Consider the following 144,179-nt stretch of genomic DNA (forward strand, 5'->3'; position numbering starts at 1 on the left):
GCAGACGCCCAGTAAGAAGCTAAGTAAGTGGCACATACTGTCTTAGATATTGTAAACCATACTTGAAAGCAGACCAATAATGGCATCTATTAAATTAGGATCCTTCATTAGCCAGACCAAAATAAACAAATGGACCTTCAGTCAAACCAAGGGAAGTCCAGAGCCTGGGCTCAATGGGCCCATGTGGGTACCCGGCTCTCATTCAGGAGATAATCTCTGGTGAAATGTGGGGGGAGCAATCCAATCTCAGGTGTTTAAAAGCCTCACTCCGACTTAGTGTAGAAACAGTTCAGAGTGGGAGAGGGTTGGAAACAGATTTCTTAGGAACCTTTTTTACTCAGATGAGAAAAATACTGATCTATATATTGATCTCCAAAGCCCCAAACAGAATTGGAGAGCTAAAATGATGTATGCTTAGTGGCTTAGACCTGTGGTTGAGGTTGCTGACAAACGAGCAAAGAAACAGTAAGGAGAAGCCACAGTGTGGCACCGGACTGGCAGATGTGCTCTGAGTTCTCATGCGTGCACTGCAATGTACAAGGTAGAGGGATGGAAGGCTCTAGGGAGAGAGGAGCCAGATGAATGGTCCAACATGCTTGATACCTGATGTGAAGGCGTAGCTCAAAGAATGAATAATGGGAAGGAGGGAGGAGAAATAGCAGGATCTGATAAGGGACCGCTCCTGGCTGTAAACTAGAAGTCAGGCTGCGGAGTACCCAGTGTGGTCAAGAACTCCACTGATTCCCTGTAATCCCAGAGACATGGGGATGGGGTGGGAGTGCTCACAGCAGTTACCGCTGACTGTGCCGGCCCTGTTGCCTTTTGAAACCTTCAAAGATTCCTCTGATGGGGGGAGAGCATCCTCCTGCTAGAACTGAAGAGCGAAGCTCTCAAAGGCCAAGGAACATGCCCCTGGCCATCGGGACCAGTGAGGTCAGTGCGAGACTGAGGCCAACCTCCTGTGGAGTCTCTCTCTTCTCTCCCAGGTGACATTCGGGGTGTTCTAATGCCCCACCTCATCCTGATGAACGGCCTTGGGTTGCAGAGGAAGGTAACTACTACCTTCTACAAGGATCTAGGCTGGTTCATCTTATCTCCCCACTCTTTAAATGTTTAGAAGAGAGCTCTGATAATTAGCAGGTCTGGGTAAAGTGCACCCAACAGAACATGTGAAGTCAAGCCTGACTCTAAACCTTCTGCTAAGCAGCTAATTTGTCTCATCCTTTTAGGAATGACTTACTTTGATATTGTGAAATAGTTAAGCTTGTTTGAGCTCTAAGGTTAACTACCATTATCACAGGTCATGATGTGTAAGATGGTGGGGACTTCAGAAAAGCCACAGTTATCTTCAGAGACCTCTCTTAATGTTCAGTTGTGGGCTTTTCCTCGGATTGAGTTGAACAAAAGTATTCCATGTAATTTGCATAGTTTCTAATAAGAGGGGGCTACAATAGAAAGTCCCTGGTTTTCATTGGCCATCGTGACTAAGAAAATCAGGGATCAATACAAAATCATCTCTTTCAGAAAAAAACAAATCCAATACATGTAAAACCGGGAAAATGAATAGGCAACAGGCATACAGAAACGTGACACCACGGTGTCCGTGACAGTGAGCACTACCCAATTGCTTCATGTGTTAACTTTTGGCAAATTCCAGTTTGACACTGAAGCTGATACCTGTTCCCCTGCTCCCTTCACATCCCGTCTAACCTAACCTCACCATACCTTCCTCTTCCACAATCCAAGGATAATCAGGTGACGGTTTCTTTCTCTTCTTTATCTAGTTCCCCAACCCCACAACAATCTACTCCATCACTAATCCTGTTTTCTTTCATTTTTCAGAAGTTTGGTGATCAACATAAGGACCTCTGGCCAATGCCCCTGTCACCCGTGTGTGTGGTATGTCAGGAACTGCAAGATGGTAACTTGCCAGTGTCAGAGTGGTTCCAGGCAAAGATGCATCATTTGCCCACAAACTTCCACCTGGGAGGAAGTGCTGACCAGGCCACAATTACCCTGTCCTGTATTAGTGATTGGATTCAGCCTGGACGAGATGGCCCAGTTTGAACTACACTCCCTTCAATGACCTTCTCTTAGTGAGAAAGTTATCTCCACTGTGACAGCTTGGGTACCCGGCTCTACTGTGTGGTGGGTAAACCTTCCCCTTCCATGGTAACAGCATACTTTTGGCTATTCTGGTGATCCTGCTAGTTTTCTGTAAGCACAGGTGAAGATTGGCTTTTGTGAAGTATAAAGGGCGAGGGGTGGTTTTGCCAAGAGCTCTCCAGCTCGCAAACATAATCAGGTGGTATCAAACAAAGCGTCCTTGGTATTTAAAACCCCAGTGGTCAGCTGTAAAGGGTAGAAGCTCAAAACACAGGCGGAATCAGGAGTTGCCAGAGGCTAAGAACTTCTTGCCATCTCTCCCTGTGTCCTATTCAGCAAGCCCCTCCGACCAAAGCAGTGCAGTCCGGTTGTTACAGGTGTGAGCTGGACTGAAACACGGATGTTCTGCCAGAAGGCAATAGCGGTGTCGCTAAAGGGCACAAGGCTGAGAAGAAAATGGCAGCAGGAACTCTACAGAGATCCCACTGTCCTGAAGAAAGGGATGAGAAGAGCCAAGCCTGCAAACCCTCCAGGGGTGTGGAATTCTCACAGTGGAACGCTGGCGTTTGTGTGTCATTTGAAGAATAGGCTCCCAAAGTAAGCATGCAGGCAAAAACACCGCTCTTATCTCCAGAGGAGTAACAGATGGCTTATTCTAGAGCCAAATATGAATGGCCAGGGCTGGGCTCAGTTCTCAACACACACGACAGCCCACATTGCAGCTCCAGGGGATCCAACACCTTTCTCCGGCTTCTATGGACAGCCACACTGACAAGTACATTCCACCACTGCCCACCCCACATATTTTTAAAAAGCTTTTATTTTTATTTTTAAAAATGTGTGTGTGTGTGTGTGTGTGTGTGTGTGTGTGTGTGTGTGTGTGTGTGAGCATGTGAGCATGTATGGGTCTGTGCCTCCAGAGAAGACATCAGATAATTTGAAAATATTTTAAATGATGTGCGTGGGATCAGAAAATATTAAAAGTCCCCCTTTCCCATTATACGACCACTGCACTTCTGCTGAATAGAAAACTCGGTATGTACACTAAACCACTACGTTTTTACCCCAGTGGTCTTGACTCTCAGCACAGCGCTTCCGGCAGCACTTGCTGACATCGTGGTGGCAGGATGGCACACACAGTGCACAGTGTGAGCTGTGTGTTCAGGACCAAGACCATGTGGGAACAGAGAGACACCTTGGAGTCATTGTGTGTGTGTGAGGAGCCAATCTTCGGGTGTTGCACGTTCTGAAGTCGTTTGCTTTTGCCAAACTGCCCATGGCATTCACTTACCAGTAATGCAGCTCTGAGCTTCAGGGTTTAGGCACTGCAGAACAGGTCCCTAAGCTAAAAATATTAGTATTAAAGCTACTTTTGTAGTTTAATTTTACTTTATCTGCAAGCTTCCCACATGTTCACTTCTAACATTACATGTTTGATTGGTGTTGTTTGTGTGGTTGTTTGGTTTGGTTTTGGTTTTCTGCGACAGGGTCTCTCTGTACAGCTTCAGTTGCCCTGGAACTCAATTTGTAGAACAGGCCGCCCTTGGCCTCACATAGAGTCACCTGCCTTTACCTCCCGAGTGCTGGAATTAAAGGTGTGTGCCACCATTGAGTGTTCTTAAAGAGACTCCATGGGTTTTGTTGACATGGGCTAATTCTGTTTCCCAACCCCCACGGCGGTACATGCTAAGTCAACTTCCACTTACTGCTGGTGAGGGCTTGAGGGAGGTGCTGTGGTCTACCGGGGAGCTCCCTGCTGCCTGCTTCCTCCTCCTCACCTTCAAGGGCTGTGAGGCACTCTCTCTGGCATGTGGCAGTTTGCACATATAATTGTACTAGAAATTAGTCAAAATGCCAGGACCAAATCTATAGATAAATGAGTTATTTTTTTAAACCACCTTTCCATCCTTTTCCATACTTATTTTATTTACTAAGCTGTGTTAGTTATGTAGGGAAAGTTAAATATACTTTGTGGGAGTTTGGATAAAGCCTGCTCCTAGTTGAAGTTGTAATTAATTTTTTTTTAAATCAAATCTAGAGAAATCACCCTTGGAGAAAAAAAGATGCTATGTTTTTTTTTTTTTTGACGCTTCTAAGTCGTGATTTTTATTTAAGGAAAATATATCATAAAATAAAACAAAAGCAGGCTGTCTTTAGTTTGCAAAGGAGACTTGGAGTCATTCAAGTAGACATGCACACAAAACTAGTAAGAAATCGTTTTCAATGTTTTCCTAAACAGTTACAAGGGACAGCTGTTATTGAGGAGTATAGGGCATAGCTTTCCCATAAGCTATTTAGTAACTAATATGCCCTTTTTATTTAAATTTTAAGTTTCTGTTTCCAGAACACTCCCTCTCCTTCCCTTAGCAGATTCATTTCAGTCAGTCTAGCGATCAAGGTTGTCCTGGGACTAATAGCCCATGTCTGGAGCAGGAGATCACTTTAGCTTGCTAGATTCCAAAGTCTCTACCTCTTAGGGAAAAGTAGGAAGTTGTAACTGGGAAGCTTACGCAGTTGGCGCCAGATTTGGTGAGGACCAACATAATCCCTAGGCTTGGGAGAATAGCTCTGAACTTTGGCAATTTGGGGTGGTATTGTTGACAGAAACATCTGGACCAACATCAGACCTTTTCCTTAATCCTGGGGATGGAGTACATCCTTGACCAGAGCCTCTCCCGGTTGTCTTTGCACATCTGTGTCCTGTGCTTGGGAGGCAGGTGGACGAGAGCTTTGGATAGGCTAGTTATGCTCTTGTGTTCTGTGTGCTAATGGGAAGAATGTGTGGCTCTTTGGACCTGAGTAGCCTGAGAAGTGTGTGTGTGTGTATCTGGGGGCGGGGGTGGTATTGGCTTCGTAACAGCACCAAGCATCATCCACAGATTCATCCCTAAAAATAAATGTGATTGTTGGGGGCCCATGAGGTTAAGTGATTTGTCATATTTATGTAGGTCATTTAAAAACTGTGAGTCCTGATTTTCTTATCTATGTAACTGAGAAAAACTTATGAAACAAGACTGTTTTCAGGATTAAGTAAGATTATGTCTATTGTCACAGGCTGCATGCGACATGCATGCTGGCATGAATAAGCACCTAACAAAAGGTGCTATGTTTAAGTACTATGTTAGCGTTGAGAAATCTTTTCAATAACTTCCCAAGGAAAAATAAAAAGTTTTAGCCTGATAAGTCTGGAAAGATATGAAGCTTTTGAGTTTCCAAAGATGGTTTAATTAAGAGTTAGCTGAAACCTGTTGCTGGTTGAAGCTGTAATTTAATTTCATATTTATGGAATTATCCTCAATAATGGATACATAGTGTTTTCTGATTTTAGGGTTTTGGCAAGAATGAAAGTCTATGTATTACAGTAATACATGAGTTTATTAGTGATGCATTTAGAGATGTGAGGAAATGTGGGGAGTGTAGAGATGGTTTGTGAAACCAGTGCATCTGTGTATGAAGATGTATATATGCATGCAAGCATGCTACATGCATGCGGTATTGTGCAGATGTGCACTGTAAAACTACATTGCTTATATGGATGGTAGAATTAGCCCCTTAGGATTTATATGTAATTTCTTGAGTATTCAACCGAGTTTAGTTACGGTGTAACTGACAGCATCAAAACCTTGATAACTATGCTGGATTCTAGCATTCCCCAAACTAAAAACACTCAAATGAGTCATAGCACATATGTGTCCATCTGTCACCATTCCAGTGAGTAGGTGACTTTGATATAATGACCCTGAAATAAAAGAGGTGAGAAGCACATTGTAATTCTAGAACCCCCATGGGTTACGTCAGTGTGAGAAGGGTGTATGTACTTCCACAACAGGCTGCTGGCTCTCTGGAGTATGGCTGACTGAGACTCCTATTGGAGGTGGTAAGGAGTTGACAAGAATCTATTAGACTTAATGTGTACAAGTAATAATACCATGTCTATGAAAGAGTAATAATTAAGCTGGACACAGTGGTTTCTGCCTTAATCTCAGCTTTTGGAGGCTGAGATAGAAGAATCATCCACAAGCTTAAGGCCAGCCTAGGCTACATAGTGAGTTCCAGACTCGCCTGGGATTCAGAATGAGACCTTATCTCAAAAAAAAAAAAAATAAAACAAAACAAAAAACAAAAGACTATAATAGTCACCCAAGAAGTGAGACATGGTTAAATAATTCATAGATTATATGTACTTTATATAGGATGGTGTACATGCGTATTTGAATAGGGAGTAGATTCTAAATTCAATTAAACATTAATGTATGCCTATCTGTACACATGTACCACTCGTGAGGTAAGGTGCATGATGGGAGACATTTATAGTGTTGAAATTTATGTTGTAATGCGGTGATACTCACAGAGTACTTGAAAACAGTTCATGTGCTTCAAGTAGAAGACTCGAGGGATGACCGAGGAAGCATTTCAGGTCTGGAGAGGCGTGGGCTTCCTCCTTGACTGCCCTGCAGAACTCATTTACCCACTCTGGTTAATAACGCCACAGTATTAGCGTGGCCAAACTTGGGATCTATTAGTTACATTTCCATTATCATGATAAAACACCATGACCAAGGCCACTTATAGAAGAGTTTATTTGGGATCCTGGCTCCAGAGGGGTCATCATCACGGCAGGAGGCAGCAGGTATGGCAGCAAACTGCCAGCTCACATCTTGAATCTCAAGCGGGAGGTAGAGTGTGGACTACAAACAGTGCCTCCAGCCAGCCAATGGGTGTCGTCATTGTACTGAGCTTGTTTAAGCCACCGTAGTTTTGAGATTTCACGGGTATAGCTTCTGTGTCACGCACTATCTCACAGCAAACACCCTGGCTTTCTGGTTGTTATAATCTCCCTGCCCCCCCTTTCCATGGTGCTAGATGGTAGGTGTTAAGAGGAGGGGCGTAGGTTTATGGGTTGGGGTTGGGGACCCCATGCTCAGCTGTTCTCTGCGTTTTGATCCATCTGGATTCCTGCCGTGGTCTCCATCTGCTGTGAAAAGAAGCTTCTGTGGTGACAGCTGAGGGCTCCATGCATTGTGGGGAAAGAGTGGGTGTCTAGGCTGCACGTAGAGACTGTACTGGCTTAGGAATGTAGCTGTAGTAGGTTTTCCTCTGGGTCCATGGTCTCCATCAGTATCTGCCATGAGCTTATCTAAACTGCTATGAAAGTGTCTGGTCGCCATCATATGGCTACATTGCCAACAAATTATTTACACCTTTTATCTATAAACAAAGTTGAAATAGTTTGTTAATTAGGATCAGCATAGAGATAAGAAATGTAAATATTTAATGACTTGGTCAGTTTTTGAAGTTATGATGAAGATATGTGTCATAGAACTAGGATTGATCAAATGACTAGAGAGCAACGGATGCAAACATTGCTGAGAACTTGTCTAGCTTGACATAGACTGAAACTGAGTTGGATGGGAGTCACAGCCAGTTAGAAATAATGATTTCACGGCCTGACTAAGGATTAGATTGGAATCACACTAAAGACAGAAATGTTTCAGGTGGAAGATCTTACGCAGTGAAAATAAGGTTTTTTTTTTTAAATGTAAGTTACTATTTGTTACTATGATGGGCAATGTTAGAATAAACAGTAGAAAAGAAGGTTTATTGCTTTTTTAATATAATTCATTTTTATTTCATCTGCATTCATATTCTGCCTGCATGTCTGTCTTTCTGAAGGTGTTGGACACCCTGAAACTGGAGTTACAGACCGTTGTGAGCTGCCATGTGGGTGCTGGGGATTGAACCTGGGTCCTCTGGAAGAGCAGCCAGTGCGCTTAACTACTGTGCTTTCCGGGCCGTTTATTGCTTTTACTTGGAGTAATGTCAAGTTTTGGGTTCCTAAGCCCAATGGATTGTTTCTAGCCTTAAAAAATTAGAAAGAAAAAAACATATATATATATATATATATGTGTGTGTATGTATATGTATATATATATATATCAACATCAACATTAATTAGCAACTATCATATACTTGGTCAGTATATAAGAAACTTGAAACTTGTTAGATTTACAATCTAAAGCCTTATTAAATTATAACTACGGTATAGAGACCCTAAAATAATTTTTGATCAATAGGCGAGGTAGATAAATAAGGGCATTTTCGGAATGTCAGATTGACTAATGTTCTTAATATGACATGTACAATCTCCTCACATCTCTGTAATTCGCATGTGAAGTGAGTACAGGGCTGTTAAAGGCTGGTTTACAGGCATGTTACATCCTACTGGCCACGTGGATCGGACACTGTGACCAAGGGGCTCAAGGTGTCAACGTGAGCCAGTGGTTCTGGGTTTGTCGTCTCATAAAAGTGATGACTAAACATGTGGACTTGAGGGAGGAGGCAAAGTGAAAGCAAAGCTTTGAAAGGAAAAGCAAGAATCCAAGGAAAGGAAAACACCGAGGAGGAAGGGTGTAAGCTGCGTGTCCCTGGGGCTTTTTATAAAACTTAAGTCAGACACTGGCCAAAGACGGAGGTAATTTCTATTGGGCCTGGGTTCATTACAGGGTGCGCCAATCAGAGAGCCTGTGCAGGTCCTTCTGGCTCAGCCATGGAGACGGTGGTATGCTGTTAGTGCCCTGCTAACCCTGCCCATCTCCAGAGTCTACTGTTAGCTGCCGACTGTGACTATCTGCTAGCCACTGGCGCTAGTCAGGGTTGCTACCGTTGATCTTCCAAGTGTCGTGACAGTTGTTAAACTATGTCCTCTGTTCTCACATTTTTGTGGCCAGCTCATCCATACATTGAGCCCCTGCCAATGTTAAATCAAGAGTCTGACTTCAGGGGTTGGAGAGATGGTGGCTCAGTAGTTAAGAGCATGCACTGCTCTTCCAGAGGACCAGAGTTCAATGCCCGGCACCCACATCAACTCCAGGGAATCCACGTCCTCGGGCCTGCAGGGGCACCTGTGCATGTGAGCATACATGTAGGTACACATGTATGTGAGCATGTGTGTACGTGCACATGCATGTGCACACACACAAATAGTAAAATTAGAAAGGATCTGCCTTTAGTTGTTGGCATTGCCTTGCAATTCCCAAAGGCAAGCATCTAGAAAACTTGAGAGCATTGGTTACCAGAAAACGACTAGTCTGGGACTAACTTGCTGGGGTTTCCTTAGCGTAGTCCTGTACCCTTGGCTCAAGGGAAGCCACAGGGAAGCCACATTCACACAGATACGGAGGACAAGGATGACAGGGTGGAAGAAACAAGCGCAGTGGAACATGGGCTCACTTGAAAGGCAGTTTTTTTTTCTTAGTGACTTCATGTAAGCTGGGAGCAGGGTGGCTCAGTGGTTAAGAACTGGTTCAGCTGCACTGCCTTTATCTGGATCCTAGGATACTTTGTACTGTGACTAAGACTCAGAACCGGATCATGACTAAATGAGACAAAACAAGTCAAACATCTGATAGAGACATTTACAGCAGTCACCATTGGTCTATTGGGGGAAAAGATCATTTAGCCATTCATATTTGCTCTACTATAACAAACCATATTCAGCTGGGTCCCAGTAACTAAACTCCAAAACAGTTGGTGACTCGGGTCCTCTCACAGTCTGAACCTATACATTATTTAAATCAATCCCAAGAGGTCACAGGCAACAGAAATCTATTGCTTTAGTCTTTCCCCTTCCTCACTTGTATAGAGAACCCCCTGCAGGGTTGCCCCAGCAAGTCAGAGGGGCCACTCCTGCTACACTCTTCCCTCATTCCTTCTCTAGGGGTGACAGAGACATCCTCCCTCTTGCTGCAGGTGTGGCTAAGCAGCAGGGGCTGAGGAACCTGGCTGCCTTCCTGGGCTTCCTTTACTGTCATCAACTTTCAGGTTCTGATCTGACCACAGACAAAAAAGATAAATAAAAGTTCCAATAATTGAGTGCATAGCTGCTGTTAAAAGGGGGATTCTCAGAATGACTGAATCCCACAGAAAAACTGACAAGGAACACCACACGAGGGCAAGTTGTGTGAAGTTGTATGAAGGAAGAATGTGGAGACTTTCACTTTAGACAGTCACGATGGACCAGGAATGAAGGATGATCACATGTGCTGCTGGGCATAAACTACTCTGCCCATGCTAGGCAGTGGATTACGTGACCATTACTGAGCCCTCTGGTAGATTCTGGTGTGAGGGAAGTGACAGCTTGGGAACGGGTCCTGTCATCAGTGTCTCGACAACACACCTGTGCTTTACCACCGACCATTTTCTGGGGTGGGGGGATCAACTGTGAAGTTTATGTCAACAATTCTAAAATCCCAGCTGTATGAACACAAGCAAAGGTAATTACCTTCATGGATGCGCCCAAGAAGCAGGTCAATGGCATAATGTGGGCCTACCGGGAAGGTCCTATCTCCAGCAGCGGCTCTATGGCTTATCCCTTACTCCGCCTCCTTTCTTCCAGCATTCAGTTTAGTTTTCCCCACCACTCTATCCTATCACAGGCGTAAGACAGTTTCTTTATTAACCAATGGTATTCAAAGCGTACAAAGGGAGAATCACACATCACTTTTTACTTCATTTTATTTATTTATTCAACTATTTGTCTTTATTGGTCTGTTGCTTGTCTGTCTTTATGGGGCTATTTTTGTTTTGAAAGAGGAAAAGAATATACTGTTGGGTGGGTAGAAATGTGTGGAGAATCTGGAAGGAGTTGGGAGAGAGCAAAAAACATCACAATAAACTGTGAGAAAACAATTTTAATTAAAAAAAGAACCTGGGGCTTATTGATTATTCAACAAAGTCCCTAAACTAGTGGTTCTCATCTTTTCTAATGCTACAACTCTTTAATATAGTTCCTCAGGTGGTGATCCCCAACCATAAAATTATTTTCATTGCTACTTCATAATTTTGCTACTGTTATAAATCAATGTAAGTATCTACTATGCAACCCCTGTGAAAGGGTAGCTCCTTTCACAGGTTGAGAACCACCACCCTAAACATTGCTTGTTTTCAAAATAGAATTACTGCCTTTACTATTTGTTTAGTTGAATTCAAAATGTAAACAGGCCAATATAACCTGTTCATTTTATCTTTTTCCATCTAGCTCTGTATATGAAATACTGCCCTCCTAGCTTTAATGCTATCTTTGTGTATGTCTGTTATTAGAGGTAAGAAAGTTGAATCCAAAGCTAGCCTATGAAATGTTTTCTTTTATACTAAATTATGTCTTCTTCCAGGGAAAAATTTTTAGCAATTCTCTAACAAATGTTTCAACAATATTTTGATATAACTTTACCAAGAAATGAGCCAGGCTTTTAATTCATGATCCAAGGATCACTTTCCCTATTTCACGGATGAAAAGAAGTACGTTTCACTTAAATTATGGGCAGAACAGATTGGACAATTGTATTCATATGCAAACAGCAAGACAGATAATGTGTGCTGATCAGACTGGGAAATAAATGGGTTCCCCGTCCATAAGGGTAGCAGCAAAGGCTAAACCTACACACCAGGAAGTGAAAAGTCCACATCTTTTCTTGAATTATGACTCTTAATTCTTATTTTGCCACCAGATTTATAAAAACAAATAAACTGATTTAAATACCACTCCCAAAGTCACACTGCTTAGTAAGTTGTGTATTTACTAGCTGAACTACCTGAACAAGACAGACTTTTCCACTGAGTGCATCCAAGGACTGCACTATCTTCACCATGGGTTTCTTCAGGCTCTATAGTTACCTTGTACGTATTAACAAGTGCATATCAGCTGCAACCTACCCGTCAGCTGAAATGACTAACAAAACCCTACTGGTTTCTGTTTAAAATTAAAATGTCATAGTCATTTTTGAATTCCTTAGTAAGCTTTCAAAGAGTAAAAGTGGCCCGAACAGCAGCTTAGTTGAGAACAAAAACAAAAATTCCAAGTGGATTTCTTTCCGATCTGACGGCAATGTGGGATGAGCACTCATTTGCAGCTGTAATAGGAATATTGGGCAGACTTGCAGGGCAGAGTGGAGTGGGGGGAGTGTGCAGATGCCCGCTCTGTCTCAGCTCTTGCAGAGCAGCACTGAGTGCACAGGACAAATCACCAGCTTTGGCCAATGTTCTCAGCAATTTCCACGACCTTTAGCAAACTTCCTAACTGTCTAGGCTGCTTTCTCAAGAGTAAATGCTATGTAAGTAACAGTCCAGCACGGGCAGCACACCACCAGAGGCCCAAATGAGAAAGGTAAAATGCTTTGTAACACTTCAGCCAGCTCACCAAAACCAAAACAAATCCCAGGAGCAGAGAATCAACAAGTTCAGGGAATATGAATCCCATTTAATCTCGTAGTTTCCCCTGAGAAGTCTGGCCCTAAATTAAAAATTAGAAAGTCTCAATCAGTTCAAAAACAATGGCACGGTGCTGTACTTTGTACAGTTCACTAAAGTCAGTACCAACAGTCATTCTTAGGAGAGGTGGTGCACAATTACGTGAGATGAGATCACAAAGCTGACATAACATTATGAGTAGGTAAAATTAAGAGTAGATATTGAAGTTTTAATGACTCCACTTCCTTTATTGCAGTAACTTCTGTACAAAGCAGCAACTGCAATACTCAGGGTTAAAACATTACAAAAGCATTGTGACAGGAACAGTACAGTATTATCAAAATATTACATTTTCAAACTTAGCAGATAATCATCCACCAGAGCTCAACTCTTTAAATTATTTCCATAGTCTTAAAAAAACACGTATGTCAGAAAGCAATATGAAAAGAGTATAAAGGGAGACCTAATGCACAAAGCAAACAATGCAACAAATAAATATCCGATTCAGTAACTGTTAATAATCAACACCAACATTCTCTTTTACCCATCGTAACAATGAGTTCAAATGCCACTGCATAATTATTTTCAAGTTATTATCAATGATTAGGACTAAAAAATAATTTGGCATCAAAATAATCAAAATTCAGCATAAAATAAAAATAGCTTTAATACTAGCTAGCATCTCCAAGAATTGTTGAAAATTTTCATTTTAGAGTACTACCGCAACCTTGAAAATGTCTGACCTGGGTCTAGTGTTAAATGAATGTAACGTAGTTTTTAAAAGAGGAAAGCTTCTTACATTGTCTCACAAACAATATTACCCTCTCTATTACGTGTACTGAGATCCATTTTATGCACTTTATACACAAATGTATGATGTATGACATTTAGTTTCCGTAGTACAGATCACAATCAAGTTTTCCTGGCTGGGGAAAAACCTTTAAAAATAAAAGGCAAGTGCACCTGTGTACATTTCAACACAGCAGCAGTCAGCCTGGGCCTTATTATCCATTCAGAAAATCATGCATGATATGGTTTATTGAATATGACACTTCAATATTGCCTCCAAACTCTGCATACCTTAAAATAAATGGAACAATGTTGTATTATAATGTAGGGAAAAACCTTAGAAAAATCACTTAACTTCATTTTTTAAATTTTCTGAATGGAAGTGACCAGACATCCAGCTGGTATTAATGTTCATGCAGCGGAAATACTGCACCACTGAAAATGCTTTCCTAACACTTTGCTCAAGATGACGGAAACCTGTGCATGTTCTCCACCCCTGAAACTTGTCACCTACTCAGCAGCACTGGATCTAACTGGATAACCACATGAAGCTACACTATGAGCTTCAAACTGTCTTGGTCCTCCATGAGACCTGTAACCTCTTGATCTGACTTCAATGTTTATTAAGACAAAACAAAAACCTGTAATCTACTGAGCTGTGATCACGTTCACGTTGGAGACACCAGTGACAGACATCTCATTACATACATGCATGTGCACCTGTGCACGCACTGCACATACACACACAGACATGGAGACACGAATCCCTTGAAATGTGTTCAGGAAATCCTTCCCTGGAAAATGAGAAACTTCACATTAAAAACTGTAGATAAAGCTTCAGGACAGCACATACGCACTGTCAAGTGCACTAGTGGGCGACAAGGTCAAACGCACAAACTGGCAGTTTTCTTTAACACAGAAGGTTTAAAGTATTAAGAATGGATTAAAATTCAATGCTCAGAATAATCTGTTCAAACCTGAGTGTATTAAGACTAAATGTACTTGACACTTGAATAAATTAAGCCTAAAACCATTTCCACTAAGAAAACAGTGGTCCATTTAACCATTGATAAAATTTTAAATGATTTTTTTAAAAAAAATAAAGGCTGGCATATGATAGTGAAACTCCTGTAGTGTTTATTGAAAATGTTCTACTAAATGGCATTTCTTTGTTTAAATTTCCTCAAAAAACACCTGTCAGCATGTCTTACAAGTCCCTCACATTTGAGAAGAATTCTCAATTAGAACAGATCTTTTACAAAATAATACAAATGATCTCGAATTTTGCTTGAAAAAGGACATGTGACTTTTCAGCATCATATAGGAAATACTGGGCAGATCCTCACCCTTCTCTAAGATTTACAAGAAATAATACGTAATTTCAATGGAGAGTTAGAAATGGTGTTTTGGGCCTCTATTTCCTAGCTCTACATGTACACAGACTCATAGAAACCTAAACTTGGGCTTCATTTTTTGGATACTTTCCCCCACATGTTTTATTAGTTTGTCCTTAGTATCTAACAGATACTTTTACAAAAGTAATACAAAACACACAGTACTCAGGACTAACTGGTCAATGGAAGATGAAAAGGAGTGTCTACTTAAGGTGACAGATTAGAAATAAAAATATCTGAAGGCAACTAACATTCTATAAATTTACAAAAGACAATAGATATATGGATGAAATTTGGTTAGTTTCAGAAGGCACCTCAAGGCTCAAGGCTTCTGTATCCTTCCCCCGCTCAAACAGTAACACACTCTTATTGCTTTCAAGCAGCAAAGGACAACTTTCCTCTCATGAACTCCAGTCCGACAAGAAAGAATAACCAGTCACTGAGACTGAGATATGGAGTAGACTAGAACTCAAGTCTACGGATATCTATCAATGGAGCAACTTTTCCGTGTGCTTTCAAATAAAAAAGACTGAAACAAAGTCCCAGTTCACCAGTGTGACAGTAAGGTGTTACTGACGATTTCAGCGCTTTCGTTAGGCACTGCAGTACCATTCCTGGAGGGCAGTCCATGGTGCAGAATAATTAAGAATAGAAGGTAAGGACGCTCTGATGATTTCCACGAACTAGGAGAATTGGTGGCAGGTCTTTAGATAGAGTTTCTAACCAAGCCATATACAAAGCACTGGACACAGCACCTTTCCGTGCAACTGGGAGACTCCTAGGATCAGAATGAGAAGACACTGAGCAATGCTTTGAAGAAGAAAACGAAACAATTATTAATTAGTCCCAATTCCCATGATAAATCTGAGTGGAGGGAAACACAACAATACAGTATATATACGCTCATCTCACTATCCCCAGACCCTCAGATTTCAATGGATCTTCAAACAGTTGTCCTTATATGTAAGTATTTCTGTGAACTTCAATATATGTAATTCATATTTATTATTAAGAATAATAACATGTTACTATTCAATCAAATTTACTCTTCACTAAGGACAGGTTTCTTTAGAAGAAAAACATATTCGCATTAGAAACCAGACAGTGGAAGTTATAGATGGAAAATGAAACATAATTAAATGTGTATTAAATTTAACTTCTCTTGTGAATTTTAATTTCTATTTATCAAGCTATTTACAGAACTATAAGGGTTTACAGAGATATTCATAGACCTACAAGGATTCATTCTAAACTTCTATGGTTTAGTGTCTTTCACTACAGAACTCTACAAACCATCAGCACAAATTGAAAACAGTTCTTTAGTGCCAAGGCATTTCATTTTGGTTTCTGAGCTTTTCTTATCTGTTTAGGGACTCAGAACTGAAAAAAAAAATCCAGGATCACATCATCTCTAATTAACATAGCTCTGCAGAGGAAAGGCTCGGGTAGGCTCCAACACTTATATCTAATTCAGAGACAGCATGTCTGCATGGAAAACGCTTGCATGACAAACATGGGGGTGGATTCAGGCATGAACTGCTGTACCAAGTTAATATTCTAAATGACCTTTCACACTTATCTTTATATGAGAAAATGTCTGGGGACAAATTCTACCATGATCCCCTCCTGTGCCACCCACACCTGTGGCCGTGCTAGGAAATTTTGAAAATGTGAAAAAGAAATCAAAGAATATAAATGTAAAAGCTCAGAATAACCAACGAAAACCAACTACTCAGACTGACACAAGGGTACATAATATCTCTTGTTCATGCATAAATGCTAGCTCCACATGCTGAAGGCAACCACATTTTAAAGTTTGAGTTTTCCTTTTTATAGATAATGTCTTTTCAATAAACTCTGAGTACTTATTTACTGGGCCTTGTAGTACAGGACTGAAATCCCAGCACTTGGAAGGTAGAGGCAGAGTCAAATTTAAGAACAGCCTAGGCTATAGATTAAAAACAAAACAAAAAAAGCAAACCATTCGAGCTGTGACTGTTACAGTGAAACCAACTGCATTCTGACTGGATTTGAGGTCTGCTCCAGAGGAAGAAAATCATGGCTGGTCTTGTAATCAGTGTTAAAAGCTCCTGCCCAGGATGCTGTTGGCCCTAGGGGGTAACCTACTTCTACTGTTTTATTAAATGGTTAGGTAGACAAACTACCTTCTAAATACCCATACTTAGAAGTGCTGCCCTCAACTTTGTAAAAAAAAGCTTCTCATAGAGGGCAGTGGTTAATGCAGAGATTCATAACTTGTCAAAACACAAGTACCCTCCACTTCCACCCAAGACTCAGAGAGTGCGGAGGAAGAGGAGGCAGAAGACAGTAGCAGCCAGAGGACAGGGAGGATGTCTGTGAGATGTCACTTTCTGACAATGACAAGGCCACTGTGCACATGAACGCACGCTGATGTGGCTACTGCACAGGTTAAAATTCCATAATGAACTGGGGAAGAGCTCAGAAGGCCCAGCCTATCTGAGAAGTTATTGGAAGTTAAAGGCTGCTTTGGGAGGAACAGTCTTCTTTGGGGGTTTGCTTACTAAGAGGTTGTCCCACATTCATATACATACAGGCAGCACCAACTGGACTCAGTTTCTTATTTAAAAAACACAAAACAAGGGACTGGAGGGATGACACGGCAATTAGGAGCACATACTGCTCTTTGCGGGGCTTAGGTTCAACTCACAGTGCCTACATGAGGCAGCTCACAACTGTAAACCAGCTCCAGGGACTCTGGAGACTCTGCCTTCCCAGGTGTACATATGTCACACTCATAGCCCATAGAACCTACTACCACGATTTTTCTAAACCAGTCAACTTCTAATTACATTCTAAGTCCTTATCCTTATGCAGCTCACTCATGAAGAAAGCTTTTTTGTAGCACACAGAAACCATTACAGACTACAACTGGTCACAATGCATAGACCAACTGAATTTGGAGCACTCAACCCTACTTGATACATCCACAACCACAAAAAGAGGGGGCGGCAAGATTGTAAGAGCCAGAGGACCTGGGTGTCTGCTATGTGTTAGTACATTCTATATATCAAAGGGAAGTTGTGACCATGAGATAAGACCTGAACAATGACAACACAAGCTGACATGCCAACGTGTCATGAGGCATCCATCACACTAGATGAAAAGCTCAAGGCAATTAAGCTAATTTAAAAATAATAATTAAGTAGATTAATTTAAAAATCCAGGGATGAGCCCCCAGTTGGTTATCCAATTATAACTGGTCAGCCTTAAAAACATACATATGAGCAATACTAAATGGACTCAGCAGTATGTGCATCAGTTTATTATAACAATAATTATTTATTAATTTATTTTAATAATAATAACTAAAGAAAAGTCACAAATATGAGAGGAAGAAAAATGAACAGAGGAACTGAGAGGAGAATGATGTAAATACATTACTCATGAAATTCTAAAAAGAACTTTTCAAAAACTATTAAGTACTGTTATAACAGAGACACAGACACATGCACACACCTTCATCAAAACAGTCCACACCTTATTCTAACAATACTTACATGACAATAATATTGGCTGTATTTGAGTGCTCCTTTAATAATTCATTTAACCTGATCTGCCGGTATGTCTGAAATGGAAAAGGACAGAATCATTCTTAAACATCTGACAATCAGAACTGTGAACAAAGGCAGCTGTAGCTCAGCAAAGTAGGCAGTGTGTAAGCCCACGTAGTATGTGCTGGGTCTTCAGTACTACCAGAGAAAAAGGAGGAGGAAAAAGAACAAACCACTATAGTTTGTAAGACAAGTAGCAAAAAACAAATTTTGTATAAGAAAATACTATTTAGAAAAATATTTAATGCTGCTTCATAGCTTCCCACCATTCAAATATAAAACACCCTTAAGGGAGGTTTAGCTTACATAAGCATTTGCCTGTTTCAAATCACAGAGCCCTGTACGCATGGCAGCAGCAATTCTATCACATCACATGTAAGGTCAGTGAAAAGGAGACAGAGTGAAGAGTACCTTGGTCTTATAGAGCTCAAGCTCATTGTCTGTTATTCGCCAAGGCTCGTCTTCCTTCATCTTATCTGCAATGTCCTGTTCTTTGTCATCCTCATGAAGTCTGTATGGCTCAATCATGTCATCAAAAGCAGCAATACTTGAAAAAACAGGATACCGACAATTTTATTTTGAATTATATATCACAAATAACTTCAGTAGAAATTATAACTTGTTACAAACTTGTAATCATTTATATCACTGGGTTAGAAAACAGTAATTTCCAGTCTCTCAGACTGCAGGGCTAGAACTGCACAGGCGATGATCAAGTTGGAGCTGAAGCTTGCTCGGCATGCCGTATCTGCCCTCACCCGTGTCGACCCTCAAACTAAAGAACAGCACACCAGCCAAGGTGACTCCTGAGTGATACGTAAAACACAGCTTTGCTTAAATAGCAAATCTTTCCCAACTCAATGTAAAACATCATCTTTGCCCAGCTCTGTAACTCATTTAACACATACCAAAAATTAGTTATTCCCAATAAAATGCACACAGACTGTAACTGTCTCTCTGTGCCATTTTCAGGAAGACTATTCCAAGAGTAGAAACTGAGTAAGAGACTCTTGATGGCCATTATTACTGGGAAACTCAGACTTTCTCTATGAAAGTAAACAATGGAAGTAATACATCTGTAAAGTTAGAATCAAATACTTTTAGTGACTGTGGGCAAGAAACACCTGGAACGTAAAACCTCTCTGCAATTTCTGGGGTACTAACAGTTTTCAGAAAGCATGTAAAAAGAGCGAACCCCTTCTGAAAACTCAATTCTTTACAGCTTACTTCGGTATCCCTGGCCACCAATTACCACATGGTTTCACATAACTCGGGGCAGAGAAAAGGCCCTGATAATCATTTCAAGTAAAATTATCTGTGTCTGCACAGACCCAAAGAGTTGGAAATTTATACAGAATAATTTATCCAGCAACTTACTTTTCTTTATTTGGTTTGGTGTTGATATCTCCTAGGACCATGATATCAGAGAAATCTATTCGGAATTTACTAAGTAAAGTAGCCATCCTATGACAAAAAAACACAAACCAGCATTTAGACATGCAAAGGATGTTAAGTATTTTTACTCTCTACATATGTGATAAGGTGATTTAAAGAGAAAGTCTATCAGTTGCTACACAAATGTCCTGAATTAACTCATATTCTCCATTAAAAAGAAAGCAGTGAAACTGCCTGAGTAGAGAAGATTGTCATCTAACTCTCCACCCTTGCCTACCATCTATAGCAGTTAATTTTCACTCTCAACTGGACTGCATTTGAAATCACTTAGGGGACATACTTCTTGGTGTGTCACTGAGGAAATTTCCAGAAAAACTGAGCAGTGTCTTCTGCATTTGAAATCACTTAGGGGACATACTTCTTGGTGTGTCACTGAGGAAATTTCCAGAAAAACTGAGCAGTGTCTTCTGTTTCCTGACTGCAGACACGAAGTGTCTGACTGCTGCAAGCTGCAGCCAGCATGCCTTCTTCCATGCTGACTGTCTCTGCAACCTAAGCCCACACAAACACTCCCTTTCTCACGCTGTCTCGGGCACTCAATTACAGCAGTGAGAAAGTGACTACTAAGCCTAACGGGGTGAGCCAGGGCTATCCACAATGCCATGTGACACCCGGCGTGATAAAAAGTAATTTTAATCAAAGCATATTGGAAGGATATATCTGATAACAAGCCTCTTTTAAGTTATTTTTGGGTTACTACCTACTAGATTTATGTTAAAATATCCCAAGGCCCAAAAAGAACTTAAGGCTAAACTGAAGCTCCAGCTCACGGAGGAGGAGTTCACAGGGTTTGTCTCTGAAGCGGTAAGGGAAAGCAGTACTATATGCCCGGCCTCTGGCACATAAACACCTTGTACAAGGTCTTGTATGAAGGGGTCTTGTACCAACAGAAAGCTGAAACACCCAAGAAAAGCAATCAACAAAACAAGATCCTATGTTTTAGAAAATGATAGATTTAGAAAGAAAAGTATGAGAAATATGTCTTCCATAATTCCCTGTTAAAAATGAATACCTAATAGAAATCAGTATCTCTTAGTCCAATCTGCTAATAAGCATCACAGAGCCACAGAATTAAAATTTAAGAAAGTCATGTGAGTGGTCTCACATGTTCACTGACTGAGGGAGGAATGTGCAGGAGAGAGAGGGGAATATGAGGCCCAGCGCTGGGAAAACTGAACCGGGCTCAAGAGCACACAACATTCTGCTGTCTAAGTTTCTTCCAAGTTTGATATACTCCATCCTGCATAGACGCTCCTCAAGCAGGAAGGTAAACAACACAAAACAGTCTCAGAAAGTTCCGGAAACTGACCACATTCATTGGGCTCCTCCCTCCCAGAGATGCCAAGCTGCAAAGAAAACTGAGACCAGAAAAGCTGCCAGGAAGAGGGTTGGACCAGAGTCCGGCAAAGAGCACAGCTGGTCGCGCTGCCTGCGGGCAGTGCAGTGGGCTCCAGGTTTCCAGCTCTCAGGAGCTGTCACCATGCTGGGGTGACCTTGGTAATGCAGCTGTCTTTGAGTTTTCTCTGCTCCTAAGTAACCCCTCAACCATACTCCTATAAGTAGCCCCAATAAAACTCATTGTTTCACCAGGTAGGACTTTGGGAGTGTCAGTGTGCTCTTGTCATGGGCTCCTTAGCTGGGGTGGGTAGATGTGTGTGTTGTGTCTCCCTAGGAAAAGTCTCAAAGTACAACATATTTACACAGATGAATGAGGCAAAGGAAGAGTTATGTGTATAAGAAAGAGATAGAACAGGTAGACCAAAAATGCCTGAAATCCCCCAAATGTGGCCAGCGTGCAGGGGCGGGGACAAGACAGAAAGGGAGAAGACAGACCGTCAGAAACCTTCATGCCACACCGCAGCACGCACATGTCTAGTCATGGCTACAGGACTGTGGGAGCATCAGTCACAACTCTCAGACTTTCTACGTGAAAGTGGGAACAATGTGTACAGTACCCTGCAGGGACAAGGCCAGGAGAGGAGCGCCAGAAACCAGACTCATGGCAGTACAGATGGCAATAGTACGCTAATGTCTTCAAAGTCCATTGAACTTGTCTACATATGAAAAGGCAATTTCTATGCACTTTCTCTCAAATGATTAGATATGCTTCCAACACCTGACAATACAGGTATTAATAAAGACTTTCTAAAATGTCAATGTGTTAATCTATCATATTTAAGTAAAATTATGCATTTATAATTTAATATAAATGTCAAAAAATAAAGAGGATGAGGTTCTATTTAATGAAACTTTTGCAGTATCGGTTAATACTTCATGAGCTATATATGGATTTTATTTTATCAAATCTCTATCATGTCAAGGCTATTTGATTATTGCTCTCCAACTCAAAACAAACTTACGCTCTCCGGTCATGGTCTATTCTGTTTATTTTTCCACCAATGAATACGCGGATCTTACAATCTTTCCACTTTTTCTTGGTAGTCAGAAGATAAGGTATCAACAAGGTCAAACCTGAATTACAAAAATATAATAAGCTCTTTTTAAAATGCTGATATCTCAAACAAAAATATTTATTTTCAACTTGGTCTCAAAAAACACATTTATTATATAACTCAATGTAAAGTAAAATCTGTCCTCCCCTGACAGTTCTGTCAAGGAGGGAGTCCAAGAGTTGTGGTTCAGCCCAAGAACTGCAGTTCTTTATGTAAGCAATAGAACTGGATGGTGGCCTAGGGCAGTCAAAATATTAGCTGTGGACAGGAAGGGAAAGGAAATGAATATAACCTAATGGGGGCAAGTTTCACACTGAAATGAGAAAGAGGAAAAGTTATATGGAATTGGCTTTTTTCAAGCTCTAGATAGTGCACACATGCATACATACATTTTATATATATTCCCCAGCTTTTTCCCCTGAGGGGGCCTGGTAACGAAGAATTATCCTTGAAGTCACAGGCATATTGCTTCTAAGTACTGCTCTTGACTAAAAAGAATGAGGAGTTCTTGGATAGAAGGTCCTTTCCACATGGAGGAAGGGATAAGCCTAGGATACCATCTTATTACAGGAAGCAACTGCCAAAATGAGTGCCCTATGACACATGAACATTAACTCACCTTAGGGAAGTGAGAGCTGACCCTGCTGGCTGGATGTGGATAATCAGAGAACTAAAGAAATGATGACAGTAATAAACTATATCCTTTTGGATAAACCAAGAATCAATGACTCGAAGAGACGAGCTCTTCTTTACAATGAAATGCAGGCAAATCGATGAGGACAGAACGATGGGGGTGAAAATGCATCGCCCGGAAGCACAAGAGTCAGTTCAGAACCTGAGCGACTGAATGTGAATCCGGGTGTAACGGCTGAGGAAGAACGGTCTATTTGCAGAGCCTCCCAGGGCCCATAAAGAGGGAAAAAAACTTTTCAAGGGTAGGTCTGAAAAACCACACTTTCCTCAGCAACTTACTTTACACCAATATGCCACTCCTGGTGAGATACAGACAGAAGAGAGCAGTATCACTTCTGTGCTATTTCTGCCAAAGATTCATAATATGAAACTAATTCTGACCAATCTAAATGCATTCCAAATTAAGTGACAGTCCACAAACTGGTCTATAATAGTTAATAAAATGGCACTGTCACAAAGTTCAAGAACGGACTAAATCACCTTGAAGGACCCTGAAGGGACGATGAAGATTCTCACACTGATTCTCATGCTGTTTGAGCAGGCTGCAAACCTGAACGTGGTAAACACATGAAAACTGTATGCTATTTCTTAGCCCTGTTCTTACATCTTCAGTAAATTTCTAATTACTTAAAAGATATATTAATAGCCTTACCTCCATCATCAAAAAGCCACCAGACATCAATAGTATTCTTCCCTTGTTTTTTCTGAAACTGTGTACTGGCTTCAAGAAGCTTTTGGTCAGCTACATTTAAAGGTGCAACAGGGTCTTTGGATTCTAAAGGAGTAAGCAAAAAATTACGACATGTAGGAAGTAAATGCCAAATCTCCTTTAACTATATTCCTAGAATTTCCTAGTATTTCTAAATTCAGATATATTTATATGCAGATAGCTGTATATGACTTCTATTATAAACCAGTAGTAGCTTATAACAGATATAAAAAAGTACTTTTTGTCTTATAATAGGTAGATTCACCCAAACTACTCGAGTGTCTAGTATTCTGAAGTATTCTGGTGAAATCTTCAGGAATGCTAAATACCATACATTTACTGATGGAGTTCAGTTTTCCTGGAGAGCTACTTTAGGTTAACAGATCAAGACTTACATGTGTCCTGTGTGGTTTCTTTTATTATCTGGTACCTCAATGATTTAGAGTACAAAGGCATTAAATAAAAAGCTGTATTTGGAAGATGGTTGGATAAATACTAATATATACTCTTACAATTACCAGGAAAGTGTGCTTATTGATCATTTGTCCCCCTCAATATGTGATGCATAATGTCAAGGACATATAGCCACATCTTTCTGAGCCACAGAAAGATGGTAGGAACTCCTGGAAATGGTACAGATACGCTGCATGTCTGTAAAGAGTTCCCATTTACATTTCTAGGAATTAAAAAAAAATCAGCATTGACTCTGTGAGCAAGCAGATGACTATTATGAAACTCCACTACCACAATTTTAAAAACAGAAATTCACAGAAGGAACTCTGGTCCCTTTTCCAGAAGGTTCATCATTCACTTTTCATGCTGCCATGATGTAAGCAAACATGACAAATGATTTTGCATGATGATGTAGTATGGCTACCAAACCGCACTGCTCCGTAACTCTCACCTCTATCTCCTTCTCTTAACATTCATGTACGCTGACATGACTGTATCTCCCAAACGCAGCACGACTGTGAGAAATAGTGCAATTTTTGAAACAAAAAATATATTAGTATCAAAATGGAGAATTTGGCTGGGTACAGATGGTAAGGAGTGTAAGCAACACTGCGGACACACCTACTCCAGTGTCCCTGCTTATCGGACCATGCAGTTTAAATCAGGAAAAAACCCAAAAAACAAAAACCCTGACTTTTCAGGTTTGTGTATTTCAGAAACACCATGACGATTCAAAAGACTGTGAAATAACAGTTTGTCCCAGTGAGACTTAATGCTTTCATTGGAATAAAATTAATTTTACTAATCTGCTTAATAGGTAACTGTAATATCACCTCACCATGGAAATAAAAACTAAATTAAAATAAAAGGAAAACAACAGAGCTGGAATTAAAGAGTTAACAGTATGAGAAGGGGAATTAAAATAAAATGATGAACAATGCCTGCCTTTTTTCAACAGTGGCTGAGTTGGAGTCTTGCCATCCTCTTCCTCATCTAGATTATGTTTAAAAAACACAAAATATGAAGTTAATCGCCTTCATAATCATAGAGTAATGGAAATGTAAATAGAGCACATCATAAACAAGACAGTGTGAAGAAACAGCCCATGAGAAATGATTACTACTGAAAATTAATATTTTCTATACTGAGTGTTTAACACTTTTTAAAACACATATTTTTATAAAGACCATACAGAGTGAATGATGAACACCCACACTGAAATTTTATATCTGTAAAATTCTTCAGAAGAGCCAGCAGATTTTGTAAACGTTAAACTTTATACTTGAAATTAGCTGAGATGTCAAGGCAAGGCGTGTAGAGCGGAAGCATGACTCTGAGCGACCACCTGGGCAGATCACACACGAGCTTCAAACAGGTCACCACATCACTACACACACGGCCGAATTACCTGGACTGTACACGTAATCAGTACTTCAAATAGTAAGGAATTTCATCAGAGTAAAATGCCAGTTTACAAAGAAATTGTTTTCTTCAAATAAAGTTTATGTACACATACATATGTGTGCATATATTCACCAGCTTATATTCAAATATTTACCATTTTGCTTTCTGGGGTAAGTAGTTTTTCTAACTCCTTTTTTCCCCATAAATGTAAATTACTTGTTTAAAATAAGCAGACTCAAGACTTAGAAATTTTAAGAACATTTTGCAAAGGGATCCAAAGGAAGATTCCCAGCTTTCAACAGTATCTCTCACACTATCCTCTTGGAACCAGACCTGGTTAGTTGATGCCTTGCTTTCTCACTGGTAGAAATGTACCTACCCCTTAAGGCTGTGAAATTGCAAGCCCTGCTCAAACATGCTTAGGCTGGTACAAACAGTACTTACAGGGTATTCTCTTTTTGTCCCTTTGTACATTATAGGCCTCAGTAAGCCAAGACAGATAAAGTCAAATACTTTGACTATATATTGGAATGTTCCTAATCCTGATGAGTTTTTTTTTTTTACAAACTATCCATTTTTCTTATAATATCTATGCTGATTTTGAAAATTTATCAAATAGAAAACAGAAAAATCAACCTATATAACTATTACTTTTTATGCATGTTATGGAAAAATAACTAATTAAATTTTAAATACTAGTGTTATAAAGTAATATCTGCTTTTGAAAATTTAGTAATGGATGGTTTATATTCATTTAAAGGAGTTTATATGCCAAAGTCACAGTGGCATTTAAAATGACTGATAATATTACCTATCTTTGCAGGCATCTGAAAGTCAGAGGACAACTTGTAGGAGTCAGCTCTCTCCTTCCACTCTTTAAGTCCCAGGGATTAAATTAAAGTCTTAAGACTTAGTGCAAATGCCTTTTTCCAACAGAGCCTTATCACCCACCAAAGTAACTCTTTAAGTTAGGCTAAATGCATCTAAAATTTCACAACAGAGTAGAAATGTACTAACCTAGTTTCCTACTTTTTAAAACTATGAAGTTGTAGCAAACACTGCTAAGTTCATGTTTTATTACTATCTTCTTAGATGTGAGCAGCTCCTAGGAAATGATCAATACAACTGCATGCATTGATTCCTAATAGACTACACAGAAAGGTCTATTTCAGGCTAGAAAATGGGGGAAGGGCAAAACAATGTACACATAAATTAAAATAAATGCATAACAAATGAACAGAATCAGTTTATGGAGTGCATAGAGAACAGAAAAAAGAATAACAAAGCCACCAAGGACTGAGAGGAGAAATGTGTGCAGGTCACACTTTCTACTACTGCACTAGGCAATTACACAGGAAAGAAAAGAATAAAAAGCAACATTAATGCTTTCAAATAATCTAAAAGATAAATTGTGCAGAGACGTGGTTTGTCCAAGGCTATCAATTTCATAAAAAAGATGGTCGTCATCTTAGAGAAATAAAAAGTACACTATGGCTCGATGATTTACAGTGCAGATTTCCTTCTTAGTGCGTTATCAGCTGGGATAGGACAGAGGAGATACAAGTCTCAGCAGAGGTCGGAGAGTGAGGGTGGGAGAGTAAGATTTGGAAGTCATCCCTCTTCTTATGGCAGAACACACAAGCTTGTGGATGGAACTATCTAGAAGCCTCATGAAAAAGGACGTGTTCTTCCCAAGTTCAAACAAAAATATTTTAAAGTAAACTACTTAAAACTATATTAGTAATAAATAATTGGCATGGTTTCTGTTTTAAGAAAAGCAAGCAATGCCTATCTTAAGAAAAGGAACTTTGTAATGTATATTATACTCAAAAGTCAATGCCCTACACTTTAAAACCAACTGTTGATAAAAATCTCTTTGAGTAGAAATTACCTTTATGTGTAATGGATTTTTCACCAGATGACTTGCAAGTATCTTGATCTGACTTTTTACTACAGTCCACATTCACCACCACATCCTTGGTACCTGGGGATTTTTCTTGTGAAGATAGTAATTCTTCTGCAGATATGAAAGTATTTAAAACAGTATCAAAGATTGTATTTTAACTATTCAAAGTAACATGGTTTCATAGTAAAAAGGCAAACCAGTAACCCCTGCGAAACAGTAAGGTGTGTTAAGTGGTTTCTTAAGAAACAACCAAAGTGTTTAAAATGACTGTCCATGTAAATATGTCAGTACTAGTGGCTAAGTAGGGTCCTGAGGAGTAAGTAATAAATGCTAACTGGAAAACACATAGAAAGAGAATACAAAACTCATAATCTGTCCATAATGCTCATCACTAATTTGTATGGATGAACAGAAACAACAGGAGATACGGGATCGAAGTGCCAGTACTACACCAAGGGGCTAAAAGGATTTACTTCTTTACTGTTCAGGACAACGCTATGAGGTACATCGCTAGGCATTAACAGACAAGCAAACAGGCCCAGAAGCTACCAAACCTGTCCAGGCTACAACATTATGGGAAAAGGCTGTAAATTTCAGAAGACATCCACCTGGGCTCAAGACCAGATATTAGCAAAGAACAAGGCCTTCAAAAAAGCACTTCATAATGATCATAGATACAGAATACTTTTAAAAATGTTTCAGTCACATTCAAACCCCACTAAATAACAGAATTGAATAATACATTATTCTTGTGAGTGACAGGGGGCATTGCTTCTAATTATGCAGTGTTAATGGGTATGAGTCAGATTCTCTAAACATAGTCGCTGGTACAAGACTTCAAACGAGGTTCTGCTAGATTCATTCCAGAGAAAGAAAATACATTTTCAGCTAGGTAAGCATGTTTATTTCATAGAGACCTCAAAGTGTTTCTTCAAAGTTGCAAAGCTACTCCTAAAGGTGAACAGTGTGAAGTCAGAGTTTAAATCAATGAGCTGATTACAAGTTTTTATATGTTTTTTGTCTTTTTCAACTAATCTGGGAATTTAATTAATTAACTGTATAAGGGGAAATGGTAACTATTCAGTATTTTTGAATTAGCAAAAAATTAGAAGGATATGAAAATTTACATTGTCATAAAATCTGCAAGAAAGTTATACCTTAAATTGGACCTTAAAATTGTCACTTTAAAAATACTTTAAATGTATGCATTGTATTAGTTAACTTACAGCCTACGTAGTGATTTAAATATTTTAGTAGAGATTTAAATATTTTTCTCATCCTATTTTTACAACAAATTTGGTTGGTCAATTTACAATCATAACTGATATCTGCCTTTCTTAAGTGTATGATTTATAAATCATAAATTTTATCCTCTCCATTAATAATAATTAGCCATTCTTTATGATGCAGACATTGGTGGCCTCCAAGCAAGTCTGACTCTAAGATGGTAATGAAGATGACGGCAATTATGCAAGTCAGTGAAGGACGTGTAACAATGAGGCACAATTTTCTAACAAAGTGATGCATACTTTTGAAGGCAATCTCCACTGTGGAGCACTCACCTTGTCCCTGGAGGTGGGATATGTCCAGGCCCTCCTTCAGGCGGATAACCACAACTCCATATTGTATGTCGAAAGCATCACTGTGATGGAGAAAGAAAAGAACCGTTATGTTCTGTAGGAAGGGAAAGGACCGACGCACCTCTAAAATTACTGTCAGCTCTAAACGTCTGTTTTCTTTAATATGCTTTGAAAATCAGTCAGTGGGAGATGAATCATGTTAGTTCCAAATCCCACACCTTTCTTCTATAATACCCTCGATACTATGCAAGTTTCTATTACAGTAATGTGCCACCTGACGCTCTGGTCAGGAGCATACTGTATACACAACTCCCCATGCCATACAGCCTAAGTGCAGCCTGGCTCTCTGCACCTTCTCTCTCAAAGCCACCTCACAACATACTTCCTGGAATTCACACCATCACCAAGCACCACAACTGACTCATGTAGCGGCTTTTTAGAGCAGAAACAGATTTGTTTGTGTGGTAATTGTTGTTGTTTGGTTGTTCATTTATTTTAAATTTTATTTTATTTTTCATTATGTGTCTGTGTGTAAAAATGTGTACCTAAGTAAGTGTCTGTGAGAACAGAGGCCAGAAGGATGGGATTTCCCTATAGCGGGAGCTACAGCCACCTGAAGAGGGTCCTCTGGAGCTGAGTGGTCTGAAACACTGAGCCATCTAGCCCCCTCCATTTGCAAAGCAATATGACAGAAAACAACTATTACAGCAATCCTACTACACTTAAACTTAGGTGTATTCCTTTGAAGATAAGAGAAACATCTGAAGATGAAGAGATGGATTTTATGAAGAACGAGAACAGCTTTTATTTTATGAAGACATTTCTAAAAGGACAGTATCCGTGAGTGTATTAATGGATGTGTGCACAGATACTTGCGCACACTGGCAGAATCCAGAAGCCCCCATCAAGTGTTTTCCTCAGTCACTATAATTGATTGAGTCAGGAGCCTGAACCTGGAGCGGTTAGTTCAGCTACAGTGGCTGGCGCGCACCCAGGCACTCTGTCTGAGATCACAGACACGCTGCAGACACGCTGCAGACACGCTGCAGACACGCTGCTGTGCCCAAGTTTTCACATGAATATTAGAGACCAAACTCAGGTTATTGTGCTTTCCTAGTAAGCACTCCACCAACTGAGCCATCTTCAAACCCTAAAGGTTAGCATTTTAAAGTATTTTTTACTGTTTAGAAGTTAGTGAAGAAAAGCAATTGTCTGGTTGAAAAATGCAGGTTTGAGTGTGCTGTCAGTCTCTGTCCTGTTGTGCCTGAAGACGCTGTTTTCTTGGACTCATCCATCACCATGGCTCTTACATGCTTTCTACCTCTTCCACACAGATCCCTGAGCCTTGAGAGGGTTTGATAAAGACTTCCCCTTTATGGTTGCATGCTCCAAAGTCTCACTGTCATCATGTTGTACAATTGTGAGTCTGTTAACTACCATCTACTGCAAGAAGAACCTTCTCTTCATTAGCAAAGCACTGATTTCTGGTATAGCAATGTCGTTAGCAGTCATTTTATTGCTATATTTCTTTATTAGAACAATAGTAGTGGGTTTTCCCCTATGGCCCATGACATATCTGGTCTATGGCTTTCAATTATGCCCAGAATTGGCTGACCAACACAAAAAGGGATTCCATAGTTATGTACTTTTTTTTTTTTGTGCACTTCGTGTCTTGTTAGATGTTCTGGTCCCCACTCCCTTTCCTTTTTCTCTTAGAGTTACTATTGCTGTGATGAAAACAGCATGACCAAGAAGGGTTTATTTTAGGTTACACTTTGCCCCTTCTAGGTGACAGTATATCACTGAAGAAGTCAGGGCAGGAACCTGGAGGAAGGAGCGGATATAGAGGCCATGGAGGAGTGCTGCTCACTGGATTGCTCCACATGCCTTTGTGGGTTTTTTAAGTTTTTTTTTTCTTTTGAGGGTTTCTCTATGTCATAGTCTTGACTGTCCTCAAACTCAGAGATCTGCCTGCTTCTGCCTGCCAATGCTAGGATTAAAGGTATGCGCCACCTCGCCTTGCCCAGCCTGCTTTCTTATAGAACTCAGGAACATCAGCCCAGGAATGGCACCATCCACGGACGGTTGGGCCCTCCCCACGACTAATTAAGACATTGCCCTATAGTCTTGTGTAGAATCGGGTCTTAATGGAGTTTCCTTCTTCTCCGATGACTTTAACTTGTGTCACGTTGGCTTATGCCAACTCTCAGCACGTGGAGAACGAACATGAAGTTGAGTGGAAAGGGAGACAAGAATATCTGGGAGGAGCTGGGGGAGTGAAAGAGAATATGATCAAAATATATTTTAAGAAAAAATTTTTAATCAAAAATAAAAAAGGCATTGCAAAAATTTATTTATATCCACCAAAACCCTAAAGGTCTCTAAGTCCATACTTAGATGTGGAAAATTGAAAGCTGGGTTTGAAGAGATGGCTCAGCTGTTAAGAGCACTTGCTGCTCTTGCAAACAAAATGAAGAATATTTAATGTATAACAGAATCAGTCTGTCTTTCTGTCTGTCTGTCTATCTATCTAGAGATTATCTGGCTTTGTTTCTGTAATTAGTTAGCTAAGGCCAAAGAGTCATTTTAGAAAGAAATTTAATAGAGATTACTTTCTCAATTATATCTTGAAGGACCTAATTCTAAAGTAACCATTTTTTTAAAAAATAGATAATAAATCAACAGAATCAAATGCCAATTTTCTTTAAAGAATGTCAGGAAATAAACTATGAACTTAACCATAGCTAAAACACCATCATGGTTTTGCTATAAATTACAGAAAATTATTTGTTGTTTCACATCTTACGTATTGCTAATATATAAAACATACCTCAATTATACAAATATTTAAAACTTCAATGAAATCATTAGGGGTTAATTATTTATGACAAATACCGAGCAGTAACATTGTTTTAAAGCTGCTATTATATACACATAATACAGGCCTGCAATCCTTGCTACTGGAGAACTGACTCAGGAGGATCTCAAATTCAAGGTGAGACTGGACTACTGAATGAGTTTTGATAGATAGATAGGTAGAAAGACAGACAGACAGACAGACAGACAGACAGAAGGGCCGAGTGTAGTAGTAAACATGATTTGTAATTCTAGCATTTGGGTGAGGGCAGAAAGATCACAAAATTAATGATCAGCCTAGATGGATTTCTAGGGATGAGGAGACAAGCCTCATCAGCTCAGCGGTAATCTCATACATACCTTGCATGTGTAAAACCCTAGGTTCAATTTCCAGTACTACACAATAAAACATAAAAATAAAGTAAGAGCCTGTGGAGTGTCTTGCTCAGTAGGTATGGGCAGTTGCTGCCAAACCCACCAACCCTATTCAATCCCTGGGACTCCCATAGTAAGAAGACCATTTATTCCTGTGAGCTGTCCTCAGACCTCCACACTTGTACCAAGGCATGCCCATGTATGTACATATATAAGTAAATGTAATAACATTAACAAGACCCTTACTTTCTAAAGGCGTTGAGAACTAGAGAACACTCTTACCTATCCGTCTCTAAGAACCGAATGATGCACAACATACAGAGCAATGCTAACACCCAAAGCACTCAGACCCCTTTCAGGGCCAATCTGATCGACTACAACTATTGCTAATGTTGGAGTATAGATCCATTCCCCAAATGCCGCTTCCCGTCTCCCAGGCTAATTACTCCACCTAACTGCTCTGGAACCTGAGCAGAAAACAGCATAGCCCGGCAGCTCACAGGCTTTGAGAGCTCATCCTTTAATCTTTGTTTCTACTGTCTGTCTTTTCTGAGGCAACACATATACAAAGCTCAAACTAGACAGCTGCAGTGTCGGTTCAGCAGATGGTCAGGAGGCCCTAGCTCCAGACTGTTGCCTTACTAAAATCACCCCTCAATGTAAGGGTTTGTTTGTCACCTGCACGCATTATTAATCAAAGCAGACCTTCCCAAAGAGCAACTATGACCTCTGATCATTTCCGGAAAGACTTTTGAAATAAACTATGAAAAAAAAATCTATAGGCAAACCAGGAACTTCAGGAAAGGAGGCCACTCCAGTAAGTTCCAAGTAATCCCACCAAAATTAACAGGAAAACTGGTGTGTGAATTCCATCTTAGAACCTCTTTGCTAAAGGTAAGAGTTTCTCACTGATGTTTGTTTTTAAAGACAATTATTTACATGCAAGGTAATACTGTACAATAATAATGGCACTGTGGGAACTGTTAGTGCAAATTAAGATTTGTTGAGCAAATCCCATAATACTAGGAAAAGGAAGTACTTTTCAAGTTTTAACAAGTAAATCTGGTAAAAACAAAAGTTCTCTCAATGAATAATTCAATTCTACAAAGCACTGGTAGGATTAAATACATACACAAAAATCTATGAACCAGAAAGGCGAAGTAGCAAAAGAATAAAAAGAACCCACTAGACAAGCTGTGAAGGAAGTTACAGTGATGTGAGACAAAGCTAAGCTGCACGGTAAACACGCAACCCAGAGGAAACGAGAACCGTGAGCTCAGAACAAGACTTCAAGTGGAAAAGGCAAACAAACACACGTAGCTGCAAACAAGAGCAACTCAAAGGATGAAGCAGAGACCGGTGTGGGAACAAAAGCAAATCTCTGCAGCTGCTCAGTGTAGGACATAATGAAGACCTAACAAAACTGACTCTGCTCAGCTACCGCAAAAGCACAGGAAGAAGCCTACCAGCTTACACAGGAAGCAGGTACCTACACACACCCACTCTTGTTCATATGTAACACTTCTACGAAAAATTATTCAGCTGTTAAGAAAATTGAAAATATGAAATTACAGGTAAACTGATGGAAGTTGGAAACATGCACATTGAATAAGGTAACCTAAATACAGAAAGATAAATATTGTATATTTTCTCTCATTTCTGGATATTACTTTTGAATATTCACATACATGTAATTTGTAATGGGAATTTATTAAGGGAAGAAGTGGCCTTCAAGAATGTGGAGATACAGCACAGTAGTATAAAGTATTAAGGGGGAGCAATAGAATAAAATGGGTTAAACGGGGGTGGAAGATGGGAGGCAAAGTAGAGGATGGAATATGGGGAGGGAGGGTAATTAATATTAAAATCCTTTGTAAAGAACTTGGAAATCTACTACTGTAGAAGTTTCATAAGATATAGACATAGATAAAGAGGTATAACGGTGTTACCCAACAATGAGGGGAGGCAATATCCTAACTAGATACCCCAATCTAACAAATTACCCCAATATCAACAATTAGGTTACCATTTTTTTGAGTTGTTAGCCAATGGTGTCACATAGACCACCAAATATTACAAGCTAACCTTCATAACTTGATGCTAAAAACCTATTGCTGAAGACACTACATTCTTGAATCACCGACCATGGAGACATTGAGCAGGTATTCATCTTTACTGACCAGAGCTCATGGGACTGGAAGAGTCTATGACCAGTGCTAGAGAAGAAAGGTAAGCCTCAACCTCACCATTCATGAAAATCTGCAAGCTACAACAATGACTGGCCTGGCAAGACAATGTCCACTGGTGCCACCTCAGAAGCCTCTCCTGGCAGTAGATGGCAATTAGCAGAGACTCCAATCTGGTGAATGTGCAGAGAACAAAAACTGGATGCTAAGCCCTAAGCCAGACATTCACATCACACCCTTTGCCCCAAGGCTCAGCCATCTTCTCCGAAGAGAGCATGAAAGACTGTAAGAGCTAAAGGGTAACCTCAAGGAAAGTTTTCTAGATGAACAGGAAAGCTGCACATATGAACTCACAGTAAAATGACAACAAGCTCCAGCCAGACAAAATTCCAAGACAGAGGGGACGCAGTGGACCTGTGATCGATCCTACCACTAGCTGAGGAGGGGAGAGCAAGGCAGTATTTTTAATGAGATCCCTGGGAGACTGACCACACACTAGTTGGTCAACAAAAATTGAACTCAATTGGAAAAGAAAAAAAAAAAAGACGCAATCTCAAACTTGAGTGGAAAGGTGGGTAGAAATGAAAGAGCTTAAGGGAATTTAGTTTGTCCCAGATACACTGAAATTATTAAAGAAATAAAAAACCAAAAAGGTCAACAAACCATTTTACATACATGAGTTATTCTGTAGATGTATTTGCATCGGTACTTATACATAAGTATTGTACATAGGTTTTGTATGAAAAGAGAGATTATTATTTTCCCAATAGGTCATCATTTTAAAACCCAGATAGTTCATGAGGCTCTTTCACAGTTTTATGCACCTATTAAGGAAGGACTACATAGAAAAATCAAGGTAAAAAAATGAGGGAATGCTTCAAAATTAGCATTTTCTGCCAAGTACATAACAATTTAGAGCATACTTACTGAAATAAGTTTATATACATGTCCACATCCCTCATATCTGCTTGTAACCAGTCTTTCTTAAATCCAAGGACAAGTGTGTTTGGTTTCATACGACCAAGACCAGCAGCCTAAAACATAAAACACAATTTCAAATAAGACTATTTAAACAAAACAATTTTTAAGAGATGAAGTATTTCCACATTGACAGGATTTTTTGGTAAATTATACATATAAAGTTGACCCCAAATTACTTACACTAAATACAAATAAAAATAGACATTACAATGGAACACTAATGAAAGCTACTAAATTCACTTTTATATCTTGATGACATGAAAAAATTTGTACTTTTACTAACCAAAATAAGGTATTTAATTTAAAAAGAAAAACAACAATTGTATTCGCTTCCTCCTTGATGTATTTTGAGAATAGTCACTAATGCCTAGATGCAAGTCTAATGTCTGGAGTTCTGAATTCTACCAATAGGAAACTGAATTCTTTTAATCATTTATATGTTCTGAGATCTGTTTGATTCCTTCCCACAACAGTTCAAGTATTCAGCTTGCAATCTCACCAAGAGCTACAATGCAAGCCAAGCATGGTGGGTGCATGCCCATAATCCCAGCATTCAGGAGGCAGAGCCAGACTGCCATGAGTTTGAAACCAGCCTAGTCAAGATATAGTGAGTGTCATGGTTTATATAATATCTGAGACAAGATAGGAAGATCCTGTCTTAAAACACACAGGGACACAGAAACAAAGAACTGCAATTCAACATGATTAACAATTATCCCTCAAAGTCCAATAAAATTTCTTTTCTAAGATTTTGTTTTGTTTCTCAAAGTATACTGAGAAATTATATCCTGGGAGGGTATGACTTTTTAAAATTTGTGGTAAGGGCTGAGGAGATAGTTTGCATGAAGACTTGAGTTCAATCCCAGAATCCATGTAAAAGCCCAGGCCTAGTGGCACACACTTGCAATGGCAGTGATAGAGACGGAGACAGGCCAATTAAACTAGACAGACTGGCTCGTTCCAGTAAGGAGTGAAAGACACTGTTTATTAAGTCCACACACAAACCTGCACATACAGATACACACGTAAAAGAATCATGGTAAAAAGTTAACAAGTTTACCATGTTAAGTAGTATTTATTGTGTCCACAATACTGCCAAGTAATACACCACTATTTCTAGAACCTTTTCATCACCCCAACCAGAAATTCTGCAACGGCTGTGTAACAGCTATTCATAGCTAGTCATGTTCTCCCTTGTGGCCCTTGTGACATTTAATACACTTTTACCTGGTTACTTCATGAGCAAAATCCCACAACTTTGGTGGTTAGCTTACTTCACTTAGCAGGCTGTCTTCTAGGCTAATACAAAAATGAGTAACTTATTCCTTTCTACAGATAAACAGTACTTTGTATTTAAATTTGTGTCAAATGTGCTTATCCTTTCGCTTGATGATGAACACACTGGCTGTTTACAGTTTGTACCTTCTGGCTGTTGTGCACAATGGTGCAGTGGCAAATGTCTGCACTAAAAAGTCTAACTCTGTTCCTTCCGTTTTCAGGGATAAATGTCAAAGCATGGAGCATATCAGTTTATACTGACAGTCAACAAAACACAGGTTCTCATTTTTTTTATGACCCTACTAACAGTATATTGACCTAGTATCTCACTGTGGTTTTGATTTACAATTCCTTTATAACTGATGTCGAAGATCTTTTTCATGTTTCTTGGAGACTAGTTTTATTGTTACCCAACTATAATTGTTAATTTTGTTGTTTTATTATTATTTTTAGAAGATTTTGAATACATATTATGGATGTCAAAAACTGTGGTTTGAATGAGAATGGCTTCCATAGGCTCATATATATGAATGTCTTATCCCCAGTTGGTGAATTGTTTGGGAAGGATCGGGAAGGGTGGCTTTGTTGAGGTGTGTCACTGGGGGTGGGCTTCAACGTTTCAGAAGCCCACACCAGGCCCAGTTAGCTCTTTCTCTGCCTTGCATTTGTGGATATAAGCTCCAGCTACTGCCAGATCTCCATGCCTGCCTGCCTGGCTGCCTCCCTGCCCCCATGCTCACTGCACTGATGGCCATGGACTCACCCTCACTATAACCCACAATAAACTTTCCTTTATAAGTTACCTTGGTCATGGTGTTTCATTACAACAACAGCTACTAAGTTACTTAGTTACTAAGTAAGGCAAACCCTTTATCAGAGTGACTGGAACATTCTCCCATTCCCTAAGTTGTTTCCATTTTCTTCACAAAGTCCTCTGTGGAAAATATCTTAATTCTGAAAACGTCCAATTTATTGCTGTTTTAAGGTTCATGCTTTTGGTGTCATAACTGAGTCTACTGCCAGATCCAAGGCCATGGAAAATTTAGCTCTATTTTCTTTAAGTTTTACGGTTTTAGCTCTCATTTATGTTGATGATACATTCTAATTTGTTTTTGTCTAATGATTCTAAGTAACATCTTTAAATCATTTTTTTTTGCAAAACATAAAATGAATTCAAATATTTATCAAAGACCTGGCCATGAGTCAATGTCCTAAGTATTTCAGTATTGCAGAAAGTAAGGGACAATAAAGAATATCCCCTCTTCTAAAAGGAAAACTATCCACTAGGTGATGTAATCATAGAAGTCTCATGTTTATTTGTTTATTCATCTGTTTTGCAGGGTGGAGGCAGAGTAAAAGGTGTTGAACAGAACCAAGCAGTGTCTTCAGTATCTTCAGGTACAATGCTGTTTAAAAGTCAGTTACAAAACCGCAGTGACTTGTTGATGGCAAGTCACTATCAAGGTCATGTTCTTGGGGAAAAAACCTATGTCATAATCCTATTATAATGAAAATGGCATGTTTGTTTGGGTGCTAAGGATTAAACTCAGGGCCTCAAACAAACAAGGAATGCATGCTACCACTGAATAGTTTCTCAAAAGTTTTAATTTTATAAAATAAGGAATAAGCATCCTGTAAGATACTCTGTACTTACACTTTCAGTGGTATTAATGCAGTAACTCTCCCTAGGATTACTCAATTTTTTTTTTCACTTCCACATGTATATCTTTCACCTTTAAATACTTCACTTGGTGTAGCTATTACAAAAGAGATATTATTTCCAATTCCCATGAAGCAGTATGTATTTAAGAAAATACTTTACTACTGAAAAAAGTATCTTCTCCAGAAAACACCTCATTAGTGTTTGATAAAGAAAAAAAATCAGTTTTCAGATTCTATCACTTAGAGAAGTACAACACAATGCAGTCACCTGATGTTTCCCTCAGGCCTCTCCTCCTGCAGTGCCAGCTTCTGATTTTCAGCACTGTTCTCCATGCACCTTGTGTCAGAACTTAGTGACGATAACCACAATCACCCTGTCACTCTGTGTCATCACAGCCGTAACAGAAGAACGGGCTATATAGTTTTTCATTTCTGTCTTCCACTATTAAGCAAAAATGTTTCCAAATATAGCTAGCTACTTAAACTGGGTTGAATAATACCAAGAGAAATGTATTAAACTAAAAATCACAGAAAAGAATATGATTTTAAATACATATTCCAGGTGGTTAGTCTTTAAAAGTTCCAATAACGGTGATGATCTCACTTTATCAACACTTGGTACAGCATAGCACAAACTATTCCTAGAGCCTGGTTACAGAATTGGATATAAACATGTATTATAAATAATTTTATTAGCAATTCCCAAATTCTTTTGATTTATGAATTCTAGAAGAAAAACAAGATTTTTGTTTGGTTGATTTTGGTTTTTCAAGACAGGGTTTCTCTGGGTAACAGCCCTGGCTGTCCTGGAACTAGCTCTTGTAGACCGGACTGGCCCTGAACTTAGAGTTCCACCTGTCTCTGCCACCTGAGTGCTGGCGTTAAAGGCGTGCACCACCACTGTGTGGCATACCAAAATAAGTTTTAAAAACAATCACAAAAAACTGGTATCGCTGTGCTTATTCTGTCTTCTTCCCACACTGGGAAACTTCCCTGGTCCATGGAAAGCATGTTATCTGGACGACGGACACTAGATTAGCTGGAAGTCCTGCCAGACTACAAGGCTGCACAGCACACAGGCTTTCTAGGGCTGTGGCTCTCTGGCTTCTGAGGCCGTGCAGCTCCAGTGCAGCAGAGCACTGAAAACCTTTTTCTCCATGAGAGACAAGAAATCTGCTCTAGTGAGTTCTCTTTAAGAAGAATTCCTTCAGAAAATCTATTACATATGTAAGTGGTTATCAAATATTTCTGAAAGTTTACAAAAGCCAGCAGGATGAACTCATCACACACATTGCTACCAGACACAGTAGACACCTGACGTACTAAAATATTACAAACTACAAAAGTTATAAAGCACAAAGCAACAAGCACAGTTCAGACAGACACATGAAACATACATGAAGAACTGTGTGTATCTCCATGCACTTATCACATTTATTAACAATTCTATTGTTTAGGGACACATCCAGGTAAAGTTTTTACAATTTTTAAAAATTGCACCTCTATTTTTTCATGTACTTTTTAAGAGCTGCTATTTTTAACACGGAGATTTACCCACATGGATATATGCAGTTCTTTTCACTGTACACAGAATTCTACAGAATGATACACTTTATATTTTAGTTATTTGATGTTTGTTGAAATTAATTACAATTGTGTTAAGCTATTACAAATGATGCTGCGAAGTGGCAACAATGAAATCTTCTCTAACAACCTCACTCGCCCATGTAAGCTGGCTAGGTTTCTTGATTGGATCTAATTAGACAGCTGTTGGTTGCCTCCAGCATGTGAGTGCCACTTATGCATATCTTGCCATGCTGGTAAAGTATCATGTTTCAGAAACATTACAATTTTGTTGAACTATTTATTTAAGAGCTCCTCACCCCACCCCCACCCTTAGCATCTTAAATAGCACTTTCTGGAACCACGAAAGCTTGACTGCAGGAAAAGAGGCTTTTAGGTTAGACCCAGATCAAATCATCTAATTTCCATGTCCTAAGTGTATGGTGTCATCAGCAATAAAGGCCCACCCTCAATCCCTGAGAGACAACCAGGGACTCCATCAATATTCTGTTTTGGGAGTTGATTAGACAACTCTAACTAACCATTCACAAGGTGTTTTTTTTGTGCCTGAACTTAAAACTGCACAGAGTCATCTTTACATGGGAAGAGGTGTATGTGTGAAGTCTAGTTTTATTCTCTAGCATTTCCTTTAAAAAGTCCTTCAAATCACTAGACTCTTGTCTAGTAGTGATTGTGGCAGTTCAAACACATTCAACTCCTCTTTACCTGACAGAAATGGTCCTGGTCATTATGGCCACAGAACTGCTTTGAATCTAGCCCTGGCATCTAGCTTCCCTCTGTGATCCACATCTTTCCCTCTCCCCCTTCATTTATTGGCCTACAGCACATCCAGACACACCACACCATTCTTTTACTGGCTATACTTCAGGATTATTATGCTCCCATGATGTTTGTTTCCCTAAAATCTCAATGATTTAAACTTTTAAAAGATTACTGATATTTTTCACAGCTCTATTTCCTGGGTTTCACTTAGAAAATCATTCTCTGAATATTTTATATATTCTCCTAATTTTTAAAATTTGTATTTTGTCTCTAGGCTTTTAATTCATCTTTAAAATAATGGTTTTGTTTCGATTTTTACTTAAGATGAGGTCTCACTATATAATCCTGGCCGGTTTGAACAACCACAGTGTAGACTAAGCCAGCCAAAAGCACAGGATAATCCTCAGCCTCCAAAGTGCTGAGCCTGCAGCTGTGCACCACCACATCTGGCTCTCTTTCTGTTTTGTAGCCATGGAAGGCTACATGGAAGCCTATTCTTACCATGTATCCCAGGCTGGTCTTCAACCAATGGCAATCATCAGGCTCCCAAGCACTGGGATTATATAGGCATCCACCAAACCTTGCTTCAAACAGCTTTTGCACAGTCTTGGTAAGGACTCATTTCATTCCTTTTCATTGACGGCAATTACAGACAACCTTTCCAAAGCCACTTGTATCCAGTAAATTTTCTCATTTTCTGCCATCATTACATTACAGCAACTTCCATGCAGCAGTGTCATAATTACTTACGACCTACTCACTGCTTGTCTTTCCTAAAGTTTATTTATTCCTAACCAAGCTCCAAGGATTATTCCTAAGTTCTAAGAAGCATGCAGCAGAGCTAAAACTCTCCCCTCACCTTTAACAGATAGTTCCAATCACAGCACTTTTTACTTTTAATGTGTACTTGTTTGGTGTTAAGATTAAGTTGGTAAACATTGTTTCAATTTACATCTCCCTATTATCTTCAGGAAAGTGAAAAGAGTTCAGAAGTTAAGTAAATAGTTCGGTCCAAAATCCATAATAAGACAGCAACAACACTAACATTTAAACCTGGGAATGATTCCAAATTTCCTATTGTGATAACTATAAAATATATAAAGTCTAAACTTAGAGCTAGCAAATGAACAAATACAAAAGACAAGAATTTTCTAAAAGTCAAAATAAAGATGGCTATGACTCAATGTTTTAAAAACAAACGTGGTGGGTAGAGGAAGTTAGAAATATCTAACAGAGAGAGATGAGCAGGGTAAGAGAATTTACAAATAGGCCCTTTGTGTCATCCAACAGCACAACATTTCTGCAGATTCTAAATTACAAAACAATTAGTGGTTTGCTTAAAGATATTTTTTAAAATGATATAGACTACATAAATAATTAAATAGAAAACTTTAATGTCCAGTCATGTGAAAGACTCATCACCTGCATCAAATACTGGGCACCTTCTCTCAAGTCATCTGCATGAACCGGAGCATAGAAAGCCTTCATTTTGTTTTTAATAAGCCATCGCTGATATTTGGCTTGATCAATGGACATCTCTTTCATAGCTTGTCTTCGAGGGCCCTTTAAAACAAAATATTATCAGAAATTTTTACTTGACACACAATCCCTTTTACACTTAGAAAAGGTATCCTCTTGCACTGGTTTGAAAGGATGTGCTGATGTGGATGTGGGAGAAGTGAAAGAACAGCCTTCCATTTTCCCTAAGGAATCTCTCTGATACCTAAGGTTGCACTAAAAAGCAGAGCACTGCTGGTGCCTGGAGAAGGGAGGAAAAAAGATTTTAAAACAAAATATTTCAATCCTAAATTAATGAGAGAAATTTGCCATTACTGAAAATGGAAAAGAGATTACACAACGCAAAATAAAGCCTTCTATTTCTCTACAGAAAGTCTCCTATTTTGCTTTCTGTTTGATTTAAATGTCTGGGTTACTGAATCACAGGAAATAGAGAATATCAGTGAAAAATCAAAGTAAGGCATATACTTCTCCTATAAGATGAAGGAAATAGGCTTTGCTAACTCAAAATTCCATTTTTTTTTCAAAATTCCATTCTGATACTTTTATACAATCTATAAAATTTGTTAGGCACAGACATATAAAACAAAACTTTGAAAGTATTTAAAAGCATATATCTTAAAAATAAGTATGTCAGGGGCTGGAGACAAGGCTCAGTGGTTAAGAGCACTGGCTGCTCTTCCAGAGAACCAAGGTTCAATTTCCAGCCCCCACGAAACAACTCACTGTTTCATGCAGGCAAAACAAAGCACATAAAATAAAAATAAATTAAGCTATAAAAATAAAAAATAAGTATGTAAAGAAAAATGTCTCCTAATAACGGAAATTGCCTTATTTCTAACATCTTGTGCTCAAGGCACTGACTTCCAGGATCAGCTAGAGACAAACTGGAACACTCCATGTACCGAGTGGGGTCAATGCTGACGACAAACCCTCCATACAAGCCCAAGTGTGCACATGGATATTTGTGGCCTTGGCTTTGCAACCATACAAGAGCAACAGCAACAGGAATTGCAATACAATGAGCAACTTACATTCTGGCACAAATGGAGCAGAGTTTGAGGAAAAAACAAATATGATATTCTAGGATTTTTTTTTTACCCTCCAAGGCCTATCATTTATTTGATACTCTTCAAAGACTTATTTTTAACTGGACTCAGATTTAGAAATAGAAATTCTCAGCGAGGACAGCCTACTCTCTTGGCAATCTGTTCCTGGCATTTTTTGTTGGCTTCCCTTCATTCTCTTGGACAAATGTTTAGCATATTCTGCGGCCTCCTCATTTCCCTATCATATTGTCTCTTCAGAGCAGTGTTACAGGATGCATGGAGGGACATGAGGCTGAGTCTTGGCTGGCCTGGCCCTTGGTTTCCTACCTTCTTTAAGGGCTTTCTGACAACACACTGACACACATCATTTTAGAGAGACTGAAGTTTTCAGGTTGTGCTCACTGTTTTGGACTCCAGCTGCTGAGGCACAGCACTTATTGTACAGAAATATCCTTCTCTCTCTTTACAGTAGTCGAGCCGAGAGCCCTTAGACTGTGTCCACGATGCATTTCAAACAGACCTGTTGGCCCTCTCTCCAATATCCTCCTTGATCTGTAGCAGGAATGCTGCTCGCTCAATAGCAGGCACATGTTACTGTGGAGCAAGACACCTTGAGTCATGGGAAAACTCTGTCATTCCCACTGACTTGGACCACAAAATCCTTCCAGAACGGACATCTGTAGCTACTTCTGTGACCATGTACTCCTCACAAAACAACAACAACAAAAAAAACCCCAAAAAAACAAAAAACAAACAAAACAAAACAAAAAAAACACAAGTTTTTCATACACTTCAACAAGTATCCAACCATCAATAGCTGGGAAGGAGATAGTCAGTTTCTCTTGACACAGCTGGCCAAGAGGTGCCACAAAAAAAAAAAAAAAGAAAACTCATCTCAGCTTTCAATGCACAATGCGTGATGCATCATTTCACAATTATTTTCAAGATTCAAAATGATATTTTTTTAAAAAAGCACTACTTTTTGGGTGAAAATTTATTATAGATATTTTTCTTACTCCTGATTCAAATCACAACAACTCAAAAAGTATCTGTTTAAAAATGCTACTTTGTGACTGTGATTTAAAGGAAAAAGCATTTTGAAGAAAACATCTAAAAAAAATTCTACAAATTTGTCTAATGACTTCTAATCTACAAAGTCTATAACTTACAATCCTGGTTGATGAGTAAAAGAATGTTTTACTATAGAAAACAAAACTGATACATACCATATGCACATGGCCACAGATCATCAAACCAACATTTTTCGTGAAGTCATGAACAAGATGAAGTAAAGCAGGGCGCGAGTTTGGAGACCCTGTCATAACAAGACACTGTGGCCTAATTTAAGATAAAATAAATAAAATAAAATTAGAACAATTTGAAATCTGAAGTTTGTATGTGGTTTCTCTAGGAGCAAAGCTACAGAAGAACTTTAAGAAGATGCAGGCTACATGGGACTGGAGGGATGGCTCAGTGGTTAACAGTGTTTGCTGCTTTACCAAAGGACCCAATGTTCAGTTCTCAGCAGCCATGTCAGACAGTTCAAGGCTACGTGTAACTCCAGTTGGTTGTCAAGGGCCCCTGGAGACACAGTACATTCATACAGACAAAGACATATATAACACATAAATAACACCAAATGTTAAAACAACCCTGTAAGAAGTAGAATACCAGATACTCCTCTCAAACAACACCGAGTTTCTGGGAATGCCACAGATATTACTACTTTGTTTAAGAATGAGATAATTTTTTATCTTCAAAGGTCATAAATGTTCCAGTCATTTCATAGATCGTAAAAAAACTTACTGAGCACAACAAAACCATAATATAAACAGGTGAGTTCCATCTCAGCATAATGACATCACTTCACATATCAACCCTGTCTAATCCAGTTTACTGAAGACTGCTGTGATGTAAGTAGAATCAACTACATGTGCTACTGAACTAAAATATTTTCATTCTAGTTAATAACCACGAATGCCAAAATTGCACTCAAGTATCTCTGTAAACATGAGAAGGTGACAAAATATTCAGATGTTTTAAACTTGCCTTTTGGTTGGCAACAGCAGTGCATACCTTTAATCCCAGCACATGGGAGGCAGAGGCAGGCAAATCTCTGTGAGTTTGAGACCAACCTGATCTACAATAGCAAGTTCCAAGACAGCAGGAATACAGAGAGAGACCCTGTCTTGAAAAATAAAAACTAATTTTCACTAACTCAAAGAGGAAATAAATCCTGTTTATTTATCCACCAAAACAGATTAGCAAAGTTCCTGAAATTAGCAAAGAGCTGACTGATTCCTAAGGTAAGGACTGGAGAGATGCTCAGTAAGGACTCCTAAGGTAAGGACCTAGAGAGGTCACAAGCACTTCCTGTTCTTGCAGAGGACCAGGGTTCCAGTACACACATGGCAACTAGCAAGTCTGACACCTGCTTCAGAGGATCTGATGCCCTCTTCTGATTCTCAGACATACATGTAGGCAAGGACACACATACACATAAAGTAAAATTAAGTGAATCTTTAAATTTTTCTTTAATTCTAACTTAAACACTAACTTTTTGAGTCATCCCTAAAATAATAAAAGTATTAATCAAGATTTAGAAATTTAGTGAAGTAGCTCAAAAATCAATTCTATCTGAGAGTTGCTTTGGAGTAATCAAATGTAACATTATGGCCCGGACAGCTCAGTGCCCTCTTCAGTTCCTCAGCTTCCACAGGTGGCATGATTCTCCAGCAAAGGAACTGTGAGGATTTTACAACCCATAGGTGTTTGTTTTTCAGACTATGCTACTTAAAAGTGAGTTGTCCCCATATTTTCTTTCCTGTAAGCAAGATCACGGGTGTAGTGATGACTTTGATCACAAAGACAAAACACATCTTTTAGGGGCAGCAGAATGGCAATGCATAAGGAACGGTAGTGCCAAACGGCCACATCTGCCTACTTGCCATGAACCATTCATATTTGAACATCTACCAACCCCTTCGATGTTTAATTATTGCTTTTTTAAAAAGCTTCTTGTTAGAGTAGACTCCCCCATAAACAATATAATTCTGTTAAACTGATAAAACCATGAAATCAACAAAAACTCAGGAGTAACAGCACTACAATATTGAAAGGTATAAGGCAAGCGGCAGAAGGGAGGAGCAGGCCATCAGGAAACACTAAATGAAGGAGAAGGCTGTGAGGCTGCTGATTCTATACCACAAGTGCAGCAACGCCGCCTAGAGCTCAAGTGTCTGCAAACAGCAATGATGATGTGTTAAAGAACACGGGTCTTATGTCTACGTAAGAAGCAAGTAGACAGAGCCAAGTCGTTTCCATCACTATGGCTTCTTGCTAAAGAGGCATCTGTGGTCCAGAAGACAATGAAAATAGCTAAGGGAATAAGTCAGCAATGTAAACTATACGTTTAGAGGCTGTTTATGGGCAAAACTCTGAAACCTTCACCTCCTTCCCTACCTGGCTCTCAGAATTCTGGTAACAAGGACATACAAACAGCTTAAAGACTACTTTCTGAGAAATCTAATCAGATCAAAAGAAAGCCTGTAAAAAGACTTAAATTCCCTGAAGAATGGCAAAGCTGCATTAATCTACATAAGAACCTGACTAGCATGGACGGCCTCAGCACCAGCGCGGAACTTCTTTGTCAAGGAGCACAGATACTGCACTTTAGAAGAACCCAGACTCAAGGAAAAGGAAACTATTAGAAAGAAACTTCAAATAACTGAAACTTTTGGCAACTTTGATGAAGGCTGAGATAAACATAAAAATTAAATATAAAAAGAATTATTAGTTCTAATACAACAAAGCAAAAAAACTATACTGTATCTACCATTTAATATCATAAAAATACAAATATTAAATATGAATTAATCAAAGTAACACCATACAATGTATTGCAAGTATGGGAAGAGTACATCTATGCAATATAGCCAGAAAGAGAGAAAATAATGGCCAGCAAAAATCAAAAAGCACAGCAAGACAAATACGGCTTTATGAATACAAAATGAACAGGTAACAAGGCATCCAAATTGCAGAAACCGCTGCCTACAGTATAAGAAAAGAACACAGAGGATAGAGAAGACAAGTATTGGTTTCCAAGGCAAAATTTTACAAACTCTCCCCTTCATGCTACGTCTATTAAAATTTTTATAAAAATTTAAAACATACATGCCTTGGGGAGCAGAGGCAAGAGTATACCGAGTTGCAGAACAGTTGAGCTATATAAATTATTAAACAGCAAAAAACCAAACTTGGATAAAAAGAACTTAAAAAAATTCACCCAATTAAAATAAGTCCAATCAAGTTTTTACTGGCTTAAGACTAACTGTGACTTTTGTTTATATATTCATTTATGTTACACAACTCACAAAACAATAATTTCTATTTTTTGGTCAAATCAACTACCCAAAATGCACTAACATTTAAGTTTCTCTATCAGAGCTCTCATTCTTTTTTTTCCTCCCCTCTCTCACTTGCCAAACTGTGGTCTCTGGGAACTTTTCCTTTCAGAGGAGAGGGACAGTGGTGAGCAGGTGCCCGGAAGAGCAGCATAGGGAACACACACAACTCCTTTCCAGGACAGCAACTCTTTCCTGAGATGTATCTCCTCTTCAGAGATGATTTCTGGAACAACTTTGTGTGTTCCAGAAAGACAATTACAGACAGAAGCCAATGAAAGGTGATGACTCATGACCAGAAAAAGTCACCTCTTCATAGCTAAAGAATTTGATCAATTTAGAAAATATTATTTTATGAAAATATGAAGTATAAATAAGCTAAAAGGTCTTAGACTTTATATACATAACATTTCTGAATATAGAAAAGCATCTCTCTACAGTGCTTAAGCAACTGGATCTAACCCACTATTGGCAATACATTGCAGAAGTTTCACTGATGACTAATAGACCACTGACAGCCAAACGTAGTCAATCACTGCAAGTGCTTTCTACTTAGTTGCTGAGGAATGGGAATAACTCAGTATTATTTAGTCTTAATAAATTACAGAAATAGGTGTATAAAACGAGCCTACAGCAGCAGGCACAGTTGTACTCCCAGCACTCAGGTGGCAGAGGCAGGTGGGTCTCTGAGCTGAAAGGCTGTCTGGTCTACACAAAGGGAGTCCCCAGCCAGCCGGAGTTATACAGTAACCCTGACTCAAACAGATAAACAAAAAAATCCTTACAGGGGTCAATTACCAATTTGTCTGTAATCCCAGTTTCAGGGGATCTAACGCTCTTCTCTGGCCTCTGCAGGCACCAGGCATGCAAGTGCAAAGGCACAGACACAAGTAAAATATCCATACACATAAAAAATTTTAAAGAAACTTATAAATAGTAATCAACACAAATAGTTACAAATAGAAAAAAAAAATTTCTTTAAATGACAGTTCCAAAACTTACATAACATTTTAAAAGAAGACAAATTTTTTTGCATGATTTGATTTTGAATAATTAACTGCTCAGGACCATCCAAACAAAACAGAATATCCTGTACTAATCCATACAGAAATGGTTTAAGAATTGAACGACTAGCAACCAGAGAACACCTCCATCACCTACCTGAAGTTTTTCACGTGGTCTTCCACCCCAGAGAGACGAATTGAATGCTGCAGTGCACTCAGGTAAGTCAGGGCTTGAGTGGACGATCCCCAGTTCACATCTGTGGGAAAACAGGGTCACGCAGTGTGACACCAGCAGCAGCCAATTCAGACATATGGGATTGACACCAAATTGGGCAGAATTTTCACGTTTATAAGTCGACTGCTAAAATAAAGTACTATTCTATAACTTGGCATAGTTCCAGTATATAGAAATATATGAAGATATCATATCTGTCATTGCAATTTAAAAAAGCATAACCTAATAAAGGCATGATGATGGCATGTTCACATAACTCAAAACAATCTCTCAACAATAAAACATTTAAAATTATTCATTCTGTAGCTGAAGGCACATTTTAAGTACAGTAAATACATTCAAGCTATTTAAACAAGAAAGTGTCTTCTACCATTGAATAAAAAGGTTGGTCCTTGATTGATTTTAAACACATTAATATATGCTTAATAGGTATTTTGGAGGAATAATTGCTCTTAAAAGTTAAAAATATAATTCCTTTGCCCTTTCATTTCTAGAGCCACCGTCTGAATCCAAAAGTTCATCATTTCACATCCAGACCAAAAGGTCTCATCACTGCTGTGAACTGCTGGACCTGCTCTGCTCTGATTATGCCAGTGGACCAAACTCCCCTGCCCTTTTTATGCCAGATCTTTTTCTGTACACTGAAAAAATCCTAATAGCCCTCACCCTCATCACCTTAGATGGAGATCTACCTAGACATCATCAGTGTGGAAGATGATAATCACTAATTATTTCTCAGTTAAGAACATTTGTTATTAGCTGGGCAGTGATGGTGCACAGTTTTAATCCCAGCACTCGGGAAGCAGAGGTAAAAGGATCTCTGTGTGTTCAAGGCCAGTTGGTTTACAGAGTGAGCTCCAGGGCAGAGAAACCCTGTCTCAAACAAACAAACAAACACACAAACTATACACACACACACACACACACACACACACACACACACACACACACACATTTACTTTCTTTGGGAAAGATACATCTTTCTAGTGCCTGAATTCCTTGCCAGACAGCAGCTCTAAGATGACAAGAGGCTACATATGTGTGTGTGTATGTGACACATGCAAACATATACATAAATATTTCGCTAGCAGTTACTAGAGTGCTGTAAATCTGGAACCTTCACAGGACAATTTTAAAACATAACTACAACAGAATGTTAGTTTATTATTTTTCTTAAAATAAGATTAGTCACATTTAATTCAGGCCTGAAAATGAAATTCTATAGGAATAAAACATTTTAAAATAGATCATTGAAACTAAATGTACTTCAAAAACAAAAAATTATTTGGAAAGAAGGTATTATAAGTTTTACATGTAACACCTTTTCAAATATACAAAAGATGCTTGAATAAAAAGTAACATAAAAATTTGTCGACATTTTCTAAGTAAAACTACTAAGCAGAAAAGACTACTGACCTGGTTTTTTGTAAGTAACATAAATATACAGTCCGAGAACTATCACGTAGGTAAGCAAGGCAGCCCACCAATTAATGACAAACATGACGATGCAACACAGAATCGCTCCAAGAAGGGAGATCCACATGTTGTAGTACTTGAATGCAGGACGCCATCCTAACAATGACAGACAGAAGACGTAACTCAGAGTTTTCATCTGTTTTATACAGTGACACTAAATTATGTATAAAATAGATTTCATTATGGTTGTCATACTCAATATTAAGTTCAAGGATAACATCAAACAATAAAGTCAATGACTGTTATTGATCATAAGTGGTTTTGAGAATTCTTAATGACTGTGAAGATAATATTTTCCTATTACTACATCTTCTCAGACCTTCAGTCAATACAATCTTTGAAATTTTAAATCAATCCACCATAGTGAACACTACAGAAGCACCATACAAAGGAAAGACTTAATGTAGACTTGCTCCTTGGTGGAGCAGCTTTACCCTCTGGTCATCAGCATGAGACACAGTCATGTTCTAATGAATTTAGTAAACATTTCAAACAACCTACCCATGTAACTAAATCTTGGTGTGACTCCAAGAACTTCATACCTTCCCATTAGTATTAATTATATACTAATAATATATATACATTAATAAAATATAATGAATTAAAAACTACTCATAACCTTGTCACTAACAGTCAAAAATACTTTTTATTTAAAACTGTTTCAATAAAATTTTATTTTGAAAGTAAAGCTGAAGCTAAGACACGTGCTCGTGCTTCCCTTCCCTCTGAAAACCCTGCCTGCTATTGGCCAGTTCTGAGGAACTTCAATCCTCCCGTACTTTCCATTCTTTCCTGATTTCAGCCCTGCCCCACTTAGAACACAAGCAGCATGGTACTTTTTCAGTTGACAGAGGCCTATGCTAGAATTCTACAAAACTCATTGTGCAAAAACATGTTGGCAGCTGGCACTTAGGCTCAGTGGTCAAGAGTGTGCTGTGTTTATCATGCTTGGAGCACCAGCTCAATTCTCAGCACCAAAAAAACCCAAATTCTGAACAGTTATTAAATGACAAAGTTACAAGAACTGAATCAGGTAAGCAAATAGTAAAGAAATTCTCAAAATGGGACTAATTCTTTAATATGACAAACGCTGTTGAACATTTTGAAAAGAAACAGCTTATTATCAGTGTACTTCATAACAAAAAGATCTCTGAGCACTGAACTTGACAAAATTATAAAAGAAAACAACTTTAATGAGCTAAGCTCACAAACACCAAATTTAGAAAACTGAAAATTTTGTTTTCTCAGAAATCACAGCTATTAGCACATACAACTTTATATAATGTGAAATCACCTGGAGATTTTGCAAGCGATGCATGGAACACTGAAAAATTGATTAATGCATACGAGGCAAGGAAGAAATTTGAGATAATTGGAGCAATAACATTCAATTCAGCTGCAAAAGAAACAAGAAATAAATTTAATGTATTTAAACCTACAAATTTTGAAATATTCCTAACTTTTAAATAGCATAATAAATACCCCTAAATCTACCACAGACTGATACTTATATCCTGCTATCACAACTGATGGCATAATCAAGTTTCAGTCAACTAATTTGAGGGTTTAGACAATTGTTTAGAAATCCTAATGTTATCTTTAGAATAATCAATAGGATCCACAGCTTTGCACACGATCAGATAGAGGCATTATCTTCCTGGGCCCACCAGTACCCTTTTCCCTACACCATCATCATATATATTTTATGAGTGCATGCTTACAATCCTAGCCCTTGGGAAATAGACGCAAAACCATCAAGAATTCAACAGTATATTCGTCTACAACTGTGAATAATAGGAGGGCACCCTGGGCTACATGAGTCTTAAAAAAAAGTATAACCTCCTCTATTTCCTCCATTCCTAATTTCATGTAATAGCAACAATTTTAGTAAATAATATATGTCACTATTATTTGCAGTATTTTACTTACTCTTGTTTGATTAGAAATTAATTTAGTGCACTAAAGCACGGCACATTTTGTTAATAATTTAATATTCATGATTATAGGCAATGCAATATATAAACATACCAAAACCTACGTAATATATCATTCATAGAACTAACCTATTAGGATGAATCCAAGTGCAATTAAGAATGTTAAGATGTAACCACGAAGAGGTTCGTTATTTTTCCCATAACCTTTAGCAAACATCTGGAAAGCTGGGTAGATATTGTCCTTACATAGAGCCTAATAAAAGAATACAAACATTAAAATGAAATACATGAAAATTAAGATACACAAATCTGCTAACAATTAAAACAGGTTAATAATGAATTGGAGCCCGAGTCTCTCATTTCTGATGGTTTTTGTTTCCTGTCTCAGTGTTTCACCTACAGACTATAAGGGCTATGTAAAATAGTTCAAATAGCAGAAGGGTAGTTGGTTTATATAACACTGCTTAAGATGTTGTCTTACCCCACTCCATGTTGAAACTCTTCCTTTGAAGAATCAGCAGACATTTGAAATAATAGTACAATAAATAAAAGAACTGGAAGATGGTAAGTACAATACAGTGTACCTATGACTTTAAGAAACTAAGTTTGGGGTGCTGGAGGGATGGCTCAGAGGTTAAGAGCACTGCCTATTCTTCCAGCGGACCTGGGTTTAATTCCAGCACCCATGTGGCAGCTCATGTGTATGGCTGGCTATTCATGACTGTCTGTAACTCTTAAGATTTGACAACCTCACACAGACTTACATGCAGGCAAAACATTAATGTACATAAAATAAAAATAAATAATTTTTAAAAAAGAAACATTAAGTCCAAATCTGAACTATAAAAGCAGATTTAAAACCCTAATTATAAAGTTTAATCACTTTTCTTCAAATCTTAATAGATGCTACCTTAAAAATCATATTCAACACTATTACTATACTTTTTGGCTATAAATACAATATTAAGAATAAGGATAGAAATTCAACACTTATCTGACTTAGTAATTAAAAATGATATCCTAATCAGTATTAGCTGCTTAATGATCACTACAGGGAGCAATGTTCATTCTAGTTATCACTGCACCTACCACAATTACTGTAATGCTAGCCACATAAAATATTTAAGTTGGCAACATGCTAACCGAAACTATTATTTACTACTTCTGATTAGTCTTAGACTGCACTTCTAAGAACCCTAGACTCTTATGCTAAGTACATCAAAAACTCTTTTATCCCTAAAATACTTATTTTTGTCATTTTTAATCATGTATGTGTCTGGAGTCATAGGTGATTATGAGTCACCCAATGTACAAGCTGGAAATGGAATTTGGATCTTTTGCATGAGACCATACAATTGAGCCATCTCTCCAGATCCTCAAATCATCCTTTCTAAGCATGTACCATGACACTAGAAAAATGCACAAATGTTTGTATGGATCCACACAGCATTTATATACATAAAATTTATACCAGTTTTAATACACACATAGGCAAATATAACAAACACGTGAGGTTGATAAAAGTAACCTACTTAAATATAGCAATAATCCAAAAATTGAAACGTCTTAACATTCCCCCAATAAAAATTATACTATGAAAACATTTACCTGAAATATTTTGGGAGCACTCACGAGAGAGGCTAGAGCTGATGAAAGTGTGGCTGAAAAGATACCTGCAGAGATTAAGGGTGCGAACCCTGACACCATGCTCATCACCTAAATGAGTGGCAGAATTGCAAAAGAAGTCTTAAAAACAGTTTGACAAAGAGCAGAGTGTTGAATAGTCACAATTTGAAGATTCTAATAAAAGAAACTAATACTGGAGAAATCTAATAGTAATTTGGTAAATTGCATTAAGAAGAAAGTACAAGTTATTAAAACAGATTTACCACTAAAAAACTCTCTCTTGTAAATTTCCAAATGAACATATGACAGAAAAAAAGAGGATGATGAACTGCCAACTACCTGTCACCAGGTTTTAATCACGGACAACTTGGCCCAAGCCCACATCATTTGCAGCCCTACATTTTTAATGCATAAGGTTCGTGTGTGTCTATTAACAGACAGATAACTGGAAATTGTAGCTAAAGCCGCTGGCCCGGCTTAATTTGGCCAACCGTTCGCAGTAACACACATCTAGTCACCAATGAAATTGCCTCATTTGTCCCCTTGTCTTGGTCATTTCAAAACAGGCTTTTTCTTTTATATATATACATTTATATATTATATATATTTATTTTATATATTTATATAATAAATATATATTTTTAAAAATCAGGTCTCAAAAATGATTATTATATTTGGGTGATACAGTTTTTAAATATATTTAGTATATGGTTTCATATTTCTCAATTCATTTAATTTTTTTCCCTGCCATTCTCTGGAGTTCCTATCCAATACCCTGCAATGTGCTGACTTTATCTCCTATTATGTAACCCACTCCTCTCATCCTACTTTCTAGAAAACTGATAGTTAGATCCAGCCAATGAGTCAGACTGAGGTTCAAGGTCCTGTCAAAGTGTACCACATTAAAATGGTTTCTTTTAATGGGATTGCAATAGCATTGTGGGTATAAAGTTTTCTTAAGCACGTTAATAGTTAAAAGTAAAAATACATCTCGCCAAAAGGTTATGATACAAATTCTATTTTGCTTCTAAATTACATGGAATAGGAAAAGTAATAAACAAAACACACTAACCACACACTGATAAACTGATAAAGACAGTGCATGATGTCCAAACGTTTACTATGAGGGCCTGTGTGTGTGTGTGTGTGTGTGTGTGCGCGCGCGTGTGTGCGTGTGCACTCCTCCCAGACTTACACAGGAAAACCTCAGGCTCATTCTCTGGTTGTGTTGTCCTTTGCACAAATCAACATCAATGCCCTATGCTTAGTATTGGGAAATGAAAAGCCAACTAAACTCTGGCTCTGCAGTTTAATATCTGGCATTCTCTAAAACTAATGGTGAGACAAGGGTATATGGACAGAGTGACAGTCAACAAAACCAGTGGTAATATCAGTGCAGCCCACAACACAGAGCAGCAAAGACGAAAGGCAAGATGGCTCTCCAAATGAAGCACTGAGTGGAGGTAAGAAATGGTAGCAGTGTGTACACACCTGCATCTTGCATTAACACAGTGACCATGCCCATGAAAAACTGAGGGTTGTGAGAGATCGGGTATGAGGGACTTTCACCAGCAACAACAACAGAGCTCACACTTTGTTCATCACGCATTTCACAGGATATAAAAATAAAGAAACGTAATGAGACAAAACATGTATAATTCAAATTTTAAAACAAGCGAGATATCCAAAATGCCTCAATTCCCTTTATGAAGTCATTTATATATGTAAAATTCCATTATAAAATGGGGCCTGTATGGGTTTTATAATAGGCATCTGTTGTGGTTTAAGTAAGAATAGCCCCTATAGGCTCAAATATTTACATCCTTGGTCTCCAGTTAATGAACTGTTTGGAAGGATTAAAAGATGTTGGAAAAGGTTGTTCCTGGAGGTGAGCTTTGATGGTTCAAGAGGCCACACCAAGCCCAATGTACTGTGGAATAGAATGTCTGTTTGACTACGTGAAGATGTGTTGCTCTTCCACCTTGCCTGTCTAAGGCACCTGACTGGTCTAATAAATAGCTGAGTGGCCAATAGCTAGGCAGAGGAAGAATAGGTGGAGTTGACAAGCAAAAGAAAAGGGGAAGTCAGCCAGTCAAGGGGCAGCCTGCCAGGGACCAGACAGACAGAAGGAGAGGAAGCAGGAAAGCAGAGTGGACAGTACATAAATGAGGTAAAAGGAGCATTGGGGCAGCACACAGATTAATAGAAATAGGCCAATTTATGTTAAAAAAAAAAAAACTAGCTAGAAACAACCCTAAGCTAAGGCCGAGCATTCTTAATTAAATCTCTGTGTTTATGATTTGGGGGCTGACAGGCCAAGAGAACCTGCTACACCAGTGACTGTTTCTCTCTCTCTGCCTGCAATCTGAGGATCAGAATTAAAGCTCCCAGCTTCTTCTCTAGCAACATGTCTGCCCGCGTGACACCATGCTCTTTGCCACAATGATAACAGACGAAGCCTCTGAAACTGTAAGCAAGCCCAAGTTAAATACTTTCCTGTATAAGAGTTGTCTTTATCACAGAATGGTGCGGGAGAATTGTCTGTATTCTGTCAATCATATTTTAATAAAACGCTGATTGGTCAGGCAGGCAGTAGAGGCGGGAAAGCCAGACAGGACGTAAGGGTGGAGCAAAGAGACTGGGAGTATTCTGGGACACAGGAAGCCCTCAGCCATTCCTGCACAGACCACCGAAGAGGCAACATGTAAGCCGTCACACTGAGAAAGGTACTGAGCCCATGTGGCTAACATAGATAAGGATAATGGGGTAACATAAGTTATAAGAGCTAATAAGTAGCCAGAGCTAAGGGCCAATCAGTTTATAACCTTATGGAGTCCTGTGCGTAATTTCTCTTTGGGATTTGCCGGCTGTTGGGGTACCGGGCGGGATGGAAACCCCAACAAGCCGGCCCTCATGTTACATATGGCGCCCAGACGTGGATAACTGAATCCACAGAAAGCTTGAGAAAGCTTGGGAAAGAATAGAGTAAAGCATGTTTTGTTGGTAGCAGCAATTTCTCGGGTCTACTTTGCTTGCTAGAGGCAAGCAAGGCTCTCATCTAAGAGAGGCTTCCTGACTCCGCTTTAGCTGCAAAACCCTGCAGCTCATTAAGAGGTCCTGCCACAAAACACTTAAACGGTGTTGATGAAAAGCTAAATGCATGCTTTTCAGTGTTCAGCTGTAGCAGGAAAAAAACTGTGCTGTTTTAAAATGCCGGCTTTCTGGGCTGTCCTGCCAGGGCAATCTCTGACTCTTTCAGGCAGGCAGTCCGACTGAGTGTGGTCTGTGAGCAGAATGCTGCAGCTTGCTTGCTAGCAGGGACCTTGAAATGCCACAGAGCTGTGGCAATAAAAATGGCTTCAGCAGTACCTCTGCCATGAGGCTGGAAAGCTAAGAAATGGCCTAGATCCAGCCGTCAAAGCCACGGTTTTAGGCTCATGTGGTCAGAAAAAAGGAGAGATATACAGTAAAGAGAGATTCAAAGACGAAGAAAACCTCTAAATGGTTTATAGTGTGTTACAAATAAATGCAGGATAAAAGTTAAAGTTCTTAAAGTAAAAAGAGAGTAGTTATGTGTGGTGGTACACACCTTTAATCCCAATGCCCGGGAGGTAGAGGCATATTGACCTCTGTGACTTCAAGGGGTAGAGGTAGATTGACCTCTGTGACTTCAAGGTGTGGTAGCACACACCTTTAATCCCAATGCCTGGGAGGCAGGAACAGACAGATCTCTGTGAGTTCAAGGTGTGGTAGCATACACCTTTAATCCCAGCACTGGGGAGGCAGAGACAGGAGGATCTCTGTGAGTTCAAGGACAGCCTGGTCTACAGAGTTATTCCAGGACAAAGATATATACAGAGAACCTGTCTCAAAAGCAAAAAGTAAAAGTAAAAATAAAAGAAATAGAGGTTAAAATAAAGCCACATAAAGATGGAAAATGCACAGAGAATCTTCATACTGTATGCTATTATGCTCTCTTTAAATTGTTTGATTGTTGAGGAAGGAGCAACAACTGCTAAAAGACTTTTGTTTATAAATGCTGCTGAACTAACCCAAGATAGAAATTTTGAAAATACCTTGGCTTCAAAACTGAAGTCAAAAGGTATGTTACTTTGGAGAAGAGATTTTGCTTTTGTTTCCACAGAAAACGAGAGACTCTGGATTTATTCAGAGTTAAGAATAATCACCTTTGACCAAGGGAGGCCACCTGAAAAATCTCCGATAGGAACAGATGGCCCAGATGACAGAGGTCTACATCCAGAACTGATCCAAGACTGCTGCCTGAGATGATCAAGACTCACAGGATACTCCAGTCATGACTTGATTATAACTCTAAATTTTCTTTAGGTCCCCATAAGATCATCAGCGCCCCCAACCAGCAGGAAGTAGCCTGAAATACTACGCCCACATTCCCAACAAATGGATTATGGGTATTTTCCTTTGTTTTTTTTTTAAAAAAAGAGGGAAATGGTGCGGGAGAATTGTCTGTATTCTGTCAATCATATTTTAATAAAACGCTGATTGGTCAGGCAGGCAGTAGAGGCGGGAAAGCCAGACAGGACGTAAGGGTGGAGCAAAGAGACTGGGAGTATTCTGGGACACAGGAAGCCCTCAGCCATTCCTGCACAGACCACCGAAGAGGCAACATGTAAGCCGTCACACTGAGAAAGGTACTGAGCCCATGTGGCTAACATAGATAAGGATAATGGGGTAACATAAGTTATAAGAGCTAATAAGTAGCCAGAGCTAAGGGCCAATCAGTTTATAACCTTATGGAGTCCTGTGCGTAATTTCTCTTTGGGATTTGCCGGCTGTTGGGGTACCGGGCGGGATGGAAACCCCAACAAGCCGGCCCTCATGTTACAACAGAACACTAAGTCAGCATGCAACTAGTTAGTTATATACTAGTTAGTTATATTCTACCAACCATGCTTTACTCTCTAAACATGATTTACATAGGACTCCCCCATTGCCACCATTTTGTATTTCTTCCCATGGCACTAAAAGTTTTACTTATTTAAATTAAAATATCTATACTCAAATGAAATCATAAGAGATATCATAAAGAACACAACTTTGAATTTTCAGGAAACACAGAAATCAGACTAGCATCTTCAGTACTGGGCAGAGACCAATGCCTGTACTTTTTGTATATAGTATCCATGTCAGAACAGGAGGGAATCATTAGCGTAGCATGAATACTTTCATTTCTACAATACTGTCTAGTCTTGTGACTAGAAAACACAAACTTGTATCACATAATTGAATCTAACATTTATTATTACCAATAAAAACTGCTTGAAACTATACAATGGAAAATAAAATGCCATTAAAACTTTTATTCAGAAAGTTGTATCAAAATATTTACATATTATAAATAGTAAATAGTAGCTCCAAAAATATTCAGATTTTCACTACTCTGCTAATAATGTTTTGGTAATAAAAATTCTATTTTCTTACTTGGGATCAACAGAAATCGATATTCTATAAATTACTATTTTGTATTAACCTCCTAAATCTACTTGTGTATTATTATTGTTTTGATCATCTCTGAAATTCTTTACCTCAGTTCTAAACCCTAAGTCTGACACACTAAAATCTCACTGTCACTGCCTTGTCCATGTGTGCACATACGCATGAACACAGGCACGCACTCCCATGAAGGAAAAGGACAGCCTTGGAAAATGTTCCTAAGGTACTGCCTGGCTTTCTTGAGACAGTCTCAAAACTGGCCTGAAATTCACACCAGGCGGCTTGGGCTTTCTGCCAGTGAGCCAAACATTGAGGTGTCTCCACCTCCTTGGCTCTGGGATTACAAGTGCACACCACTATACCCAGTTTTTTTTTTCACATGGGATCTGGAGACCAAACTCAAACCCATGTGCTCCAACTAAGCTGTTTCCTCAGAGCCTTTCACTGAACATCTTAACAGAAGTAAATAATATGCAACAAAGAATTAACAGTCTCTGAAAACATAAGAACTAATATTGATCTTTATACAGTTCACATTTTAAACAGTCTCTAACTTTTAAACCTATTTATTCATAATTTAATTCTCTTGTAAATGGTGGTTTGGTACATCATGAACCTACACAGACCATAACTAATTAACTAGCATTAGTTCTCATACTGATCAATATAGAGGTTGAAAAAGATGTCATGTAGTTCAAGTTGATCTCAAACTTGCTACAGAGCTAAGGGTGACCTGGGGCTGCTGATCCTCCTGCTCTACTTCCCAAATGCTGGGATTACAGTCATGAGCCACTTCACCCAGTGTCCATGATACAAGGACTGAGCCAGGGCTTTGTGCATGCTAGGCAAGCACCCACCAACTAAGCCACATCCTTAGCTCTATCAACCAATATATATGATAGTTCATTTATCCATAAAGTAACAATGAGGGTACCACTAATTACTAAGAAGTAAAAATTTCTAGAACTATTTTAGAAGTGTTATTCAAGACTTAATATATATTAACTATGTGAGTCAGGACTGACGCTGGTGAACAGACAAACCCAAAGCTCAGAGCAGAGCAAACAGACCGCTGAAAATGGCTTTTATGAAAGATGCTTGTTCCCTGGTTTTCTGAACTAGTACACCCAGATGCTGCATGTAGACACACTAACCACTCTATTAGAAAAGAATAACTCTCAGGGGGTTTGTTTGATTCATGAATCGTCTCAAGAGTTTATTTTCTCTTTCATGTATTTTCCATTTGCCTAGTTAGTGATAAACAGAAAGTAACAACTGTCTTCCCTTCTAATGTATAGCTATATTCTAAATGGCCAGATTTCATAGTGGTCTAATCCCTAGATAAATACAGAATGTCTATATCTTTGATAGAATGTCAATGCTTACCTGAAAGTTGTTCATTAGTCCATAATAACAAGGATTGCTTTCACAATAGGAAAAGTCAAAGTTTAATTTGCAGGCTGCAGAAGTGCAGTTCGTTAGCTCTGTGGCAATGGTGTCGTTAACATCCCCAGTGGCGTCCCGAACAACACAAGAACCTGGAGCAGAAGCAACAGTGAGAGTAACTCACGCACACACCCTCGTAGAGTTGTGATCCATTCCTAAGGAGCCAGCACTGCTAGTTACATGTTCACAACAGCTTACACTTCATGCATACGCATCTTTACTCTGAATGAAGGAAGAAACTTTGTGGTCACTAAAATTTAAGTAATGAAACTAAACATTCTATTTTTAAAAAGTGCTACATTTCAGGCATTATATAACTGGTGGGAAAACTTGTATAAATATTTTAATCATCATTTTTTTATCTGCCTTTCAATCATGTTGCCAAAAGCATCTCCCTCTAAATGCACCTCTGAACTCTTACAGAACTAGAGAGAGAGAGAACACTTAAGACTCCAATCAGCTTGAGAGCAGGCATACTTTCATGCCCTGTGAATCATAGTACAGTCTAGGCTGTGCACATTTACAAGGAAAATCCTGAGCACCAGTACCACATGTGTGTGCTGTATCTGACAGCTTGGGGATAAAGGTTCTGTTGCTTTGAACTAGCTACACAGGCACTGGTACTGCGCTCTTTCCCAGCACACTCCTGATCACCAGGAAGAAGGGGTAGTTCCCCTGCTCACGGAGGACAGAAAGAATGAAGTCAATGTGTAGTCTAGCAATACCAAAGGGTCAGACTAAAGCAGAAATGTATCAATGGCAACAAAAGACTTTAAAAGTTGGAACACAATCAGTTATGCTATTAGTTAAGTTAAAAACAAACCTTATTTAGCTAGGCTATATATTATATAAGCATATTTAAAAGTTTAGGTAAACACTTGGTTTTTAACATGAATTTTAGAAATATGTATTAAAAATAAATTAAATCCAAAATCATTTTTAAAACACAATTTGGTCCATCATGATATTGTCAGCATTTCTAACTTTTGTTCAGCCAAATCTCAAAATTACCTTGAGAAATAGCAATAAAATTCTGAAATAGAATTGTCACTATTTCTGAACAAAACAATGAAAAAAATGTGGTAAAATTTAAGTATTTTTAATAAAATATACATGGAACCCTCTTACCATGAGATTAACAAACTCGGAACTTACATTTGTATGAGCATAAAGAGGTGAATGCACAAGTGTGCTGGGCCTCCCAAATCTTTACAACTTTAAAGTGTAAAACTTAACTTCTATATGTGAATATAGCACATATGTCCAAATAAAATGTGAGTTTACAGGTACCATTTTACATATATTTTTAATTTAGTATAATAAATAAATGACAGAAAGGGCCCCACAAAGCATCTGGTGGTCTTATGTCTTTGTAAGTCACCACTAGATTTCCTTTAGCGGCTTTTGCATTAAAACAGGCAACTGATTCTATGCCTTTTTACCTAAACTACTTTGGAATGTTAAAGTCAGAAAATATGCTACGAGCATCACAAAATTTCTAAGCCGTATAAAGAAATGAAGGTTATTTACCTACGGACACTGCAATTCCTATGTAAACCACGGTAGTAATTAAAATGGCTAGGAGTGTTCCTTTGGGTATGGCTGACTGAGGATCCTAGAAGACAAGAAAGTTTTTTAGTCTATAAAAATAAACGCATGGAGAGCATTTTTAATGTATCAGTAATCAATACAACACTTTATAATACTTACTGCAAGATCACCTGAGATGTTTGCCCCAGCTAGAATACCAGTTGCAGCAGGGAAAAAGATGGCAAACACAGAAAAGAAAGTCTCTTCCTCTCGGAAATCTGGTCCAAAGTTTTCATTAAATATTTCAGCTACAGAGGACAAAACATTGCATCAGTTGCTGGACAGCAAATGAGAACAAAAGAACCTAAGTTAAGAGTAATTAGTATATACGGTCTCCCCACAATCGGTCATTTGTACTTAATGCTAACTCAGTATCTGCTCTCCTATTATCTGATGAAATTGTTTGCTATCAAAATGGTGATATAATCTAGGATATGCCCTATCTTTTGATACCTTTTATGAGTAATTGTTTAAGAACCTCTAAACTTAACTGTTATCACTAACTCAAATGAAAATTACAAGTATAGATCACTGACCCACTTTCCTGACTTCAAAGTAAGAAAACACAAGAAAGGAGGTAGGGAAATAAGAGGAAACACACTGATCTGGAGGCAGCCTCCACCTTACTCTCCAATACCCACTTCCAATATAGACCTATATAGACTAAAAGAAATGGTTTAAAGGAGCAATTAAAAAATAAAAAGGTAATCTCCTGAAGTTACTTCAAACTATGAGACTAGATAACACCAAAATAAAGAATACAGGTGGTGGGCCTATAGATGAACACAACTGAGTGCACTGGAAGGAAAAAGAGGAAGTGCAGCACAGTTTTGTCAACTTGACACAAGCTGAAGTCATCTCAGAGGAGGGGACCTTAATTAAGAAAATGCCTCCGGAAGATCGGGCTGTAGGTAAGTCTGCAGGACTTTAATTAGTCATTGATGGGGAAGGACCTAGCCCACTGTAAGTTATAGACAGAATCTCTCCTGCCTAGTCCCACAGCCAGTCCCAAATAAACACACAGAGGCTTGTATTAATTATAAACTGTTTGGCCTATTGTTCAGGCTTATTACTAACTACCTCTTACAACTTAAATTAACTCATAATTCTGATCGATGCTTAGCCATGTGACTTGGTATCTTTTCTAAGTAAAGTGTTCTCATTTTGCTTCCTCTGCATCTGGATGATAACTCCATCTCTGCCTTTCCTCTTCCCAGAATTCTCTTAGTCTGGTTGCCCCACCTATACTTCCTGCCTGGCTACTGGCAAGTTAGCATTTTATTAAACTAACATGAGTGACAAGTCTTTACAGTGTCCAGTAGGTGGTGTCATCCCTGGGCAAGTGGCTATGGGTTCTTTAATAAAGCAGGCTGAGAAAGCCATGAGGAGCAAGTCAGTACTTGGCCTCTGCATCAGCTGCCTTCGGGTACCTGCCCTGTTTGAGTTCCTGTCCCAACTTCCTTCTCTGATGAACAATGATATGGAAGTGCAAGCTAAATAAACTCTATCCACCCAAAGTTGCTTTGGGTCATGGTGTTTCATCACAGCAATAGAAACCCTAACTGAAACAGAGGGGTAAGAGAAGTAATAGAGCAGTCACCGAGTCACGCAGAACAGCATTGGACAGCCAACAAGGAAAGCCTTTTAAAAAGGAGAAGACTGTGACTAAAGAAGACAGAGCAATCTATGGTGCTCCACGTCATTTTGATGTGACAGACTGAAGGATTACTAATAAAACCACCCGGCTAAAGTCAACTGGGGGCAAGGCTAAGTACGGTCTCAAAGTATCATCTATTAGCTGACAAAAAATGGCAACTTCCCAACCAAGAAGCTTCTTAGTCCTCACCTTAATAAAGATGTAGAAATTAACATCAAAAGTGGGAAAAGCTGAGATCACTCTGACCCCCAATTCTGGGTGGTGAGGACACACTGCTTATCTGGCTAATGTAAACAACCCAGCTGGAAAGATGACCCCCCAACACACACACACAATCCTGAAAACTGTCAAAACGAGAAAGCCTAATGAGACTGAGGATTACATATTGAGTCAGTTTTGTTTTGTTTTAAAAAGGAAAGTGAACAACTGATTCTGGACCAGGAACCTGCAGTTGCTATTAGGATCCTCATGAAACTTGAAAAACATCTATGCATCATGTCAAAGAAAAATTTCCTGAATTGCCCTTTCCCTTAGTGGATATGAGCTATAGTATTCAGAGTCAGAATTTTGGCAACTTTCGTCTGCTTTCACAATTCATAGCATTTTTAAACTGTTCTGTTAAAAAAAAAAATCACACGCCAGGTAACATTTTGGTCAATGATGGGCAATATACATAAAGGGGTCTATAACTCTATGATGTCATCGACATCTTAGTTTGGGTAGGTATACCCTCAGATGCTTGTGCAGCAATAAAATCACCTAAAGATACATTTCCCACATCCCCATCACCAAGAAACACATAACTGGATGTATAGTGAGAGCCCTGCAGGCTCCTCCTTCTTAGTAACACTGGCTTCTCTATACTGACCCCCCTGTTTTTTCTATTATTGAAAAAAAAAAGGGATGAAAATGACAGCAATTTTACTCTAATTGTACAGCCTATTTAAAGAGGACAAAACTGAATTATAAATTAGTGTGAATCACCAGACCAAACTTAATTACTATATAAAATACCTAAAATATACTAAGTCTAGTTAACAGCAGAGTGCTGTAATTTGCATTCTTAACAAAGTATCCATCCTTTATACTTACATTTATAGCCAAAGAACCCCTTGGGCTTCTTGCTCTCCAGGGAGATAAATGTTCCTATGACAAAGTCAGCGATGGCCAGCAGAAGAATCACCAGGAGGACGATCTGAGCCTACGGTCCAAACCCTGAGAGTCAGTCTAGCTCCACACTCTCCTCCATTACAGACTGCCTGTCTCCTGCACTTTCCTCCAGTATAGACAGTCTGTCTCATTTTGCCTTTCTGCCAAATGTCTTAAAGGATACAACGCATCAGTATAAGTATCAGTAGATATTCAATAAATGTTGTTACATAAATAACAGCTCTTAAAGAACTTTCTTAAAGTCAGTGCACGGCCATGAGCCTGAAGTTCCCATTTGTCAGGAAGCTGAGGAAGAAGGACCACAAGTCTGAGACTAGTCCAACTCTGAGTTAGTAAAACTCTGCCTCAAACAAAACTATCCGAGAATGTTTAATTATGGGTAGAATCATGTCACTCATTTCTAAAATAAGTCCTAAAGATGGTTATATTACCAGCCAAATGACAGGCTTTTCATTCTATAAAGCCCTCCCCACCAAGACTAAAGTCCCGATAGGTAGAATATGCTTGTGATCAACACGAATTTCAGAGCAGGTCCAAACACAGCGTGTGTCTGCCTGCAACTGCTGCAGGAAAGGAGGAAAGACAGAAAGACGTGCCAAGTGGGGGAACTCGGGAACAGTGACACTGGGAGGGCAGAAAGCCCAAGGAGCACAAACTCTTCTCCAACTTTAGCTACTCAAAAAAGGTAGGCAAATACTGTTCGCAACCAAAACTTTTTAGAAAGTATTTTCAAATATGATTACTATGGGAAAGGAAGCCACATGTGCTGCAGTGCACATGTGGATCTCCGGGGACAACTTTAGGGAGCTGGGTCTCTCCTTCCACCTGCCTGTGGCTTCCAGGAATCCAACTCAGGCCACAGGACATCTGTAACAAGTACTTTTACCCACTCAGCTGTCTTGCTGGCCCAGCAAGAATTCTTATACATTAACTGTGACCCAAGTAGGTCTTTTCAATAAAGTCAATGTGCTACATAAGTAAATAAATGAAGGACTGGAATATACGCAGTGGTACACAAAAAGTCTATTATGCAATGGCCTTAGGTGCAATTCTTAATTACTCAAAAACAGCCATATGAATGAGCAAAGTAGTGTTCAGCTGAATTTAAAATGGGTTATCTTCAAGAATATCATTTTAAATTCCAATAACCTATACATCATAGATTTCTATAAAAATGGCTTCCTTTCCACTAGATTCTGAAAATCAGTTTTAGTTTCTCAAAACTTGAGTTTTTGGAGCAAATGCTTAGAGATGCTCTGCCACGACTTACCTTGGCCTCCCACTCCATCCCGGCTACTGAGATGCCCAGAAGAATCACTACTGTGATGGCTCCAATAATTCGGATATCATTGATTTCATCTATCATAAGTATGGAATGTTCCTACAAAAGAGAAACACAATGAACAGCTCCTTAGCTATAGACATTCAGTGTTTATTAAGGGAATAGACAGAGTATGGTGGTGTATACCTGTGTTCCCAGCATGTAGGAGTCGGAGGCAGAAGGACTATCAAAATTTCAAGGCTAGCCTGGTTTATACTACACACTCCCAGTCAGTCACACTGCAAGACCTTGTCTCAAAACTAAGCACTAATTACCATTAGTTGTTATTCAGTTACCTTATATATCTAATTGAATTACAAATGCTAGTACATCTGATATGGACCCAATACACCAAGAAGAGGAATTACTAATCAAGGAAATTATAATCTGGCTGGTACAGTTAGGTTTTATAAAGTGACACAACAGAAATATATTCTGTGTTTGGTATGATTAGTGAACCCATGCTTTAATGTTCTTTTATGATATAAAAGGGAAAAAGAATAAACCTTCATGTTATTGTCAAAACCACAGAGTTCCTATTACATAAGAAAATTTACTTATAAGAGTTAATAATGTCAGTAGCATTTTTTAAAAAGTTCACCAATAGGTTAAGTATGTGTACATGTGAATCCTTTCAGTGAAGATCTGGTAAGCCAATGACTAGGTCCAATTACCTTAAGCAGCTCCACAACAGTTTCGGCAAATCCAACAACATACATAGCAACTGCCACTGCATTGGCAAAGGCAAAGATCAAACCAATTGCACCACCAAATTCTGGCCCTAGACTTCTAGAGATTAAATAATATGCTCCTCCTAAGAAAAAGAATGAAAAAGTTAGGGTTTTAAATGCCAGCAATTCTTTTAATTATACCAAGGAACTCACAAAACAGATTCAGCCAAGAATGAGTGTATTTTCAGAAGAAATACTCCAGAAGACAGGCATCTGAGCAGCTCATGCTTACGGGATGTATTGTAGTACTGCAAGTTTCATTAATAAAACAGGAACTTCAGAACTCCCTTTGTAGTTTCTACAGATATTTCATTGATCTGAAAGTTTCAATTTTAAAGAATATACCTCACAGGAAAGAATTATGGAGTTTCCTGCTTGGTAATAAATACTAGCCATCCATAGTTACACAATGGATTTAAAGACAAAAACTTGACCACTAATATAGCCTGATTTTATTAAGACAGTGCTTCTTGTCACATAGTGGAAAATGTTAAGTTTTCTTCAATTTCAGTGTTTTGATCTTACTGATACAAAATGAGACTTTCATTATTTTAAAAAAATACATTTTTGGTCATTTGAGACCAAGCTGCATAATCCCCATCAAGTTTAAATTATAGTAAAGCATGCACATAAATTGTTTTCTATCTGGTCTCATTAGTCATACAAATGATGGCAGTAATAAACAACGTTGCATTCATCGAGATAATGTATATCAGAACCATGATATCATTCCCAGTCCCTAGGTGTCAAACAATGACTACTACTATTTATTATATGATCTTAAGTCTTTAGAAAACTGGACCTTGCCTGACACTGGTACAAACCCAGCATGTGCCAAAGTGCTCAAAATTACCTGACTGACTGAAGTACAAGTAAAATACACTTTATCTAGTCCATAGAATAGGCTAGTTCATATTAATTTCAGCAGTAAACTTAACTAACTTTACATGGTGTTCATCTTGGTACCTGTGGCGGCTGCCTACTTTAGACTGTATTCCACTGTAGATGGGAAGAGACTGATGTGTGCAACAGAAGAACACAAGTCTGAATGATGAGACTGAGATCAACAGAACTCAAGCAAGGTCAGCCAAGTACAAGCTCTCAAGAACATAGATTCGATATACAGAACAGGTAACGGTTCTGGGCAGAGGAAGGCACAGAGACTTAAAAAGCACGAATGTGTCTTTCAGGTTGGGCCTGTGCAAGGGGAGCTCACCTCCTCTTACAAACCCATTGGTAGCTATTGCTGAAGTAGACAATCCTGTGATAGTCGTCACGACAGTGGCCATCACTATTACAAGGACGGAGAGACCTTTAAGGAGGAAAAAGAAACCATTAGCCTTCTATTCCTAAACTTGCCACTTCCGAGAACTAGCAGGGTTAAGCACTGATATGGACTGTGGTGTTTTGAATGAGAATAGCCCCCGTATGTTCACATTTTTGAATGTTTGGTTTCTAGTTGGTGGACTGTGTGTGAAGTATTGGGAAGTGTGGGCTTCTCGGAGGAAGTGCGCTACTGGGAGAGGACTACAGCAGGCTCACTCTGTCTGCCTCCTGCTTGTGGGTCAGAAGTAAGCTCTCAGTTACTGTTCCAGTGTCTTGCATGCTACCTGCCTGCCATCATGTTCCCAACTATGATGGTTATGCGCTCACTCTCTCAAACTGTAAGCAATCCCTCAATTAAATGCTTTCTTATGTCAGTTTCTTTGGTCATGATGTTTCTCAATAGAAATAAGTTATTAAGTAAGACACAGGCCATAAATTATCTAATTCTAATCTCAATTTTGAGAAATAAAGTCAAAATTGTGAAAGGCAATTATGGTAGCAATCTGCATAATAAAGGCAACATAGCCCAGTCAGCAATTGCAGAAAGGCACACAGCTATTACAGTATACATTAAGAGGTGTGAAGCTTCACTCACCTATTCCAGCTTGACCCACAATCCACGACAATCTAATGAAGAGCATCACACCCCAGATGTTCAACATACAACGTACCTGGGAGAGAAAAAAAGGGCACATCACAGATAAAGAACTGCAATTAAAATAAGACACAGCAATAAAAATTAAACAAGTCAAAAGATAAATGTGATTGAAACTACGAAAGTGTTTTGAAATCTAACTCCTTTTCCTTAAGTTTGTCAAAAGGGCTCACTGAGGGCTTAGGTTAGATGATGTCAGTAAGAGCCATATAAGTATGTTTAAAAGTAAATGTGCTCACTAAGACTGTCAGAAACACAACAGAAGACTATTTTTAAGACTATTGACTCTTTTTTGTTTGTTTGTTTGTTTTTGAAGACAGGGTTTTTTCCTATGTAGCCCTGACTGTTCTGAAACTCACTATAGAGAGCAGACTGGCCTTAAACTCAGAGATCCACCTGCCTCTGCCTCCTGAATGCTGGGAGGCACTAAAGGCCTGGGCCACACCTGGTAAGACTTAAAATCTTAAAGTTACAATTTGTCTTTCTCATATAAGTTTTGCCTATGCATTGATAACATCTGCCATGAATGGTTAAGGCAGAGTAAAGGATTCTAAGTACACCAACACAAACGGATCACACCATTCCCAAAAATTTAAACTAAGTATGATACTTCCACAACGTGAGCATATATTAATTTGTATTGTATTCCTCTTTGTGCATTGTTACAACTGATTCAGCACCTGGGAGGCAAAGGCAAAACAATGATGAGTTCAAGGTTAGCCCGGTGTGTTTTGAAAACTCTAGGCCAACCAGGGCTACATAGAAATACCCCCCTCTACCAAAAGTAAAAACTTGTGAGTTTCCAATCTTATCAAGATGATGTGTATAATAACAAACATTTCTCCCCTAATGAACATAATCTCACAAAAGAAAGAGCACACAAGGCATTACTGGGTCTTCCATAGTATTCACAAACAAACAGTGAGGCAGAAAACCAGTAATTCTCTCGAGAACATGAGCTAGGTTTGCTAATCAACAGGACTGGAACCATAAGTAAGGTCTATGCATACATACTAATACACCCTTGATCCAGCCAAACTTCACAACTCCTTTACTTTCGGCAGTGTACGTAACCACAGCATCCCTGGTTGGAGTACTTTCTTCTCCATTTGCGAAGCCATCCTCAAAAGGTTCCTGGTTACAGAAAGAAACATGAATGCAAATTAAGAATTATATAATCTTGAATCACTTGATAAAAAACAAACATAACAAAACATGGTTAACCAAATGTAGGATGACAAAGACTTATGAGAATAAAATGTGATAAATTACATAGTTTACTTCTTACATAGACAGGTTCACGAATGGGGAGTCTGGTCCCCAACAGTGGTACTGGAGATGTGGAACCATAAAAAGAGAGGCCTAGTTCATGGTCCCTGCATCATCAGGGAAGCTACCCTGCCAGCTGGTCTCCTGGGTGTGGGTGATGTGATGCTCTCACCTGTACGTGCTCCTTCTGGACTGCACCTATAAATTGACACAGTAAATGGAAAGTCCTTACCAAAGCCTATAACATGCTGTCTGGGCTTTCAGCATTCACGACTGGGAGCCAAATAAGCCTTTCTTCCTAAATAGCTTGTCTCAAGTATTTCAATATAATAAAGATAGGTTGCTCAATATTTTTCCTTAAAATAATCAAAGCAATAAAGTAAAAGGAAAACCTAAAATAAGTGTCACTATGACATAAATCAATTTTAATGATTCCAATTTTTAAAATGGGCCTGGTGGTACAAACTTATATTCTAAGCACTCAAAAAGCAGAGACTGAGTTCAAAATCTGGACACCAATATAGGCAACACAGCTTGACCCAGTTTGTACTAATAATGAAAATAACAATAACAAATGTTTTTATACTTTGGTGGCATCTGAAGTATGCAGTGACTGCTGCCCGCCAGGATTAATCCAGATGGGACAAAAATTTCAGACAGAGCTACTACACGTGGTGGGATGGGCCTGTAATCCCAACACTCAGGAGACTAAGGCAGGAGGACTGTGAGTTCAAGGCCAACCTGTCCCAGTTCCAGGTAATCTTTGTAAGATTACATCAAAGATGACAGACAGACAAACAGATAGTCAGGCCTTGGCTCCTTAGCACAAATTTATATCATCTAGCTGCCATATTCTTTCCCACATCTGAAATATCAACATTAACAATTTAAAATTCCTTTTTTGTTTGCTTATTTTTCACAACAGGGTTTTTCCATGTAGCCCTGGCTGTCTTGGAACTTGCTCTGTAGACCAGGTTGGCCTTGAAATCAGAGAACCATCTGCTTCTGTCTCCTGAGCACTGGGATTAAAGATGTGCACCACAACCGCCAGGCTTAAAAGTCTTTCCCATCAACCAATACAGAATATTCCCAAGACTCTTAAGATTCGTTCAGCGCCCCATCTCTATACTGATTTTACAAGTTCTTCTTAGTCACTCAGGTCTATTGACTTCTCCAGAAATCACACAGTACATTCTCGCTATTAGTCTTTCTTTTTTAGGTAAAGTTCCATGTCTAATTGTGTAGCTCCTAGTTTCTTATTCTCTACTTTATGTCTCAGTGGTTCTCACTATCTGTTCAGTCTTTATTGGGACACACAGGGCCAGACATCTCCAAACTGGTATTACCAAGACTTAAGGAAAACTGTAGAACTCAGGGTAGAAGGCAATGGCTCGGAAGACGTGTGCTCTAAGTCTAACAACATGACCTTCAGTGCCATCACCATGGTTTTAATCCATACTCAAAACCAGGGAACAAAACACAGCTATATTTTGGGCACTAATTTTTTTTGTATGAACACAGTCCAACTTTTAAAACTAATTTTAGTGCTTTAACATCATTAAGTGAATTATGAATGTAATAATGAAAAGAAATGAGTTATGGAAAGTTATATGTAACCACAGAACCACATCTATATACTCATCCAATTTTCCCTGGCCTCTAGCCTATTACTGTTCTTCTCTTTATGTAGACTCTGGTGTAAACACGGCAACTACCAGTCATTAACCTTAACAGAAATATGGGGAAATTCGTTTTTCTTCAACGTGACCAGATGTCAGTGCATCAAAATCCCATCTGGGTTTTACTCCCATTGTTAAATGTTTCCCATACAGCAGAGAGGCAAAGCTGATTCCAAACAGTAAATAGAAACTCTTAATCCAGATTTCACCATTCCCCCCAGCTGCTCAACTATTCAAATAAAGTCATAAAAGGAAACAAGTCTATCAATTTATTAATCTTGAAGGGAAAAGTCCTGAGTTTTCACACTGCAATAGAAAGCCCATAATATGCATAGAAAAGGCTTCTCTTTCCATCTCTGTTTAGAAACTGAATATGTATGTCCCTAATCAGCCACTTTTCCCAAGGCTAAAGTGCAATGTGGGTGTCTTTTGAGCAATGCAAAAGTATGCAGGCATCCTAAAATTTCTGTTGTGGGTGCTTATCAGAATCTCACATGCAAGCTGAAGGTCTAGCAATTATGCTGGTTTCTACCACAGTGTGAACACTGTGAAATACTGTTCAAAAGCAAGTATTTTCTAGCTTATATGAAATATTACTTTAGAAAACTAGTGATGTGTTCACAGAAAACAAAAAGTTACCTTCCTAATCACCCTCTAGCAAACCTCCTTTTAAAAGTTTTAGTATTAATCTCCAAACTACAGCATACAACTAAAGCTCGGTGCAGTGGTGCACACCTGCACCCTCAGCAGTTATGGGGCCGCTACAATAGGAGGCTGCTGGGAGTCTGAGGCATGCACCCTGACTGAGCACCAGGCTGACCCCAACCAACCATCCAAACATCAAAAGCTAATCAAATAACTGTGCTATTTGTGGCTGAATAAATGGACTGAAGTGTGATGAAACTGGGATTGGAACTAAATTAATTTCCCAAAATAAAAAGAAACCAGAGTTTGTTTATTTTGGTGATGTTGGGTATTCAACTCAAGGCTCTACTACTGAGCTCCAGACTCAGTTTTGAGTTGTTTGTTTAATATATGAGCTTTCAAGGAACAAGAAAATCTCAGGAATGACACTCTATCCACCTTGACAAAAATTTACATAAAAACATCACAAGTAAATAAAAGTTCACATATGAAGTTAAATACTCTAGGCCAAGACAAAGGTACAAAAATAACAATTTTCAGTATTTTCTATCTTTTCCACAATAGTAGGTGGAAAGTAAAAACTATTTAGTGGCATATTAGAAGGCAGATAAATTAATTTAGCATTACTCTAGGAAATACAGCTCTGAAAAAAGTAGCACAGTGACTCTGAGTGTGGGGTCACAATGGAAATAAACTTACAAGAGAGGGAGATAGGAAATAACGGAAGGCAGACGGATGTTACACCTATCGTAACTGGAAGGATTTCTTATAAAACAACTAAAGAGACTATGTCAGCATGTCTGTAATTCTAGTACTCGGACTACAAGAAGATTATTAATCTAAATTCAGCCTGGGCTACAAAGCAAGATTCTGTTTAAAAGGAAATTGATGAAAAACAAACAAACAAAAACATACAAATGAAGTGTAGAATAAGGGGGCCAAGAGACAAGAGAATCTATCAGGCAGCTTAAAAATTCATGAATGGAACTTAGAAGAGGGGCCAGGGATAAACAGCCAGTGGGTGAGTGCATGGGAACAAAGAGAAACATACAGAGAGAAAACATGGGCAGGATGTGTTTCTAAAGATTCAGAAAAGACAAGAATGGAAGAATTCTAGCTCCCATGGTTATTGTTTCTTTGCAGTAAGTAGGAAAAGGAAGAATTTTCTGTGGACTGGGTATTGTTTGTTTGTCTTGTAGATTCAAAGCTCCCCCTCAACCATGGACAAAGTCAGAGGATACACTGGTATCAGGATGCAGGTCCCTGACTTGAGACAGGGTCTCTTTGCTTGCTACTTCACAGAAGTAGTAAAGCTGACTCACAAGCCTCCAGGGACTGTCTCTGCCTCCCATCTCCCCTAAGTAAGGAACACGGTATTACAGACACATCAATGACTGGGGGTATGGGGACTCTGGTCCTCAAGTTCAAACGGTCCAGGCTAATTGCCAACTCAACCATCCCTCTACTGAAGCCTCCCGTGTGCAGGATTATAGACATGTGTAACCACATTTACCTACAAAAACTATTTTTGTCACAGGTCCCCTCCCTGCACCAGGGAAGGGATTAACGCTGAGGAGTGCAGTTCCTTAGCACAGTGGAAACACTATTATAAAAACAGACTTTAGGCGATGTTTATTAACACATATTCACTTTTAGTACAAACTTACTTTATTTTTTTAGAAAAAGTATCTTTACTTGGTGATTTTAGGCAAAGATAATAAACTATACTTTTGTAGCTTGGGAAGGGGTGTTTAGCAAGAACAGTGGGGCAAAGCTGTGTCATAGTCTCTTTAGGGCTCAGGAAGCTACCACAACACTGTCTCTAGAGTAATTTAAAGCCAGCCGAACATCAATACCTTTTAAGTAGGGAAATGAGCCAGTACCTTAGTGGTGCCAATGGGCAACAGGAGTTCCAAGTAACTCGGATGTTCTCCCTGTGTAGATTTTACACTCGCAAAAGCAGCTTTCTGGGCATAAATAATAACCATATCCTTTGACTCATAAGGCACACAGATATTAACACACTATCAGTCACCATGCTAGGGACTTGCAAGCCATCTTTAAAAGCGTATTTTCTTTTCAATACAGACTAATGAAAAAGGTATGTCTCCTACCATCACTGAGGACCTTTTCATATTGAACGCAGCCTCCAGTAAACGTTTAGCCCTGTCAAAGGCTACGGAACTTTTTTCAATGCCCACACATTACTTTTTATGTTATATTCCCTCTCTGAGAACTGGTTTCCTTGGACAAATGAAGATAATAATTTCTATCCATCAATATCATATCCTGGAAGGTTTTAGGCTCTCTAGATAATATGACAGAGATATATAAAGCAAGTGAGATGCCTGTTTTTTGGCTATTAACTGATACACCATAATTTAAGCGTCAATGTCACAGTTCAAGTGTGACAGTCAAATCTGTAGAAAGACATTTCAGCAGTTATTATTATTATTATTATTAGCAGTTATTATTATTAGTCAGCAGTTAGTGGGAAAGTTGTCCTTAGGTGACCTGCCTTTTCAATTTCTGGCTACTCTTCAGAAGGAGAAAGTTTAGCCCGCTGACCCTATGCGAGTGAGGCTAAGCTTTCCTGGACTACACGCACTGGTGTGGCCATCCACTCTGGCTACTTCTTAGAAGCTCTGATTCATGGCGGGCGATAAGGGAAGATCAAAGGCAGGGTCCCAGCGCTCTCCACTCCTCTCGCGATGATCGCAGGTGAATACACAGATTAAGTTTTGGTCGGTTTTGTGGACAATGAAAGTCTGCTTTTAGGCTAAGAGATACATATTTAAGAGGAACAAGTTTTCCTTTTAGCAGCACCTATGAAAAATGAACCATCAACTACTATATTACTTTACATAGTAAGCAGGAAGGAAATAGAAGGCATTCATTTAGCAAATATACTACGATGGCTATTCATTAAAGATGAAATGTTGGAAAGGAAGTTGGATATAGATGGCTTTTAGTTTTTTAGTAGGTCAAAATCATATGAAATGGAAAGCATACAGTACATTCTCCTGACAAGATCTATTCAATACCACTGACCCTAATAAAAGACAAGGGATTACTACACTGAAAACCTTTCTCATACTCTACCTATGAAATAAGTCTCGGTTTTATTACAATTTAATTGGTACACCTTTTATATTGTAATCAAACCTTATAGTGACCTAAAGAGACAGCAAAGAAACTAACAAATACAAACATGGAGAACAGAATACTTAGAGGATGAGATGAATACAGGATAGTAGCTATATCGGAGGAAAAAAGGACATTTTAGAAGTCAAAATCATACCCTTATTCAAGTTATCCCTTTTCAAATTACTCTGGGGTCACACCATCTAAATGCCTAAACACTTCAGCCAATCATCAAAAACAGACAAAAAAAATAACAGTAAAGAGGAATATGCATAAATAAAACAAAATGGTCCTTCCCTGAGTTAGGCTTTAAATGGTAACACAAACCAACCAAGGTGGAAAAGCAGCAGAGATCTGTGCTGCCCTCCCAGCTATGCAGTCCCAGACTTCCACTACCGCCACCACCCACCAAAGTCTACAGTGACAATCAGGTGCTTTCTCCACTAGTGTGCCACAGGGCCAAGGAGACCCTGGCAGAGACTCCCACCCAAGTAACTCAGGTTTCCTGTGGCAAACACCAGATCCTCCTGTGCCTGACACAGCAAGACACAAGTTCCTTACGAGTACGAGCAGACACAAGGACCACAGGCTGCTGCACCACACCACCCTCGGAGGAACCTGCCCAGATGTGCTCCACCCAGGAAGGGATAAAATGTGTGACATGGAACAGGTGTGCACATTAACTTAACTTTCAAATTTACGGAGGCTATTTTGATAGGTGGAGGAGGTCAGTCCAACCGGCCAATCATCCAGTCCCTGGGTTGTAACGAGTCACTCAAACTTGCCATCTCCTTTTAATCAATGTTTCCGGTCACACTCAGCTTTCTTATCCCCTGCAGACTTTACCTTCACAAGCCTGGTGCCTGGGCCCAAGTGTCCAAGAAGGCTAGGAAAATAAAAGTATTCACACTGAATTCTTTGAATTCAGTTTTTTAATAAATAATATCTGATACAATTAAAAATAAACATTAGACTGCTAACAAGAGGGAAATTCTCACATTCTTTCTTCTGTTGAGCATACTTTGTTTTGAGGAAAAAAGAGAAATTCTAACTTTGAGACTTTCTCTAGTCAAGACTATAAGACTATGACTTTGAATTTTTTTCATTGTCTTCAGAGTTTACTGCCCAATGAGACATGCAGAAATGAACATGAAATGACACATACACACACAACATTTATAAGCAAACCAAGTTCTCATATTTTTCTAAGCAAAGGCAGCTCTAATTTTACTAATTTTCTTTGAAACGCCTCCCCTGCCAATTCTTATGTTTCCAATTAGAAACTTATTGCAAGTTCACATCAAAATATTTAACTGATGCAATTTTCCTTCAGCTGACAGGTTTTTCTGTTTACTGAGAAGGGATCTCACCACGAAAAGCAGGCTGGCCTTGAACTCTGAGATTTGCATGTGTTTGTGTCTGGAGTGTGGGGACTGATGGCATACGCCATCGACCCCAACCTGGGAAATCAGCTGTAAACTATTTTCTCCTAAGGGACTTCCAGCTCAAATTCCCTCTGCCTATAATTTATCTTAAGGGGACCTAGCACTTTCTCCACCCAAACCCCAGATAGACTGAGTCTAGCCTCCCTGACTGGGTGGGCCCCACAGCTCACAATGCTTCTGCAGCTCCTTCCCTGCACACACCATATGCTGCAGTCCTCTTTAATACAGCATTCAGATGTGTGAAAACGGGACAGCATTTTAACTGAAATACAGTAAACTAACAATAAGTTTTATGGTAAGTCTTTTCTCTAAATAATACCTTAAAATAAAATACTGGGTCAAAGTGTAGCTCCCAAATAATCCTAGCCCTGCTACTCATTACCTATAGAATTAATTCCTAAAAGTTTGGTTCCAACGCCTGTGAAAAGTGGTACCCATCACATATTGTTAGAAAAGACAAAATGAAAACTGTGATGGTTTTATACAACATAAAAACTCTCACACCAGCTAAAAATAACTTCAAAAGGAAAAGCTGTTGATATTTCCAAGTTATGCCCCAGGATTTCATCATGAAAGCGTAGTCTGGCCTTAAACTCACATCCTTTGAGTACTGGGCTAATATTGCTTTACATAAACTCAAACTAATACATCAAAAATGTAAAGGTTCATCAAAAAGTTATTTATATCCTAAAAATAATTTTTGGGTTATAATATTGATAAAAATCCTTAAAACACCAAAATTTCTCATACCATTAACCACAGCTTTCAAGTCTAAGCCAAAATGTTACATTAAAATAGCTTAGTTAGAATTTAAAAGACAAAATATTGTATATATGAATATATGTAGCATGTAAAATACTGTGTATATGTGCAAATCTAGATGTCCAAGAGGCTTATTCTAATAACTGTTTTAATTTTTTAGCAAGTACTAGCTAATTATATCATCCCAAAGCTGCAATACTTCCTATCCGTGCTGTCGGTGATTGGTGTATTCAGTGTAATGCTCCCCATACAGACCACGCTTTCAAAACAAAGTATTGTTTTACACAAATCCAAGTTGCTTTGGTTAACAATGCTCTATTAATATCCAGAGGCATTAATGCAAACTCAAAACTCAAGTGCCACAGATAAAAGTGGTCAGTGTGACCATGTGACTTCACAATGAACCAAGTCAGAACTGCTGACCCAAGTCAAAGAATTCAGCACTAGAACCAAAACTTCAAGACTGAGCTACAAAAGAATGCTTCACATATAACAACACAGGAATTACTTCAAATCCCACACAACATGCTAATGTCAACAGACTAAGAGCTTGGAACATTTTAGATAAAATTCCCAGGAAACATTTTCCTTCTGCTAACAAGAAGTAGCCCTGCCAACTTGTATTTCTAATTGTTTATGGGAAGAAGACCTCAAAATTAGGAAGAACCTGAAGAAACATGACAAGCAGCATCAGAACCAAGTCAGCACTAGAAAAGCAATCTGCATGGAACCCATACGTGGACAGATAACACTGGGTGTTTCTCTTCTGTCATCTTTCCCATTTTCAGTTCAGGAACTCAGAATCAGAGATGGTATTTCCTTTTTCTGAAGATGTATTAAGTAGAATGATCCATATTTAACCAATGGTCAAGAACAGCAAACTGATAGCCCACCTGTTTGCTCATGGAAACGAACCCAAAGAAAGTATGGGTGGGAGCACAGACTGGGGAGGAAACCAATCTATGTACCTGCACTAGTCAAAGTATGAATTTGCTGCCTTTTCACTGAGTCTTCTCAAACTGACTGTGGTAAGAGAGAAGCCACACCAGTTTGAAATAACAGAACAGAGTCACAAATCAGGAAAGGAACTGGGAAATTCATTTGAATTTCTGGAAAAACAAGAATAACAGTAAGGGTAAATCCCCATAACTAAGCTAGCCCCTAAATGCAGGGGAGACTTCCAGGAGCCAAACAACAGCTGTTGACAGAGGCAGGTATAGAACAGAGACAGCAGCTACTCCATGATGTCTGAGTCTAGCAAGGCGCAACACACCAGCAATCATAGTGTGAGCTGCACAGGGCACCCAGGTCAGTGTGAAATACACGGTGAGACACCGTCTCAACAAATAAAAGGGAAATCAAATTCAGAATATTAAAAATAAAATTTCAAGGTCACCACAATGTATTATCTACACATTAATTCTCCCCTCCTCAAATTAATAGATGTACAAACAAATAAAATGTTTTCCATTCAAGTGTTTGTGGTAGGAACCAAATGTCCTTTTCAGGACACAAATACTTCAAAATCACTATAGAAATCAAGGGTAAATCGCATTAGCAAAGCATCTAACAAGGATGTGAAAGCTTCACTGGAAACTTCAGAAATTCTAGACTTTGGTACATTTTAAAGAAAAGCACAATATGTGAAATGATAAATTCACTGAATGGACTTCAGGTCAGATTGGAAATAACAGAGGAGAGAAATAAAATAACTAACTTATGGATACAAGAAACTCAAAAACCTAGAAAAGACACACAGTACCTGCAGGCACAAACCTTCAGTCCTAGAGATGCTACCCATCCTCTCCTGTTGGCAGACTTCCAGCAGCAATAGAGGCCAGAGACATTGGGACAGTACAGTCAAAGGGCTATGGGAGAACCTGTCCACCAAGGCTGTAGCTGCAAACTATCAAGTGCAAAAGAAAGACATCTAAATAAAAACAGTATGTTGGCAGCCTCCCTCTATTACAAGAAGTTCTCAAGAAAGGAAAGAAACATTAGATGGAAAAATGTATTTCTGAATAGAGTTATTCTGGCCTCAGTTTTTATAAAGCTGTATGTTAAAAATAAAGAGTACAGCAATGTATTGTTGAGTTTATAAGACAATGACAAAGCACTAGAAGTATTCTCTCTTAAGATGCCTGTATTTTAACTAAATAAATTGAATACACCTAGTAGAGCAGGCACCGAGCAAGCAAAGATATGAAACATAAGACCCAAGAAACTCAACTTGCATCTCTCAGGTTCTAGTTCCATAGCATAGGCATGAACATAAATACACACAGATAATCCTTTAAGTGCGACTAGTAATGCAGATCTTTTTCCTTTGCCTCATTTTAGATTCCCAAATTTAACTTTCTTTTTACCCAAGTAGTCAGTTGCTACTTCTACTTGGAGAATGAATACAGAAACTGAAAGCCAGACTACAGTAGCCAGTAACATGGATATAGCAGGGCCCCAGCAAAACTGAAATCTGACTTTCCACATGCAAATGTTTATCAGGCTCCCTCTTTATTCATATCTGGAAACTATCCAGATACCACCCAAGCTGTGACATATTCTTGTTCTTCCAGGGTGACTTTCAAGGCACCAAGCTATATCCTGAAATAATTATTTGCAGGGTGTAGAACCAGCCCAGTGTTAACAGGTAATACAGCGTTTTTCTTAAAGCCTTGTTAAGTGGCAGGAACTGCCAGCCCCGATATATCCAGTGAACAGATCTGCACTGGTACCTAATCTCTGTATGAAAACTAATGAGACAAATACTCTGATTCTAGCGAAGGGCTAATTAACAACTGCATCATCAAGTATCCTCTTCCTTATTCTCAGGATGTCAACACGGTGAAGTGATGATGGTGACCGTTCCAGCAGCTCAAGCATCTTACAGCAGGTCGAAGAGATAGCCAGACAGATGTGACACACAGAGAGACCCCGGTAAACATTCTAGCATCAGACAGAAAAGCAAGTATGAAGTCTTGCTCTATAGTTTAATCAAAATGGCAAGTAAACCATTTTCAGTTTCTATGAGATCATTTATTACTAGTAAATGTGTAAAAGATTTCTAGGAATTAAAAGAAAAAAAGTTCAGTGATAAAACACTGATGCCTCCTTTATTAATGAGAAAGGCAAAAATAGGCCACATCCAATGACTTGATAACGCTAACAGGATTCTAACCCCGGGTCTAAGAACAACCGCAAAGGTGTTATTTTTAAAAGAGGAAAGGACAGATGGGGTGAAGTCTGGCTTAGTCAGTAAAGTAAAACAGCCAGAGCTCTGGTTTGTAATCCCAAAGCAGCAGCTCAGCGGCCAGCTAGTCTATAGCCTAATCTGTGAGCCTAGGACAGTCAAGGTGAATGACTTCCGATGAACAATACCAAATGTTTAACCACAGTGGCAGCTCTGCTCCACTGGAACTCTTTCCTAGGGTTCTAACTGCAGTTACGAAAGAGAGTGATGGATGGGGATGAGGATCCTGAAGATGAGGCTGAGTCCAGCAGCGACAGACTGAGTACCACCCCGCAACTGATACTGATGCTCCCAATCGCACATGCTAAAGTTGTCCAGATCAGTTTTGGGTACTCCACTTTTTATTTCTTCCTATAGGGGAAATCAATACTCTGATGGGGGGGGTATTTTTAAATCAATTCCTAGCATCAATTTTTAGAGTTTCTACCCTTTTTGAGAGAGAGGGAGTTTCCCTATTAAGCAGCTCAGTCTGGCCTAGAACCATCTAAATAGCCATGGCTGGCCTTTACCTAAATGGTGCTCCTGCCTCAGTCTCCCAGGACTGTAGGCACATACCACTATGCCCTTAGTGTCTGCCTTCTTCTAGATTTCTGCCCTTCTAGGATACTGCTTTCCAGGCTATTAAGTCAAGTTATTAAAAGTCCCCAACACAACTTTAGATGATCTCCAGGCCTAATCCTTGACCGTACTTTATGCTTATCAACCCAATATTTCACTCATAACTAAGGTACTTCAACCATTTACACACACACACACACACACACACACACCCCTTCTGCCTGAAAAAAATGTGTCTTACAAAGAATACAACTAGAATTCTCATCACTATTCAATTACTCAAGTCCAAAACCTGGGAGTCAGCCTCTCTCACATCTAATCTGTTTTGCATAAATCCTTATAAATTCTAAGTCACACCAACAGTTCAAGATTTTGTTTCCAGTCACACCTTAGAATACATTCTCTGGCCAGCGAAGATTTTCAAATAAAAATAAATAATGTACTCTGTCCTAGAACATCCCTCAACAGCTTCCCACTACTTACAGTAAAATATATCGGTCTTTTATATCTGTTGCATGGATACAGCACGCTGCTTCTCACTACCTTTACAAATACAGTCTTTGTTTTGGAACGACATTCCACCCATCAACTTATCCTTCAGGCCTGGGTCCCAATGCCCCACTTATTTCTTCCCAAGGCCCAATCAAAACTGGATCCCATGATACCCTGACTGGTGATGTTTCCTTTCACTGTACTGCTATGTTAATAACAACTATCATTGGTTTTATGTCTGTGCAAGCAGACACAGTATCTGACTCATTACTTTCTTATCCATCAACCCACATTTCCAGAGCACTATGGACAACACAGTTACCCCTTACCCAGCCAACAGTTCCTAACTGGAAAGCCATTAGCCTTCTTCCTAGAATGGCTCATAACAGCAAGGATATTTGTTTATTCTCTGCAGTTGGCTACTAGGGGAAATGTTGACTGAGGTTTCTGTCCCGCCCGGTCCCAGAAATGGCGCCCACATGGACAACTGTATCCACATAAAGCCTGAGAGAGCTTGGGAAGTAATTCTAGACAGAAAAGAATAGAGTTAAGCATGGCTTATCGATAGCAGCACTTTCTTGGGTGGGCTCTCTTTGCTAGAGACAAGCGATCTCATTTAAGAGAGGCTTCCTGACTCAGCTTTAGCTGTAAAACCTTGCAGCTCTTTTAAGAGCCCCTGCCACCAAACACTTACATGGTGACACTTACATGGTGTTTATGAATAGCCGACAACACGCTTCTTGCTGGTGGCAAGGACCTTGAAATGCCAGAGTTGTGGTAATAAATATGGCTCTAGCCAGTACCTCCACCATGAGGAGCACTCTCAGAAAGGTAAGGAATGAGGTGGATCCAGCCGTCAAAGTCAAGGCTTTAACCCTACCCATATGGCTTAGCAAATTAAAGACTCATGTGGTCAAAAAAAGAGAGACATACAGTAAAGATAGACTCAGATGAAGAAAATCTCTAGATGGTTTATAATGTGTTTAAAAATATATGTAGACTTGGGAGAGAAAAGAAAAAGGATAAAGTCCTTAATATAAAAAAGAAAGAGAGTAGTTGGGTGTGGTGGCACATACCTTTAATCCCAACACTTGGGAGGCAGAGGCAGGCAGATCTCTGTGAGTTCAAGGGCAACCTGGTCTATAGAGTGAGTGCCAGGACAGCCAAAGATACACAGAGAAACCTAGGCTCACAAAGTCAAAAATTAAAATAAAATAAGAGTTTAAAATAAAGCCACATAAAGATGGAAAACACACAGAGATACTGTATATTATTTGCTGTCTTTGAATTGTTTGAATGCTGAGTAAGGAGCAACAGCTAAAAGACATTTGATTATAAATGCTGCTGGATTAATCCAACATACGCATTTTGAAAATGTCCTGACTTCAAAATTTAAGTCAAAAGGTACTTTACTTTGGAGAAGAGGTTTTACTTTTGTTTTCACAGGAAATGAGAGGCTGTGTATTCATTCTGAATTAAGAAAAAAAGGTTTGATCAAGGAAGACCCTCTGAGAAATCTGATAGGAGCAGATGGCCCAGATGTCTGAGTTCTACATCCAGAACAGCCTCAAGACTGCTGCCTGAGATGATCAAGCCTCAAGGAATATTCTAGCCAGGACTTGACCATAATTCTAAATTTTCTTTAGTTCCCTATAAGATTATCAGCACCCCCAATTAGCACGAAGTAGACTGGAAAACTATGCTCACATTCCCCCAAAAAATGGATTATGGATGTTTTTCTTTGTTTAGAGCGTTGGTTACATGTTGTATGGATAATGATCAGGAAGAAAGCTAAACAAGTGAGATTCAATTCAGAGTTCTTGTTTTGAAAAGGGGGGGGGCGTGCTGTGAGACAATGGTTTTACCCTGCAAAGACTCGTTTCTTGTACTTGTTTAATAAAATGTTGAATGGCCAGTAGCCAGGCAGGAAGTAGAGGCAGGGTGACGAGAACAGGTGAATTCTGGGAAGAGGAAAGGTCAGTCTGCATCCATCACCCAGACACAGAGAAAGCAAGATGGGAATGCCTCACTGAAAAAAAGTACCAAGCCATGTGGCTAACATATACAAGAATAATGGGCTAAGTTAAGATGTAGGGAAGAGTTAATAAGAAGCCTGAGCTAAGAGGCCAACCAGTTTATAACTAATGTAGACCTCTGTATAGCTCTTTGGGACTGATTGGCTGCAGGACCAGGAGGGACAAAAACCTCTGTCAACAGGGAAATACTTTAAAAAAAAAATCAATGACAAAGACAACTCTAATCTTTTTTCCTAGTAAGTTTGTAGAGCATTTATCTTTCACATCCTCTGATCTCCCATTGCTCTTAGCACTGTAACTTAATCTGCCTTAGACACTTCATGAATGGTATAGCACTCAGTTACCAGAGTATATATAGTACATGACAATCAAATACTACAACATCAAAGAAGCTATAGATATCATTACTAACTAAGGGCTAAAAGCACTCAAGTTGCTGTCAATCTACATGTATGAGGACTATATATGGACTCTATGTGGACTCTAGAGAGTCAATCAGAGATCATCATCATGTGTCACACCTTCGCCCACGCCTCCTACAACTCTGAGCAGTACTTCTGGACAATTTAACACGGCAGAGATCTAACCCATTTGATGCAATTATCTTCAATAATTGCTTATTAGTTAACACCATTAAAAACTTCTGGTTGCTATACAGAATTTGAGTGGAGGCTGAGGGTCCACCTCAGGGGAATGACATCGGTCTACCATGTGCTACGGAAGCAAAGAAAAACAACTGAAGAATTCACTATGCTACTCGTTGCACACCTGAGACTCTGAATTGAGCATGTTATAAACTATATTCATTTAGTCATAGAATTAAGAGACTCTAAAACTGAAGTCTTAAGATCTTAGCCTTACACACTGAGGAATAAGAACCACTTAACAGTCATATTCCACGAACTTAGCATGGCCGCGGTTTATTATTTCTGTTGCATTTTTTTTCTTTAATCCCTACAATAATCTTGAAAACAGAGGAAGCTGAGGTTGAGGGATTAGGGGACTTTTTCATCTACCACATAGCTGATAATGTGTCTGTCTTTCAGATGCTCCAAACTGAACAAAAACAATAAAACCCACACTACAAGCCACACACAAAATAAACTCAACCGTAGGGGGTTTAAAGGGCACTATCACTGACAAAATGCAAAGCAGCAAAAACTTTCAAAAGATGCATGACACCTTTCAACTTACATTCTACAACTTACAGATATAGTGCTATACTGCTAAATTTGACTTTACCAAAATAAACCTGAAATGTGCTCATAAAACAATTATGAATACTAAAAATGTTTCAGTAAAATAGCATTTACCAACTCCATTTCTGATTGAGCCTATAAACAGAAAAGAATGCATGTGAAAAAATCTAAGTGTGAGTGTTTCAGAAAGTGCTTAGCTTCTGATAGGACAAAATACAACAATAGAACAGAGGTAGTATTATCTAAGGCTAAATGATGTCAATCTTTTAAACAATCCACAAGCTTGTAAGGGCTGGGACCTATCACTTACTTCAAACCATGATTGTTACTTATCAAACACTGGGACAAGTGCAGTCTTGTAAGACATGAATGTATGAGATCAAACCATCACAGTCAAAACAAATCACATAAACTTCTTCATGCTGATCATCTCGCCCTGTGTGGTACCAACTCTGAAGTCACAAAATTCCACTATAGACTTGCTGAGGCACATGTCAAGTTAATTCAACTCATAAAAAAGTTAAATATTAATCAGGTCTCAAAAGCATCAATGTTATCTTCAAACAATTATCTGAACCCCGAGGAAATAAAAGACTTACGAGGCCATAAAAAAAAAAAGAAGGAAAAGTCAATAAGAGTGTATGGGAATGGTTTTTTGTTTACAAAGTAAAAGGGCTTGCACAAAAATAAAAGACTCCAGACTTTTTCTCTAGACATCCTCGAGGGGAAAAAAATAAAATAAAATCCTTGTGTTTCCTTTTTTCTCTAAAGACTCACCCATGTCACTTTTAAAAACAGCCCTCTTTTAAATAATTTATGTGTATGAATGTTTTTCCTGCATGCATGGATATATACCACATGTATGGTTGGTGCCTATTAAGGTCAGAAGGCATGGAATCTCCCTGGAAGTGGAGTCACAGATGGCTGTGGGTTGTGTGCTTCCCCCTGTGGGTGCTGAAAACTGAATCCTCTTGGTTCCCTGCAAGAGCGACAAGTGCTCTTAACTTCTGAGCCATCTCTCTACCACTGCCCTGCACTGGATGCAGCCCTCTTTCCAAAAAGTTTACATTACAAACAAGCAAACAAACAAACAAAAAGGATCGTGCTATTATCAAATACAACTTTTCCCAAGATTTGAGATTTGTATAGTCTGCAGGCATGGTGGCAAATGCCTTTAAACCCTAACACTGGGAAGCTAGGAAGCAGAAGGATCTGTGAGTTCAAGGTCAGCCTGGTCTACTTTGCAAGCTCTAGGTAAGCTAGGGATACAAAGAGAGACCCTGCCTAAAAATAACAAACAAAAAAATAAAAAGGAAAGAAAGAAAAAAGATTTCTATAGTCCTCTACATATTCAAGATTGCAAATAATGGGCTTTAATAATTAATAGACTACAAACACATGCTATTAAGATTTTCCTTCAAACGTCAACCTTTCTTTCCACTCAGGATCCCTAATGGATATACATAAGCCATAAACTACAATCTAAAAAGGACCCAGATGGTAGTAGGTTCTCTCCACCCTGTCCCAAGAGAGAGCCTGTTCTACACCTCCTCCACACTCCCTTTTCTGGGTTCTAAACACATGCATAACTCAAAGAGGTGACTTGACACTGTCAAGACGGGGTGAAAAAAGACAGGGGCACACAAGATACATAACTGGATGGGAAAGGCTGCTAAGTGCTGCCTCCTCTGTATCGCATGACCAGCCTAACCCGCTGCAAACTTTTGAAGGATTAAGTTACATTCCGCTGCAATTCCACACTTGACAGCTGAATCCAGAGATGCCAGCGAGTCGTTCCTCGGGTCCTGTGCTGCCACCTCACCAGGGAGAGTCGGCGGCTGCATCCCGCGGCCAGCACGCACCAGGGCATGAGAAGGAAGGAGGGTCTGGGCGAGCTCACCTTTTCCAGCTCATCGTGGAGCTCTGCCAGGCTGGGCCGGAGCAGCTTCTCGCCCAGCTGCGCGGCCGTGTGCCGGTAGTGGTCGATCCTAGGCACCGCGTCCATGGTGTTGTGGCCGAAGGTGCGCAGGTAGTAGGTGTTAGTATGGGTGTCATAGTAGTACTGCTGATGGTGTCCACTGCCGCCGCCCGAGTGCAAGCTGCTGCCCTCGCTCAGCACCGTGTCCCCGCCGTTCTGGAAGCTCACGTTGGGCCCGTCGCCTCCGACCCCCGCCGCATCTGACAGGCTGTCGTCCGCGGACGATGAGGCAGCCGGGTCCACGAAGTTCACGCGGAAGCGGCCCTTGGCTTCCTCGCTGCCCTTAGCAGTGCCGCTCTCACTGCTGCCTTTCCCGGCCGCCGGGGTCTCCTTGCCGGCCGCCGCCGCCGCCGCCGCGGCCCGCCCGGCGTTCTCGGAAACCGGGTCCACCTGGAAGCGACTCTGGCTAGGGGTGGGCCCCAGAGGTCTGCCCAGCCCATCGCCCGCCGCCGCCGCTCCCTCTCCGCGCACCCCGCCGGCCTGGCTCCCGGTCGTAGCATCCTCTCGACCGGAGGAAGGCACGGCAGTCCCGGGCAGGTCCACCCCGGCGACAGCCAGCGGCGCGTCCCCATCCCGGGCGGGCCGCGGTGCGCCAGGCGAGGGCGCCGCGGGCCGGGGCTCCATCTCCGCCCGACGCTCGGGGAAGCTGCGAAGCGGGGCGGGTGAACGCTTGTCTAGGGCTCGGCTCTGGCTCGTGAGCCGGCGGTCCCGCTAGAGAGCCGGGGAGGAGAGAGAGCCAGAGAGAGTCGCAGCGCCGCAGGAGCCCGCGCACCACACGCTCGCCGCCAGCCGCCGAGTGCCCGCGAGCGCGGCCGGCCCGCGGTTTAAAGGCGCGGCGGGGCCGCCGCGCTCGGTGCAGCACGCGGGAGGCGGGGCCGCTCAGCCCGCCCCTTGGCCCGCCCCGAGCTCTGCCGGCGCTCCGAGCCCGGAGAGCGAGCGCCGGCCTCCAGGGCGCAGCGAGCAGGCGCGGCCCGGGCGGCCGCACGCGTCTCCGCGCCGACCTGCGCACCGCCCCCCCCCCCTTCCGCTGCCGCCGCCCGCCCGCTCCACGTTCTCCCCGGGCCGCTCGCCTGCCCGTCCGCAGCCCCCGCCCTGGTGCCAGCCGCCGCGGATGCTAGCCCTGCAGCACCGGCTCTGCAGACTCCTCTCGCTGTCTTTTTCTTTTTCTTTCTTTTTTTTAAGTTCTAAACTCGCAGTACTTGCGGCGAGCCGGCGAGATCTCGCGAGACGCTGCAGGGCCTGTGGGCGGTTTCCCTTAGGGCGCGTGGTACCCAGGCCCGCGGCGCTCCGGCTGCGGGTGATGCTGGGGTCTTTCCTGTTGGACCCGCGCGCGCTTCCGGAGGCGCTGGCCACGCGCGCTCCCGCCCGGAGGCTGCGCGCACCCGATCCGGGCGGGCTAGCGGGCGGGCGCCCAGCTGCAGAGCCCGAGCTGCGTTTTAGATTTGCATAACCAAAGAGTAATTCCAGCCGGGATGCGGTGGGTGTGTCCCCACTTGGGTGACAGCTTTATTTTTAAAAGCTGGTGCTTGAAGGTGGCAAGGGAACCTCGCTCCGACGTTGGAAGACAATTTTTAACTTCACTGTTAGGAAACGCCTCTCTCGGGATAGTGACAGCAGCAGCCGATGCTACAATTACGAGTTTTCCGTTTGGCTGCGGTAGAGAAGAATTCCTTGATTTTAACACAAAAATGCTCTGCAGGCTTGTTTTCTCTGAAAATGTAGAGGAAGAACACCTGCTTTCCAACTTAGTATTCTCCTTTAACTTGCTACCTCTCCGAAACCCTAAGAGAAAGCGAGTCATCACAAATAGTTTCCTCGGGTCATTGTCTACTATGCTTGTGTTTACTCTATATTTAAAGAATTGTAGGAATAAACACCATCTCTTGCCGAATACTTTAAGCAAGATCAAAGTATCCAAGACCTCAGAGCCTGGGTTTACAAAAAAAAAAAAAAAAACAAACAGCCAGTCAAAAATGTAAAAGCCTTCAAATGTGATCTTACTTGCCCTTAACAATTGAACAGCGTATTATCATTCTCTGTAATTTAAAGATGGAAATCAAAAGGAACAGATCTTGGGTCTTACACTCAGGACTTCTAAAACCACCGTGAACTTTTCTAATATTTATGGAAAACCAGAAGAGGCCAAAAAAATCATGTGTTCTTTCAAGCAGTCTAATTTTCTACTAGGGAACACTGCTGTCCTAGTAAAGGCTCTGTGTTGTGCCTTCCAGCCTAGAGCTAATTTATGGCTGTAAGAATTCAACATTAATTTACTGAACAAATGGTGAAACACCTGCTATGAGCTTCCCTGTGTCCTTAGGATATAGCTAAATCCACCTCGTGGGTGTCATAGATAAGGTAAAGAGATAAGACTTTTAGCCCATCTATCAGAAGCAAATGCTAAGGGAAAGGGGTAGGGAGATGGGATTAGGATGGTAAATCTTCCTTAGGATGACATCATCGAAGTGACCTTTGAGTGAGAAAGTATGTTATGCAAATATTTTGGAGCAATCTGTTCTAAGTAGAGAAAGCAAAGGCCCCTGAAGTGGGAGTAGGCCTGGCATGAAATTGCATGTCGGGCAGTATGAGGGTAAAGAATCAAAGGCAATAGGGTCAGAGTTGGAGGACATGGGAAATGTGTCAAGCCTCTGGCTGTTGGAGATACTTTGGCTTTCACTCTGAGTGGAATGGTAGTTCAGGCTTCCATAGCAAAATACCATGGACTGGATGACTTAAGCAGCAGAAATACATATATATATATATATATATATATATATATAGTTCTGGAGCTCTGAGTTTGAGATCGAGGTCCCAGTGTGGTTAGGGTCAGGTGAGGACTCTCTGGTTACAGACAGCAGCCTTCTCACGGTGGCCTTACACGGTGAAGCAACCACCCTGCTGCTGTTTCCTTTTCTCATAAAGGCACAGTTTTATTGACCCCAGCTTCATCCCTAAGAGCTCTTTTAACCTTAAGGTGACTTGACAAACCTTCTTTCCAATTCAGTCACCTGGGTGGGTGAGTGTGTGTGTAGTGGGCTAACTTCAGCTACAAATGTTTGGGCTGCACAGTTCATAGCGGCTGTCAAATCATTGGAGCCTTCCAGGAAGGAAGAACACCTTAAATACAGAATTATGTCCAACTTAGTAATGTTTCAGGAAAGCTATCACAGAATGTCATGATGGAGCTGAAAAATCCATGTCCCTATTTTTGCCTCCTCTTTCTATTCAGATACACACACAACATTATATTAAACCTGCAGTGTTCAGATTCCCTAATGCTGTACATATCCCTGACGTTGCCTAGGAGAAATAGGCTATGCCGCATAGCACATGTATGATGTAAACTATATACCGTGTAGATTTGAGTATGTACATTCTACAGCGATCCGCCAAAGTTACCAAACAACACACTTGTCACTCTAGGTAACCAGCACAGGACCAATGCAACTGCTCTGCAGGCAGAGAAGCAAGTAACAGAAAGATCAAGAGGTGTTAAAGTATACTAGAATAATCCCCAAATGGACAGTGTTGCTTTGGCCACCATGGTTAGTAGTAGAAAGTGGGGCTGGGTGGGGACGTAAGTGGTTGGCAAGGGAACGGGCACCATTTGCAGACAGAAACGGTGTGTGGAGTGAGAACCCAAGGCTTTGGGCCTGAGCAATGGAAAGAATGGTGGACTTTCTGAGATGGTAAGAGAAGGAAAGGAGTAGGTTTGAGTGAGATGTATAAAAGGAACTAAGAGACCTTAGAAGGATGTATATCCGGGCTACTGGGCTAACCTCTTGACATCGTAGGCTTAAGGGCACAATGCTGTGAGGAATAAGATGGCATGACCCTCATGTTGTATGTTTAAAGCTGAGTTCAGGAGGGAAATGAGTAATTACAAAACTCAATGACGAAAGACAAAAGGCAGGAGGAGGAAAGGACCTAAAAGACGAGAGGAAGACCAGCTGAAGTCATTTGGATGCAAGACCAAGAAGAGCCGAATGTACTGAATTATGTAACAGTATTGGCTAAGGGAATGGGAATCGGTGTCGTTCCCGAAGAAACAATCAAAATATGCACGTGAAACTTGTAGAAACACTGTCAGGGGGTCTTCTTTAGTTAACTGTCTGTCATGGGGTTGTCTGATTTGCCAGGTGCCAACTAAGGGACTGGCCGTGAAAACAGATTCATCTTCAGTGACTTAGAGGAAGACCCTTACACTGTTTTGTTCAGTTTTCCACCTTGGCTAACAGTGCAACCCCAAGTCAATGTAGTATCAGCAAATTTAGCAATTTGTACCAAATGCACATAGATTTGGAGGCTAGATAGGTCTTGGGTCGTTATATCATATCAAACTTGCCTCTTTACAAATGCTAACTGTCCTGGTTAGCTTCGTTGTCCACTTACTACAACCACGTAAAGAATTACCTAGATCAGATGAGCCCATGAGCATGTCTGTAGGGCACTGTCTTGATTCCTAATTAATAGAGGAGGGTTCAGCCCACCGTAAACAGTATAGTCCTTGGCTCTGTAGGAAAACTTAGCTAAGCATGAGCACAAGTGAGTCAGTTAGGAAGCAGTAGCTGCTGTGGTTCCAGCAATACTTTACTTGGCTGTGGGTCCGTTCCCTGGTGGGAGGTAATGCTGCATGAAATAGCAAGCAGTCCTGCTTTCATGCTCCTGCCCTGAGTTCCTTGCCCTGAATTCTCTCAATGGATTGTGACCAGGAAGTCTAAATCAAATGAACCCCTGGTCCCTAAGTTGCTTTCAGTGAAAATGTTTTATCACAGCTGAAGAAAGGAAGCTAGAACACTAAGGTACTCTAAATGGAGGTGTAAGTTCCCTATAAAGGTCTCTATAACTCTCTATCTACAGTGTGAGAATAAATACAGGACCGTGTAGAACCTGTCAATAGTTTGGTTCTAAGACCAGCTCTCACTGTAGCCCAGGCTGGCCAGGAACTCACTCTGTAGGCCATGCTGTTTCCAGAGTTACAGCAGGTCTCCTGCCTCTGCCTCGTAAGTGCTAGGGTTACAAACATGAGCTGCCGCCTGACTTCATGTGGCACCTTTAAGTTCTCTCTCTCTCTCTCTCTCTCTCTCTCTCTCTCTCTCTCACACACACACACACACACACACACACACACACACGTCCCAAGTCAATGAGTTCAGTTAGACAAGCTGACATTCTACCTGGTTGCGGTTTTATGTTTTCCCTAGCTGGCATTAAGCACATCGGTGAAGTCAACAGTATTTCCCTTGAGAAATAAAGTGATTATCCTATCATGGAAAAAAACTGTTGCCCTAGAGAAACTTGATCCTGCTGTGCGTGTTATTTTGTTTTCTTCCCTAAGTTCCCTTCGCATTCTTTTTCATTAAAAATATTGTAAATATTTTCAAGTAAGTATTTAACATTAATTCAAACCTTACTATCCTTTTTCACAGAACAATACTGAAATTCATGTCTATAAGTTATCCCTTTTAAAGTAGATAACCTAAAGCTATCTGTCTGTCTGTCTGTCTATCTAGGTGCCTCTGTGTGTGTGTGTCTCTCTCTCTCTGCTTTTCTCTGTGTATGATTATACAACTTCAGCTGTACACCTGCCCCCCCTCCTCTCTCTCTCTCTCTCTCTCTCTCTCTGTGTGTGTGTGTGTGTGTGTGTGTGTGTGTGTGATGGTACTACCTCAGTCCTTTCTCAGGAGCTGTCTAACTTGTTTTTTGAGATAGTCTCTTAACTGGGCCCTTGGGTTCATTGATTAGACAAGCTGACTGGCCAGCTAGCCTCAGGGATTTGCCTGTCTCCCCACCACCCCACCCAACTGGGATAACAAATCACTCCATCATGCCTAGCCTCTCACAAGGGCACTGGGGATCAAACTCAGCCCCTCATGCTTATGAGTGCTTATGAGGTACGTACTCTACGGACCTGTCTTCCCAGTCCCACGCTTTTTTTTTTAATTTAAAAATTTTATGTTGCTCTTATCCAAATTGTAAATTTATAGTTAGGCCTGGTGGCCCACACTTTTAATCCCAGCACCTAGGAGGCAGAGGCAGCCAGATCTTTGTGAGCTCAAGGCCATCGTGGTCTACAAAGAGAGTTCCGAGACTGTCAGAGCTCTTACACAGTGAAACACCATCTCAAAACAAAACAACAACAAAAATTAGGTGACATTTTATTCAGAGAAATGGCCACCAGGCAAGTCTTTTAACTGATGTCCTTTGTTTCTCTCTGTATGGCTGTGTAGTGAAGCTTTGAAGCTTTCTCTGCTTCTCCAGCCAGCTCCCAAATAACAACATGAGACTTAATATTAATTATGACAACTTGGACTTAGCTCAGGTTTGTGCCACTAGCTCTTATAACTTAAATTAACCCATTTACGTTAATCTGCATTCTGTCACATACCACCCATCCTGCTTCTTCTGTGTCTCCTGCCCCCTCACCCCTGAGTGTTGTGGGTGTTTTACTCTTTTGGTTTGTTTTTTGTTTGTTTGTTTGTTTGTTTGTTTGTTTTTAATGGCTCGCCACCCAGCTCCCAAATAAATCACACACAGAGGCTTATTCTTAGCTATAAATGCCTGGCCATAGCTTGGCTTGTTTCCTGCTTTTCTTAAATTATCCTCACTACTTTTTGCCTTTGGACTTTTGTCTTTCTCTATCCCTGTATACCTTTCTTTACTTATTTCTTCATAGCTGGCTGGGCGAATGGGTGACTGGGTAGCTGGTCCCTGACATCCTCCTTTTCTCGTTCTCTGACTCCTAGTTCTTCCTCATTTCTCCTTCTATTTATACTCTGTCTTCCAGCCCCACCTATCCTTGCTCCTGCCTCACTATTGACCATTGATCTCTTTCTTAGGACCACTAGGTGTTTTAGACAGGCACAGAACCACAGCTTCGCAGAGTTAAACAAATGCAGCATAAACAAAAGTCACACACCTGAAGATAACATTCCCTAACATGTGAGACCAGATCCCTCTTCCTACTTCTCTCTCTGGAAGGCCCACCTGTTCTCCCTGCGTTGCTATTGGCTGCTTAGCTTTTTATTAAGCCGATCACACTGGATAGGCCAGTCTCAGATTCTTGTCTACCCTGGCATGGATTCTAGCTCACAGAGTGGGCCTTGAATCCACTTAAATCCAACCGTGGAGTGGTTGGTTACTTCCCCGGGGTCTGTGTTGTTATTTCAGAAGCACATGCCACAGGCAAGTCCTGGTTCTAGGTCACAGCCTTTGTAGCTGGACGGAGATTGCCTTTCCCTGGTAGTTTCCCTGGTAGTATGCAGAGTGCCTTAGAGTGTGATGAAAGCTAGCCAGTCAGAGTAAAGCCTCGAGTTAGGCCAGACTTCTCCAAAGCACACACCCTTAATGACTGCTTCACCCGTCCCCCAGCTTTCTGAACTGAATAATGCAATACAGTCCATGCTAAGCTGCCTCCCTACATATCTTTCACTACAAATGGGAAAATTCTTTAATAGCTTAATCTTCTGGCGCATTCCATAGTAATTAATCCATTTGTCACTTGCAAAAGGCTACAAATGCAATTCAGACATACTTTTATAAATGTTTTAAGATGTGGAAAGTATTTTTCCTTTAAATGCAGGGGCTTAAGCACAGGTCCTGACACACACTAGGCAAGCATTCTATCACCGAGTTACAAGTCTGGGCCTTGGAAAGGATCTCAAATGGGTATAAGTAAGCTCTCACTTAAAAAAAAAATCTAGACATGACAGCACATACCTTTATTTCCAGCACTGGGAGGCAGAGGCAGGCAGACCTCTGTTGAGTTAGAAGCTAGTGCTCTCAACACAGTGAGTTCCAAGAGAGCCAGGGCTATGTAGAGAGAGACCCTGTCTAAGTAAACGAATGAAGAAGTAAAAATAAATAAATAAAAAAGAAGAGAAGAATCTGAGCTGCAGAGATGGTGCAACCATTAAGAACACCTGGATGATTGTCCAGAGGACCAAGATTCAATTCCCAGAACCCACAGGGCAGCTCACAAAACTGTCTGTTTTTCCAGTTCCAGGAGATCAGATTCACGCTTCTGGTCTCTGCTGTGCATTTCTTGAATGGGGTACATAAACTCTATACAGGCAAAACACCTATACACATAAAAATAATAAATAAAGTGTTCAAAAATAATTTACAAAAAATGATTTTAGCTTGGCATAGTGGCACTCTGAGACAGAGACGGGTGGATCTCTATGAGGTTCAAGCCAGGCTCGTCTACAGAGTGAGCTTCAGGACAGCGACACAGTAAGAGCCTGTCTTGGAACAAAACAAAAATTCTTCGTTTAACACTTTGAAAGGGTGACTTTTTTCTATCGTAACACACTAAAACTGACTGTTTAGTAGCCCTAACATTGAACATGTAAGTCCCTTTAGTATATGTTTAAGAGGGTCTTCTTCCTCATAGCTAACTCATGCTATTAGAACAAACAATTCCTATTTTTTGTTTCTTATCATGTTCAAAGACTATGGTAAAAAAAAAATGTCATTTCCAGTTTTATTTTCTGAATGGCTTCTCCTTGTGTGTCTTTATGGAACCCAGTTTCTAAACATATGATTTTTTTTAACCACTTGCTTCTGTTTTTTTCCAAGTAATTTAATGTTTCATAAGGCAAAACTATTAGGTTTAATATCCAAGTTTTTAAAATATGAGCCAAAGGGGGGGGCAGTAATGATTATGAGAGTAAAAATAAGTTCTTATAGTTCAAGCAATTGTTTTCATTTAAAGTTGAGCTCTTGTGGACGGGACGATGGCACAGCACACAGATCCTCATGACTTGATCAAGCCCTAAGACCTGTAAAGGAGACAGAGAAAACTGACTCTTGCAGTTTTTTCCTCTGACCTCCGTATGTGCCCTTTGGCATCTGTATGGACACACCAGCCCCACCCCCACACTCATGCAAAATTCTTTTAGCGGGCTTTTAGGTTGAGGTTGTAGCTTGGTGACAAAGGGCCTGCACAGCATGCCTAAGGCCCCAGGTTCAATCTGCAACATGGGGACAACGGGAAGCAAAAGACAAAACAACCAAAACTTTAAATCATACTGAGCTATTGGTTGACCTCCAATATGTCCATGAGGAGCAGCACTTTCAGTTGGTCAAATACTTTGCAAGCTGTGCATGGAGAATCACATATAACTCTGCCATTCACTCGGGAAGCTGAAGAGAAGAGACTTGCCCCATGCACCAGGCCAGCTGTACCATGCAGTTCCAGGTCAGACTCACTTGGCTGTGGCGTGACAGCCTGTCTCAAACAGAACAACAACAAAAAAATCTACCTCAAGTTGTGTGGGGAGTGTTGGCACATGGGTAGAATCCTAGTTCTTCACAAGGCTGGCACTGAGGGACATGAGTTTTAGTAAAGTCTAAGTGTAGCAGTTTGAATAAGAATGACCCTCATAGGCTCATGTCATAAGGGAGTGGAAATCTTTGATAGGGTTAGAAGGAATGGGGTTGTGGCCTTGTTGAAGGAAATGCATTGTCATAGGAGGTGGGCTTTGAGGTTTTGTTAGCCCAATCCAGGCCCTGTGCCAATTCTCTGTCAGCCTGCAGACCAGGATATAATTCTCAACTACTGTTCTAGCGCCATGCATACTGCCATGCTCCCCGCCATGATGATAATGGACTAAGCCTCTGAAGCTACAAGCAAGCCCCTAATTAAATGATTTCTTTCATACAAGTTGCCTTGGTCATGGTGTCTCTTCTCAGCAGTGAAACAGTAACTAAAACACTAAGCTATACAGAGAAACTCAAACCCTCATTTAAAAAAAAAAAATCCGGGATTTGAAGAGTGGTTAAGAGCACTGGTTGCTCTTCCAAAGGATCCAGGTTCAATTCCCAGCACCCACATGGCAGCTCACAGATGTCTGTAACTCCAATTCTAGGGGATATGATACCCTCATACAGACATACATGAAGGCAAAACACCAAAGCACTAAAAATAAATAAAGTTTTAAAAATGCACCATTATTACCAGTTTCTAAAATACGTAATTATAGAATACATATATATAGAATCTCACTGAAGATCCCAAGTAATTAGGCATTTATTACTTGTCATTTTATTCTGCCTCAGACTCCTGTCATAGGCAGACACCACTCTGGGCTTTTATAGCTTTCTCCCTGATTGATTTTTCCTAAGGATAGATTCCTAGAAATAAAATTACAGGATGTGTGTATTTTAAAACTTGACATACATTGCAAAAACTGATCATCAGAAAAGTTATTCTGTTGGCATTGTATCTTATTGTTGTTTTTTGCTACCCTTCAACAACTTCTGAAGATGACCCCCCCCCTCAGCCTATGGCAACCTGAGAAGCAAAAGATAATTTAATTTTCAGATCTTAGACCTAGTAGTCTGAGGATGCATTTTTAAAGTTTATTCGCCTCACTCCCATCCCCAGGTAGTGCAAACCTGTAGTTCCCGCTTCTCGGGTAAAGGGGGAGGGGTCTTCAGAGTTCAAGGCCTTTCAGGACAACTGAGTGGGAGTCTCAGGAACCACCCCTCCCCCAGGAAACAGCCCTTAGTCATCATTTAGGTATCTCTACTTTTGAATTGCCTGATGACGCCTGGAGTAGACGTTCGCTGGGTCCTGAAAGTCTGGCTTCCACCCTGTCTTGATGTGAACATACAAGGTTTTTTTTTATTCTTATTCTTGTTTATTTGCCCCCCTCCCACTTACCCCCTCACACACTTACTTAGTAGGGTGGATGATTACCTCTGTGTCCAGTTTTGAAAGAACAAAATAAGGACCTTGCCTGCTCCAGCCAATTTGTGAGCACATCGCCAAAATGTGCCAACCTGGCTCCTTCATGCTTTGAAGCCCGGGGGGTGTGATGTGCAGTAAGAAAATAAGTCAATTTGCTGTAACTGTTACTCTCGTCCTACCTCACTGCCTCCTCACTGGGGAACTGCGATGGGGTAGTCCAGTGTGGGTGACTGACTGGCTGGCTGAGATCGAATACAAAGGCCTTGCCTGCCTGGGACAACTCTAAAGGGACCCAGCAAAGAACACCAGAAGAGGGGGGCTGAGGTTTTGCACCCTCCTGCTGTTAGACCCGACCTGCTGCAAATCCTGCCTTGCTATTTTCTGAGATACATCTCCTGAGATCCAGAGAGCTCTCTCTCTCCCTCTCTCCTCCCGTCTCTGTCTCAGTCTGCATCCAGGGACTGCCCATCTTTTTCTGGTGATAGCATTCAGAGGACTACACGGTTGTCCCTGCAAGACCTTCTGGAATGACTTCTCTGGTCTTCTTGGCACCTGGCTCTTCCTTTTGAGCTTTCCTGCAGCAATATCCATCCAGCAACTTACCCTGTTTTAATTAAGCAGAGTTGGCTTGCAACCAAGAATCAGGAGCTATGCAGTAATTGTGATTTTTATGGATGACGGCTACAAACCCTTAAACTGAATTGGTTTTCTCTAGTTTGTTACTTGCATGGTAGTTGTTGCTCATCATACTGTTAACCTTTAGTTATTAGTGACCTCAGGAGGGGGCTGGTTTTCTGTGATTCTTTGATAGACTGCTTGGTGAATCCTTTGCTGTCAAAAATCATATGAATGAAATGAGCCACAAGAAAGATCGTATATTTATAATCATAAATTTATGTGTGTGTTATTGCTGGTTTACCCCCTATTATTCCAGTGATTTTAATTTTAATGCACAGCAATGGTGTAACAAGCCATGGGACATATTTTGAGGCTTTAGACTTTTATGTTTTGCTGTAAGTGTAGTTTCAGCTCAGATGTTGGTGCTTAGAAAAGATGTCCCTTTATATTCTCCTCAGACAACCATCAATCTACAGGTGGCCTTCTGAAGGTAGCCAGGCCTTCTTTTCACCAGGACAATCCCATCTCAGTGGTAGAAAAAAAAAAAAAAAAAAGCCTTCCCTTGTTGCTTTTTTCCTGTCTGGGAGAAGGGGGACCTGGAGAGCAGAGAACAATCGCCCCTCCCCCTCCACCCCAGCCCCACTTTACATAACAGATTGAGGAGGCAGGATTTTCGTTTTGTCTTGTGGAGGTGTTTGCGTGAGCACACATGAATTGGAGGTTGAACACAGGGTCTTGGATGGAAATAAACCTTGCCTGGCAATCACATGGCCAGCAAACTGCACAGATTTCTGGAATTCCCCCACAATGAGGAGTCCTGCAAGAAAGTATAAACCTGTTTTAGGAGGTTAGGAGACGTTTGCTTAATATTTAAATGTTTAATATCAAAATGATAATTATGATGAATATGGAATCAAAAATATGCTTCCACTGTAAAATGAGAAGGTTAAAGCTACCATTTTGTAAGGCTTCTCCCCAAGCCTTGAAAAAGTGTGTGTACATGTGTGTGTGTGAGTATGTGGTATATGCACATGTGTTTGTGTGTGTGTGTGTGTGTGTGTGTGTGTGTGTGTGTGTGTGTGTGTGTATGCATGTGTAGGGGGTAAGAATTCTAAACATTCTGCTTCTATCATGAGTACTATATACAGTTCTCTATACTTTAGCATGAGGACCATGGTTTTAGAGGTACTTTTTCATATGCTGATGGCTAACATTGCTGCCCCACATATGTGTGTGTGCCTTTACATTTGACTCTTGTGTTCTGGGGGTTGAGCCCATAGCCTTAGGTATGCTAGTGAGCTAGGAAGATTACTGCCACTTAGCTAAGTCCCCAGTCCTTCATTTGTCTGACTGTTTTTAGTTTAAGATGGGGTTTCCATGTTGTCTAGACTACCCTGGAACTTCTCATATAGCCCAGATGGCCTTGAACTCATGATTTTCCTATTTTGGCCTGATAAGTAGCTGGGCTCATAGGCTGATACTACCAGATCCATCTGCTTATACATTTCAACTCTCAGGTTTTTTAGGTACAGGCTAGATACATAATACTGGTGATTGAAAAGGAGATGGAAGAAAAGTTTACAAGTCACACACACATGCATATTCTATAAAGGCAAAATGTTATAAAATATTGCTGCATATTTCTACTTTACAGTTATAAATACATTTTCAGATCCAAGGTCAACATAATTATCACAATAGAATATATTAGTATGATTAGTTAGAGAACCTAGCAATTTATGAAATAAATTTATCATGAAATGCAATATCCTTGAAAAAGACTGTCCTGTATCTAATTTAGAAATGAATATTAGAAATCCAGTCCTAAAAAAGGAATTAGAAATTCTATCTTCTAATCTAAATATAACGCCTCTTCTTGGGACTGGAGTGTGCCTCTGCTGTGATGATTTAGACACAGTTCCATATTTAGCCTCTCTCCGCTTTATTTTTGGATTATTAATGTGTAAACCTTGGGCTTCTTCCTGCAAACTTATGCCTAACTCTGTGCACCAGCATACGGTTTTTCTTAGAATCGTAGACTTCTAGTCTACAAGCCTTTGATTATAAAATGTTCATTGGGTGGTTAATTTTTTTGTTTGTTTGCTTGCTTGCTTTTTATTTTACTTTTGTATTTTTTAAAGATTTAGTTTTATTTATATATATGAGTGTTCTGTCTGCATAGTCCTCTGGTCAACAGGGGAGGTCACTGGATCCCATTATAGATGGTTGTGAGCACCTTGTGGTTGCTGGGAAATGAACTTAGGATCTCTAGAAGAGCAGTCAGCACTCTTGACCTCTGAGCCATCTCTCCAGCTCTTACTTTTGTATTTTGTTGGGTTTTTGTTTTGACATTATTGGGGAAGTTGTTTTAGTGCTGTTGGAGATTGAATCAAGGCCTTGGATGTGTTAGATGCCATTGAATCATTTTCCCTACCCTATTTTACTTTGGTTCTGTTTACATTTTGCAAGAGGGCTTCACTACACAGCCTGGGATAACCTTGAACCTCTGGACTGTCTTGTCTTCCTCCCTGGTGTGTAGGTTACAGATTACGATATGCTCCACTACACTGGGCTATTTTTTTTTATGACATGCATACCAAACAGACAGAGAAGTGTTTAAACATGTCTGTGCATTTTGATTAAATTTATAAAGCAGACACATATGTCATCAACATATAGTTTTGAAACACATATAGTTTTGAAATATAGTTCCAGGTGCCCCAAAGTCCCAAGTGTGTCCCTTCAATATCATACCTTTCCTTTACTCCCAGACAATAATCATTTTCTCAGCTTGCTTATTATCATGACCCTCCAACACCATGAATGCATCTATACTGTATACTTTTTGTTTCTCCTTAGAATGTAAGACTGTTCTATTTTTCCCTCTTAGTCATTTGTAAAACTGGTAGATTAAAGAAACTAACTTTTAAAGTTAGATTTTTGGGGCAAATAATTTCGAAGTTAATTTTTTTCATTTCATTTTGTAACTTTGTAACTTTGTACATGATAATATTCTTTTTCATTATTCATGTTATGCAAAACATTCAAATTGCTTAGAAGCCAATCTTATGAGTTGTCTTTCAATAATGACATGAATTGAATTATATATTAGTCCTCCATATTTTTCAAAGTCTGTGAAAACATTCCTAGAAAGAAACCCTGCAGACACATGAGTGTTGTGAGTTTCTTTCAAAACAAAAATATATTCAACATTAAAGCAACTCCTGCCTCCTTTCTTTAAGCACCCAAAAAGCCAATAAGTAGAAAAGTTTTATTACAAAAAGCATTATCAAACATTATCTGATCAAACATAAGAAATGCCCTGTCTCTCCAGCTTCCTTTCTAATCAACAGCCCCCATCTTTCAGAAGACACCATCTCACAGGTCGGGAGTACTAACTACTGGCTTACAATAACAAAATTAAGCAGATTTATCTGGACCTACAATAAGGGTTGGATTTGGTGGCACAAGCCTGTATCCTAGCTCTTGAAAGGCAGAGGCCAGTAGATTGTAACAAGTTTGGGGCCAGCCTATTAAGACCTTGCCTTAAAGCAAACAAAAAGCCTATATTATTATTTTCACAGAATCCTTAAAATATTATCTCAGCAAAGCAAATCTAAGGTGTCTAGATGAGTTGGTATTTTAATATATAAAAAGAGTCTGTGTGAAATGGTCCATGTGCATCTAGCCCCTAACTAATTCTCAGCAAAGATGACTTCAGGTTTAACCCACCAAAACACATCGCACAAGTCTAAGTAGGGACACTAAGGGATCAAAGAGAGCAGCCAATGGGCATCTTTTTTAGTTTACTAACACTAAGGGATCAAAGAGAGCAGCCAATGGGCATCTTTCTTAGTTTACTAACACTAAGGGATCAAAGAGAGCAGCCAATGGGCATCTTTTTTAGTTTACTAACACTAAGGGATCAAAGAGAGGAGCCAATGGGCATCTTTCTTAGGTTACTAATGTGCTCTTGTTTCCTCGATGTTGTAAAGCTGCTTACAAATGACCAAGGAAGGTTAACTAACCAAACATCAAGCCATTTCTGCGGTTTTGCTTTAGTGGGCTGTGGACTGAAAATTATAGGTCGGACTTGGTGGGCTGTCACCATCAGAGTGACCTGGCCTCTCCAGCATTGTACTGATAGCAGGATAAAGGCATTCAGCATTCAGATGGGATCCTTTCAAATGAGAATAAGATAATTCTGCTGACAGCCCCCCCATCTTATGTCTAAAGATGGTCTTAATTTGCAACGCTTATTGTTTTCAATAAAAAACTCAATAAACATTTAACTAAATGCGACATATAAAGTTGAAAAACTATAAAATTTTTAAACTGTCTCAAGTTTTACGGACATTGCTCCATTCATGCTTTGAGAAAATGTCTTAGCCTACTCTGCTAGAAATTAGACAGTAATTTTAACATTTCTTAAGACAGTATATTGAGAACTCTGCTTACAGCGTTTAACTCTTCCCCCAACACGGGTATTTTTCAGGGCTGTCTTCTGAAAATGGAGAATGTGAGCTGATCACAACATGCATCATCCTCTCATCCCTGATCGTGGATGCCATGGGCTCAGCTGCTCCCAGCTGCTTCCAGCTGTTGCTCCTTTGACTTCTCTGGCGTAACTCTTAAATCGTGATCGGAAATAAACTCTTTCTCCCTTCAGGTGCTTATGTATCATGCTATTTTAATCACGGCAACGGGAAGAGAAACAAAGACAGCTGTATTTCTCCATCTTCTCGTGCGTTTCTGTATGTCTCACAAACAGAGGCACTGACGGGCAGTCCAACTATCTTTTCTTAAATGTACAGCCAAAGCCCCAGAATACTGAGCTAACATCTCCCTGCTGGTGAAGAGCAGGTGCGTTTGCTGCCCCTTATGAGAGCTCCAGAGTCTCTGAACTCAGGATCCCTCTTCTACTGTGCAAGCAGGTGTCTGTCCCGTGGATCTCTCCGTCTCACTCTTCGGGAATCCGCGTGTCAGTAACTGCAGAAGATGGCCGCTATGGTAGTGAACTGGTTCATATTTTCTGACCCTGGAGCCTTCTGTCTCCTGCGAGACCCACGACACTGCAGTGGCCTCTCTTGTTAGCTTGCAGGTAAGATAAAATCTCAGAACCTTCGTGGGTTGTGACTAGAGGACACGTAGCAGGTTTGACGCTTTTCTGCACAGAGACAGACATAATACATGGACTCTTGTATGAGCGTATTTGGTTTTTGTTGTTGTATCGCTTTAAAATGTAAATCCCATTCTTAGCTTGCAGGCCATACAAAAGCAGTTTGGCCCATGTGCTGTAGGATACAGGCCTCCACAATAGATCCTCTGGCTGGCCAGAAGGCTATTCTACTGCCCTGGGCATTTCCCAGAGCTCTGAGTCACGACAGCTTCTCTTTTCTTTAAAAAAAAAAATCTTTTATTTATTCTTTGACAATTCATACAGGTAAATGTTGGTTGTATTCACCCCACCACCTCATACCCACTCCTCTCAGACACCCTCCCAGTACATCTCCCTCTTTCTATTTTCATATCTTCTTTTTTATAGTTTCATTTTCAAAAATGATTTTCCTATGACTTAATATAGATTTCCTATGACTCAAAATAATACAGTAAATCTGGTACAGCTACACATCTACCTGGAAGTAGAATGTGATCACTTAAGAATTAAACCATGAACAGAAACCACTGCTTCTTCCCAAATTTTCTTCTAGTTATGAGTCCTGGAAATCAGTTAACCTGTAGAGCTGTCGCCCTGATTCCGGCCGCAGCAGCCCTTGTCATATCCACTCTGTACTATAACACTTTCAACAGTATCTGACACTGAGTCTTATTGGAGAATTTGTCTCACTATAATATTTTTCTCAGATAGGTCCTATTTTCCTCTGTGAGATGCTTGCTGTTTGTGTGAACAGAATTTCTCAGGCAATAAATGTTGAGTCAATAGTGTTGACAAGTTAACTATTGAAAATCTCTTTTCCTTCTGAAAAACACTGAAGATGTCTTTTAAAAGGGTGAGGGTTGGCCCGGTGTGGTAGCTCACACTTCTAACCCTAGCACTTAGGACGCAGAGGCAGATGGATATCTGCTAATTTTAGGCCAGCCTACAATGAGCTTGAAGCTATATAGTGAGTCCCTATTAAAAAAGAAAGAGAGAGAGAGAGAGAGAGAGAGAGAGAGAGAGAGAGAGAGAAGAGAAGAGAAGAGAAGAGAAGAGAAGAGAAGAGAAGAGAAGAGAAGAGTGAGGGTATCTCAAAATCAGCTTAGAAAATCTGAGAAGCTAGGCTGTTTTTTTCCCCTGGAACACAACGAAAGAGCCTGACCCAGGATTTCCTGCATGCCCAAATGGTTAAAAGTACAGATAGAGCCTGGGACTTGTCAGTCAAGATGCATGATGAATTACTTGTCTAATATTGAACACTGTAACCCCAGGGTTACAGCTTAGAAGGAAAGGAGACACACGTAAGGACCGGCATGCTCAGCTACTGTTATCATTTTCATACCATCTCAGTGTCTGCAAACACACAGAAAAGAAGACCCTCCCCAAGAGTGGGAACTCGGGGAAAGCTAAGACCAGGCTCTCTGAAGCCATTTCCCCAGGCTATGGTTTGACAGTTTGAAGAAAGACAGGATGGAAGGCTGACTCACGATTCTTGTGCATACACGTCATGATTTGTCTTTGACCTGATTGAGCCATTCCACCAGTAGAGGCTCTACAGGCAGAAGGAAAAGCCCACAGGGCCTTTGTTTTAATCCTCTACGCTTTTGTGAGGTCAAGACGATGAGGAAGAAGCCATCTTGGAAGTTCATCATCTTTCTTACCCAGTCATTGTCCCTCTCTGTCTGCCTGACTGTCAGGAAATCCAACTCCTAGCCACTCAACACTACACATAGGGGGTTAATATATTTACTGGTTTACAAGAAGAGAAAAATCACAGGACAGGAATGTGATTACCAAGTAGACAACATCATTCAAAAACTTTTGTATCGCCGCTGGGCAGTAGTGGCTGGCACATGCCTTTAATCTCAGCATTTGGGAAGCAGAGGCAGGTGGATTTCTGTGAGTTCTAGGCCAGCCTGATTTACAGAGAAAGTGTCAAGACAGTCTCCAAAGCCATACAGAGAAACCCTTTCTCAAGAAATCAATCAACCAACCAACCAAACAACCAAACAAAACAAACAACAAAAAAAGTTTCTTTTTTTTAATGGAAGATGACTGGAGAATGTAGAGAGATTTGGGGATTGTAAATAAAGACTGGGAGAAATTAGAAGTTTGTAAAAACATTGGAACCTGAACCTGGGATACAGGCATTAGTTTGAGACAGTGATTATCTGCAGCTAGACAATGAGGTTTGCTAGACAGTGAGATTTCCAAAGGAGATGGGAAACGGGATTTCAGGGGGAAAGGAAGCAATTTCATTCCCTTTCTAAGTTTGGTCTTAATGCAAATAAGGGAACTATAGGGCAATCTTATTTCTGCAACAAATTACTCATTGTGCCCCCAAACAACCATATTTAAGAGGTTATTCTGAACCCTGACCCTATCTATATAGCATCAAAAGAAGCAAAAATTAAATTTGTGCAATGACACCATCTCTATTAATAAGCACATCTTAAAATGTATGTGTGCACACACGTGTGCAAATATGTGTGTGTGTAATTACCAACAATGTCGAAGTTTCAAATAAAACTTGCAAATTTTAACATTGTGTAGGCACACATATCTGTTACCCCCCCCAGCATTCCTCTTGTTCAAGAGGATTTTGAGTTCCACATCAGCTTGATCTAAGCAGAGAAGACCCTGTCTCAGAAACAAACATCATCACCCTACTGTTTTCTACTCCATAACCCAGGGACAAACACGAAACTTTAAGAGGCTCTTAATCTGCAAAGGAAATAACTTAGGCTAGTTGCATGAACGCATGAAGAGAGGCACCCTGTTCCTAACTTCTTCAAACATTCAGATGATGGGATGGGTGGTTTTCTGTATCTCCCAGATTTGAAACTGAAAACAGCATGCCATCAGCAATGTGGGTGATAGATGATGCATGCTTTGAGAGGAATTCTCTAAAATATACAGAGGAGTTTTTCGCACTCTTACATTGTCATTAGTTGTACCTGTATCTGTGATGCTATGCCTTGTGGTCAGAATAGATAGAGCCCAGAGACAGAGTGCATCCTTAGCATGCACAGTTCCAGCATTGTACATGCACATGTCTTTACGTTCCTACACACACACAGACACACAGAGTTAAAGAAAAAAAGGTTCTCTTTCAAATGCCAAAGCTCCCCCTGTGGGGAATTCAAAAGCTCTGACTCACACTCATTCGCCCCGGATTACCATGTCGTTTATCAGACATTTCTGTGCTCTAACTTACCAGCAGGTAGGTGTTGACAGCATGGTAGCCCAACGTGGCTTCTGCTAAACGTTCTGTGATGTCCAAAGGGCATTTTCTTTCATTGCTGCCATGACTGTATTTTTATAGGCCATAGCACGGCAGGCTGAGTAGCAGTGACTAGGATGGAGTGTTCTTGGAACTCAGCTCTGCCCGCTGTTATCAGTTGTGTCCGGACAGGTCACCTTCTCAGGTGCCTTAGTTTCTCTAACTGTAAAATAAGAATATGATCATGTTAACCATAGAAAAGGCAACTACCATTTTTTTTTCCTGCCACACTGTTTAGAATCTCACAACGTTATGTAAGTAAAACATTAGGAATGAAAACTAATGAATTTAGTCTTTGTGGACCTTACACCTTCCTCCCTAGTCACTGGTAACCACTAAGATCACTTTGGTGCATTCTGAGATATACAGAAATGTGTAGTGTTTTTGTTTGTTTGTTTGTTATTTGTTTTTTTAACTGCCCCCAAATAAATACATGGAGACTTATTCTTACTTATGAATGCCCGGCCTTAGCTTGGCTTGTTTTTAGCCAGTTTTTCTAACTTCAATTATCATGTTTCTCTTTAACTACATTTTGCCTCTGGACTTTTTACCTTTCTTTATTCTATATGTCTTTCTTTTCTTCTTATTCTGTGGCTGGGTGACTGACCCCTGACATCCTTCTCTCCTTTTGCTTTTCTTGATCCTCACACTTTTCTCTGAATTTCTTCTACCTAATCTCTCTGCCTTCCAGCCCTGCCTATTCTTTCTCCTACCTAGCTATTGGCCGTCCATCTCCTTATAGGACCAACCAGGTGTCTTAGTCAGGCAAAGCAACACAGCTTTACAGAGTTAAACAAATGCAACATAAAAGAATGCAACACATCTTTGCATCATTAAACACATATTCCACGTGTAAAAAAACAAATGTAATACATCTTCAACTAATATCCCACAGCACAAGTGAACAAGGCACAGACCTCACAACCAAATAGAATGTTAACACAGCCTCTGTTAAGACAACCTGATGAGCCAAAGGAAAGGCTCTGAAACAATCAATGCAGAAGTGTCAATCAATGACTTAGCTTCAAAGGCAGGACCAAATGAAAAAGTCAAATAGGAACCCCCATCCAGTCACAAGAGAAGTTCCACTTCTAGTTAGCCCACCCCTAGCTTCTCAAGCAAACAATTTCCAACTGGAGCACACCAAAACTTTTCTTCTTTTATTATAAAACCTCCCAACATGGAATCCTCCCCTGCCTGCTTTTGAGTCTCTGCCAAACATAAGTAATAATGTCTGGTTTCCTTGTATGACAAGCCTGGGAGAAATAGCCTCTGGTTATTCTCATTTGAATGTCTTTAGTCTCATGATATCCATCCTGGTTTGCTTTCTATTGCCGTGAGACGCACCCACAACCCAAAGCAACTTGGGGAGGAAAGGCTTTATTCATCTTTACAGTTTATAGTCCATCACGAAGAGAAGTCAAGGCAGGAACTCAAGCAGAAGAGGCCACGGAGGAAGGCTGCTTATTGGCTTGCTCCCCATGGTTTGCTCATCTTGCTTTCTTACACAACTGAGGTTCACCTGCTTGGGAGTGGCATTGTCCACAACGGGCTGGGTCTGCTAACATCAATCACTAGTAAAGAAAATGCTTCACAGGCTTGTCTCCAGGCCAATCCAAGGGAGGCATTTTGTCAAGTGAAGTTCTCTTTTTCCAGATGCCCTCTAGCTTGTGTTAAGCTGACAAAAACTGCATTCCTCCAGCTATTTTTCTAAACATATTCAAATAGACATCCATACTTACCATTAAGAAGTATGCATATCATTTTGTGGATTTTTTTTTTCACTTTTTTTTTCAGCACTGGGGATGGAACCCAGACTCTCACTTATATAAGACAAGGTTCTTCACTCTTCTGTACTCCCAAACCCTATTGTGTGGACTTTTACAGACGAAGCAGTTGCTGTCTTCATATACACGCATACTTACATACATCCATGTTCTCACATGGCCCGGCTTCCTCCGCAGACAGCCCTCTGAAGCTCCTCTAATTGCTTCGTGTGCCAGGATTGAATTTTGAACCTCTAGCTCACTTTCCATCCCCAGGACCTTCCTCCGTTAATTCTTCTCTTTGGGGCAGTTGAATCTGCACAACCCTGGCTAGTTCCCTCCCTCCCAACTGCTAAGAAATAGGCACACTCAGGCTGTGTCAATCTCTGCAGAGTTGCCTGGAGGTACCAAGGGGACAAAGGCCTCAGTTTGGTCTAAGTCTTACCTGTCTTCAGCTAAACTACCTCATCACTGGCTTGTGATAAACTGTGAACCTTACTCAGCATGGATTCTTTCATCTTGAGTCAGTTTTTCAACTGTATGTAAAGAATTCTTTTTTTTCCAATGAGAACACATGCCAGCCTCAGAAACTGGTTTCTGAAGGAAGTGAAGTAAGGTTAAATGCTTTGTTTATCTTTGCTTTTTAAACTGATTTGGATGAACTTCGCAGTCACCCAAATAGTGTCCCTCCCTAGCATGTACCAAAGCATTCTGAACTGAGATACCTGAGGGTAGGTGCAAGAATTGCTTGTTTTTGTTTGCATATGAGTGTGTGTGTGCGTGTGCGTGTGTGTGTGTGTGTGTGTGTGTGTTTTCTCCAGGGGTGGGTGGGGGCATTGCACTGGGATTAAACCCAGAATCTCTTGCATGCTAAGTATACTCTATTGCTGAGTCACAACCCCAGCTCTGTAAGAATTACCTTTAAATCCTGAAGTTTGGTTTGGGTGTGGTGGTGTACAACTTTAATTCCAGCCCTCAGGAGGCCGAGGCAGGCAGATCTCTGTGAATTCCAGGACAGCCAGGACTATGCACATACTCTGTCTCAAAACAAAAGAAAACAAAACAAAAAAAAAAAAACAAAAGAACAAAGTGAGGCTTGAGTGGTGTGGGGCTCAGTAGAACAGTGACTGCCTATGGCACTGGTCCCTGGTTCATCCCCGGCATCCCTGGGTTCATCCCCGGCATCACGAGAAACAATATATTGACATGTCTGACTTATCTGACAGTTTGCATGGGCTACTGCGGCAGATCCAGTACGAACAGTTTCCTGAAGTAGTATAGCATAGACTTTAGGACAGCATAGTCTTACACTTGAATCCTCACACCGCTTCAGTGTACTGGGCAACTCTCTAGAACTTGACTCTAACTTGTCTATGTCTGTATTGGAGATTACTTACCTCATAAGGTTTGCAAGGGAAAAAAAATTTTTTTTCTCCACCCTCAGGTCCACTACTTAGGAGTTGTGATTTAATTAATCAATAAATATATTTATTGTGTAACATTGTTCAGGTGGGGATTTACACGTATATATGTGTGTGTACATGTGTGCATGTGATATAGTGGTCAGAGGTCAACATCAGATTCTTTTTCTGTTGTTCTCCACCTTACTGTTTGAGACAGAGTCTCTCATGAAGCCTGTGGTTTATCAACTTGGCTAGCTCAGCATGTCAATGAGCTCCAAGGAGTCAAGCAGCCATTTCTTCTGCACTGGAATTAGAGGCAGGTAACACTTTCCTGGGAAGCTGGGGCTCTGAGTTCAGCTCTTCCTGCTTGTGCGGCTTCATTCACATGTTACAGTCAGCCAGCTCTCTACCCCCAAGGTTACAGCTTAAACGGGGGAAAAGACAAGATAATAATCAAAGTATTTATTTGTTTTTCTGTGTAGGAACACAGAGAAAAATACAAGTCCCCAGATAGCAAAAGGTGGGGATTTATAGCCACAGCTTGATAGAAGAGGGAGGGAGAATGAACAGGTAGCCAAGGCACCAAAGGAGACAGTGTTTGTCTTTACAGCTCTCGGGGGCCGTTTCTGCCTTTTGGTCAGTAAAATTCCAACAAAATTAACAGCAACCTTACTTCCAGGAGTTTGTGCCCCTAGTCAGATAAGGGAGGGTCTCAAAAGAAGTGGTTCTGGGTCTGCTGACTCTCAAGTGTCCGAAGTTTAATCTGTGTGTCAATCTGGAGGACCAGGAGAAAGGGTGTAGGCTGCCCTGAGATAACCAAGGTCATCTAGCTGCGCATTGAGCAGAACAGCCCACAAATATTTGCTCTTATTTTCGATATTTGCACATTGGTCTTTCTTCATTGACATGAGTAGCAGGTGAGAAACTATGGTGAAGGTTTTGTTCTCACATTGGCCAGCATCCTAGATCTCAGCCAGCCTGCCTCTTACTGGACCAACGTCTCCTCAGTTGCTGAGTTGCCTCTGTTTGCTCAAGGTCAGTTATATTCTAACTCTTCCAGGCCAGTTTATTACAGACTTAGAATGCATTGTAGTTGTCCAAAATAATTTGAGCAGCTCGCGAAAATTAATGTCTGCTAAGATTTATTCTTACCTTTCCTCCTTTCTATCTGGCTTCTCCTGAATGACATTCTGGGGTAATACATTCAAGGCTTGGCTGTTTGTTTTTCATCTACATCCTCTTTGCTTCATTTGACTTCTTGACCATTAGAGGAGAAACAGAGAGTTCTATCTTGGCGTTTGCAATTCCTTCAGGCACCCAGTCATTTTTAAATGCCTGGCATTCAGTGGGGCACTAAGGGTCAGTGGGAAAAATGCATCTTGTCAACGCACATCACAGTTTTGCTATTTGATTGTGTTGGGTTTTCTTCATGCCTCTGTAGAGGAGCAGAATGAGCAAAATCTTTGTTCTTTGGGGAGTGGGGAGCTTATGAGACAAGGTTTCTCTGTATAGCTTTGGAGCCTGCCCTGGAACTCACTCTGTAGACCAGGCTGGCCTCAAACTCACAGAGATCCAACTGCCTCTGTCTCCCAAGTGTTGGGATTAATGATGTATGCCACCACGGCCCAGTGAAAAATCTTAATATGGTAAAGATGGGTCAGAAGATTTGTGTGGTTGACTGCATGCTTCAATTCTTGCATAATTCATATGTTGAAACTTTAATTTTTAGCACTGGTGTTTAAAAGCCAAGCCTTTGAGAAGTCAGTTATTCATGATGGGATTAGTGAGTTCCCAAGAAGTACCTTTCTGCAACTCAGAAAAGGCCCCTCTTCATGTTGGTACCTAGTTCTGAAATTCCAACACCCAGGGCTTTGAGAAATAATTCTGTGTTCTTTATTAGCTATCTAGTTTGTGGTACTTTGTGACAGAGGCCCAAACTGACTTATATAATTTGAATATGAGGTTGTATTCCTTACAGCAGGTTTCTACTTCCTTGACATATACAGACTACCTATACTGTCTTTCATCTAATTTGACATTATGAGATTTTTTTCTGTTATTTGGATGGTTGATGTTTTATCCAGATAGGCAGGGTTTCATTCTGTAGCCCAGATCTAGCCATGGACTCAGTATGTACCCAATAATAGGCCTTGAACTTGTGACAATCCTCCTGCGTTATCCTCCCAAATTCTGAGATTGGATGTATGAGCCAACATACCCAGATTGATTTACTACGTTTGGACAAACAATCACTTGAGACAAAAGACTGTCTCTGATATATGAATGTGCTGGAATGTAAACAATGTAATTCTCCACTTTGAAGTAGTAATGGCTAAACAAATATGCAAGAGGTGTGTGTGATTTCATTAAAATTATTTACTAATTGCTAATGTTACATGCCATATGTTTCTCACAAAAATGCTAAGGTTTTTTTTTTCTATTGCATTTTGCTGAACTACAGCTGGTTATTGAACCTATCTACGGCCTCATGCACGCTAGGCAAGTACTTGATCATGCTACACGCTTAACCCGTAAAAATGATTTAAAAAATACCTTAGTCAGTTATTTGATATGGGAATCTCATCCTATTTTGAATTCTGAAGAAAACATTTAATATCATTCCTTGAAGAACAGTAAATTCATGATTAGTGGGACCACCAAAGAAGTGAATTCCAGAACTGAGACCCTCTCACTGATCCTTCGGGCGACTCGAGTGAACATACAGCCAGCATTCAGCTAGCTTGCCAAACAGACTGGCAAAATGCGGGAGAAGGAACTAGTTTGACAACCCTGGGAAATATTTGTCATAAGTGATCTCAGTTTCCAACTGAACAGATGATTAGATTATTTTAAAACCAGTCACATCTTCATTTGATTATGTGATTTCATATTAGAGAATTAAAATTCTGTCTACACACAGGAGAATAGAGATCACTTTAAAATTCTTTGTTTGTGGATATGGAATTGGCTTCTGATTTATTTTCAGCTATTATAGTACAAGGTGTGTCTGTGGGGGGGAGGTATGTAGGTATGTGTTCAGGTGTACTTGGCTGTGTGTGCCTGTAAAGGCAGGAGATTAATGTCAAATGTCTTCCTTATCACTCTTCACTGATTTTATGAGGTAAGCTCTCTCACTGAATCTAATTTAGCTAGGCTGACTTGGGAGTACATTTCTAGGCTCCTGCTGTCTGTATTACCCCAGCCTTAGGGCCATCAATGCACTACCATGCTTAGCTTTGACTTGGGTTCTGGGGCTCCACACTGAGATCCTCATGCCTGTATAGAAAATGCTCTAGCCACTATGCTACACCCCCAACTCCCAGAAATCTTCCTTAACTTTTCTCTGTTTCCCAGGAAAGAAGTCGAACCTTAGGATGTCATTAAAGACAGTGACACTCCAAATTAAAACATCGTTTAGGATGAGAAGACAAGAGCTTAGGAATACAATCATAACTGAGGACAGGAAGCATTCAGATTTTTGTTTTGTTTTCACTGCCAAGATAATTGAAGTGTTAAGAAATCAATTAGATTGAATGATCACAGTGGTTGTTGTGGAGTAATCTTTTTGGAGTCTGTGAAGATGTGTTATTCTGATTGGTTTAATAAAAAGCTGAATGGTCAATAGTTAGGCAAGATGTCCAGGCAGAAAAGAGGCTGGGAAGCAGAATGGCAGAGACATGAGGGGACGCAGAGCAAACATCATAGGCTTTACAAAGTAAAGGGAACCACGTCAGGCAAAAGAATGTAGATTAAAAGATAAGGTTTAATTTAAGGTGTGAGAAGCAAGTCTAACCTATTGGCCAAGTTTCATAAATAATAAAAAAATCTCCAGGTGGTTATTTGGGAGCTGGTAGGTAGGACAGAAAAATCTACTGGCAACAGTAATCTACGTGATTCAAATAAACTAACTCCATACTTCATAGTTTCAAGGCATGTATTAAAAAGGTAGCCTGTGTCAAGTTTGGGATTATGTTACTTAAAATTTAAGAAACTTTATTGTCAGAATTTGAAAAACCACCGAAACTAATTAACATAACATCCTTTGCTTGGTGTGCCCTCAAAGAATCCACTTGATTACTTTTAGTTTCTCTATTGTTTAATCCCCTAGCACCTTACTTCCTCTCCTTAAATGAATAGCGTGAAAACACCGTCCTCCCAACTTGAATAACTGGTCCTTTCAGGCTCTCTGGGACAAAGCCAAATGTTTACAAGATGAGAAATCAAAAATAGGTGACTGGTGATCTCTAATCTGAGCACATAGAGGCTTGATCTAGAAGGATGTCATAGACTTGAGAATGAAGCTGTCAGGCTCCTAGGCCAAGCAAATTCTCTTTCTCTACTGAAAAGAATGAGAGCCGGGGCCAAGACAGACCAATGCTGATCTATGCTATAAGAGGTACAAGGAAGCCACAGTGAACCCTTGCTTCTTTAGCACCCCAACCTGCTTCTCTGTCTTCCTTATTTCAGTAAATGGACCCGCCTTCCATTCCCTCTTTATTGATGAGACTCTGTGCTGCTGTGTCAACTCCCTGAAAATTATCAACTTAAAGAGAGCAAAGATTTTCTTTCCTTGTGGTTGTTGGAGGGATTGATCTGTGGTTGCTCAGAGTCATGGGTTTGGGCAGAACATTGTGGCTATAGGGACATGTGACAGCAGCACATCTTCTCTCATGACGCAGAGAGATGACAGACCCCAGGACACACACCCTAGTGACCTACTTCCTTCACCGTGGCCCTACTGTCTGTTCTTTACTGTCAAAAATGTTGTCCTAACACACAGCTTTCAAGGGATTAATCCGTTGCAAGGTCAGAGCCCTGAAAATGCAATCAGGTTTCCAAAGCCTGTCACTAGGCCAAAGAGCCACCAATGGTTGACGTTTGTGTTCTCAGAGCTTTCTGTTTGCTCTGAAGAATTTCTAAATTTTGTGTAACTAGCCAGGTATGGTGGCCCATGGCTTTAATCCCAGCACTTGAGAGACAGAGTCAAGTCCAGAGTTCTGTGAGTTTGAGGCTAGCCTGGTCTAAAGAGTGAATTCTGGAACAGCCAGGGATGCACAGAGAGTCCATGTCTCAAAAACAAAACTTTTACAAAGCAAATTTTGTACAAATAGGAAAACAAGTTATTTTCTAAAAAGGCGACGAAGACATCGTATATGTCTTATAATGCCTCTTCACCCAGAATGCTAATGAGTATTTGCTGAATGAAAATACATTCTCAAATTTTTGTCCTAATGCTTTAAAAACATTACAGATTAAAACATTTTAATTTGTAAAACATTACAAATTAAAAACAATTTACTCTTGGTTAAAATTACTTCTCAACTATTTTTCTTTTGGAGATATTTCTTGAGAACTTTATTTTAACACAAGAAAAACTCTGATGAAAGAGTAAAGGGCGTGACAAATTCCTTGAATGATATATTTTAACCGAAGGATTCTGAAAGTGAATGTGTTTTCTCCATTTCATTTTTAGACTATTCTAAAAATAAGCACTATTTTTATGTAGGATATAAGCATAGTTAGGATGTTTCCTCTGATGTGTACATAATAGAAACTTTTGAAGTCTTCCAATTCATGAAGACGGAACAGAGAATAAGATGCTAAAACAGTATTCATGTAAGTTGTAAATACAAGTAAATACAATGATGGTCAACCTAAGTTACTGAAGAAATTTAACCTTAATCTAAGGGTAAAAGGTTAAAAAATGCCAGACATTGGTGGTGCACGACTTTAATCACAGCACTCCTGAGGCTGAGGCAGGTGGATCTCTGTGCGTTCAAGGTCAGTCTAGTCTACAAAGTGAGTTCCAGGACAGGAAGGGCTAGCTACACATAGAAATCGGTCTAGAACAAGACAAGTTTAAGTCATCTGTGTAATCTTTGGGTAGCTGACTAAGAGGATTAAGGCATAATTAATAACATTGCTAACTTGGGCAGATGTTCTGAAGGACATTCTATAATGTTAAAGAAAACCAGGGAGCCTGCATGGGACTGACCTAGGCCTGTGACACACACACACACACACACACACACACACACATATGACATAGGAAATTGAATGTAACTGTTGGATTAACCTCTTCTAATATTTTTGTTGTTGTTTCTTTGAGATAGGGTTTCTCTGCGTAGTCCTGCTTGTGCAAGAACTTGCTATGTAGACCAGGCTGGACTAGAACTCACTGAGATCCACCTGCCTCTGCCTCCCAAGTGATGAAATTAAACACATGTGCCACCATGCCTGGCAAAGCCTTTTAGATTGACGTACTTTATTATTTTATGTGTCTGAGTGTTTGGTATGCATGTGTGTATAGGTGCTACATGAGTGCCTGTGCTCTTAAAGGTCAGAAGAGGACATCAAATTCCCTAGCACTGGTTGCTAGTCATTATGTGAGTGTTGGGAATTGAATCTGGGTCCTTTGCAAGAGCAGCAAGTACTTTTAACTGCTGGGTTAATTGTCCAGCCACGATTATGATATTTTAATAACACTGAATAATCACAAGCCACAGAGGTAGACTCCTGCTGTGGAGAGAAGACACAGCATAGATATTTAAGAACAAAATACAGAATGATTCTTTAGACTGGAAGTCATTCAAGTACGGGCCTGTGGTCCCAGCTACTTAAGGAGGGACCAAGGTAGGAGAATAACAAGTTCATGGTGTCCTGTCTGGCAGGAATAGGTATGGCCCCCCCAGACAAAGTTATGCAACAGGGGAACAGTTACTTATAAGTTGGTATTGACCTTGTTCATCTACTGGGTGAGTTTTGTAAGTGGTGTTTCATAAGCTTCATGCTAGGATCCCGGTAAGACCAAGTACCGGTTACTACAGTCAACTGCAGAAGGAACCTTTGAATTTGCCTTCTTTCCCATCCTTGAGAATTTCTCTTTTTTATATATACTTTTTGGGATTTTTGCTCAAGAAACCACCAATATACAATCCTATGTTGTAATTCTTTTGAGAGATTCAATGTCAAACAAATGTAGGGAGAAACTGATACCTAAACAACCTTATATAAAAGTGTAAGGATATTAATTGAAAAGAAAATTGAAGAGTGTGGTAGCTTGAATAGGAATAAGGTATATATCTGAGTGCTGAGTCACCAGGGAGTTGCACTGTTAAAGGTTTAAAAGGATTAGGAGGTGTAGCCTTATTGGAGGAAGTGTGCCACTGAGGGTGGCCTATGGGGTTTCAAAAGCCAGTGTGAGGCTCTCTCTTCCTGCTGCCTGTGGATCTGGGTGTCAAGCTTTCTGCTATTGCTTCAGCACCATGTCTGCCTGTGTGCCGCCATGCTCCCTGCTATGATGATAATGAATTAAGTCTCTAAAACTATAAGCGAGCCCCGAACTAAATGCTGCTTTCTTTTACAAGAGATGCCCTTCATCACGGTGTCTCTTCACAAGGCTAGAACAGTGACTAAGACCAAGAGAGAAATTTAAAAAGCCAACTCTCAAAGAACTGTTAAAGTTTAGTAACTGAACAATGAAGAAAGACAACAGCTTGGGGGTGCAGGACGATGGGTTTTATCCTAGATAGGGCACAGTTTAATGGTAAGTCTGACATTTGTAGCTAAGATAAAGTACTCAAGTAAAAGATGAAATCTTATTAGTACATAAGTTCTCTAAAATAATTTAGAGATGGGCAGTGTCCTGAGAGAATGGTCAGACTCCAGTGTTGTGGGATAATCCTTTTGTAGACTCTGAAGATGTATTTTGCCTAAGGTGCCCTCTGATTGGTTTAATAAAGAGCTGAATGGCCAATAACTAGTCAGAAGAGAATAGGCGGTACTTCCAGGGAAAGAAAGAAAGAAACTGTGGAAGGATCTGAGGTGTGTGTGGTTTTTTTTTTTTTTTTTCCCCAGGGAGCTGAGGGAGTTAGACATATAGTCTGCAGGAGAGGTAAAAAATGAATGTGGAAGAACATAGATTAATATAAATGGGTTAATTTAAGTTATAAGAGCTAGTTGGGAACAAACCTAAGCTAAGGCCAAGCATTCATAATTAATAAGAATTCTCTGTGTCATTATTTGGGAACAGGTGGTCCAAAGAAAGTCCGGCTGTACTCCAGGGGTAAAGTGGGAAAAAAAGGTAAGCTAAGGGGTGATCAGAAAGATTGCAGGCATTGTGGAATGGAAGGAGAGTGGAGAGCATGCCATTCTGTGCCATGATGAGCCATAGGCTAGACTAAAGAAGCTGTAGGTAGAGACAAAAGACAGGCAAGACAGGGATCCGCAAGTATATATAACTCACGGTACAGATTATTGTGGAGGGAGACAGTAACTCCCGCTGAGTAATATGTTTCCTAGGTGTGTACTGAAGGAGAGAAATTAGGGTTCATCTTATTTGTAAATAAACTTAATTAAAATTAGTCACTCACTACATAGAAAATCTGCCATTTAATTAAAGTCCTCACGTTTATGTAATTTTAATGCTGAAAACACTAATTTAAAAAATGACGAATGCTCTTGTGCACTTTCTCTAAGATGTTGGCCCACAGAATGGCATCATTGAACAGTACCTCTCTTCCAGAAAGTATTGGAAGAATTCCACTTGAATAAATATTGCATAACCGAGTGCCTACTTGTACATACCCATATTTGTGGCAAGCTAATCCCAGTTTCCAAAAAAAGGTTTTGTACTGTTGAAAAGCATTTCTGAAATCCTGCCAGTCCCATCTTGTGATTGAAATTGCTTGGTATAAAGTAGGTTAGAAGGGGTAACATGCCAAGCAGGTAGCTCAGAGGCGGGGGGGAGTTTCATTTGTGTTTTTTAAATGTTTGAGTGAGTCATAGTTTAGATAATTTGGATTTGAAAAAAATCTTTTCCGTGCACAGTCTGATGATTTTCTGCCTTTCTGTTGTATCTTTTCCATCTTTTTCAGTTTCTGTTTTAAACATAGTGGCAGTCCATCACAGTGTGCTCATATTTTAGCACACACCTTCCCTTCAGGGAAGATTTATTATCTGTAGGATTTACATTTTGGATTAAAATGTTACTGATATGAGTGAGATGTAAGATAGTGACTATTTGCCCACGGAGGATGAGTGAGGCTTACAAAACCACACGTTGTTTATCTAGTTATATGTAAGCCTCTTGTTTAGCCACACAATGTAGTTGTGACAATCAAACTCTAACTCATTTTCAGGGGATTCTTTTTTTGTTGATTTCACAGTCTCATGATACCATAGGCGAGTTTTAATTGATATTAAGCTATTGCTGAAGTCTCTCCCATTTAACTTTTACATATTTTACTTTTGTTTATCTGCTCACTAACTTCTAAACCAACAAATACCCACTATGCTAATTTTAATTTTCTGTGGAATTTCCTTATTTTTGAATGTAAAAGAAATGTAAATGAAATCCATTTTTTAAAATGAGGAAATAAAAATTTTCCAATTCTGCCATTCAGAGAAAGTTATTGTTGACATTTTTGTTCAGACATTGCTATCATTTCTGTGTGCCAATGTACAATACTAAACTTACAAAGGGATCTTAATTGGACATAAACTTCCATAATTTTTTCATTTACATGTATTACGTAACCTAACTTTATTGAATATTTCCTCAGAACATGATTTACATTGGTCATATAATGTTGAAGGTTTAAACCATTTCTAGCTTTCCAGTGTGTATAAATAACTGCATACTTAAATCTTTCCCAGTCTCCTTAACTTATCTTTTCAGGTATATAATTATATTATTTTTCTACTGGATAGAACTCTTATTTTCCAGCATTAACCTTACTGAGCTTAACAAGTAGAAATTTAAGAAGAAAAAAAAAAGAGGAGGAGAAGGAGAGAGAGGAAGAGAAGGAGGAAAAGGGAGGAGTGGGGGTGTTGAAATGCAGCAACATCTTCAGGAGCCCGCAAATGACAACAGAGCTGAGAACATTCTTGATTCCTGTGTACACACACCTGTGCACTTCTACCCATATTTCCCTTCTCACCCAACATTCTTCTTCCCCTGTTCCGTTCTAAAGGAGTGAAAATGTGGCCACATTCAGCATGCTAGATTATGTGTCAATCTGAGCCAAAGCTTCTCTCTCTCTCCCATCTCTCCACCACCTACTCGCTCATTGTGGTGGCCCCATGGCTGTCTTCCACCCACTGTCTAGGACTGTAACTTCTTTCCGTGTGTTTGAGGTGTGTATCTTCATCGAGATGCCGCACTCTGAAAGTCCACTAGGGGAACTAAGCTGGGTAGGCTCCTAAAGTGAAAATCCTTTCTAAAAGGGCTTGCATGGTGTGCTGTTATATGTACATACAACGCTTTTATTTCTGAGATTGTATTTGTTTCTTTGAGACAAAAGCTTTCTGCACAGCCTTGGCTGTCAGTGAACTCTCTATGTAGACCAAGCTGGCTTCCCAGAGATCCGTCTGCTTCTGCCTCCTGAGTGCTGGAATTAAAGATGTTCACCACCTTACTCAGAGAGATTGTATTCTAACTACATTTCTCCTTTCCTTTTTGTTCCTCTAAAGTTTAAAGGTTTTAAATCCTCCGACACAGTCCTCTCCCCTCTCCGTCAGATTCATGGCTTTTTTTTAACATTTGCTACCGCATGCATATATACACATACCACACACACATATGTGTGTCTTTATATATATACACACATATATACATATGTGTGTATATATATTCATAATTATGGCCTGATGAGTTCATATAATGCTATTTGTGTGTATGTTTTCAGGGCTGACCATTTCACATTGGTCAACCCAAACATTATCAAAATCTTACTAAACTAAGAAAAAAATCTGTGATGGAACAAAGATTTAAAATTTGATGGGTGATCCCATCTAGACTTACTTAAATGTAAAATCTCGTTTCTCATATAATTTTCCAGTTATAAGAAAAATATTTCCAGCATTCAAGAATACGACATTAATATTTATAGAAAAAAATCATGGCCAAAATAAATCTATGTTCTTTCAGACTTTCATTACCCTGCTAGAAATGTATTTCCATGGGATTGTGACTTTATTACTTTGACACAAATGGCCTAAAAATATATATCTAAAATTGAAACTGATTTTATAAATCTAGAAATTTGGAGACCCCGAACATACGTGTACTTAAGTGAGAGATTCCAAATTGATAGCCTGTGGATATTTTCTTCCAAAGCCAATGACAGACATAGGTATCTTTTTTGTTCCTTTCGATATTCTCTGAGATCTGCAGGGACCTGGGGGACTGGTGACTGCAGCAAACAGGACCCAACAGGCTACATCAGGTGTCTTTACCCGGAAGCTGGGGTCACAGCTCTTTCCTTTTATCTCTATGCAGAGTGAAGCCAAGCGCCAGTAGTGACAGCTAGACACTATCAATCAGATGATCAGCACACATCCAGACGCTGCTGTTCCAGATAACCAGGTCATTAATGAGTGGAAATTATACTCCAGCTCAGGAGATTACAGGAGGGGAGGGACGTTCACACACAATCTTAGAAAACAATCACGGTTTCCAAAGCAAGCAGATGTGAATCTTGAGAGAAATGAAGTATATAAATCTTTCACCTTTGGGGGTAATTAATCAATCTATTAATTAATGTATTTCTTAGGGATCAAACCTTGCATTTTGTGTGTGTGAGGCAAGTGCTGTACCACGACGCCATATCACTGGTCCTGGGGTAATTTTCAGTTATGAAGAAGGGTATGTGATGTGTATATGTGTGTGTATGTGTGTGTGTGTGTGTGTGTGTGTGTGTGTGTGTGTGTATGTGTGTGTGATCACAGAACAACCAGAAAATACATGAACGCAAAGGGCCAGAGTGAGAGTACCTCTAAGCAAGCACTGACTCCTAGCATTTGGAAATTGTCACCTATGCTTTGGGGTTTGTCTTTTTATACTTGTTTGCATTTTTGCAAATTATAACTGTGCCGACGGGGCTGCCAAGGAGCTCATGGGTCTCCAGGAACTGCTGTCACGTGGCACGACTCTAAAGCAAACAGCCCCTCCAACATCAGCATCTCAGGTCGACAATCCCAGTCTCTTGCCAGCAAACACCTCCAGTATTCTTGAGGACAGGTGACATCTTTGGGACAAGGAGAGGTGAAGCCAAACATACAAAACAGTTCCCTCAAAGGTAGTGACATGCCATTCAGCAAGAATCCTGAACTCACCCCCATTGTCGTCTTCCCTGGGGTGGACTTCTTTGTTCTAGAACACTCTAGTTGTGTGGCTCACTGTCGCGAAACCTTCTGTTCAGAAGGAATCCATTCAGGACTTTAAATCAGCAGTTCTCAACCTGTGGGCCAAGACGCCTTTGGGGCCTAAATGACTCTTCCCCTGGGGTTGCATTTCAGATAACCTGCAAGTCAGAAATTCACATTATGATTCATAACAGCGAAATTAGTTAGAAAGTAGTGATAAAATAATCTTATGGTTGGGGGTCACCACAAGATGAGGAACTGTATTAAGGGGTGGCAGCACTAGGAAGGTGGAGAACCACTGTTTTAGATGGGCTAGTCAGAATTTTTATATCATGAGAATAATCTTTAGTAAAAATACGCTCGTTAGCTGCAACACAAAGTTATAAGCTGGTTCACTCATCGTCAATGCGGTAAGCTGGGAGCTTCTTATCCAGTCTCCAGTGGGCCACGCTTCAGTACTTGCATGAGTTCTGTTGTCTCTGATCTGCAGTCCTGTTCTGGGTTTTGCTGCCTTTAAGGAGGGTCTTGGCTACAGAGCATATGGCAGATGGTGGGGTTCATGCTCTCTCTATATCTACATTTTTAGGTTGCACTCAGATACTGGGTAGACATTTAAAAAAATCTGTCAAAGTCACAAGGGTGACAACAGTAGCGACCCCACCACCAGCATGTTGAAGGCTTAGGTACCAAAACTTTGATGGCACTTGGCTCTGTAATGACTGTGTGGCTCTTGTGTGAGCCTCGAAAGGTCTATGTTTGCTTCGAGGCAGCTTGAAACCCCACCAGCCTGTGGGCAATATAACATCCATTCAAATACTCTGGTTCAAAGGAACGTTACATCCTTCCAGCTTTCTGAATGAAGTTTAATCTCTGCGTTCACTTTAACTGGGATGAGAAAAGAGTCAGTTTGTCCTTTAGATTCCCCTTTCCTGCTATAGGATGCTATGTGTCCACACCTCTAGGAGTGAGATCTCCAGCAGAAAGGAAGCACTATTAGCTTACTCATTCTGTAATCCTTCAAGGCTTCACGAACAGAGGTAGCTCAGTGTCCTTTATGCTTAGCAGTGAGATCCTTAAACTTCACCATTACCTCCCCTGTGTGAGTCACTTGCTCCCATCCCATCTCATCTAGTTTGTAAATGGCCGGAAGCCTGAAAGTTGCCCGCTTCAGACTCCTTTGCCCACAGTCTTCGGCCTCGGGACACTAGAAGATACCGGCAAGATCTTGAAAGGCAGAAATGGCAGAGAAGGGATTCAACCACAGCTTCTGGTTTCTCACTGTCTCAGAGAACTACGGTGGCATTTGCTGCTATAACTGCCTTGTCACAGTTCCATCCCTGGTTGGGTGGTGCCTCATCAGTGGATCCAAAGCAGAACACAGTAGTGTGTCTCCCTCCCAGCACCGTGGCAGGCACAGGCTTGTGAAGCCCAGCCCGTATCACTCACTCCCATTTCATTGTCTCCCAGCCTTCCTCCCCGGCTTTCTCCATGCTATCATTTTGTAACCGGATCCTTGAATTAGTTTTCCCCAAACAGAATGCTGTATTAGTTTTCTTAAGTATATTCTCAACAACTGCCCCGTCCCCCTCGCTAGCTATCCTTGAACTTCCCCATCACAGAGCTGGCTCCCTCTTCGGGGGCCCTGTGTAAGGGTAACACGCTCTTCCTGTTATTCTTAGGTCCTGTAAACTCTCGTCCACTTAGAAGCCTCCTGGTTGCAAATACCGGGGACCAAACTAAGAAAACACAAGGAAAATGGATGTAAAATGAGCCCCCATGCATGGTGTTTCAGCTGATTCAGGCTTTCAGAAATAGCCTGGGAACGTTTCAGGCAACTGTGTCAGTTAGCTAAATGTTGCTTAACAGTCCACACATGTAACAGCAGTTTACTGTTTTACAGAGGTCTATGGCTTGGCCGGACAGTTTTCTTTTTTATTATTATCATTATTTTTTTTAAAATCTTGGTTGGGCTTGGATGAACTTGACATCAGCTGGGCTTCCAGTCTTTTTAGGATTGGTTTGTTAGGATAGTCTTTCCTGGGGCCACAGCCATGTTGCTTAAGCTAAGCAAGCCTGGCATTGATGAGTGGATGAGTCAAAGAGAAAACGGGTTTACATGTGTGCTCAGGTCCCTCAAAGGCTTGTGTTGAAGGTTTGGTTTCTCTCTCCCCCCTCACCCCCCCTACCATAAGATGAACAGTTTTTTTCTGCTTAGTTCTTTTACCATCTCAGGATTCACCACATTCCCAAACAATAGGCCAGCTGTTGGGAAATGTTGTTTTGAGGTGTGTTACTCTTGTTTAACTCTGTGAAGCTGTGTTAATGAGCGAGGCAGGAGAGAGGAAGACGCTGGGCTGACAGGTGGGGAGGATAAATATGAGGAGAAATATGAGAGAAGAGGATCTGGGAACTAGAGAGGAAGAAGAAGGCCAGCTACCCAGCTACACAGCTAGACAGAGTAGGGAGGAGAAAAAAGGTATACAGGAATAGAGAAAGATGAAAGCCCCGAGGCCAAGGGGAGACAGAATCATTTAAGTTAAGAGAAGCTGGCTAGACACAAGTCAAGCTGAGGCCGGGCATTCATAACTATGAATAAGCGCCCGTGTGTGATTTATTTGGGAGCTGGGTGGTGGCTCCCCCAAAAGCCAAAAGAGTAAAAACAGCAAAAGCCAACCCACAATGGACCGACAACACCAAAGTGGCCCCTTTCTCTCTGTTGGTGGATTATCTAAGGGGTCTTAACAGTGTTGGGAAACGGACTAACACAATGTGTGATGCTCCTTGTGATCTAAGCCATGATATAACTCCCTTCTTTCTGTCAAATCAAAAACCAAATAAAGATCATATTCAAGAATAATAGGCTTTGTCGTTGTTTTCTTTTCCCTTTTCATTTCCTCTTTAATTTCTTGAGACAAGTGTCACTCTAGCCCAAAGTAACCTGAAACTTGTTGCGATACTACCTTGGCCTCCTAAGTAGCGAGGTGACAGCTATGACCCACCATGCTTGTTAGACTGGGCCATTTGAAGGAAGAGCTACAGCGTCATGTCTTAAAGACAGAAAAACGGAAGGAGGAGGTGAAAACACTAAGTCCAGCTACGCCTCTGTCTTAGGGTTTGCATTATTGTGGAGAGATGCCATGACCAAAAGGAAACATTTAATTGGAGCTGGCTTGCATCTTCAGAGGTTTAGTCCCTTATCATGGTGGATACAGCGGACATGATGTTGAAGAACAAGCTGAGAGTGCCACATCTTGATCTGCAGGCACAAGGAAGCGAATTGTGTCCCTGGGTATGACTTGCACATAATTTGGGAGACCTTCAGAGTGACACGCTTCCTCTAGTAAGGTCACAGCTTCTAATCATGCCACTCAATATGGTCAAGCATTTAAACACGAGTCTGTGCTGGCTTCACCTATTAACACCACTGTTGTCAGGAGACAGCTTGTTCATGCCCAGCTGCCCAGACCACAGAATAATCACTCAGAAACCATATTATTTGACTCACCGCTTGGCCAATAGCTTAAGTATATTGCTAGCTAGCTCTTACATCTAGAATTAATCCATTTTCATTATTTTATATATATATATATATATATATTTTAAATATTTATTTATTATGTATACAATATTCTGTCTGCGTGTGTGCCTGAAGGCCAGAAGAGGGCACCAGACCTCATTACAGATGGTTGTGAGCCACCATGTGGTTGCTGGGAATTGAACTCAGGACCTTTGGAAGAGCAGGCAGTGCTCTTAACCACTGAGCCATCTCTCCAGCCCCATTATTTTATATTTTACCATGTGGTTTGTGGCCTACTGGAAGGTTCCAGTCAGCAGTATGTGTCTTTCCCCTCTGGGGACTACATGGTGCTTCACTGACTCCACCTTCGTTCTCCCAACATTCAGTTTAGTTTTCCCCACCTAGTTCTATGCTGCCCTTCTATAGTCCCAGAGAAGTTTCTTTATTAATCAGTGGTAATCATAGCGTACAGAGAAGAATCACACATTAAACCGTCTCAGCATCTATTTACTCCAGTAGCTCAAGGTAGCCCTCACTTTTCTGGGAATGTTTGCTGTCTGTTTTTCTTTTCTCTGCAGACCATTTCTCTCTAGTACTTGGACCATGTGATGGAAAAGAGCTGCTGCCATTAGCTTCTACATTTATTTATACACTGTGTTCAAAGAGTTAGCCAGGCTAAAGCCAGAACCTTGACCTCTTTAATTTATCCTGGACATGGTCTAGTGGTTCAAGTCTGGTGTCCGTTTGTAAACAAAAAGGTTTCATTTAGAAGAGAGGGTCTGCATACATATGTGAGAAGAAGGTAGGCATGAGAAATCAAAAAGAAGCGATACAAATGCCACTCAGCTAGAGGTACGGAATTTACACGTGGTTCTCTTGTATCTTCAGTTCTGGGGGTAGAATCACCTTTCTGTAACCATGGCTTAGGTCATGAACTAAGGATGAAGATGGGTTGGTGTGGTGCATGAGAGCCTAGGTTCTTGAGGACGACTGCCTATGTTGGTATCTCCTATCAGCTACAACCTGCCTGTGTGACATGGAGCAATTGCTCATCTCCTTGGGATCCAGTCACCTTACTTTTTAAAACTGAGGGTATCAAAAATTCTACCTCGTAGGTGACAGTGGAGATTTCATTAGCCATCTTGTAATAACACAATGCAGAGGAAACAATTGACAATGTCAATAATCAGCAGTCTGGGCTGACACGGTGGTATTGTGGCACTACTGTAATCCAAGCTCTCAGGAGGCAGAGGCAGGAGAATTGCTACATAGAAAGATCCTGTCTCTAAAGACTGAGACAATACACACACACACACACACACACACACACACACTCATGCACACACACTCCATTCAATACTACATGTCCTGCTATCCTTCCCATTAACCTTCATTGTCAGATTCATTTGCCTGGTGCTTCTAGAGACACATGGTTTGAAATTAAACTTAGCACACGACATTTCCATTGGAAATTCCAAATGGATTATCATTCTACCGCCTTTTCAAAACATTCCTTGGTTTTATATATCTTTCTGGAAGGCATAAAACATCAGGTCAAAGTGTACAAATGCTGAGAAGACCAAACTGGTAGGTCTAAAGAAATGCCTGGGTCTATCAAGATAGAGATCATAATAGCTGCTTTAGGTTATTGTAAGTCTCATCAATAGAGATGATTTTTTTTTCCTTTAACTACTACACAGAGCCTAGAAAACTAATCAGACTAGAAGTTATATGACTAAGTATTCTGGGCCCCTGGGCAGGGGAAAACCTTTGTAAATATTGAAAGAGGGTCTGAGGATATGGCTCAGGGGTAGAGTACTTGCCTATCATGCACCACAAAATTCTGGTTTCAATTTCTAGCACTGTAAAAAAAGGTGCACGAGTGTGGGAGGGGGTGGGGAAGGGGATATTCATTTAAAGATATGTAACTCATGCTTCATAAGATGCACATAAATCGGAGTTTAGATGATGCCAACTTGGGAATGAATTTTAGCAAAAATCGAATTATGTTTTATTATTTAAATTGTTCAACGATTTTAAAAGAACAGATGTGGTAGAGGAGCGGTTTAAGAGTGCACGCAAGATGTTAGGCAAACATGTGAAAATAGCGTCTTGTGTATTCTGGGCCACACCTACATTCTTTGTGTATGTCCACATAGGAAGCGGTTAGACTGGAGGCAGGCAATCCCCTTACGACCTTATCAAAAATAGAAGCCAATAGCTGTAGTGACTCACTTGTTTCCTTCTGCTCGCAGCCCTTATCTCGGGCTACAGATTGCGTTACAGTTGGTAAGTAATTGTACATTTTTTTTGTGAAGCACCTTGAAATGTTTTGGCATGATAATGAGCTGGCTGCATTTTAGAATTCCCGAACAAAGCTGAGTTTGTGACAGGGCCCTCGTAAATGTGACACTTCGTAGTATTGTGAGAATCCAGAGTCACTCAAAACGAAAGAGTAAAGATCAGATCTGTGTATTTGATAAATAAGAAACTTTCCTAGAGCAAAACCTGTTTGTGTGATCCTTTTCTTCACGTCTCACGTTCTGTCTTGTAAAGTCTACGTCATTTTGTGCTGAAAGACCTGACGATTTTCTCCTTTACTGTCCCCCCCACTTCAGTTTTTCTTTGCATATTGTATAATTGAGTAGCTGAAAACAATGTATGATGTTAGCTGGGGTGAGGATCCAGCTGAGATTAGCCAAGACACAACCGATTTGATTACTAATACACACAGCTGCCCCAAATCAAGGTTGTGTTCTTTAGCATCCCCAGCAGCTGAGGAGGGCCCAATAGCTCAGTTCTGGATAATCGGATCTGAGTGGCATTAGGTAATATACCTCTGAATTGTTGTGTGAGAGGAATAAAGTCCTGTTATCTTCGTGTCCTACCATCAACTGTGTCTCATCCAATAAAGGGAAAATGGGATGGGTAATAAGGTTAATTCATCCTCATTAGGTGCACACAAAAATAAAGAACCAGGAGAGGCATTTGTCAACACTTCAGTGTGTAATTTGCGTGGCTGTTCTGAGCCTTTGATAGCATGGCTAATTTCAGTAGAAATATATATATATATACATATATATATACTTATTTATTATTATTATTATTTGAGTTGGAGTCTCATTGTGTAACTTTGGCTGGACATACACATGCACATATCACACACACACACACACACACACACACAGCCACATATATGGATATGTGCCACCTAATTGCTGTTTCTCAATCTATGAGGGAAAATGGAACCCGGATCCAAACCATGCCAAAAGAAATTTGTGCTCTAAGGAATTTTTTAAAGAGGAATGAAGAGACACTAACATTGATAGAGAGAAAAAATATAACAAAAAATTAATTTGAATACTGAGTGTGGAGGTGCATGCCTTTAGTCCCAGCACTTGGGAGGCAGAGGTGGGTGGGTAGATCTCTGTGAGTTCCAGTACAGCCTGGTCTACATAGTGAGTTCCAGGACAGCCATGGCTATATAGTGAGACCCTGTCTTGTAAAACCAAAAACAAATGAAAAAATAATTTGGATTATTTTATAAAGAGAATATATATCTGACTTTTGCACACTAGCTTCTTCAATTGTTTCTGGTAAATAGAGTTATGAGCCCCTAAATATTGCATCTATTTGAAATGATCCAGGCATTTTCTATGAAAAATAACACCTTTTATTATTTTTATATTTCCTCTATGGAACAGTCTTTGAAAAAATGCATTTATATTCATATATAAGTAATTCTTAGGTAAACTAAATATTGCTTATAATTTTACCTTTGTCAAAACTTAAATAGCGAAGTAAATATATATTTAATCATATCAAAGCAGACAGTTCATGCTATAATTTTTAAACCATTTTATAGGTATATGTAAGATAAAAGTTCTTCATTTCAAAGTCTAAATTTTTTTGGAGTATCAGACAAGATTGTTTATAATTTTGGTTTTTAAAAATAAAATTTAAAGGGCTATCAACAACAAAACAGGTTCATTTCATTGGCCACCATAATAAGGGCTGGAAACCATAACAGTCATTATGCAAATAATTAGGCCCGGAGTGCAAATGATTCTTTTAATTTAATTTTATTTTTTTCAAAAAATACATTTTCTCACTTAATATATTTGCATTGCTGTCACCCCTCTTCCAAATTCTCCCAGATCCTCCTTACTTCCTATCCACCCAAAACCATACTCTTTCTTTTCTCTCATTAGAAAACAAACAGGCATAAAAAATGCAATAAAATAAAAACAGACTGGAATAGGACAAAACAAACAAACAAACAGAAAAAAAGAGAAAAGGAAAAAGCAAAAGAAAACATGCAGAGTAGAGACACATTCATATCCACAGAAACCCGTAAAAGCACAACACCAGAAACCATACTATAATGCGAACAACCTGTTAGGGGGAAAACGTTCAGACAAAGCATTATGAGACAATGAACCCCCAACAACAACACCGAGTTCCTTGTGTGTTGGCCGTCTACTGCTGGGCATGGGGTCTGTCCTTAGGAGTAATTTGGATACCCAGGGAGACTCGATTGGAGAAAAGTAAGTTTTCATTTGCAAATGGTTATCAACTGGAGCTAGGTTCTGGGCTAGGGATGTGTGTTTGTGTCTACTTCCCGTGTCAGCACCGGGGCTCATCTGTTTTAGGCCCAGGCGGGCCTTGCGCATGCTCCTTTAGCGCTGACGTGTCTAGAAGATCTTGTGTCCTTGTGGTTCTCCATCCCCTCTGGCTTTTAAAATCTTTCCACTTCTTCTGCAGTATTCTCTTACCCCTGAGGAGAGGGATTTGATGGAGATGTCCTATTTTGGACTGAGTGTTCCACTCACTTTTTGCACACTGTCCCATTGTGAGTTTCTGGACGTGTTCCCATCCTCTGCGGGAGGAAGCTTCTCTGGTGATGACTGAGCAAGATGCTGATCCGATTCTCAGGCCAGGAAAAAGGAACCCCCCCGCAAAAAGAGAAGCAGCGGGGCCCCGATCGTGCAATCTTTGACTTGGTCACTTCCTTTCTCTAGGTGAATAAAGTGTGGCCCTGGGGAACTTCTGCCTTAAACCTTTGCAATAACACAAAACTGATCCTAAATTTTCTGCTCGTTCTTGAGAAAGCATTTTCCCTTTTGTTTGTGTGTGCTACAAGATGTGTGTGTTTGTTCATACGTGTTCACACGCATGTGAATGCCAGAGGTTATGTTAGGTGTCATCCTCTAGCATACTCCATATTAATTTTTGAGACACAGTCTCTCGCTGAACCTAGAGCTCCTTGGTCTGGCTAGGCTAGTTGGCCTGCAGGCCCCCAGGATCCTCCCACCCCTGACTCCCCCATTCTAGGATTTCAGATGTATATTGTTATGGTACCTTTCACACGGGTGCTGGGAATCTGAACTCAGGTGCTCATGTTTGGTCAGCAAATACTTTCTAGTTTGAGCCACTTCCTCGGCTCCTAGAGCAACCATTTCTTTCGAATGTAACGTATATGCAACAAAGTTCCAGCCCTGGCCAGCATACTACAGTCGGACTAGTACGTTTCCTGTTTCTCTTCTCTGTTCTCTGATTATATCCTGCTAACACTGAACAGAATAAAACTGAACAGAAGAATGGAATAAGATAACACCACCCAAGCAATTCTTTCAACATTTTAGTGCTCAATTATTTTCTTAGATTTATTTGTTTTAATGTTATATGTGTGGGTGCTTTACCCGCCTGTGTGTCTGGGCATCACCTGAGACTCTGGTTCCTGTTGAGGCAAGAAGAGGGCATTGGATCCTCTCGAACTGCAGTTATAGATGGTTGTGAGCTGAGAATGTGGGTGCTGACCAACCCTACAAATACCCAGGCCCAGAACCAGGGTTATGTGTTGGCCCACCCCAACATCCACCCCATCTATGATCTGCTGTAGTGTGTGAAGGGACCACTGATCCTGCAGACCCAAAACTGCAGGATTTTCACAACATAGGGTAACAGCAGGATAATCAAGAGGAGTCCTAGTGAAGGCCTGGCATCAACAGTGTAGCAGAAACCAGAGGCCTCGAACCAGACTCTTGGCAACGCATACTTGTAAGTAAAGATGTATGGATAAGAGGATTTCCTGTGTGTTACATCACAGCTTCCACGATGAGACTGATTTTTTCCCTTTTCCTTCTTTTATTTCTTTTTATTATTTTAGATTTTATTTTATTTTTCTTTTATTGGAAGGGGGAGGTTGCAAGGGCAGAGGGTAGATTTGAAGGGCTGGGGAAATGAATGGGATGGAAATGCCTGATGGGAAAGACACAAAGAATTAATAAAAAGCAGGAAAAAAGTTGCAACTGTGAATCATCTCTTTGAAGTGGGTATTTGGGTTGAGTATAATTATTTCATACTTGATGAGAATTTAAATATAGAACCAGTAATTATAGCCCATAGTTACACATGGAATATGTTGAGTGATGAATAAGTCTGCAAATCATTACTAAATTAATATTTTTTTCTGTGTGTTTGTTTTGCAAACTCTTTCAATTTACCAACGCCTAAGCGTTTGAAGACAACTTTGACATTGTAAGAATGTCAACTTTGCTCAGTCCGTAAGATACAGTAGAAATTAACCCAATACATATAGTCCTATATCTCACTATAGAGCAAAATACAGACATCAGCACTTCCTGTAGCCCATTGTGTGCCTTCTCAGAAAACCCATTCCTCTTTTTCATTATTTTTTTTTTTGAGTTAGGATTTTGCTCTGCATCCCAAACTGGCCTCAACCTCACAACCCTCCTGTCTCAGACTCCCAAACACTGGAATTACAGGCTTTCACCATCACACCTAGCTTTACTGCTTTTCTCAGTCTGACTACTAAGTCTTTTTTAAAAAAATTTATTTAATTTTAAGCATATTGGTGTGACGGTGTTAGATTCCTGATCCAAACTGAGTTTCAGACAGTTGTGAGCTGCCATGTGGGTTCTGGGAGTGTTTGAACCCGGGTCCTCTGGAAAGGCAGCCAGTGCTCTTAACCATTGAGCCATCTCTCCAGCCCCAACTACTAAGTCTTTGCAATCGCACAATACTCCCATCACCCCTGACTCCACCAAGACACTCCCTCTACCTCTGTCTCCCATAGTCATGATGCGTCTCACTGTGAACTTTTGATATCAGCTGCCACACAGACACTGAAGCATCTCAAGGGAGCAGACTGCCTCTCATTTCTTTTGGTTGGTTTTAGGATTGAGCATTCATCCTTTATCTGTGGCTAATGCTCGTATTTATATCATGTAGTTAGCATTAGTCTCATTTACACCAGTTTCAAATTCTTACACATTTCATCCAAATTATGTCATCCATTTACGGTGGTTTCTACTTGACCTTCAAAAATGAAAGTCGTTACCAAATGTGTAAGAAATGTTAGTGATTCAATGAGTTTGCCTCAGGACGTTCATTACCACTGTCCTGAATTCTCAGCTGATTTATGCTGATTTTACAGTTCTACAGAGAAAAAAAATGCCCAATTATTTAGATGCTAGGCAGTTTCATCAGCTGCTAAATGAATACAGATAATGAAAGGAAGAGATGTAAGTTAAGGAAACCTGATTAATATGCATAAGGCAAGTGCTTCCAACTGAATGCCAACAGCTGCCTTCATTATTCCAATGAGAGTCATCAGAACGTAGGATCAGAGTTGCTTGACGTTGGCTGACTGATTTGGACATCGGGGACAGGTAAACCGTAGCTGAGCAAAGGCTGCATATGGCTAATAACTGCAGGCACTGGGAGCCATGCTTAGCTTAATGTTATAAGCTGGAAAATGATGAAGTAAGGGAAGATGGTTAGGGAGAGGGGAGAGGGCGAGAATTGGGGATGGCTTGGGGGAATGGGAGGGGGGAGGGAGGAAGGATGGTTATGGGAGCAGGGAAGTTTATATCGCAACTAAGAGAGCCATTCTAGGGTTTGCAGGAGACTTGATTCTGGAGGGGTTCCCAGTAAAAATTAACTAACTAACTAAATAAATAAAAAGAAAAATAAAAAAGAAAATGAATACTCTCAAACAAAATCTTCACGATATTGAGAACTGTAACAAGAAAATAGAGCTAGGTTAGCAGGAACCCCAGTGTGCTGACAGGCAGTGTTAACACACATGCTTGACCTCACTCTGATGATCAGGTTTTCTTTCTAGAGTTCCCAGCTAAAACCTATAGGTTTCCAATGTTATACTTTACAGGAGGCACTCTGAGTTAGAAACATTGTCAGGATTGAGTCATCAGCTTTGAAAGAAAAAAAAATCAAGTTTTTAGATTGTTTGTACACAATACTGAACATGTTCGTATAGGAGATAATTCAAAATATTGAAAGATTAGTATTAAATAACTCAATTCCTGGGCTTGTGTTATGTGATCATTCCGTCAGCACCTATATTGCATTTAATTGCAAGGAAAATTGTTTTTCTTAAGCCATAGTACATCTATATTCAGCTAGTGAATGCTAATTAGTTAATAAGTTGTCGCTGAATTCTTGTCATTATTTAGGACTACGGTGCTAAATGCTCATTCTGTCTGGTGGGTGGGTTTTCTCCCGTAGAACCCAAGAAATCTTACAGACAACAGACAGATTTCTCCCGCCTTTGGGAATGTGTCATTGGTAAGCTAAGCGCTGAAATGCCTTGCTTCTACTGAATTATTCATATCTCTGTCACCCAACTAACAATTCTGTCTTCACTTTAGGAGAATAATTCATTTTTATGTCACATGAAGGATTCATAATAAGACATTCATGTAATAAATCTGAGATATTGTCTTATTTTGTTTTTAGGAACCTCTGCAATACACAGATCCAATGACAAAGCATCAGTGTTTCCAACTACCTTAGTCAGCTATGCTGGCGATGTATACCTGTAAACCTAGCACTTGGGAAGTGGAGGCAGGAGGTTGCTCCGTTCCAGGCCAGCCTTGGCTGCGCAGAAAGACCCTGTCTTAAAGAACGAGAAGCCCCAACCTAAACCCCTTCGTTGGATTGCCCACATACGGGAGCTGTAAACAAAGCTGTGACCGCTAGATTTTGCCCTGCTCAGCCTCTTTCAGGTGACTGGTGTCACTTTCTAGCTTTTCTAAAGCTCATTACACTCAGCCGCCACCTCGTTGCCATTCCAGCACTATCAAACACTTCCTACCTTGAGCTTTCTCTGGTCTGGGCCTCTGTCTCACAAATTTACAGATCTCTTTTTCTGTCATGTGTTCCTTGACAAGAGAAATCTGTTCAAGGACAGAGAAGATCTGTGCACCAAATCCTCTCAAGGTCAAATGTGTTCCTCAAAGGGTGATGGGGACCGGGAAGACGGCTCCAGCAGTACAGTGTTGAGGACCTAAGTCTGGAGATCCAGCATCTACATAAAACTCCGGGAGCAGTGACGCATACCTGTAATACCAATGTGGGGGTGGAGACACAGCAGGCTCGCTGGGGGCTCCTGGCCACACAGTCTAGCCCACCCATCAGGTTCCAGCTACAGTAAGAGAGGCATTGTCTCAAAAGAACTAAGGTGGAAAAGGAGGAAGATATTCAACATCAATTTCCGACCACCATACGTTCGTGCTTACATGTATATGCTTACCCGCCCCACACACATATACACAGATGTATACACATTCATATCACGCACACAAAGCATTATAAAAGATGGACTATGTCTAGATCCAGACCAAATTAAGAAAGACAAACTAGTTTCAATTAGGAATATGAATCGAAGACTATGAAAAATCAAGAATATGAAAAAAGATGCAGAGTGTTCTGTTGGGCAGTAAAGAAACCAATGTAATCAAAGCAAAGCAAAAAAAGGCTTTATTTTAATCAGGATAAAGGTATAAAACATTAACTGCCTCAATTGGGTCATTTAAATTGGTTTGTAAGCTGCATAGACTTGAAAATAAAAAGAGGCAGAATCCAGTTGTTTTTTTTAAATATGAGGAATGTTTCTTCTTTTATTCCTTCTTTTTTTTTCTGCATTAGGTTGTTTATGCCTTGGGGGGAGGAGGAGACAGATAGATTGATTCAAGTTGCAAAAGAGTTTCAGGCCAGCCTGGGCTACAGAATGAGAACCTGTTTCAGGAAACAAAAAAATGTAGAAACTTTTATTAGCGTATAGTGTACATGAATTTTAGCAATTTCATACATGCATGGAAAGTACTCTAATCATATATATCTTCATTATCTTCTCTTATTTTTTTCTCCCCTTCCTTAGATCCATGGCTTTTTGTGAGACAGAATTTGGTTACGCAGCCCGGATCCACCATGAAATCACCGTCCTTCTGCCTCAGCCTCTTGAATACTTGGATCGCTGGCAGGAATGCAACACATGCCCAGCTTCTCATTCCCTCTCTGTCATAGTTTACGGAGCAGCAAGAAAAGTGCAAACATTTTTTTCTTTTCATGTATCATTAGACGAATCCACATTTTCCTCCATCTGATTTTGTTTAGAGTCAGGTTGGATTTTTTTTTTTTTTTGGATTTGGATACGGTACTATGAAGGCATTATTAAAATATGTGAAATCTTATTCTTTTGTAATACGATTCCCGGCTTAAAATATGTCATTATGGCTGGCTTATCTGCTATTTTAAAACCATCTTGATGCTTAAATATTCTAGCTGCTAAATGAGACAAATGTCTGCAGAGTCTCAGAACAGTTGTACAAAAATAGAACTTAGGCAAGAATGTGTCTGTGGTACCCATACGCAATCACCATAACAACCGGTGTGAATGGATACGGGACTGCTCTCTAATGTGTAAGGAAGCACAAAGCTTTCATTGTTTAAAAAAACTGGATTGACTCTGAGATTGGAGCTTAGAGTTCTAAAATTGAAAAGCTATCTTCTCTTTCATTCTTCCCGCCCCCGTCCCTCGCCCCTCCCCAGACAAAGTCCAACTATGGCAAGCTAGAACTTATATTTCTCCTGTCTGATTGTTGGCATTATAGTATGCACTACCATGCCCAGTTTACAAGGGGAACTCTTTCAGTCTACCAAAGAAATGGTAATACAAAAATATTGTATGCCAGAAACCCTGTCTTGAAAAAAAAACAAAAATGTTGTAAACCAAAGGATGCACATTTAGTGTTTTCTTTATATCAGCTCAATATAATTGACATGATGAAATTAATTTATTTACTATAAATGCATGTGATGGATGTTAAGAATTAAAAACCAATTATAAATGAATTGGTGAAGACAGGAGGAGATTTACAAGATTTGTGGGGAGCTGATGGCAGTACAAAGCCAAAGAGGGACAGTTATTTGGCATCATTGAGTTCTCAGGTTTTTATTCTCTTAAGCAACCACCACAGAAAACCAATAAAACACTCCCACCTAATTTTATAAGAAAAAAAGTGAAAAATGTTTCTAAAGGTTTCCTGATACAAGACCGCTTTTAGTCGAACTTCGTTCAGAGACTTGCTTTACACCATTGTTTTGTTTTTGTCCCCCCCCACCTTGTGTTTTATAAGAATACTCTTGAAGCTGGGAGGTGGGGGCACACACCTTTTATCCCAGCACTCAGGAGGCAGAAGAAGGTTGATCTCTGAGTTCGAGGCCAGCCTGGTCTACAGAGTGAGTTCCAGCACAGCCAAGGATACACCTTGGCTCAGAAAAAAAAAATACTCTTGAGATGTATAATCTATTTTATCACTTTCAGAGAACTATGTTGTATTGCTGTTAAGGATATGATAAATCATAAAATGATATATAAAGATCCAGAAATGGTTTTGTGTATGCCAAAAGGTATCAAAAGAAGGAAATCAAAGGAGGAAACGGATCTTGTAGTAAAACTAATTTGAGGGTGTGAAAAGGGGGTGAGGTTGGGAAACTTATAGACTGAAGAGAAAATAATGTAGTATCTGTGAAATAAACAATTCAGTGGAACAAGAGAGAATGAAGGGCCATGAGAGGACTGATGGTTGCAAAATTGGAGTGTGGCAGCTTTGAGGTGAAGATCAGCAATGCATGGACAGAGATAAGCAATGCAGGGACAGAGATCAGCAATGCAGGGACGGAGATCAGCAATGCAGGGACGGAGATCAGCAATGCAGGGACGGAGATCAGCAATGCAGGGACGGAGATCAGCAATGCAGGGACGGAGATCAGCAATGCAGGGACGGAGATCAGCAATGCAGGGACGGAGATCAGCAATGCAGGTTAGAGATCAGCAATGCAGATGGAGGAAATGTGTAGGCTGGAGATGAAATTGGTTCAGTCACACAGCCTTTACCATGATCATTAAAAAGAAAAACTGGTCAATAACAAAGAAGGACCTCACCTTGAACTAGAAGGAGCAGGAGGCTTATGGGAAAACGTGATGCTTTTAAGCTTGACCTCATCTGTTGCAAAAGCAATGTGCCAGAAGACAGAATTCTGTGGACCAAGCTGTGTCAAGAAGTGTGGTGAAGTGTGCTCAGGCAAGAAGGTGAGTTAGCATCTACCTCTCTGTGACTTGGTGAAGGGAAAGAGCTACGATACAGAAGATTAGGTTCTATTACTAAGGAAGAGGGGAAGAAATGCAGAAGCATATAAAGGGGGTCGCAAGAGAAGGAAAAAGTATGCACAGAAAACAATCAAGCTGAGGTTAGAGTCACACATTCCCCAATGTACGACACAGCTAGGAGCAGTTGCTAACTGATGGAGACCCCTCCAAGTCCGGGCCAGTGGCAGTTGTCAGGGATGTGCTGTACCATCCCTAGCGTGGACACTGTAGGAGTGTGAGCCTGAGAGGTTGAAACGTGAGTGACCGAAAAGGCTGCGGAGTGGCAACTTGAGCCTAGGAGCATCACGGGCAGAAAGGAATGGTTAGGCAAGGCTGGCCACAGAGAATATGGTAGAAGTGCACATGGGACCCAAAGATTGGGCATCTTTGCCTTTATCCTGGAGTGACACCACCCTTGCTGTTGTCTAGGTGAGCAGCAATACAGGGTCATAAGACGTGTGCTGAGCTTGGCACGGTCTACAGATGGATGCAGTTGTTCTCAGGCAAGAACTGCGGGGCACTGGCACAGACAAACAGACAAACAAACACACATACACCGTGGATATATGTAGGAGGACAACCATTAGCAAAGTAACACTAGAAACTGGGTCTATGAAAATTGTTAGAAACGTGAATGATGTATACAAGTATATTTTACTTCACTGTGAGCACCAGGATTTCTGTGAAACCGTTGTTTCTGTTACTACAGTTGGGGTTTTCTTCTAAATAGTGGCAGAGGGAATAAATCCAAGTGAAGACAACTTATCAGGAAGACTCAAAATCGACATGACAAAAAGTGAGGAAAAAAAAAACTGGAGGAAACACCCATTCTCATAGATGCAACGCACAGAACTCAATAAACACCAAAACTACGAGAAAACAAGCTGTTAAGACATCCCCGTGTTCTTACAGCTGCTCAATGTCTTAAACTTAATTATTAAATGAGAATAGCTGGGGAAAATTCAAAATTCCACACAATATGAATCAGAAGAAAGAATGAAAGAATGTCAGGGGTAGAGAACAAACATTTTGCTGCAGAGAGAGAGAGAGAGAGAGAGAGAGAGAGAGAGAGAGAGAGAGAGAGAGAGAGAATATGACCAAATCTTCCAAGAGCCCTGGGCTATGCAGAGGAGATCAGAGCCAAGAATTCATGAAACAGAAAGAGGAGCTAACAAAACTGAATGCACAGAGAATCTATTCAGTGAAATTAAACCAGAAAACCTCCCAAACCTTAGAGAAAGCAATGGGCATCAAACACAGAGGTGTTCAAAGCACCCAAAGAGACTTGAGAAGAGAAACTTGTCACTGGTGACTATAGTCAAGACATCACTATATCATTTCCTTATTACTCAAGTGAGAGGATTCTACACTTTGCTTCTTCAATCAATAATATAACCTGGAAATTCTTTCATAAAAATCTCATGTAAAAAGTTCTCACGAATAAAATGGCTTGAAAGAGTATGCTGTGAATGGCTGATTAGGTGGTAGTCACTTGCTTATTGCCAACAATTTTGCAATGGAAAATTACACTGCAATTTAACGAACATGAAATACTTACCGGATGCATACAGCCTTCTTTTTTAGGATTGCTAGATAAACTGGACACGTCCCTTGCCGTGAAGGAATGCCTGGATGTAGCTGACTGATAGTTTGTTGCCCTCACGGAAGAACCCAATACAGTCTCTTGTATAATCATTCCTCTTACTCAGAAATTTTTTTTTCCTATCTCCGAATTGCCACCCTGTTTAAAAATACCCAATCTCCCTGCTCTTATAAGATAGACAGAATCTTTGTGTGAGTCCTTTTGTATCGGTTTTTGTTATCATAAATACTTTCGCCCTTCCAACAATTATTCATTTATTTATTTATTTATTCATTTATGTGTGCATATGCCATTGTGTACATGTGGAGATTAGGGGAAAACTCATTGGACTCTATTTCTCTCACTTCACCCCGAGAGTCCTCAAGACTGAACTCACATCATCAGGCTTGGGGGCAGACCCCTGAACCTGCTGAGCCATCTTGCCGTCTTCTTTCACTTTTAATTGTACATCGTTTTGAGACAAAGCTTAGTATTTTGATACTATAAAGAAGTGCAATAATCAGTTCATGGGGATTGGCATATCCATCACCTCAAACACTGTGGTGGGAAAACTCAAAATCCTCTCTGATTTGAAGTGTCCAATTAATTATTAACAGCTGCACTTTCCTTATTGCACTTCAAAACATCTGAGTCGTGCCTCCTACCCACTCCTGCACCCGTTTACAGTTCTCTCTCCTTCTCTCTTTTGTCAACTCTTGTAAACACTTCTATTCTCGATTCCCCTTTATCTTTGTTTCCAATGAAATGGTCATGAAGGGTATGTAAGTTCTACTATCCTTAGAATTTTATTATCATTAATTATTATTGCTGTTGTTGTTGAGGCTCATTATGTAACCCTAGCAGGCCAGGAATTCACAACAATCCTCCTGGTGTTGCCTCTGGAGCGACAGGATTATGGGCGTATGTCATCATGCTGAGTCCACCTTACAATTGTGCTTTTTTGTTTGCACACATCTGTGTGTTTCTGTGTATTGTCTGCATGTATGCATGTTTGTATGTGTACATATTTGTTTGGGGGTGCACTTGTCTAAGTATGCGATGTGGAAGTCAGAGGTCAATGCTGGGTATCTCCCCCACTAACTTTCTACCTTAGTTTTTGAGACAAGGTCTCTTGCTGAACCTGAAGCTTGTTATTGGCTATCCTGAGTGGCCAGTGATCCTCTTAGATGTGCCTATCTCTGACCCCAGTGCCGGGGTTACAGATGCATGGCTGACTCTCTCATGGCTGCTAGGCATATGAAGTTGGGTCCTCATGCTTCCCTAGCAAACACTGTGCCCTCTGAGCCCACCTCTCTAGGCCCTCTTTTGGAATTGTGGATCACTAATATCAGAAAAACACCGATGGCACTGAGAGTTTCATTATGTACATAGAACTTAAAACCCCATGAATATTGACAAAGGTGGGTAAATACAATACACAATATGAAAAACACTCAGCAATGAAGATACCATTGATGAGACTTCAAATTTGCACACTGATTTTCTTCTTAAAATATTTAATATATTTGGTCCAATCCATGTACACTACGGAATAAATAGAGTTTGTAATATTTTGGAAGGAAAATTTTATTTATCATTCTAATTTTTGGAAAATAAAATAAACTTCCAGGTTTTAGAATCACAGGATTTTAGTGATAGGGAGAAACCATTTGATAAAAAGGTCCTTAAATTTATATGGGTCCTTTTATTTGCTGTTAGTTAAATGTAAAGTAGTTCAACCACTGAGGGAAACATAAAGAGTCCTTTTTCAGTTATGATAAAAGATAAAATGGACATAATTTTATTATTATGTAATTCTTGCTTGATAACTGTTGTATGTAATTTTACTATTTTAAAGTTAAAACCTTCCTTTTTTATTTAAACAGAAAGGGGGAGGTGATGTGGGATTCCCCTTTGTATGCTGTGAATACGATTGGTTAATTAATAAAGAAAACTAGCTTGGCCCAACAGGGCAAAAGAATAGAGGTAGGCAGGGAAAACTAAACTGAATGCTGGGCGGAGGAAGGGCAGAGTCATGTAGCCCTGACAGAGACAGACTCTGGTTGGAATCTTGCTGGTAAACCACAGCCACATAGTGATACACAGATTAATAGAAATAGGTTAAATAAATATATAAGAGTTAGCCAATAAGAAGCTAGAGCTAATGGGCCAAGCAGTGATTTAATTAAAAAAAAAGGGCAAGAAACAGGACCATAGTGTGGTCTGACTATGTTATTGTGTAGACTGACTGTGTTACTGTGTGATCTGACAATGCCACTGTGTGGTCTAACTATGCTACCACACGGTCTGACTGTGTTACTGTGTGGTCTGACTGACTTTGCTACTGAAGTCTGACTATGCTAATGAAGAAAAGACCCCTGTATTCCTATATTTGTTCTGGTATGATTCACTATAGCCACGGTATAGAATATACCTACAGGTTCAGATGAGTAAATAAAGAAAAAGGGGTATTATTCAACCAGAGAGAGGAATGAAATTGTGTCATGATGGGCCTTGGATCATTTTGAGATTCTGATTGAAAACTATCTATATTTTCTCTCCTTAAAACTTTTATGGTATAATTTTGGAGAATATTCAGATGCCCTGAAGCAAATCAATGGCTCTCTTGAGCAGCCTTTTTGTCATATTTTCAAACAGCGTTGACTGCTTGAAAATGTATGTTCTATTCATTTATATACCATAACATTCTCACGTTTTACATTCATGATTAATGGATTTTAGTATATTTTACTGATTTATGCCACAATCACCACCACCCCCACCACCTAATTTTAGAACATTTCCGTCGACCTAAAAAAAAAAAATCATGTCTATCAACAGTCAGTCTCTGTTAATATCTCCTGCCCATGAACAACTATTCTGCTCTCTGTCCCTCTTCAGTTGAAGGGCTTCATTGAAAAAAACTGCACTTTTATCCACAATAAAAGAACATGTTAACAACCAGTTCTTAGGTATATAAACAGCCATAATGAGAGTTGGTAGAACATTGGTCTTGTTTTTTGGAATGCCCTCTTACCATTCCAGCATAAAAGTTAATTTTATAACCATCTAGAGAATTGTAACCTAAGGTTAAAAAATTCTATCCTAGAGGTCCTCCCTAGATAAAACCCAAAGGAAACCAGCTTGAACCCTGAAGTGGGTTCCAGAAAGATGTCTAGGAATCTGACTATCCTTAATCAAATGCCTGGTAGCAGCAGAGGTAGGATTAGATACTAGTTCTGCTTTACTCCAGGACAAGTCATTATTTAGTTTAATTCTTGTTTCTATAGTTGAAAAAAAAAGAGCACAAAATGTGTTGAAAAGTAGTCACCAAATTTTGCTAAGTGAGCAGGAGCAAAGCTGTTTAACATGTTGTAGTTTCGGGCAGGAGATGAAGTTGATTGTTCTGGGGAATGGGGGTGGGGCAGGGAATTCAGGGCCCTGTGGTGCCAGTTTGCTTTAGAGCACAGAAGGGCACACCTGTTGCAAGGTGACCAGTAGTATGCCTTGGAGTCCACAGCCTGAGGCTAATTGCCTTGCACATATTCAGGTTATTAGAGCCGAAGGCAAAACCTTTTCCACTGAGATGTCTCCTGTGGCCTGGTTGCGAAGGAGAGTCTGGCATGGGCAAAGATGTGTTTATAATCTTTGTAGGGACTGTGTCCCAAGTGGGATCCCCTTCACTTGCATTCCCAGTGCCTTCAGATTGCCATTTGCAGAGCACACGCCTAGCGGCAGACCAGCATTCTTCCTTGCTTTTTCTGCCAATTGAAGAATCGGCTCTCCGTATACTGCTGAGCATTTAACGCGATTCTTGTGAACCCCGTCACTTGCCACCCGGAGTTTTAGAGAATTCGGGCAGCGAGCAGATAATCTCCCAAATAATTCAAATTTATAGAGGGTTTTGAAGGAAGGGTTCAGCTGCACCCCACCCCCGTGCTAAAATCACACAGCCTTGGTACCTGGGAAAGCCTGGTGGGGATGAGACCCAAGCTTTTAAGAT

The 144,179-nt window shown here is 40.1% G+C and overlaps 1 protein-coding gene and 1 long non-coding RNA gene across 3 annotated transcripts; one reads left to right on the forward strand and one right to left on the reverse strand.

Annotated features, from left to right (window-relative positions):
* Positions 1 to 12,572: 12,572 nt before the first annotated feature.
* On the reverse strand, positions 12,573 to 88,340 carry Slc12a2 (solute carrier family 12 member 2). Of its 2 annotated transcripts, XM_048419190.3 has the most exons (27): positions 87,454 to 88,338; positions 70,092 to 70,211; positions 69,018 to 69,093; positions 68,313 to 68,408; positions 67,040 to 67,179; positions 66,315 to 66,425; positions 64,967 to 65,075; positions 62,338 to 62,465; positions 62,158 to 62,242; positions 60,568 to 60,719; positions 53,692 to 53,799; positions 52,213 to 52,336; positions 51,444 to 51,545; positions 50,090 to 50,245; positions 48,596 to 48,695; positions 44,258 to 44,369; positions 41,887 to 42,027; positions 35,125 to 35,231; positions 28,763 to 28,842; positions 27,186 to 27,311; positions 24,836 to 24,883; positions 23,381 to 23,503; positions 21,943 to 22,054; positions 19,505 to 19,591; positions 18,539 to 18,674; positions 18,074 to 18,141; positions 12,573 to 15,312 (listed from the first exon to the last, which is right to left on the reverse strand). In XM_048419190.3, the coding sequence occupies exons 1-27, from the start codon at positions 88,153 to 88,155 to the stop codon at positions 15,177 to 15,179; spliced, it is 3,585 nt and encodes a 1,194-aa protein (XP_048275147.3). In that variant the 5' UTR covers positions 88,156 to 88,338; the 3' UTR covers positions 12,573 to 15,176. The 2 variants fall into 2 exon arrangements, with proteins under 2 accessions (XP_048275147.3, XP_085555962.2); XM_085699836.2 differs by lacking the exon at positions 24,836 to 24,883 and having other exon boundaries at positions 87,454 to 88,340.
* A 39,981-nt stretch (positions 88,341 to 128,321) lies between these two features.
* On the forward strand, positions 128,322 to 136,636 carry LOC148119987 (uncharacterized). Its single transcript, XR_015734768.1, has 3 exons — positions 128,322 to 128,408; positions 134,901 to 135,169; positions 136,324 to 136,636. It is a non-coding gene; the product is annotated as an uncharacterized LOC148119987 (long non-coding RNA).
* Positions 136,637 to 144,179: the final 7,543 nt, after the last annotated feature.

Source organism: Myodes glareolus, chromosome 13 (genome assembly GCF_982192425.1).
Source record: "Myodes glareolus chromosome 13, mMyoGla1.1, whole genome shotgun sequence".
Taxonomy (NCBI): Eukaryota; Metazoa; Chordata; class Mammalia; order Rodentia; family Cricetidae; genus Myodes; species Myodes glareolus.

Coding starts and splice junctions, on each gene's coding strand:
- Slc12a2 (XM_048419190.3), bottom strand. CDS start 88,155: ATGGAGCCCCGGCCCGCGGCGCCCTCGCCTGGCGCACCGCGGCCCGCC. Junction 65,076..66,314: donor GGATGGAGTGGGAGGCCAAG/GTAAGTCGTGGC, acceptor TTTGGACCGTAG/GCTCAGATCGTCCTCCTGGT. Junction 51,546..52,212: donor ACTTGGATTCATCCTAATAG/GTTAGTTCTATG, acceptor TTTCTTTTGCAG/CTGAATTGAATGTTATTGCT.